The sequence below is a fragment of the Myxine glutinosa genome, chromosome 2, assembly GCF_964187855.1.
Source record: "Myxine glutinosa chromosome 2, kmMyxGlut1.1, whole genome shotgun sequence".
Classification (NCBI taxonomy): domain Eukaryota; kingdom Metazoa; phylum Chordata; class Myxini; order Myxiniformes; family Myxinidae; genus Myxine; species Myxine glutinosa.
The window spans coordinates 54,853,721-54,997,899 of NC_136262.1; the positions used below are offsets into that span (position 1 = coordinate 54,853,721).

Below are 144,179 nucleotides of genomic sequence, written 5' to 3' on the forward strand. Positions count from 1 at the left end.
TAACTAGGTAGCTCCAGCTTGCCGTTGCTTCCTTCCTGGTTCAACCTCTCCTTGAAATGTCTTTCCCACACTTTAAATTCTGCCCCTCTCTCCATCACTTGCCTCCAGCTTCCATCCTCAATCATCGCCCACTGCCCCCTCTATGTCCTTGCTATCGTCATCCCTCTCAAGAGGCAATTTATAGATCATCTTCTTCCCACCATCCTTTTCCAACTTGCTGTACACCTCCTCTTCCATATCATTCCTAGCCTTATCCACAGCTCTCCTTGCTGCTTTCTTCTTCTGCCCATACAGTTGCAGCAACTCCGCATCCAACTGCCTCCCTCCATCCTTGATCTTCTCTATCCTCTTCCAAACCTCTTCCTTTTCACCAACTGCCTTCGCTACTTCCTCCATCCACCATACCTGGTGTCTATCACTCGCCGATGCACCCTTTCCTGACATCCTTCCACACAAAGCTTCTGCAATTCCCCTAAATACCTCTCTGTACTTCTTCCACTCCTTCTCCAAACCATCCGCTTCTTCGTTAAGTTGCTCAAACCTGGCCTTCACCCTTTCCTTGTAGTCTACAGCAACGTTTCCCCTACACTTCCCCCACCTATTACCTTCCAACCTCCCTTCTTTTCTTCACCCTCACCACAAACACCACAGGCTTGTGCTCGGTGGTAACATGCTCTCCCACCACGGCCTTACAATCAACTGCTTAAAGTGAGCCCTTAGAAATTGGAATTTCAAAAACAAAGGGGAAAAAACTACGTTAGGCTTAATCAACTCAGTTTTTAATGCTCTTTCCAATGGTGCAACTCTCATCACCCAGTAACCTCCATCCAATTAGCCACCCAAAGTTTGGTTCACGGAAAAAAAAAACTTGAAGTCAAACTTCAAAGAGAGAAATATTTGACCCCTCCTCCTCCCCCATCTCTCTGTGTCCTTTTAATATATATATATATATATTTTTTTAACCCTGAGATTCGAAGAATTTAGATGCACGTCTTGTGGCCATTACAAGGGTTTTTGTCATACTCACCTCACCTGCCCATATGTGGAGCTCAAAGTTTTGATCACTGGATTTGAAAACCTTCAAGTCTGTTTATCTTTTTCTAGATTGAAAAAACAACAACCTAACAACACCGAAAATAGAAAGATCTCACACAGCGGCTCATTTTAACCTCGATAAGTATATACCATACTCAACGCAAATTCAGTCAATGAGAGGGTGCCCCAGAGGGGCTCAATACACTTTAAGTAGTTAACCCTCTACAACGGTCACTTCCGTACCACCACCAAATCCAATTATGTGCTGTCCACTCCTATAGGTAACCTTGAGGCTTTCCTGCATTTGAAAGAATGAACCAGCTATAGCCATCCCATTCTTTGCCACCGGCTCCACCAGCTCCTCTGACCCTCTCTATTCCTCGTCCCCAACCAAACTTACCAACACATTCCTCTTCACCTGGCTCCACTGCTCCCACATGCTTCTTAAAGTCCCCGCAAAGCACAGTATCACCTCCATCTCAACCATCCTCTCCAGTGCGTCCCTGAATTCCTGCTTTTCCACCACAGTCCTTCCTGTTTGTTGCCCATGAACTGACACAACAAGCACCATTTGCCTCTGTATCAGCACCCATACCATAACTATCCGTTCCTCCCATCCTTCCACTCTGAACACCTCCTTACTGATCTCTTCTGTTACTATTATTCCCACGCCATTAATCCTTCCATCCCCACCAGCATGCAACAGCTTGTAACCACCTACCAACCTCCTCACCCTGTCTCCTTTCCATCTGGTCTCCTGCACACACAACACTTCCAACCTCCTTCTCTGCATCATCTCCACCACCTCGACTGCTCTCCCATTCATTTATCCAACATTCAAACTGCATAGCCAGACCTCGCTTCTGAAGCACTGCTCGCCTGGCAGACCCAGTGCCATTTTGATAAGTTTAGGACGTTCTGGTCATCAATCAGCAGCGCTGCCCGGACTGATCTACTGGACCTACTATCCGAGCCTGTTATCATAATTGATTATGCACACACACCCACACCGCCCTTTCTCCACATGCTCTCCTTCTGCCCCTCTCCCTTCACACTCGACTCCTCTCCCCCACCAAGGTACTCATCTCTACTTTTACCCAACTCACTCCCCCCCCCCCCTTCCTCTTCTATTCCTCCCCATTCCTTATATCCCTCTCCCCACCTTCCTTAATACCTTAAAGTCGTGCTTATGCAGCTTACAAGAAGTATATGATTTTCACAGAAATCACTCAGTTCAAGACCACAGTGGCCCGTTGGAATCAGAATGAAGCACTCCCACAGCAGCATGTAGGAATCACATAGGAAAAAGAGACAAACACAAGGAGGTTTACAAGGAGCTTCCGAGACATCCTATCCTAGTCTTTGCTAACTTGGGTTACAAACACTTACTCTAAAATTCATTAGGAGATAACTAATTACTAATTGACCCAAATTACTCCCAGTCATTTTCATCACAATATCTTTACATAGATCAACCTGCCATACGCAAAACCCATTCCAGACTCTAATAGTGAAATGATCTGGAGGAAAACGTCCTGTAGTTTTCCTGGAAGACGTCACCTGGGTATCTTGTTTTATGCGAAGAAGGCGTTCCTAGTTCCTTGGTACCTGTCCGTACCACATGTCCTTTGTACTTACAGCCATGCAATCAACACTCTTTGCTATGCTATGTACAGAGCCTCAACTATGATTTTGTCAAATCACTACGCAGGACCTGTCCATCTCTCCAAGTCCAATCTTTCTGCCCACATTCATGAATTCATCCCTCTTTGTTGGCATCTCTGGAATCCATGAATATCTCCATATACTCTATTGTCCAAGCTCACACTTCCTTAAGCGTATTAAGGTGCTTACATAGCAACACCTTATAATATAAACAATATAATATGATATGAATTCCCTTACAAGGAACTTCGACGCTGGACGAGACAGACACGACAGCACGTACCATTAAAAACGGTAAACACTAAAAGGTAATAAACCATCGCAGCACTCCTTGCTTAACATTCGGCATTTAAAAAGGATAAAGACAGAGTACGGACATATGTTGACAACCATAGCGCAAGAATTTATGGGCTTAATCACTTAATGGTGGAAATGAAAACTCTTGTACACGCGATATCCGATAAACTATAAAATAAAATAAAATGCCTGACGTAATGACGTCCCTGATCGTCACAGATTTCCAACCAATACAATAGCGCCTCCATTTCGACCAATGAAGAGTAGCGGGGCGGAGTCATTGATCCGATTGGACTACGGCGAGGGCACATCATTAAAGTAGGCGCGTCCGAAGTAAGCGCGAAAAATGTCGCGCAGAATGATTGGCTGATATCCAACATGACGTATAAGGAAGTGAAAGACCGCCGTTCGGAGACCGGCGCCCAGCATTTAACTTGACGCGTTGTAGTTTCGTTGCATTTAGTAATTTTTCTGGGGAACTGATTTGCAGTTACAAGTTTTATTTCAATATCAGATTGATGAATATATTTACCTATTCGTTAAATCGCACAAACTTGGGCTTGTAGAAGCGGTCGCCCTTCGTTATGCATGTTCCCGGGCCTTCAAAGGGGGCGTTCGCAAAGGAACGCGGCAAATGCGAATTTCGCGGTTTCTCAGTTTGGCGCTAAAACGCCTCAGCGATACATACTGTACGCTTCCTGTTGGGGCCATTTTATTTTTCCCTATAACTTTTTTTTTTTTGCATGGAAACGCTCAATGGATTCTAGATCTTCACAGCACCGATTATTTGGGCAGAATGTTCCTCGTCCCGTAGGAGGTGCTCGATTTTACCAAAGTTGTGCGAAGTGCGTGCGTGGGTGGGTGTCCGCAATTTAAAAATCAAATAAATGCAAAATGGCAAAAAGGCCGATGGAGTTATATAGGAATAAAGTTCACAAAGTCATGATTTCGCTGGTTTAAACATTCATTTGCATCCCATCTTTGCACTTCTGGTATTCGGCAAATCCGCCCATAAGTTCACGGAATCTTTAGCTTTTGTCCTCGTTTTTCAGTCCTTTCACCTAATAATGCTCGTTCGTGCAGATTCCTGATCGTTACCCTCCATTTTTTTACGTTTCATCCGTCTTTTCTCTGTTTCCCTCCCTCTTACCCATTATTCTTTCGCAGTCCACACCCCCCCACCCCAATCCACCAACTTCTCAACCCCCCTCGTCGCAACGCCCCAACCCCCTAGTTCCATCGTTTTCATACACCACCCCCCCCTGCAATTCCCCTCCCACCCACACCACACCCCCCCACCCACACCACACCCCCCCCACCCACACCACACCACACCCCCCCCACACCACACCCCCCCTGCAATTCCCCCACCCTACCAAAACCAATCGCACTAACTGAGTAAGTCGTGAGCTGATCGGCAGCGTTCTCAAAACGAATGCGGTTGGTAACCAGGTCGTTGTGAAAGTTAACTTGTCAGTGTTCACGAGGCGCTGAAACAGCGCGGCGTTGCTTGCCCTATGCTCGGCTCGGAAGGTCGACGGGCGGACAAAGCGAGCTCTGGAGCCGGCTGGGATGCCGAGGAGTCACGGCCCCGGCTCGGCTCCGCTGGCGGCCTCGGGTGGAAGGCCGCAGCGGGTCGTGCAGGCCGTGCTCCTCCAATCCGCCGGCCTTAGCCACCGCTGCAGGCCTCACTCGAGCTCGGTCGGTAACGCGGAACCAGGAGCCGGAGCGCGGCTTTTCGCCACTCCACACGGAGGAGAGTCGAGCGCTACACGAGAGCAGCAAGGCCGGCCTCCGGTAAGATCACGAGGGCATCGTCAGACATGGCTGCTCTTTATTTATTGCGTACACTAGGCCTCGTCGACCCCTCTCACACTTGGGCCTCCATTCCCACCTTCCCTCCTCGACTCCCTCGCCACGACTCGAGCTCCTTTTATCTCACCATTTTCCATACATTCCAGCTTCCCCTCCCGTCCTCACTCCCCTCTTCGGCCTCATTTACAGCCCCGGTCTCCTTTCTTTCCCAAGCAGCCTCCATCTTCACTCTCCCTGCCGGTGCGTTTTATCCCAAACACACACACAAGGAATAAGACTATTGCACAAATGGATCAATGGAAGAAGAGTTGGAAGACTACTGAAAGTGTAGTCCGAACGTCCCTCCTGTTAAGTATTTATAAAGACCAGATGCTCGGACTTGAAGTCGCACACGTGGTCAGCCCCAGCAGAGCACATTTCCTTTATGACGTTAGCAAAGGTGTTGAGGAGGTTATAAAGTTTCTCATCATTCCATTTGTGATTGTAGGGTCTTTCCTATTGATGGTCCAGGATGATCATCGCTGCCCAGTGGTCACCTTGGTATGCGGTTTGCCATAATACCTGCTGAGATTTCGCTCACATCTGGGAGTACTTGACCTGGAAGATCGTGTGACCTGCGCTGGGGTTGACGGACACCTGAGTTACCCCGAACTTCGTCCCTTCCTCTGGAGGGCACCTTTTTAGGTAGCCATCTGTCATGGTGTACACGTGGTGTGACCATCACCGTTTGCCCGGTTCTTGTGAGCGCGCCTTTCTTCGTGTGATTGACATTTGACTGTGACGGCCACATGCTCACTTTGCCTCCGAAGGCCAAAGCAAAGTCTCCTGGCGTCACGTTTCCTTTTCGTTGCCGTCCGTCCATGAGCACGATGAACCGTTTATTTAATACGTCGTGAAATGTCCAAAAGGTCCACCAATCAGAGCTGAGGATCTGGTCACGTGACAGGGGGACAGCGTTGAGTAACCATTACAGTTGCCTTTTTTTTTTTTTTTGTATACTGAATCGAGGCTCGTGAAAGAGCTAACATTTATTTCACAAACAAATCAACCAGACAAACAAGATATATAAAAAGAGGGAATGGAAGACAAGATAGGGAGAGAAGGGGAAGCACACAAACATAACATTTGAGGGCAGGGAGAAGTGTGGGATGGAGAGGGCTTGGGGGGAGGAGGCGTGGGAAGGGGGGCGGGGGGTGGGAGAAGTATAAAACACAAGGACACCAAGGACTTCCAGCCTCCAGGACAGAAATTTGTATTTTAAAAAAGTGGATTTGGGGTGAAATTAGCGGGGGTAGAAAAGATCAAGGTTTTGGATGGGGGAAGATAAGAGATGGTGGTGAACAGCTGTTTTAAAGACCTGGAGGGAGGAGTGGGATTGAAGAGAGTGGGGGAGTTTGTTCCAGAGGTGGGAGAAAAGAGGAATGAAGGAGTGAAGGTGAGCAGAGAGCCGAGATTTTGGCAGTTTAACCATAAGAGGGTTGCAGGCAGATCTTGTGCGACCTGTAGGAATATTTGGGGGACAGAGCACAGACAGAGCTGGGGGGGCAAGGCCGGAGAGGAGTCGGTAGAAGACAGAAAGACCACCAACCTGCCTGCGGTGAGTGAGTGAGAGGCCCTTGGAGTTAGCTTCATCGCCGGAGATTCCAATGATTCTGAACGCTTTGGTTTCAACAGCGTGAAGACGAGCTAGGTGTGAGGCAGGAGCACCAGCCCAGAGGGGAGAGCAGTATTCCATTGAGCTACGGATGAAAGCCTTGTATGTGGTGAGGAGCTCAGGTGTGCCAAGGAAGGACTTCGCACGACGGAGGATGCCCAGTCGGCGACTAGCTTTGGAGGCCAGCTTGGAAATGTGGTTTCCCAGGAAAGATCATGGCAGATAGTGAGACCCAAAAGCTTGAGTGACAGAACTTCTTGGAGAGGATTATTCAGAAAGTGGATGGGAGGGTTGTCCAGTCGGTCTTTTCAGAGAGACATCGTAAGAGTGTGGGATTTGTCAAGATTGAAAGACATGTTCCACTTGTTTGCCCAGTCTGTGATTTTGTCCGGGTCTGCAGAGAGTGAGGAGGCTGCAGACTGCCGATCTGAGGGAAGAGGAATGGAGCGGCAGAGAGTGGAGTCGTCAGCAAAGAGATAGAGAGGAATTTCCAGAGAGTCAGAGAGATCATTGATGAAGACCAAAGGAAATATAACAACCTTTTACTAAGCCTTTTACTAAAAGGAAATATAATAACATTGGGAACGTTTTGGCGGAGGTTTCAGAAATTCCTCAATACAATTATGATTTTGAAAATGTGATTGACATGGATGTTGCTCCAGAATCCGGAAGTGAACAAGTGATGAAGGTTCGCTGGTTTGATAATATCTCGATACAATCGTGATTTAACTTTATATTTTGATATATTAATACCGCGGTATTAATTTGTGATTGCAATGATGAATGATGCTGTTTGGAATGAAAATATCTGGAACGTGTTGTCAATGTCTCAGATGTCTGACGTCACATTATGTCTGACGTTCGACTGAACAGGAATGTGGAATGTATTGGTTCATCGTTTGCCATTCACCGTTTTTTAAACCAAGACATTCACGAACCAGCTGTCCATGCCTGAAGTCAAATTTTTTAAAAATACTTACACTATTTGTTAACTTCTAACTGGTATCCCCACCCAGGTCATACTATCCTCCTCAACTAAAGTATCAAACTACGCTGTTATTAGATTTATCGGTCTTGTTTATTATTATTATTTTTTTCTATGTTTACTTTTTCTTTTCTTTTTTTCTTTTTCTTCATTTTCCTTTTCTCCTTCTCGTTTTCATTAAAGTTATATCGTTTTCATAAACACCACCACTCCTCCCCCTTTCCACTCTGCATCTTATTATTATTTTTCTACTTCTTCCTGTTCCCTCTTATTCCTCTTCTTCCTCCGCTTCCTCTTCTTCTTCTTCAATATATTAAACACCATGAGGCTCTCGGCTTGTCATTTATTTAACTCTCGTCCAATTGTGACGTCATGACCCAAATGTCTTATTAATGTGGGGCTCTTTTATGTCTGACTTTGACCTGTTTTATGAGCAAATTAATGGATAAAATGCTTAAATGAGACAATAGTGCCATTTTAACCTGTTGTCACGTATTGATAGGTTTGCATTGTACTCTTCCCTGCTACCTTATTTCAAACGAAGCTAACTTGCTCAATGAACCATGTTCACAGTTTTTGATGTACTCCTGGTACATTTTGGGTCGCGTCTCTGTGACCCTTTGAATCTAATTATTATCAAATTGCTCAGCATTTACATATTATGTGGTGGCTGGGTGGTTGATTGGGAAAGGACGGCGTAAAGGGGAGGGCATTACTAACACTTTAAATGCCCCAATTATCCTACCTTTGTGTGTGTGGGTCAATCATGGAATGTTTTTGGCCAATGCTTTCACGAATCGGCTGGTCAGTCCTAACAGTCGATCGAAAGTGATTATGGCCGGGAATTTTTTGTAATTTCTTCCTGGTGCCGGCGATAATTCAACGACTGTTCACAAAAAACACCTTGAGATCTTAAACATCCACCAATGACCAGTTCTGGCAGACGAGTCCTCCTGTTTCAGGTCCATCATATGGGCCGTGCATACATTTGTGCCTTGCCCTGCATATGCGAAACACCAGGAGGGCAGTTTACAGCTGGGTCGGGGTTTGAACCCAGGATAGACGGCTCAGATGCGAGTGTGCATACCTCTGTTTAGTATTAATTACTAAACTGTTGGACCTTTCACACTGCCCTGTGAGTGGTTGATTAGAAAACGAGAAATCCATCACTGTAACTTTCCTGAAGAGTGAGTTCGTCAGCAAAGTTTGTAACTTGGTAAATGTCTACCCTTTCACAACTAAGAGTGGTATCTTCCTGATAACATTTCCATTCCGACTCTATTCCACAACCTTTCACCCAGTCCTTCTTCATCCATCCGTCACTCGTGCTATTTGTTCCCCTTCGCACCGCGGAGCGAAAGGGGGACTATGGTTTTCCCCTCCGTCCGTGTGTCCATCCGTCCGTGCGTGCGTGCGTGCTGGTGGGCGTGCGTGCGTGCGTACGTGCGTACGTGCATGCATGCATGCGTAAGCGAAGGACCGCATTCGAATTTGGTGTGTGGGTGCAACCCACGTCAAAATCCAAGATGGCCGCCGCCATGTATGTCTGATGCCATGTATGTCTGAACCTTGTGAGCGGAATATCTTGAAAAATAAGGGAAGTACCAACTTCTAATCTGGTGTGTGGGTGTATCTAGGCACAAGGAAGAATGCTATTGAAAATTGGGTCGCCACGTCAAAATACAAGATGGCCGCCACCATATATATGTCTGAACCTTGTGAGCGAAATATCTTGAAAAATAAGCGAAGTACCAACTTCTAATCTGGTGTGTGGGTGTATCTAGGCACAAGGAAGAACCCTATTGAAAATTGGGTCGCCACGTCAAAATCCAAGATGGCCGCCGCCATGTATGTCTGAACCTTGTGAGCGAAATATCATATCGTAGCATGTTTTCTCCGTCTTCCACTTTGTCAACTCACATCACTGCCCCGACGGGGGACCTAGGCGTAACGCTTGTTCCATATCAAATCAAAGAGATGCCAAACCTAAACTTTATACAGCATGATTATAGGTATGACGATCGCATCTACATCATGCTGTATGCTGGTTCTCAGTGTTTCCCTGAGTATGTTGGCATGGCAATGAATATAATGAAGCATTTTGTGAAAAGTATCTTCAGAGCATAATAAGTAGTTTTTGAATTTTTCACAATCTGTTTTATTCCACCATTGCCTTGTTAGAGACCGGTATTGAGGTGAACAGCCGCAGAACGCACCCTTTCTCGTCCTCTCCCCTCTCCGGTCCGGCCCAACGCTGCCCCCACCTTCCCCGTGTCGGACAATCTTCTGGGCACGCTCCCCCTCCCCCGTCCTCACCCGTCCAGCGGTGAACGGCCGGGTGTGTGGCCCCCTGTCTCAGGCGAGCGTGCCCTCCCAGGCCGCCTTGTAACGGGCTTTTTAACATGCCGTGTGTGTGTTGAACCAGTATCATTCAAATTCCATTTTCGGGATCTGCGTGTTGTGGTTGTACAATGTTTTTATTGCAATTATTTTGCACACTTGGCATCGCTGAGTTTGCAGTCCGGGTCGATAGCATCTTTCACGTCCAATCGTAGTTTTCTTTGAGGTAGTTTTAGAATGCCCGAGTGTACTGTTGTATTGTTTTTGTGTTTTGTGTGCGTGTGCAAAGCAATATAGATCTCATTGTAATTTAAACTTCCGTCCAACTGTTAACGTCATTATGAATTTTTTTTGTCGACTTGAAACCCCCCAAAACTTCAGCCAGCAGTGTGACATATGGCTGGGCGGCATTTCGTGGCAGTTGTTTCACGCGGTTGACAATACAGAGCCGTTGTCTTTATCAACAGGTGCTGAGGGGCCTGATAGAGGGCCCACACAGGGGCAGGCTGAGCAGGGAACGGGGTAGTTGGAGTCACTACACATTTTTGTGAGCAAATGGCACATCCCAAAGCCAATGTCAATCCCCACACACGTGGTCATAATCTTTCGATTGCTTGGAAATATTTCCAGACTTTGTTAGCAACAGAGCTTCCCTGTTGTAGTTTACAAAATGACCCATTCCTGGTGATGTCAGATGTCTAAGAATGCTCTTCTTGCCGAAGCACTCCATAGTCCACGCGGTGAGCGACGCTTTTGAAGCCGTGGGATTTGTAGACCGAGGATGCATTTATGGTTCGTCTCTCACTATGGGCCTGCTGAAATAACCATCGCTAATCCCGCCAGACGTTTCGCCTCTTCAGCCACCCCCTTCCTATTCTTTGTGAGCAGCCCTGCGTTTTTCACCGCTACATTATTATAAGGGTTGGCTCCCATTGGTGGAAGCATTGGGTTTCAACCAGTCGCCTTTTTCTTTTTCCACCCAATTCCCACCCTTCCTCTGTAACTCCAGCATAAAAAAACTTTTTTTTCTTTTCAGGAACTGTTTTGCTTCACCAAGCCAGGCTGTTCGTTTTGCTTCCTTGAAAATTTCAGCTTGCTATTTGCTCCGAAGCAGCATGAGTGCTGCAACAGTTGTCACACAATCCTACTTCCGTGTTCGGCCTCTCTTCTGTAGCGCGAGGTCGTGGAATTTTCAGTGAACTTCAAATATTGTTATACTTCTTGACCTCATATTGCATTTTTTCCCCAACATTTTTTGCATCTTCTTCTTCCATTTAGTTGTTGACATCAAATGATAATGTCGAGATATCTTGGAAGACTGAGTTTTTTTAATGTTTCAATACAATATTTGGCTGTTCATATTTGTGTTTATGCTACGATCATTCATTCATTCATTCATTCTACTATAACCAATCACAAAGTGCTGTGAATGCTAACATCTTAATTTTTTTAATTTTGAAATCGGGTCGGCTTGTGACAACCATGTTAATTAATCCACAGCTCATCCATCTGAGATCCCAGGTTTAAATTCCATACACTGAGGTTTTTGACCAGTCTTTTTCTATACAGAAATCTAGGCTAATGAAGTAGCTAAACGATAGGGCAACAAGTTCACAGACTGACAGAAGATCAAAGGCAAACGGGGGAGACAAAGACATTGCACTTGAGTGGATAAGTGGCAGACAGGAGAGTGGCAGGAGGAGGTGGGGAATTGGGACAGCGACAGTACACAGGGACAAGGGTGGGTATATGAGAAAGCATGAGGTGACGATGAGCAGCACACTTGGAGGACTGGAGGAGGGGCTTGGAGGACAACAGAACCAGCTAGTGAGTTCCACAGATGAGAGAAGAGGGATGAAGGAATGGAGCTGAGGATTCAGCTTGTAATCGGGAAAGGTAACCAGAATGTGGGGTTCTGGAAGAACGTGTGCTACCTGCTCGGGCTGGTGGAGAATGGAGAAACGAGGCCAGAAGTGAGGCAATATAAATATGATGTTCTTATAATTAATGTACTGTAAGCATAAATGATGTCTCTCATGGTCCCAGACCAGCGTGTGATGCATGCACATTGCACAAGCTCCTCAATGATCCTGAGATCAATGTCTATCTTGGTTTTTCCTATATTTCCACAATTATTCCACCGATCTTCTTCCTAGCATATGTATACGAGAACGGCACTTGGTAGAGCGCATGCCTCCACCTCCGCAAGGCTGAACATGTACGTTTTGTAACCCACTTTTAGGTTGGATATCCGGACCTGAACCATAATCGGCTTGTTTTTGTCACCTTCCCAACTCATCCACCAAGTTGTCATAATCCGTCTGTAACATTTTGAAATATCATGCTACATATCGTTCTTGGCCCAATCACTCAATTGTAAAGAATCATGTAAAAATTGTCATATCCGGATCCAGATCCTCACCGAAATTTAATTAATTCGTCCTTGTCACCCACCCAAACTGTTCACCAAATTTCGTGTCTGAATTAGTCTGTAACATTTTGAGATATCTTGCTCACAGACAGACAGACATGTGTGAAAACATAACCTCCATGGTGTGCCGCAGGACAATGTACCCACATAACCTAAGATGGTTTATCAACAAGATTTTGAATCTCTATCTGCTTTTTTCACATCACTTTGGGTACACCTGGATTATACACCTGGTTTGCCAAGGGGAAGAGTTGATTACTCCCGCCAGGGAGTAATGCATTCGATCGTGTCCGTGCGTGTGTGTGTGTGTTCGTGTGTTTGTGAACAAGATATCTGGAAAAGTTCTGAACGGATTTAGATGAAAGTTGGTGGGATGATTGCCCTTGGGATAAGGAAGAATTGTTTAGTTTTTGGTGAAGCTCAGGATATTATTCTGGATCCAGGAATTTTTTGAAGGATTGTTTACCATTGGAAGATAGGGCTCATTTTTTTTTTAACATTATCTTCTATATATTCTATATTTAACATTGTGATATGAAAAGTTTTCATATTTGTTGTAAATGTAGTTTAAACTCGTGGTTATGCGTTAGAGCGGTGTATTTTGTTAGCAGCATCGTCTTCAAGGTTCTTTTTTTTTTTCTTCTTCTAATAAAGACATATTCTGTCATTTTAAAACCACCAAAGTATGTATTAGGTTTCCCCGTTTCATAAAATGTATCGTTTGATACGTATAATGCTTTAAAATTTTTTTTTTTTTTTTTACCTCAGAAGAGATATCAACATTTACCTCAGCGAATGTCAATCGCGGTGTCAGTATTTGATGAACTTATAAAGACTTAGGTGACTTATAAGTGTGACCAGCATGTGCACGGGATTCTTCCCAGAAGAATGAGTGGTCGCATTAGCTTGTACGACTTAAAATGAGCGAGTTTTGTTTTGACGTTTGGGCCAGTTTTACATGTTGTATCCCTAAGGAATGAAACGAACGTTTTGCCTGGCTTACAATAATTTTATTTGAAGTCACACATGCCGCAAAATACACTCACCTATATGGAATTGAACGCTGAATCCGAAAATGTAAGTGAAATTGCCTTGTTTTTTTTTTTTTAACATTATTTTCTATATATTCTAAATATATATCTGTGCAGTGTCTGTCTTGTCTTGTCTTGTCTTGTGTTGTCACTGAACTATTCCCTCAAACTTTTGTGAAATCGTACTATTCCAACTTGACTCACGGCGGGAGTATGCGCTCTACTGAGTGGCGTTCTAGTTTGTCATATTATGACACAAACCTAACTGATATTGAGCTTTTTGTGGACCATTTAAGTTTTCAGGTGGTCCAATGAAATAACAAAGTTATTTCATTATAATCATTGTTACCTCCGCCACCAAAGGTGGATGGAGGTTATGTTTTCACCCCTGTCTGTCTGTTTGTCTGTCTGTCTCTGTTTGTGAACAAAATATCTCAAAAAGTTGTGGACGGATTTGGACGAAATTTTGCAGAGATGTAGCATATGTGACAAGGACGAAATGATTAGATTTTGGTGAAGATCCAGATGTGGATCCGGATACTATAATTTTTTAAGTGATTCTTCACCATTGGAAGATCGTGCCAAAAACTATACATAGCGGGATATCTCAAAACATTATGGATGGATTTGGACGAAACTTGTTGGACAGGTTGTGTGTGTGACAAGAAAGAATCAATTCTATTTTGGTGAAGATCCGGATGCGGATCCAGCTCGTATAATTTTTTAAGTGATTCTTCACCATTGCATGATATGGCCAACCCAGGCGGAGGTATGCTCTCAACTGAGTGCTGTTCTAGTTAAGATTCAGTTGCGCAAGTGTGCCGTGTGCCGTACATGTCTGCATTTTAAAAATTCATTTTCTTGGCAACCGTTGGTCTGATTGACACGAAATTTTACCATGGAAGCACGTCCGCCTGTATGAATTTTTTCATAATTATGACGTCATAGGTCACGTGGTATGGACGGCTTCTTGGAAAAACGTTACAACTCCATCTCCCAAACCGCTCAATGGAAAAAATTGAAACATGGCTCATTGTCAAGTACTCACAATGCGGAATATGACATGTTGATGGTGATCTCATTGGTGCCTTAATTATGACGTCATAATTCGACAAGTACAATGCTTGATCTGATCAGTATGAATGAAACAAAAATTATTCTGCAACTGTTAGTCCGATGGACACAACATTTTCAGAATATGAGTGGCTCCTCCTGTAGAATTTTAAAATGACAATTATAACGTCATAGGTCACGTGGTACAGACGCCATCTTGGAAAAATCGAAAAAGGTTGCACCTCTATATCTCCGAAAAAGCTCCATGGAAAAAATTGAAACACGGCTCATTGTCAATTACTGCCCTTAGGGAATAAGATATGTTAATGATGATGTCATCGGTGCCTTCGTTATGATGTCATAATTCGACAAGTACAACACTTATCCGATTATTGTGAATTTTTTTTACTCAGCAACTGTTGGTCTGATGGGCCCAAAATTTTCACCATAGGAGCGCCTCCTACTGTAGAATATTTTAATGATAGTCATGCCGTCATAGGTCATGTGGTACAGGCGCCATCTTTGAAAAAACGAAAAATGTTGCTCCTCTACATCTCCAAAACCGCTGCATGGAAAAAATTGAAACATGGCTCATTGTAAAGAACTTCATATGGGGAATAGGTGTTGTTAACGATGACGTCATTGGTGCCATAATTATGACGTCATAATTCGACAGGGACAACGCTTGCTCTGATCAGTTTGAAATGTATTGAGCGTGATCTATGCAACAATATTAGAGGATATAAATTTATGATGTCATCGCTCACGTGGTCTGGCAGCCATATTGGATCAAAGAAAAAAAATGTAAAAAAACAGAAGAGTTGGCTCGCAACAAGTTGATTGCGCAGGGTAAGTATTCTATGAATACCATCTAGTTATTAATGCAATGATAATTTTGCATGAACTGACTTTTGAACATGGCAGCAACAGTTCTTGAAATGCAGCTGCAGAGTACACTTCCGCTTGATTTATAGGTTACAAACAAACATAAGTGCGTGTTTGTGCAGTTTTAAAGGTGAATACTTGGAGTTTCCTCCTTGTTGTTGTTGTTGACCTGCTCTGGCTACTTGTTATTAATATCTCTTTTTTAATTTCTTTACCAGTTAGCTAATCCAGAGGAGTTGCCCCAGAATTGTACATCAATTAGCAATTGTGTAAAGCCACGACAGAACACGATCCCTGTGCCCAGGCCTGTCCAATGGCTCACTGTGTCCAGGTTTGCTGTAAAACGTGCTTTCTGGTTAAGGCCCTGGGGTAGCACGTGCTCTGGGAGCTTTAGTTATAATTTATGATCATTAGAGAGCCAATTGCGCTTGTACAGTGTACTCGATGCTTTGGATTCACCACCAATTTGTATGTACAGTATCACTACGAGCTTGAATATGCCTGCAGACTTAATTGGACAGCATTTAACAACCCATATGTGCTGAAGGGTTCTGTAAAACATTATGTGCTTTTGCAGCTTTCATTGAAAGATGGTCCATAAATCCCGGGAATATTTATCACTGCACTATAAACTAGGGTGGCACTCGGTAGAGCGCATACCTCTGCCAGGCTGAACAGTTTATGTTTTGTATCTCACTGAAAGGCCAGATCTTGATTTGGACCTGAACCAAAATCGAATCGGCTTGTTCTTGCCACCTAACCAACCTGGCCACCAAGTTTCGTCATAACTCGTCCATAAGTTTTTAAAATATCATGTTATATATCGCTTTTCACCCGATCTCTCAATAGTGAAGAATCGCTCAAGAAGTAAATAATTATCGTATCCGAATCCATATTCACATCTTCGCCAAAAATCGAATCGATTCGGTCTTGTCACACATCCAACCTGTCCACCAAGTTTTGTCCAAATCCATCCATAACATTTTGAGATATCATGCTGCATGTTGGGTTTAGCCCTTTCACTCAATGGGGAAGAATCACTTAAAAAACTCTCTGCTCCGGATCCGGATTCGAATCGTCACCAAAATTGAATCTATTCTTATTGTCACATTTGCAAACTCTCCACCTAGTTTCGTCTGAATCCGTCCACAACTTTTTGAGATATCCTGCTACACAGTCACGTGAAAAAGTAAGTACACCCCATGTAAAGTTTGACTTTTTCAACATATTTCAACATACAGCTATTTGATCTTCATTTCAACAATATTCATAGATAAAGGTGATATAATATAACAAATATCATGAAATATTTACATTTTGTAGTCCATTGTATAATTTAAATAAGCATAAATGCAAATTTCGCATGCGGAAAAAGTAAGTACACCCCTACATTTATCACTACTTCAAATACCTAAAATTAGAATCAGGTGCACCAGCTCAGGTGCAAATGATTAGAACATCGTTAGAGAGAATCTTGGAGGAACCTGTCTTATTTAAACCTCAGACATTTAGTTTGGTTTGCTCTTTGTTGTTGAAGTGTGGTTGGATGTCAATGAAAGATAGTCTGTTGGGAGCCGTTGGTGAGGTATGTGGATGGACAAAAGGACCACCGAGGCACTCGGAAACATGGTGGTGGGATGATGAAGTTGGAAAGAAGATTGACGAGAAGAGGAAGAAGTTCAAGGAGTGGCAGAAGGCGGAGGGTATGGGGGCAGAAAAGCAGAGCATGAAAGTTATAAGGCAGCCAAGAAGGCTGCAAAGAAAGAGGTAGCAAAGGCACAGGCGGCATGTAGGAAAATGTTCGGAGAACGCTTGGATTCGGAAGAGGGTCAGAGAGCGGTATTCAGGATTGCAAAGCAGATAGCGAAAGAGAGGTGTGATGTGATGGGGGTGAGTTGCTTGAAGGATGAAGTGGGACAAATCGTTATGGGCCTAGATGGAATTAAAGGAAGATGGAAGAGATATATGGAAATACTGTTGAATGCAGAGAATGAAAGGGATGGCAACATAGAGAGTAACCCAGTTTTAGGACCGGCAGAGAAGATAACCGAGAAGGAAGTTGAGGAAGCGATAAAACCAATGAAGAGTAGAAAAGCTGGAGGGCCGACGGGAGTTGTGGGAGATATGTTGAAGGCAGCGGGAAATTGGGGTGTGAAGAGAATGACAGAGATCTGCAATCTGGTGGTGAAAGAAGGCCGCATTCCAGTGGATAGGGAACTGAGTACCCTCGTCCCTCTATACAAGGGGAAAGGTGACTCTCTGGACTGTGGCTCGTATCGAGTGCTAAAGTTATTGGAGCATGGAATGAAGGTATTGGAAAGGGTGTTGGAGAGGAGGACAAGGAAGAAAGTGAAGATTGACGAAATGCAGTTTGGATTTATACCAGGAAGAGGAACGACAGACGCGCTTTTTATTGTGAGGCAGTTGCAGGAGAAGTACATGGAGAAGAAGAAGAAGTTGTTTCTTGGGTTTGTTGATCTGGAGAAAGCATTCGATAGGGTTCCACGTGAAGTAATGACATGGGCATTGAGGAAGTTAGGAGTGGATGAATGGTTGATCAGAGTAGTGATGGCAATGTACAAAAGAGTGCGCACAGCTGTAAGGACGAAGGACGGGAACAGTGGTGAGTTTGAGGTGAAGGTGGGAGTGCATCAGGGGTCGGTACAAAGCCACTACTATTTGTAGCTGTGATGGAGGTGCTGGCTCAGAACGTAAAGGAGGGTTTACCGTGGGAGTTGTTGTATGCAGATGATCTGTTGTTGATTGCAGAAAGTATGGATGGACTGAAGGAGAAGATGAACAAGTGGAAGGAATGTATGGAGACAAAAGGTCTGAAGGTGAATATCGGAAAAACGAAGGTGATGGCAAGTGGTAAAGCATGTGGTGAGGTGGAAAGAACTGGGAAGTGGCCATGTGCTGTGTGCAGGAAGGGTGTCGGAGTGAATTCCATTCAATGTTCAATGTGTGCTGAGTGGGTTCATCAAAAATGTAGTGGTTTGAGAGGGACATTAACCAGTGTGGCAGCTACATTCAAGTGTAAGGTGTGCACAGAGGGAGCTGCAGATGGAGGAAATGTTGAGTTGGATCTTGGAGATGGTGTGAAGCTGCAAGGTGTGAAAACATTTTGTTACCTTGGAAACATGCTGAATGGAGAAGGTGGATCAGACTCGGCAACGGTTGCTCGAGTGAGATGTGCACGGAAGAAGTTTCGGGAACTGAGTGGCATGCTGACGAGGAGGGGAGTGTCATCGAAGCTGAAGGGAAAGGTGTATGCTCACTATGCTGCATTGCTGCATGTGTGAGAAGTGTTATGATTTATGGGAGTGAGACATGGGTAATGAACGTAGAGCAGCAACGAAGGCTGGAAAGGGTGGAAATGCGAATGGTTCGGTGGATGTGTGGCGTATCGTTGAGAGAGAGGAAGACAAATGATGAATTGCGAAAGATGATGGGAATAGAGCCTGTGATGGATGCTGTGAAGAGAAACATGTTGAGATGGTTTGGTCATGTGTTGAGGAAGGATGAAAGTGACTGGTTGAAAAGAGTGATGGAAATGAATGTAGAAGGAAGTGGAGGACGGGGAAGACCGAGAAGGACTTGGCTAAAGATGGTCGAAGAAGAAATGCGGGCAAGGGGGTTTACAAGGGGAGATGCAGAAAATAGGGCAAAATGGAGAACATTGTCAGGGGTCGAATTACTCTGTAGGGAGGGCACAGCAATGTTTGCCTTTGATGATTTCACATTTTTTGGGGCACCAAGGCATTTTCTTTTGGGTTTGGGGGGCACCAAGGCATTTTCTTTTGGGTTTGGGGGGCACCAAGGCAATCTAGAATTATTATTGTGGGCACAAAGGCAAAGTGTGTCGGTAACTTAAACAGGCAGGGAAATGTTACTGACAGAACAAGTAAATCAACTTAAACTTTTTAATAATGTATTTTTAGAATTTGAATCTCAATAACAGTTTCAGATTTGATTTCTCTCAAAACTCAATTCAACTCAGTCAGACCTGCATTGTCATCCTGTCCATGTAACAAAGTTTAACTTTTGTTTGACAGAGTTGAACGTTTTTCATCATCATCATCAGACATCATCTTTACTCAATACTGACTCAGTCTTGAGTCAGGTATACATGATTACAATTCAATCACCTTTGGGGGAGAGGGGTGTAGTATCAGGCCTACGTCCGTCATCCAAATGCACTCATAGAATGCCACATGGCAACGCTACGTGTAGGATCAAAGTCGTCGGGGTCGGGCCCTTCTGTGCTGATGCGCAGAAGGTGATCCTGCATACCCAACCCCAGTTTTAGCCTCCAATCCCCAAGAATACGCTTTGCTGCTGAGAACTGCCGCACTGAGACATGTGCGCACAGGTACAGCAGCAGATGTACACCACCGCTGACCTTGCAGGATTGTAACATACCTATAGTCGGGACGGAAGCAATCGGAAGGCCGTCCCAACCATGAGTATTACCTCCGCTAATACAGCGCGGTTGGTAGGCAACGACGTGGGTGTGCAAACATCGGCAATAATAGCCACGCTGTAATTTATGCGCTCATAGTAGCCCATAATGCTTTGCGTTTCATTGATGATGCTGGATGAGGTATGGGATGACGAATTGTCGTAGGCGGGGCCAATATAAATTATGGGATGCCCTTGAACCTCGTTTCCCGTACCCAAGGACGATAGTAGGACCGCAACATTCTGTATTCAGTAAGAATGGGAAACGAGGTAGCCTAGACAATGTATATGCTTACGACGCTAATGTTCCGACATGCACTGAGAAAACGAAAGCCGACGAAGTCAGTTTGTTGTTTTCATCATTACTTTATTCATACTTTGGTCTCTATTATTATGCTTTCTTGACAAAAAGGGCACAGCAGCAACTGAAGAAAAAGGGCACTGCAACTCGCTGCTGGAGTGATCATGAAAAGTTTGGGGGCAGCATTGCAAATAGCTTGGGCACTCCGGCTTTTGCTATCGATGCCGTCGATAATTTCGACCCCTGCATTGTCATGGGGACCGCAAGGCTAACCCCCGCTCTTGCAGGGAAAATGGCCTTAAAATGCCTGTTGTTGTTGTTGTTGTTGTTGTTGTTGTTGAAGTGTACGGCGTCTTCATGCCTAGATCAAAAGAGCTCTCTGAGGCCTTCAGAAAGAAGGTTATAGATGCCTACAAGTCTGGGAAGGGATTTAAAAAGATCTCCAAACAATTTGAAATCAATCATTCGACTGTCCGGAAGATCATCTACAAGTGGAGAAGATTCCAAACAACAGCCAACTTGTTCAGGCCAGGCCGCCGCAGCAAGTTCAGCCCGAGAGCAGACCGCAAGATGCTGAAAGAAGTCTCTAAGAACCCCAGAATGTCATCACGCGACCTACAGGTAGCTCTTGCCACTGTTGATGTCAAAGTGCACGAGTCTACCATTAGAAAGAGGCTGCACAAATTCGATCTACATGGGAGGTGTTCCAGAGGAAACCTTTGCTGTCCAGAAAGAACATCAGGGCAAGACGAACGTTTGCCAATGAACACCGAGGCAAAGACCAGCACTTCTGGAACAATGTGCTCTGGACAGATGAGTCAAAGGTAGAGCTATTTGGCCACAGTACCAGAAGACATGTTTGGTGAAACCAAAGACAGCATTTGACCACAATAACCTGATACCAACTGTAAAGCATGGTGGTGGAAATATTATGGTTTGGGGCAGCTTTGCTGCATCAGGGCCTGGGCAGCTCACCATCATAGAATCCACTATGAATTCTTCATTGTACCAGAGGGTGCTTGAGGATAATGTGAGGCCATCTGTCGGAAGGTTGAAGCTCAACCGAAGGTGGACCTTACAACATGACAATGACCCTAAACATACCAGTAAATCCACCAAGGAATGGCTGAAGATAAATAAATGGAGGGTTCTGGAATGGCCAAGTCAAAGCCCGGATCTAAATCCCATCGAGATGTTGTGGGGGGATTTGAAACGAGCTGTGCATGCAAGAAACCCCTCAAACATCGCACAGCTGAAAGAATTCTGCATAGAGGAGTGGGCAAAAAATTCTCCCAGTCGATGTCAGAGACTGGTAGACAGTTATATGAAACGCCTACTTGAGGTTGTTTCTGCCAAAGGGGGCAATACCACCTATTGGAGCCAAGGGTGTACTTACTTTTTCGACATGCGAAATTTGCATTTATGTTTATTTAAATTATACAATGGACTACAAAATGTAAATGTTTCATGATATTTGTCATATTATATCACCTTTATCTGTCAATATTGTTGAAATGAAGATCAAATAGCTGTATGTTGAAATATATTGAAAAAGTCAAAACTTTACATGGGGTGTACTTACTTTTTCACGTGACTGTATATCGTTTTTGGACCAACCTCCCAATGTTGAAGAGTCACTTATAAAATTCTAATAGCCGGATCTGGATCTTCACCAAAATCTAATCATTTCGTCCTGGTCACATATGCCACCTCTCCGCCAAATTTCGTCCAAATCCGTCCACAACTTTTTGAGATCTCCTGTTCACAGACAGACAGACAGACAGACAGACAGACAAACAAACAGACAGAGGTGAAAACATAAACTCCATTCACCTTTCGTAGTGGAGGTAATGAGCCCAAGTGGAGGGGTTCTAGAAATGAGCTGAATAGGATTGTAGGGATCTGAGGTGGGGGGAGGGGAGTGGAGCGAGCACAACCCTCACAATCAACGCCACCCACTCAGATACCAATTGCTGACTGCTCACTTTCTTTGACTCCTGCGATTTAGTGATAGCCCTTTTGCCAGAAAACCAGTAACTTTATAAATGGAACTTTGCATTGTTAAATACAGTGACTTTGTGCCAGAGATGCGATCCAATGCGATTGGAGGGTTATTGTAATGTAACAATTTTCCGGAAATGGGTAAGGTAATGAGTTTTTGTTATCTTTTTACATGTATTTTACTTCTTTTTTTTTTTTTAGTGCCAACCTTCCAAACTCAGTTGTCATCTTGTTTTTTTGGGGGGACATTCAATACAGAGTTTGATGGGACTATCTCCACTTTGTAAAGGGATCCGTGCTATTTTGGTAAATGTGGGCTCTCAGTGTGAAGCACGAAAGTTTTTCTTGGGTCGTCTGGGCACCGGTTTCGTAACAATGGCAGTATTGTTCAGGTATATTTTGACTATTTTAACTCCTTTTAGCTATGGGGTTGAATGCAGCGGTCCATCTGATGGGAAGATATACCAATAGGGCTGGGCTGTGAGTGGAGAGGTCAGAGTTTAATTGTACTTCCTGATACTCTAACCTCAAGAAGGCCTGCTCAGCTGAGCATACTCCTTTGATCCAGTAGTGTGGTTTCAGGCAAAGCAAGACGTATGGTACGGCAGAGTGTAAGGTTCCATAAACGACTCAAAAAAGTATCATTGGAAGATATTACATCACATAACAGTGCCTGGTGTTGGCTTAGCGGTTATGGTGCCGGCTTGGGATCTGAGGATCCTGGGTTTGAATTTCGGTCGATCGCTGAATCAACGGCGGGGGGTGGGGGGGGGGGGGGGGCGGGTTGACTCAGCCTGTCATCCTTCCGAGGTCGGCAAATTGAGTACCAGCTCACTGGTAATTCCCTGTGTGTCGCAAGAGGCGATTAGGAAGGCTGGCGGCAGGAAGGGCATCCGACCGTAAAACATCGCTTCAAAAAGTGGACCACAGTGCCCAAAAAAGGCCAACCCCCGCTCTGCGGGGAAAATGGCCTCCATAGGCGGTTCTATAATACATCACATAACAGCCGGGGGGGGGGGGGGGGGGGGAAAGGGTATTATTACGAATGGTTTATCAAATTGGGCTGCCACTGATAGTTGTTGGCTTTGACTGTGGTTGAGCTCTTTAATTTTTTGCTGGGTTTGCTCTTTGGTTTCATAGGGTTTGACCACCTAGTTTCATTAGGACCCATTTGAGTCTACAATTGTTACAGTGGACCCAAGATCCACAATCCGTACCGAAAGTCATGAGCACATTTATTGTACAGTAAAACAAAGGTACATGTAAAGACAAGACCGAATGTCTAACAGCGGCCTAGCCGGGCTTGTTTGATACTTTAGTTGAAGAGTATAGTATGACCTGGGTGGAGATACCAGTCAGCAAATAATGTAAGTATTCAATTATTTTGAAGTACTCTTAAGTCTCGAAGCTGTCTGTCACCATGGAAGTGAAGAGATTGCATTGAGACACTGGTTTATTCCATATGTTGGTCAGTCAGTCAACACAATCACTGGGTCAATCAAAGTGACCTCAGCACCATCCCCCCACACACTACTGTGTGAGTTACGGAATGAGGTGTTTTATGGTGTCCGGAGTGCAAATCCTGCCACCAACCTTGAGAGAAGACCCAGTGAGTTGGTACTTATTTTGCCGACCTCGGCAGGATGACAGGCTGAGTCAACCCCACCAGGTGTTAATTCAACAGCTGACCGGGCTTCAAAGTCAGGATCCTCGGATCCCAAGCCTGCCGCCCTAACCGTTAAGCCAACACCAGGCTTAGGGTGGTTGGAGTCGGTCATAAGAAATGGTTCAATGTTTGAAGAGCCCTTAATCAAATTTTTAATTATATACGATCTGGGGGGCTGGGCTGGTGATCCCAGTGTGTACCCTGGATAAGAATAGGTACGCCGTATCCCTGCGTGTCGTAAGAGGCGACTAAGAGGGTTGGCGTCAGGAAGGGCATCCGGCCATAAAAACATTGCCTCAAAAAAGAGAACCATGACAATTACAACTACATATGGGCAGGGTGCAGCCCGAAGTGGAGATCGGTTTCTGAGGTTTGGGACATGGAATGTAGGGACAATGACAGGGAGATCAGGAGAAGTGGTGGAAGTATTGGTCAGAAGAAGAGTGGACATATGTTGTGTGCAAGAGACGAGATGGAAGGGAAGTGGTGTGAGAATGGTGAAGGGTAGGCAGGGACAGAAATACAAGTTTGTGTGGCAAGGGTGCCTGGAGGGCGTGAATGGTGTTGGTGTCCTGTTTTCTGAGGAGTTTGTAGACAGTGTGGTGAGTGTGACTAGAGTGAGTGATAGGTTGATGATGGTGAAAATGATGATTGGCAAGCTCTTGGTGAACGTCATCTCGGGATATGCTCCGCAGGTTGGTCGAAGCGATGAAGAGAAGGACAAGTTCTGGTGTGCGATAGAGAAGCTGATGGAAAACGTGAAAGATGAGGAAGTTGTTGTGGTAGGAGGAGACCTAAATGGACATGTGGGAAGGAGTATGGATGGTTTTGACGGAGTTCATGGGGGTTACAGATATGGTGTGAGAAATGGAGAAGGTGAAAGGATTTTGGAGTTTGCTGATGGAGCTGATTTGTTGATTTGTAATACTCAGTTCCAGAAAGAGGATAATAAGCTTGTTACATACACGTCAGGTGGGTCGACGACAACGGTTGACTACCTGATGGTGCGTAGGCGAGATAGGGGGCACCTCCGGGACACAAAGGTGATCCCGGGGGAGGAGGCTGTTTCACAGCACCACTTGGTTGTCTGCGACGTAAGGGTGAAAGGTGCGAGGAGAGCTCGGCGGGTGAAGTACCAACCGAGAATGAAGGTGTGGAGGTTGAAAGAGGTGACAGTAAGGGAGGCATTAAAAGAGAGGCTGAGTAGGGTCGAGGATGATGTGGTTGAGCTTGAAAGTGGTTGGATGTCAATGAAAGCTAGTCTGTTGGGAGCCGTTGGTGAGGTATGTGGATGGACAAAAGGACCACCGAGGCACTCGGAAACATGGTGGTGGGATGATGAAGTTGGAAAGAGGATTGACGAGAAGAGGAAGAAGTTCAAGGAGTGGCAGAAGGGGAAGGGTACGGGAGCAGAAACAGCAGAGCATGAAAGTTATAAGGCAGCCAGGAAGGCTGCAAAGAAAGAGGTAGCAAAGGTGCAGGAGGCATGTAGGAAAATGTTCGGAGAATGCTTGGATTCGGAAGAGGGTCAGAAAGCAGTATTCAGGATTGCAAAGCAGATAGCGAAAGAGAGGTGTGATGTGATGGGGGTGAGTTGCTTGAAGGATGAAGTGGGACAAATCGTTGTCGACCCAGATGGAATTAAAGGAAGATGGAAAAGATATATGGAAATGCTGTTGAATACAGAGAATGAATGGGATGGCAACATAGAGAGTAACCCAGTTTTAGGACCGGCAGAGAAGATAACTGAGAAGGAAGTTGAGGAAGCGATAAAAGCAATGAAGGGTAGAAAAGCGGGAGGGCCGACGGGAGTTGTGGGGAGATATGTTGAAGGCAGCAGGAAGTTGGGGTGTGAAGAGAATGACAGAGATCTGCAATCTGGTGGTGAAAGAAGGCCGCATTCCAGTGGATTGGGAACTGAGTACCCTCGTCCCTCTATACAAGGGGAAAGGTGACCCTCTGGAGTGTGGCTCGTACCGAGCGATAAAGTTATTGGAGCATGGAATGAAGGTATTGGAAAGGGTGTTGGAGAGGAGGATAAGGAAGAAAGTGAAGATCGACGAAATGCAGTTTGGATTCATGCCAGGAAGAGGAACGACAGACGCGCTTTTCATTGTGAGGCAGTTGCAGGAGAAGTACATGGAGAAGAGGAAGAAGTTGTTTCTTGGGTTTGTTGATCTGGAGAAAGCATTCAATCGGGTTCCACGCAAAGTATTGACATGGGCATTGAGGAAGTTAGGAGTGGAGGAATGGTTGATCAGAGTAGTGATGGCAATGTACAAAAGAGCGCGCACACCTGTAAGGACGAAGGACGGGAACAGTGGTGAGTTTGAGGTGAAGGTGGGAGTGCATCAGGGGTCGGTACTAAGTCCACTACTATTTGTAGCTGTGATGGAGGTGCTGGCTCAGAACGTAAAGGAGGGTTTACCATGGGAGTTGTTGTATGCAGATGATCTGGTGTTGATTGCGGAAAGTATGGATGGACTGAAGGAAAAGATGAACACGTGGAAGGAATGTATGGAGACAAAAGGTCTGAAGGTGAATATCGGAAAGACGAAGGTGATGGCAAGTGGTAAAGCATGTGGTGAGGTGGAAAGAACTGGGAAGTGGCCCTGTGCTGTGTGTAGGAAGGGTGTCGGAGTGAACTCCATTCAGTGTACAATGTGCGCTGAGTGGGTTCATCAAAAATGTAGTGGTCTGAGAGGGTCATTAACCAGTGTGGCAACTACATTCAAATGTAAGGTGTGCACAGAGGGAGCTGCAGATGGAGGAAATGTTGAGTTGGATCTTGGAGACGGCGTGAAGCTGGAAGGTGTGAAAACATTTTGCTACCTCGGAGACATGCTGAATGGAGAAGGTGGATCAGACTCGGCAACGGTTGCTCGAGTGAGATGTGCATGGAAGAAGTTTTGGGAATTGAGTGGCGTGCTGATGATGAGGGGAGTGTCGTTGAAGCTGAAGGGAAAGGTGTATGCTGCATGTGTGAGAAGTGTTATGATTTATTTGAGCGAGACATGGGTAATGAACGTAGAGCAGCAACGAAGGTTGGAAAGGGTGGAAATGCGAATGGTTCGACGGATGTGCAGAGTATCGTTGAGAGAGAGGAAGACAAATGATGAATTGCGAAAGATGATGGGAATAGAGCCTGTGATTAATGCTGTGAAGAGGAACAGGTTGAGATGGTTTGGTCATGTGTTGAGGAAGGATGAAAGTGACTGGTTGAGAAGAGTGATGGAAATGAATGTAGAAGGAAGTAGAAGACGGGGAAGACCGAGAAAGACTTTGCTAAAGATGGTGGAAGAAGAAATGCGGGCAAGAGGGTTAACAAGGAGAGATGCAGAAAATAGGGCAAAATGGAGAAGATTGTCATGGGGACCGCAAGGCTAACCCCCGCTCTAGCAGGGAAAATGGCCTTTAAAATGCATGTTGTTGTTGTATACGATCTGGGGGGCATGCATCCTCCCACCCCCATCCCCACCCAAACATCGACGCTGTAATAAATCGTTTGTTTAATCATGAGTTTGCCAGTTCTAAAAGCCTCTGCGAGTTTGAAGAAGAGGAGGAAGTGCTAATGTTTGGTTTGAACGGAAACATTTATTATTCTACGACAGTAGAAACTCTTTAGAAGGACACGGAACGAGCATATACAATTATATATACAGTAGTGATATTTGCGAAGCAATAGAAAAATATATAAAACTACACTGAAAGAGCCCACAAACAACACAACCGCAGCCATGATAACAATCGAGTGTTATAAAATATCCTTATTTTCACGTGTTTTACTTCATGTGTTTCACGTGTTTGTTTGTGTTTCACACTGAATGAAAAACGTAAAGGTAGAGCATGCAGATTGTGATACATGACAGGTTCAACAATATGTCCGGTCTGAACAACATAGGAATTAAAATGGCGGTGTGTGGAGTCAGCCGTCGTACCGCCGTAATGACATCACATCACCCCTGTCATGTGATCAGATCCTCAGCTCTGATTGTGTACGTTTGAGGGGACATACATGCATACATACATACATACATACATACATACATACATACATACATACGGACAGACAAACACTGTTCTAGACGGCTTTGCCCTATGCGCTGCACCGTAAAATCCTCTGTTGTCAATAGTAACTGGACATACCACATTACTTTTCTTTAAAAAAAAAAAAACTCCAGATCGATTCGCACATTGCTGCCAGTGCTGCAGAGCTTAAAAATCTCGCTGTGGTAGAAGTTCTTTCCATCACTTCGCAATCAGCTACGTACAGTTATCTGGACTAGTGCACTGCGTCGTCGCTTTCATAGTGCTGGCCGCTCATGTGATCTTTCAAAGGCCCGAACAAATATTGGTCTGAGGGGCCAAGTTTGGACTGTATGGGAGGTGAGGGAGCACTTCCCAGGCATTCTTTGAGACTTCCTCCAAGGTCAGACACGCAGTGTGTGGTCTAGCATTGTCATGTTGAAAGATGAATGCCTTTTTCATATTGAGCTTTTCCTGAAGTGTACATTTCAGTTTCTTGAGCGTCTGAATATAGCGAGCCACGTTTCTGGTTTCACGTTTGGCCAGGAAACAACCAGTATATGCATCCCTCATCATCCCAGCTGGATGGTTCCGAATAATTTTTCCAGCAGAGGATACTCTTTTGTCCTTTTTATTTTTACCTGCAAGATGTGGCAGGTCTACAAGAGGTTCATTGTTGTTGTTGGGGGTTGATTTTTGAAATGTGTGTCCATTGGTTGGACAGCCGCCAGACCACAACTACATTTGTCGCTTGACTCCACCCCTACAATACCGAGATTAAATTATACTAGTGAGGTACCCGTGCTACGCACGGGTGGGAGGCCAAAAGCAAACAGAATGCAGAAACGGCGAATGCTAAAGCATGAAACCAATAAATTCCACATTCCTGTAGCACCCTCAGTCACACATCAGACATGGACAGCAAGTTCGTGAAGGACTTCCATGAAAAACGTACCCGTTCGCAAACAAACGGGTACGTTTGTTTCATACCCAGTCAATGGCGAATCTGCATATGGCGATCCGCGAATTTCACGTTTAGAAAGTAGAAACCATCATGGCATTTCGTCATTCACTTGAACTCGATATCTCTTTTTTCATTCCAAACAGCATAACCCCAATCACAAATTAAATAACATTAATATAAAAAAATAAAACTTTTACCAACATTCGTGACATAAACAAATATTTAAATCCTGATTTGAAGTTCCGTACGGTTGGGTGAACACAATTACGAATTCAAAATCGTAATTGCATTCACTCAATTCCAATCATCAATTGATACTTTAACAAAATACCGTTTTAAATGACGGTTGTATTGGGATATTATCAAACCAGCTCATTGCCGTAATCTGTCAACTTCCGCATTCACGGCAGGTTTATAATTCTCATCAAAATCTAAACAGTATTTGTAGAATTTCAATAAAAGCCACATCACTGTTTATATCGGTAAATATTATTCCATCGTGTTTGGGAAAACTGGAAAATTGGAAAAACAATATAGCCTATTTTACTCCAGGGGGTCCCAGGATTACCCACCCAAAATGTTGTTGCGATTGGTTCCGCCGTTTTTGCGGTACCTGGGAACGGACAGACGGACATTTGGTGAATTATAGTAAGATGGTTGCCATATTAATTTCTAGTGGGCCTAACACATTAAGCCTGCCGGCCTCTGCTGATTTATGCACTGCCCGGGGTTGTTGCGTCAGATTTCCATTGGCTTTGTTTTGGTCGAGTGTTATTCATGATGAGGGACCCTGAACAATCTAATCGTACATGTAGAATAATAGTAAGGTTTAATGAAGCCCTTCAGGACACAGGGTACATTAGAATGCATTGTAATCAAGCATTATGTTATGTAATCAAGTGTTATGTTCTGCAAATTATTAAAAATATAAAACGCATTAAATATGTGTTTCCCAATCACGCTGTTAATATTTTAAGAGTGCTTTAAATGCACGCTTCCCAATCAGCCCATTACTGGATTTTGTCGCAGATTGTGACTCGGTGCGGTCATTCGGGTTTGGAGATGTGAAGTGATGCCATTCCATTCTTTGCTGCTTGGTTTCTGGGTCGAAATGGTGGAACAAGCTTTCATCACCAGTCACGATACAGAACAGGAGGTCATCACCCTAGGTAGCATGTCATCGAGGCAAATGTGATGAAACATCCATGCATGTGTTTTTTGGTTCCACCGTAAACAAACGGGGAACCCAACGGGAAGAAACATTTTCCGATATCCCAATGTCGCTATCATCTCCTGTTGATAGCATGGTGTCCTATGCTGCGCCGCGCTGTGATCTCCATAACCATCACCCATTCGGTCCTCACTGATGAGTGCATCAACTTTCTGCTCGTTGCATTCAGTCATGGCCTTTCTTGGCCGACCAAAGCATGACTGATCAGTGATGTCCTTAGTTCCATCTTTGAAGTGTTTCACCAACTTCTGACACTGCTAGCACCAATGCAGGCATCTCCATACACATAACTAAATCGGCCATATAGGCTATGAGCCAGACCCCCCAAATTGACCGGTCGGTACCATACAGATGGAGTAAGGCTCATTGTGATTTTTAGCAAGATATATGTCCCTAGATATGAAAAAAAAGTGATAGCAGTGTATAACTCTCGGCCATCTCTGTGTTATCACCCGAAATATTATTATACGCCCGCTTCGCTTCGCCAAAAAATGTGATATTTGCTAAAATTGGAATAAATATGTTTTTAAGGACCACAGAGTGCCAATAATTTGCACACTGGATGCCAACTAATATAGTAATAGAAATATAGAACATTTGTGGGGGTTATTTATCAAATCTTTGATATAATGACAAAAAATATGTTAAATTTAGTGAAAAAGTGGTCGAAATCGCTTCGAGTTCAGAATTCACATTGTACATTTTTGTCAATATTTCAAAAATGAAAACTCCCAGAGTAACATTTGACCCCTCAAAATCTTCGCAAGGAACCTTCAGTCAAGATGGTTGAACGGTTGGTTGAACGGTTAGGGGGTATGGTTGAACATATTTTGAACTTTGCCAAAATATGTGCCCCAAACAACCACCATATTACAAAGTAATGATATATTCCAATGCAGTGGTTCCTTGCGAAGATTTTGAGGGGTCAAATGTTACTCTGGGAGTTTTCATTTTTGAAATATTGACAAAAATGTACAATGTGAATTCTGAACTCGAAGCGATTTCGACCACTTTTTCACGGAATTTAACATATTTTTTGTCATTATATCAAAAATTTGATAAATAACCCCCACAAATGTTCTATATTTCTATTACTATATTAGTTGGCATCCAGTATGCAAATTATTGGCACTCTGTGGTCCTTAAAAACATATTTATTCCAATTTTAGCAAATATCACATTTTTTGGCGAAGCGAAGCAGGCGTATAATAATATTTCGGGTGATAACACAGAGATGGCCGAGAGTTATACACTGCTATCACTTTTTTTTCATATCTAGGGACATATAGCTTGCTAAAAATCACAATGAGCCTTACTCCATCTGTATGGTACCGACCAACCCCCTTGGCTCATAGCCTAATAGATATCTGCAGCTGAGTTCTCCTTCACGAGGATTTCAAACACTGCACAAAAAGGTGTTTTTTATAAATTACATGTCGCAGCTCAGCGGGTGTCCTAAGGTGTGTGGGAGATTTCATGAATCATAAATGCGATTATGATTTTGAGTTTCCACCCATACGAGGCTGTTCTCTCTCTTTGCATGTAAACTCATTCACGGGTTTGGCATTCGCAGTTTCACCATTTACTGCTTGTGGAAACATTGGCTGGTTCAGTAATATCTTGATACAATTGTGATTTTGAGTTTCCAGCCATATAATGCCAATCTTCTCCATATGTAAACACATTTGTGGCTTTGGCAATTGCTCGATAAAAAAGAGATTCTCTGTTTCCACCCTTGAGATTGTTCTACTCATAGTTGTTAAAATTTTTTTTTGGGAAACAGTCGATTTGAGTGGGCGACCCCTAACTGTTGGGATTAAGGCACAGTGAAGAAGAAGAGGTGAATTGAAAAGGAACCTCGCTATGTTAAACACAAAATTATTTATTATTGTTTCTCAAAATGTTTTTTCCAACATTTCTGTTGCTGTGAAAAAGCAAAATGCTTGAATTTGCTCACATGACTTGTGCTGCACTCCCCCAGTTTGTTCTTTTTAAATTTTTTTTTTATTTTAAATGGTCTAAAATTAATGGAAGAGCAGCTAGACAAATTACACACACATATTAGACAATACCACACTTGACTTCAGACAGACCTAGCTGGTCTGTGGCCCATGACCTCTTGGGAGAAGTGATGTAACTTCCTGGAGTACTCTGGGTGCTGGCGACACGTTCCAGCGATGTCACTTTTTCCTCCGCTGTCTCCAGGGCAATAAAAACCCAACAATAAAAACAAAAAACAAAAAATAAAACACACACACACACACACACACACACACACTGTTCAATATGACTTGGCTGGGGTCGGAACCAAACCGCCGAACTCCCAGATTCAGGACTCTAAAAACCATACCACAGATTATCGTAATAAACTGATTACAAACTACTGCCCTGGTGCTGTGTGAGCAAAATGTCATGGATGGTGAGGAGCATTGTTGGTGTGGATGTTATGCCATGTCTGAATTCACTTGTGGAAATAGCCCTCTGATTTCCAATGGCTGATTTCTGGTCAGAATTGGTTTTCTTTCGATTAGCGGAGCCAAGTGCAAGTACAGTGGCTTGCAGAGGATTCAGGACCTGGAGATCAATGGTAAATGATTGTACCACGGGGTTGTTTGTATTCTTTATACTGTAATTACTGTATACTTGAATCAAATTGTTGGTGGTTGGCGAAGGATACATTTCCGAAAATTAAGACAAAGTGAAACGTCCACTACATTAGGATAAAAAATCCTCGAGTATTTCGATAAAGAGTAAAACTCCCTTAAAAAAAAAGACTCCAGTAAACCGTCGTGAATCACCATAAAAATGTTTTCGTGAAACTGAAATGGCGTTGTGACATAGGCGTGATCGGCTGTGCTAATTCTCCTCCTTTCCCTATGGAAGCTGCAGATGTTAGGTCCTGCCGGTTTGACTGTACACGTGAGCTGGCCAACCACCGGAAAGTGATGATATCGGTTCAACCAGTTTTTGTTCTCTAGGTTCTTGTGGAAATGCACATTTTGCATAATCCTGCAGTGCTGCGGTTGCGACCCTTACCTTTCCTCCCTCAATGCTGCTTTTCAGGCCACATACAACCTTAGGCCTTGCTTCGCTTTGCCTGGAATTGTTTGCAACAGCACGTGTGGCCAACTAATTACCCTGGGGGTGTCGCCGTCAATGAATTGTCTTTCTCTTATCGTTTGTTAAGTCGATATTCGTTTTTCTGGTGAAACAGCATAAAGCACAGTTTGCTTTGCTGGGGATTTATGAAAATGAATAACTGATGATTGGCTTGCTTATCAAGCATAACAATATCTTACCCGCATATTACTGAGAGAGGTGAACAGAGAGCACTTTTTGCTAAGTTGCTCAATCCATTTTGAGTTCTTCAAAAATTGCTTTTGTATCAGGGAATTTGGACCTCTTGAAATTGTGAACTTAATGTGAAATTAAACTTACTGGAGGAATAGTTGAGAACTCCGTGCTGCATTTTGGGGGACCTTCTCGATAACTGTTTCGGTTGAACAACGAACGTGGTTACTGATAAGGGTTGTGGGGAAAATCGCACAAAGTAGGAAGGAGATTTTGAAACTGATATATGGGTTGGCACATTTCTAGGTAGACGTGAGAAACTGCTAAATGAATGAATCGGTTTGGAAATTATCAACGTGCTTTTTATTTATCATTTGAAAGACTGCAATCACAGGCATGGCAGTGTTAAATTGTGTGTGGTTGAGGTGTGTTCTTCAAAGGCAGGAGAGAGATAGAGAGAGAAAGATTGGACAGAAAGAGAGGTAGGACAGGGTGAGGGGTTGTACAGGGAGAGGGGTTGTACAGGGAGAGGGGTTGTACAGGGAGAGGGGTTGTACAGGGAGAGGGGTTGTACAGGGAGAGGGGTTGTACAGGGAGAGGGGTTGTACAAGGAGGTAGGTTGTACAGGGATGGAGGTTGTACAGGGAGAGAGGTTGTACAGGGACAGAGGTTGTACAGGGACAGAGGTTGTATAAGGGGGTAGGTTGTACAGGGACAGAGGTTGTACAGGGGTGGAAGTTGTGCATGGAAGGAGGTTGTGCAGGGAGGGAGGTTTTGTGGGGAGGGAGGTTGTGCAGAGAGGTAGGTGGTGCAGGGAGGTAGGTTGTGCAGGAGTGGAGGTTGTGCTTGGAGGGAGGTTGTGCAGGGAGATTGGAGGGAGTTGGTGTGGGGAGGGAGGTTGTGCAGGGAGGGAGGTGGTGCAGGGAGGGAGGTGGTGCAGGGAGGGAGGTGGTGCAGGGAGGGAGGTGGTGCAGGGAGGGAGGTGGTGCAGGGAGGGAGGTGGTGTAGGGAGGGAGGTGGTGCAGGGAGGGAGGTTGTGGTTGTATAGGGAGGGAGATTGTACAGGGAGGGAGGAAAAGTGGGGGGGGGGGGGGGGGGGGGGGGAGGGGGTGAGGGGATGGGAGAGAGAGAGAGTGTGAAAAAGAAGTTAGGTAGAATGAGCCAGGATTGTTCAATTAACTCAGAATTTAGTGAAGTGATCCATGTTGTTGGCACAGTAGTGAAAAGCATTAATGATGGTGAAACAAAATGAGAGGTCGGAGCAAGATTTGAAAATGAAGAAGGGCTGTATCTCACAGGCTTCGAGAGAGATGCCGATCATGCCAAAGCTGCCATAACAATAAGGATTTTGTCCTGATTTTTTTTCCTTGATCTCACCCCTTCAAGAGGTGCCAAACGCCACTCGATTGCTCTGGCTCAGTAGCGAGATGTAGCAAGGCCTTGCACATTGGGAGCAGCCAAGCTATGTCGAATGATTTGCAAAAAAGTGAACAATCAGTTTTCCATTGGAATTGCCTGTGACACGAGTTGTGCTGAGTTGTAGGCAAAAACAAATAGAAGGGGAAGAAAATTGAGTGAGGTATAAAACAGAGGGTTGATCCTATCACGACTCTGTTGATCAATGCCGACCAGGGTGATGGTGAGATAAAGTATGCCACAAGGGTTGTCGTTATTGTCGAAGAGGTTAGCCAACAATGCTAAGTTTTACCTTGGGTTTGCCACGTATACCTGTTTCACAAGAAGTTTTCACCATCCATTGGTGTAACTGCTGCTACCGGCGTACTCGACAGAAAGTTATGCGCTGCCGTTGAACCTGCCACCCGGAAATCTTGCACTCTGCTGGGATTAGTGGGGTGTTCAATGTTCATTCACCCCATTCATCGAGAACTAGCACTCATTGTACAAGGAATGCGGCATGAAAGCCGGAGCAGCCATGCTTTGCCTCTCTGTTATGAATGGACAAATGCTCTCCTTTTAAAAACAATTTATTTCAAACGATGTGCTGATTAATATAGAGCCGATCCTCATGATAGCATTTAATCATTCCTCATAAAAGTACAATACAATTAATACATTCTGATAAAAGACCAAATATTGCATTGGAGTGATCAAAAGGAAACCGAATAAGCAAAGAGCAAAGATGGAGTCATCAGGAGGAACCTGGATAGGATTCAGGTTTCAGCTGCTGCTCCGCTACCCTCAAACCCATCCAGGCGCAGCAAGTGAACCTTAAAAAAATTGGTTCTCAGAATTTGCTTCTCCTTCGACAGATAGATAAAGAAAGAGAGGAGAGATAAAAGGGAGGGAATTGAACAAAAAGAAAAAGAAAGAATTACAATGAATACAGAGAAATGTGAAAAAGTAGAAGGAATAGTGAAAGGAGCAACTAGAACGGCACTCGGTAGAGCGCAAACTTCCGCCAGGATGAACAGTTTGTTTTGTATCCCAATGATAGGCCGGATCTGGATTCGGACCTGAACCAAAATCGAATCGGCTTGTTCTTGTCACCGACCAACGGGTCCACCAAGTTTAGTCATAACTCGTCCATAACTTTTTAAAATATTCACTAAAAAAGTTCTAGTAGCCGGATCCGAATCCAGATCTTCACCAAAATCTAAGCATTTAGTCCTTGTTACACACACAACCTCTCTGCCAAATTTCGTGTTGCCTGGTGTTGGCTTAGCGGTTAGGGTGCCGGCTTGGGATCCTGGGTTTGAATCCCGGTCGATCGCTGAATTAACACCAGGGGGTTGACTCAGCCTGTCATCCTTCCGATGTCGGCAAATTGAGTACCAGCTTGCTGGGATGAATGATCCCGGTGTGTACCCCGGTTTAGAATAGGTACACCGTATCCCTGCGCATCGTAAGAGGCGACTAAGGGTTGGCGTCAGGAAGGGCATCCGGCCATAAAAACATTGCCTCAAACAGGGAACCATGATTGTCATGGGGCCTGCAAGGCTAACCCCCGCTCTAGTGGGGAAAATGGCCTTAAAACGATCATTCATATCGCTTTTCCCCCGATCTCTTAATGGTGAAGAATCACTAAAGAATGATATAAATCTCGTATCCGAATCCATATTCAGATCTTCACCAAAATCGAATCGATTAGTCCTTGTCACACACCCAACCTGTCCACAACATTTCGTCCAAATCCGTCCACAACCTTTTGAGATATCCTGCTATGTATCGTTTTTGTCCCGATCTCCCAATGGTGAAGAATCACTTAAAAAGTTCTGGTAGCCGGATCCGAATCCAGATCTTCACCAAAATCTAATCATTTAGTCCTTGTTACACACACAACCTCTCTGCCAAATTTCGTCCGAATCCGTCCACAACTTTTTGAGATATCTTGTTCACAGACAGACATACAGGGGTGAAAACATAACCTCCATCAACCTTTGGTGGCGGAGATGGTTTTTTTTTTTTTTTTTTTTTTTTTTTTTTTTTTTTTGTTGTATACTGAATCGAGGCTCGTGAAAGAGCTAACATTTATTTCACAAACAAATCAACCAGACAAACAAAATATATAAAAAGAGGGAGCGGAAGACAAGATGGGGAGAGAAGGGGAAGCACACAAACACAACATTTGAGAGCAGGGAGATGTGTGGAAGGGAGAGGGCTTGGGGGGCGGAGGTGTGGGGAGGGGGGGGGGGGGGGTGGGAGAAGTATAAAACACAAGGACACCAAGGACTTCCAGGACAGAAGTTGGTATTTCAAAAAAAAGTGGAGGATTTTGGGTGAAATTAGCTGGGGTAGAAAAGATCAAGGTTTTGGATGGGGGAAGATAAGAGATGGTGGTTAACAGCTGTTTTAAAGACCTGGAGGGTGGAGTGGGATTGAAGAGAGTGAGGGAGTTTGTTCCAGAGGCGGGAGAAAAGAGGAATGAAGGAGTGAAGGTGAGCAGAGAGTCTTGCTTTTGGCAGTTTAACCATAAGAGGGTGCAGAGGGTCAGAACCCGGAAATATCGATTTCAGCAGTTACTCCCCAGGCTCAAACACAGCTACAGGTACAAGCTACCAGAGGTCCATCAGCGGGGTAGTCCACAAAGTGTGGAAGGGTAGTCCACAAAGCATCAGGATATGGTCCAATCATAATTATCAAATGGAAAAAGCAAATACTGCATTGGAATCATCAGAAGGAACCAGAATAAGTAAGGAGCAAAGATGGAGTCATCAGGAGGAACCTGGATAGGATTCGTATTTCAGCTGCTGCTCCTCTACCCGCTGTACTGGACTTCGTTCTCTTAACGTGTCTTTCCATTCACCATGCTGTTCATGTATGCAGCCTTTGAATCGTATGTTGAGCTTTTGTTCTTTTCCTTCTTCTTCTTCTTCTTCTTCTTCTTATCTTCTTCTTTTTCTTCTTCTTCTTCTGGGCTTTTTGCTCTGTTAGGTTTGCATAGTGTTCTTGATCTGCATCAAAATTGTTTAACATTGCGTTGCCATTTTTCACAGTCGAAAAACCTAAGAGTGACTGTGAAGTGGATCAGAAAATAATATAGATGGGTGATCTTCGTGGCTAAAAGGGATTGTCACTGATTGGCAAATGCAGATGCAATGAATCCTTAAACGAGCTTCAGTCGCATGAATCACTAAAATCTTCGACGGCGGATAAGATCATGTTTGGAGCATTGCGCAGAATATTGCACACAGTAGTATTCACGAGTTGGATACCATTTCACAAGCCTCAGTTTTGGAACAAAAACTCGAGATCCGAGGCCGATGGAAGAATGGTCCAACAAATCCCATATTGGTGTCACCCTCGCCTTATAAAGGTTCATGTGTGGTGGAATCTCATGAATCGATGCGCCTTGAAACATTTTGTGCTGTAGGAGTCCCATGTGTGGAGCTACATATACGTGTGGTGCTGTAATCATTTTGCAGTTGGCAGTTGGATTTGCCGTAAAAACCGTAAAACATTGCTTCAAAAAAGGGGACCGAAAAACAACAACAACCACGGTCCCCGAAAAAGGCCAACCCCCGCTTTGCGGGGAAAAATGGCCTCTAAAGGTGTTTTTTTTTTTTAGTTGGATATAACTTGTAAGACGTAAATCGTCATCATCGGAACATCTTTGGATCATTTATGACAAATCAAGAACATCCTGGCAAAAATTGCTTGTAAGTGAACACGTCACTTGAGCATCTGCAAAGAAGTTTCATATTTGCGAAATCAAAGATTTTTCAAGTATATTGGTCATTCGACTTTGTTATTCTGTCTGTCACTCGCCTGCAGGTCACAATTCCAAACCGATCGTCATTAAACTTTACCAAGCTGGAAAGATGGTCACAACTGAGGAGCCTATTGATTTTGAGGTCAAATGGCATCTTGAGGTCAAATTTCTAAAATCATCATTTTTCATGCAATTGACTTGAAAATTGAACAGGATTTGCATATCGCGTCACTGAATTGGGAAACCAACTCTGTTTGAGGTCAAAAGTTAAAACTTCAACTCAAGGTCAAATCTATAAAATCGTCTATTTTCTGCAGAAACAATGGCAGTTTTCTTCCAATTAACCTGATAATTAAAGAGCAATTACATAGTGCCTCACTAAATTAGGAATGCCTCTGTTTTTCAGGTCAAAAGGTCAAAGGTCAATTCAAGGTCAAACTTATAAAATCGTCAATTTTCATCCTATTAGCTTGAGAATTTAACAATTGCATAGTGCATCACTGAATTGGGAAAGCAACTATTTTGAGGACAAAAGGTCAAAGATCAACTAAAGGTTAAACTTCTAAAATCATCAATATTCATCTGAAAAATAATCAATTTTCATCCGATTGACCTGAGCATTGATTAAGATCGTTAATTTTAATCTTAATGAAATGGACAAGTTGATGTATCCATGGCAACTCTTTTTGGGGGTGGTGTGCATTTTGCATGTATCATGCTCTGCATGATGCCTTTCTTGATTATTTATTTTAATTAGTCTTAGTGTTCGAGTGAACATTGGTCAACAACATTTCATGGTCCATGACATGGCTAATGAGAGATTTAATGAGAATATACAAGAATGAAGGATAGGGTGGTGCTCAAAATAATTTTAAAAAAATATTTACTGGGACATGGCTTTATGTTGTTCCTTTTGTTCCAAAATGAAAAGACACCAAATATGAAAGCAATCTGATTTTATTTAGGGGTGCCACATCAGCCTTCAAACTAAAGGTGTCTACAACACTTTTCTATATATGGATCGAAAGCAAAACCAGAAGTTTGTTTTATGAAAATCCACCCTCCACTCACTTTCTTTGTATTCTAGCAAACACAAGTTACAATAGCTGCACAAATAGCACTATATTGCTATGAAAACTCAAATTCAATGATAACAATCCAAATGTTCAGTTCATAAAATGAAGAGACACCATATCACATAATATTAAAAAACCCAAATATAATGAGAAATGTAACTCCAATTTCTGGGCCTGTTTCACCACTGTTGCCTTCTTGGCATCGGGGTACATCTTCCTGTGAGCAGCAACAACTTGGAGCAGAGCTTGCTTTTGCTCTTCATCCTTTGTAAGGAGCTTATTGTAGTCTTGTATCAATGCGACACCCCTTTCTGCCCTGTCGTTCACCACGACTAAGCCACTGGCGGCTTTCTTTGCTTCCTGAAAGCTGGTTTCTTGCTCCCATGAACCAGGATCCTTATCCATCCAATCAGTTGGGGTCCCTAGGATGCTGAAGAAATGCTTGGTGTGTTTTGTTATGAGGCCAGCGATTGACAGGGCGGTTCCTCGTTTGATAGCTGGACTCTTTGGAGAGGGGTTTTCACCGTCATTTTTCAATGCTTCAATCATATTGATCTTGCTTTCTTTGTCAATTCTGGTGTCAAAGAATGCAAATGCCACTAGTACTGGGCTCATGTACCACGTGTGGCGGCCAAGTGCCTTCAAGGCTGCCTGAGCCATATTCTGATTGATTTGTTCAAACTTTTCCAACTTCTTGAAGAGGTTAATGTCATTCAGGGGAGCCTCAATAGCTTGTGGAGCCCGAAACCAAGCCTGTACATACACAAGGCAGACAAAAATGTTGAAGGCTCGGAGTTCTCTCGCCTCTCGAAGTGTCAAGTGGAACTCTGACCGAAACATGAACACCTGTAGTGAATATAGTGCTTTTGCCATCCATCTGGCTCTGTGCATTGCTCCTGGAGCCATGATCTGGATTCCACGAGGTGGGATTCCTCCCATGTAGATGACAGTCAGTTCTAGGAGTTCACGATAATCATCTCGTGGCTGCTGATCTTTCAAACACACAAGAACGTTTTTGCTTCCAACACAGTGTCTACAGATCCCATTGAAGCCTTCCTCTCTGAGAATTGATCGTGAAGAAACATCCTGTCCTCGGGGTTGGTGATTATGGCCTCCGAATCTGCATGCCTAAGATCAAACGTCTTCTCCAAGGAGGCCTTGAAGGATGCTTCCTTTTTCTCTTGGGTCGCACCACCCCGCTTTGCACCTTTTTGGAGGCTCCTCCATTCTTCATATAGCCTCTCCAAACGATGGATGCAGTGCTGCTTCGTCGTTGTAGGTAGGTGAGCTTTTTCCCAGAACTTCACAACCTCTTCAATGGTGAGGGTTGCACTCTCCCGGGCAGTGCGATTCTCCTTCTTCAGGTGATGGAAAAACAGGACAAGAGATTGATACAGTCGGGAGCTTGGCACCTTTGATGGCATCTCCAGAAGTGGACCCAATGAGATACACATTATCCTGAGCCCGAGTTTTCAATGAAACACTGGTACTAGCACATGCCATATCTGCAAAATAAGCAAGAATGTGGGTAAAATCCTGTTAATTCTTACTCCACAGGGTCACTCTCTACAAAAGAGCCACAGTCAATAAGTTAGGCCTACATATTACACACTAAAAAAGCGTACCCCTGACCCCGGGAACCTGTACAAAACATGCATGAAAATTGCCCAGATAGTGATCATAGGAAGTCTCAAAACTGTATGTATAATATATTGTGTATATATATAATGTATAATGTGTATTTATGTATATTTATTATTTAATGTATATTTACTATATATTTATTTTTAATATTATATTTAATGTATATATATAATTATGTATTTATTTTGTGTATATACAGCCCAAAAAATGGGAATTCCTATTTTTGCATGGGGGAAAATTCATCACTGATGTGGCACCCCTAAATATTATTGGATTCCATTCAAATTTGGTGTGGTTTCCTTTGACACCAAAAGGAACAAAAATAGACCATGTCCCGGAGAAAATCTGCATTTTGCTTTTTTGAAGCCCACCCTAATTGAAGGACTGTACATGTACATGAAGGACTGTACATGAAGGACTGTACATGTATATGTACATGCATATTTTCATCACGTGAAGGATTACATGCACATGCATGTTTTCAGCACATGCGAAGGATTACATGTACATGTATGTTTTTAGCACATGTAAAGGATTACATGCACAATTGAAGGATTGCATGCACATGTATATTTTCAATACACATGAAGGATTACATGTACATGCATGGTTTCACCACATGTGAAGGATTACTTGCACATGTGAAGGATTGCATGCACATATATATTTTCAACACATGTGAAGGATTACATGCACATGTAAGCTTTCAGCACATGTGAAGGATTGCATGCACATGTATATTTTCAACACATGTGAACAATTACATGTTTTCAACACGTGGAATATTACATGTACATGTATGTTCTCAGCACATGTGAAGGATTACATGCACAATTGAAGGCTTGCATGTATATGCATGTTTTCAGCACATATGAAGGATTACATGTGTATGCATGGTTTCACCACATGTGAAGGATTGCATGCACACGTATATTTTCAACACATGAAGGATTTCATATTATATGCATGTTTTCAACACATGTGAAATATTACATGTACATGCATGTTTTCAGCACATCTGAAGAATTACATGCACATCTATGTTTTCAGCACATGTGAAGGATTGCATGCACCTGTATATTTTCAACACGTGTGGACAATTACATGTACATGCATGTTTTCAGCACATGTGAAGGATTACATGCACATCCATGTTTTCAGCACATGTGAAGGATTACATGCACATGTATGTTTTCAACACGTGAAGGATTACATGCACATGTATGTTTTCAACACGTGAAGGATTACATGTACATACATGTTTTCAACACATGTGAAAGATGATAACATGTGCATGCATGTTTTCAGCACATGTGAAGGATTACATATTCATGCATGTTTTCAGCACATGTGAAGGATTACATATTCATGCATGTTTTTTAGCACATGTGAAGGATTATATTCACATGCGTGTTTTGAGCACATATGAAGGATTACATGCATATGTATGTTTTAGTGGTACAGTACTTATGTTGAAAAAAATGAAGAGTTGGGGAAATTAACCCCTTCACTTATGACTCGTCTCCATTTTAATGTAGTTCTGTTTTATTTATTCTTTATCCTTTCAAAATTTCTTATTTCCTCTGCCGTTTGATTGCAAAGATCAATTTTCACAATTCATGTCTTAATAGGCTGGGAGGATGATCGAGACCCTAGACCAAGTGGTACACTCACTCATGTCCTTGCTGTTTTGCTTGGGTTCGAATCCTGACCGAGCTACAAACTGTCATCCCAGTGTTTCACATGCAGGGTGATTCATCATTGTGCGCAGTCCCTCATATGTACGTTAAGCCGGGTCTACCATCTGCTATCATTTGATGGTGGATGTTAAAGATCCCACGTGTCATTCACCAAGAGAGCCGAGTTATCACCGGCATCCTAGGCAAATTATAAATTCTTGCCTTGACTAACTACTTGGAAGGCAATGGCAAATCACCCTGTATCACCATGGCCAAGCAGCCAAGGATTTGCCTTCAGGCAGAGCACACAATCGATCAATCTTCTCAAACTCTTTCTCTTTTCATTCACAGTTGTTATCTTTTCTAACTATCTACTCTCTTGAAGGTGTGTGCATCTGGCATGAATGGTGTGCGCATCTGGTATGAATGGTGTGGTGTGTGCATCTGACATGAATGGTGTGCCCTCCATTTTTGTCTTTCACTTTCCTTCTTCCACTTCTTTCAAATTTCTGCATTCTGTCACTACCTGTGTGTGTTTCTTCCACTCACTCGCTCTGTACACCTTGAATTAGGCACTCATCAGTGTGAATCTTTACAAGTGCATTTCGCTTCATTTTGTCACGGTTTCTGCGATATGTGTTAAGGTTAAATCAGTCCTGTCTGATTCTATGCTCATTCGGACTCGTTTGAACAATTAAAATAAATCATTAAGTAATATAATCTTTCTTTTGGGTGCAGAGAAAGACGGTTTGATTAGAAAGCGGACCCATAACGCTTCATCATGCACAATGGGAACAGGTTCGGTGTGCCACACTCGATGGAAACAAAATGGCTTCAAATTGCAAGCTTTCACTACTAGTGTGTATAGGGACTCTCGTTGTCCCTATGATCTACCCCTGGATACACCGAACACATTTGTAAAATTTGGTGGAGTGGCCCTGCCTTTTTTTAATATTTATTTATTTATTTATAATTTTCACACGTACACACATATATATAATTTTAAAAAAACCACCTTTAGAGGCCATTTTTCCCCGCAAGCGGGGGTTGGCCTTTTTCGGGGACCGTGGTTGTTGTTGTTTTTTTGGTCCCCTTTTTGAAGCAATGTTTTACGGCCGGATGCCCTTCCTGCCGCCAACCCTTTTTGTCGCCTTTTTACAACAAACAGGGAATTACCAGTGAACTGGTACTCAATTTGCCGACCTCGGAAGGATGACAGGCTGAGTCAACCCCCCTGGCGTTAATTCAGCGATCGACCGGGATTCGAACCCAGGATCCTAGGATCCTAAGCCGGCACCCTAGCCGCTAGCCCAACTAGCCCAACACACATATACATAGAGAGAATTTCCTTGTGGGGGAGGGAGGAGTCTGTGTTTCTTACAAGGAACCTCGATGGAGGAGGAGGTCCAGTGGCCTGTGCCATAGTTGCCAACATATGGTTGTTTGTCCATGAGCCTTTTAAAATGCTGATTAAGCAAGGAAGCAGCTGGCACCATTTTTTAAAGTACCATGTGCCATTTTAAAAGTCCATGGTAAGACGTGGCCTGGGTCGGGTTCGAACCCCCGATCTCCCAAACTCAGCAAACTCAGACCGAACACTCTTAACCATTAAGCCGCCGTTGCCAGGTTAAGGACAAAATCGTTGATATTGTTTTAACCATGAGGTTTTTTGTTTTTTTTCAAACTACACTGCCTATCAATTACCGTCGGATAAAAGGTGATGTTCAGAAGGCCACGGATGTTATTAATTTTTGGTTTTGACAGTGACTCTTGCAAAGCTGTTGTTCACCACCACTATCACCCCAGGGTTTGTACTTCAGGTCCAACCAGTTTGACTGAAGTCTCACTTCCAACTTTCCCTCCCTCTTGCTTCTCCAGCTGTGTGCACTCTTCAAGTTATTTTCCTTTTATTTTCAGTCCTTTTCTATTGCTGTTTTTTTTCTTCTCATTTCACCATCCACCCCTCCCCCTCCTCTACCTTCATTCTCGTAGGTTTTCAAATGAAAATGTCGAGACGACATTTTTACCTTTCTCATCTGCAATCATGGCGAGTTGTGCTGGGATCCCAAGTTCAAATTCCCATTAATTGTGTTGATTTATCCCTGCTGTAATTTGTGTTATAGTTACACCTTGTCTCTTCGTGTCCCTGTCCTACCTGTGATATTTTTGCAATCTCGACCATGAACCTTGGATCCTTTAAAACTGAGAGAAGGAAAACTTTTCAATTTCCTTTTACGTCATCCCTTTGTCGCTCTGCTTTTACCATAAAGGTGTCCCTCCTGTCCCTTCCCTCTCTTCCCCCTCGCTTTGGCCATATATTCTTTCCTTCCTTCTTCCCATTGTTGGCTATCAAAATTTCCTGCACTCTTATTCTGGCAATGTAACCCCCCCCCCCCCCCCCCTTGGCCTTCTTGTGTTTTTATTTATTTTCACTAACTTTGATGTCTCTCTTGGCCCTTTCTTTCCCGTTTTTATTATGAATGTCACCCTTCCTTTCCTCTTCTCACTTTCCTGCATCTACCGACCTCCCCATGTTGCCAGGATTGTTTTCTTCCACTCCCCCTCCCCCAAATGCTTTTACATTAACTTTGATCAGCAATTACTGATGTCTTTCTCATCAAAGTTATCATCACCAGCTCTGGTGTATCCTCCACTGCAACCTTTTTGTCTCACATGAGGTGCATCTGCCATCAGGCCAAGAGGAGACTCGACCTGGAGGGGACAGAGCATGGCTATGCTGAGATGCGACCAGCTTTCAAGACCCCCAGAGGCAAAGGTGGTTCACTGTGGAACAACTCAAGTCCACGCTGTGAGTTATCTGAACTTCACCCATCACCTAGGGCTTCTGGTGTTTTTATTGTTATGTTAAACTTGTGGGCGTGTTCTGCTTGGAAGGGGGCGGGACGGTGGTGGTGGTGAATTTGCCATTTGGAGTTCAAGGTAGAGGCTAGTAAAAGGGTGGAGTAAGGCATTCAGTGGAAAGGTGGCTGTGGCAGAAAACCAGCACCAGACCACCCTCCCACCTCTTCTCCAACTAATGACCTTCATCCCACTTCATTAATGTCCATCTCATTTCTTTCTCAAGCATCTCGGTCACCTTATGAGCGCTCACGATATGACACCTCTTTGGGCCTTCTCACCAAGCGGTTTGTGGGCCTCCTCCGCCAATCCACGGATGGCGTTGTTGACCTCAATCAAGCATCTGAGATACTTTCGGTTCAGAAGCGTCGCATCTATGACATCACCAACGTGTTGGAAGGCATCAGGCTGATTCGCAAGAAATCCAAAAACCATATCCAGTGGACGTAAGTCTTTTTTTCTTTTTAAAAATAGTCTGAGGCTCGTAGTGGAGCTGACACACACACACACACACACACACACACACACACACACACACACACACACACACACACACACACACACACACACACACACACACTCCAAACATACGGCCACAACACAGGACTGTTAGACGAGACAAACAAAGCCACTGAGTTTGGGGGAAATGCCATCACTTCCTTGGTTACTCTGGGTACCAGCGATGTTGCAACATTAACGCTGCTTTTCCTATTGCACTCGTAAAGCATTTCTAAAAGGATAACTTTCTCTTCCCCATGGATGTCTACCGATTGCGATTGCCCGTGTTTTTTACCGTATAAATGCTGAACATAACGCAAGGAAGGAGTGCATACTATTTTTTAAAGTATTTGACATAACTTGGCCTGGGTTTGAACCGCCAACCTCCCAGACTCGGAGCTGATGCTCAAACCATTACTCCACCGAGTCTGGTAAGTCTTGGGAGATTATTTTTGACTCCTTTTATTTTTCTTCTTCGTCTTCTGGCTTTCTCATACTCTCACTCTGGCTCTGTCACTCTGGCTCTCGTGCTCTCTCGCCTTGTTTTGCTCGCTCGCCAGCCCTGTCTGTCACTTGCTCACTCACTCCAAGTATTGTGCGCCCCGTGTGTTCCCCGCTCGCTCGCCCTGTGTGCCGCCCACTTGCTCGCCCCTTGAGTTGCCCGCTCGCTCGCCCTGTGAGTTGCCGCTCGCTCGCTCCGTCTGTCGCTCGCTCTCCCCGTGTCGCTCGCTCACCCCGTGTCACCCATTGGCTCACCCCCTGTGTCAAACTTTTGCTCTTCCTGTGTGTCACTCGCTCACCCCATGTGTGTCGCCCGCTCGCTCTCCATGTGTGTCGCCCACTCGCCTGCCACGTGAGTCACCCGCTCACTCGCCCCGTGAGCTCCTGCTCGCTCGCCCCGTCTGTCACCCGGTCGCCCACTCTGTGAGGTGCTCACTCGCTCGCCCCATTTGTTGATTGCTCGCCCCGTGAGTCGCCCGCTCACTCGTCACATGAGTCAACCGCTCACTCGTCACCTGGGTCACCCGCTCACTCATCACATGATTCACCCGCTCGCTCACCATGTGAGTCGCCCGCTGGCTCACCTGCCCTAGCTGTCACTCGCCCACCCAGTCTTTTTTTTTTTTTTTTTTTTTTTAAATAAGAATACTGAATCGAGGCTCGTGAAAGAGCTAACATTTATTTCACAAACAAATCAACCAGACACAAAATATATAAAAAGAGGGAGCGGAAGTCAAGATGGGGAGAGAAGGGGAAGCACACAAACACAACATTTGAGAGCAGAGAGATGTGTGGGAGGGAGAGGGCTTGGGGGGAGGAGGTGTGGGAAGGGGGGGGGGGGTGGGAGAAGTATAAAACACAAGGACACCAAGGACTTCCAGGACAGAGGTTGGTATTTCAAAAAAGTGGATTTGGGGTGAAATTAGCAGGGGTAGAAAAGATCAAGGTTTTGGATGGCGGAAGATAAGAGATGGTGGTGAACAGCTGTTTTAAAGACCTGGAGGGTGGAGTGGGATTGAAGAGAGTGAGGGAGTTTGTTCCAGAGGTGGTAGAAAAGAGGAATGAAGGAGTGAAGGTGAGCAGAGAGTCTTGATTTTGGCAGTTTAACCATAAGAGGGTTGTAGGCAGATCTTGTGCGACCTGTAGGAATATTTGGGGGACAGAGCCCAGAGAGAGCTGGGGGGGCAAGGCCAGAGAGGAGTCGGTAGAAGACGGAAAGACCACCAACCTGCCTGTGGTGAGTGAGTGAAAGGCCTTTGGAGTTAGCTTCATCGCAGGAGATTCCAATGATTCTGAACGCTTTGGTTTCAACAGCGTGAAGACGGGCTAGGTATGAGGCAGGAGCACTGGCCCAGAGGGGGGAACAGTATTCCATTGAGCTGCGGATGAAAGCCTTGTATGTGGTGAGGAGCTCAGGTGTGCCAAGGAAGGACTTCGCACGACGGAGGATGCCCAGTCGGCGACTGGCTTTGGAGGCCAGATTTGAAATGTGGTTTTCCCAGGAAAGATCATGGCAGATAGTGAGACCCAAAAGCTTGAGTGACAGAACTTCTTGGAGAGGATTATTCAGAAAGTGGATGGGAGGGTTGTCCAGTCGATCTTTTCGGAGAGACATCGTAAGAGTGTGAGATTTGTCAGGATTGAAAGACATGTTCCACTTGTTTGCCCAGTCTGTGATTTTGTCCAGGTCTGCAGAGAGTGAGGAGACTGCAGACTGCTGATCTGAGGGATGAGGAATGGAGCGACAGAGAGTAGAGTCATCAGCAAAGAGATAGAGAGGATTTTCAAGAGAGTCAGAGAGATCATTGATGAAGACCAGAAAAACCACAGCGCCCAGAACACTGCCTTGGGGAACTCCAGCCTGAACAGGAAGAGGAGATGAGAGAAACCCATTCAGGGCCACACGTTGACTACGACTAGAGAGGAAGTCCGCCAGCCATGCGTGGAGATTTCCATGGATACCAAAGGAGGAGAGTTTGGTGAGCAGAGCGGGGTGCCAGACCGTATCGAAGGCACGTGATATGTCAAGGGAGACAGCTCTAATTTCCTGTTTGGCATTGAGGACCTCCATCCATTGTTGAGAAAGCAGAAGCAGCATGTCCAGAGTAGAGTGTCCAGGTCTGAAACCAAATTGATGATCAGAGATCAAGCCATTGGAGAAGAGGAAAGATTTCATATCTGAAGCAATGATGGATTCCATGACTTTGCTGATAATTGGGAGAAGGCTGATTGGTCTGTAGTTGCTAGGATCTGTTTTTGCACCTTTTTGTGCAAAGCGGTGATGTTGGCTGATTTCCAAGCAGATGGCAGATGACCTTGAGCAAAAGAGAGGGTGAAGAGAACAGAGAGAGGGAGTGAAAGAGCGGAAGAACAGGATTTTAGGACCCGTGGGCTGATGCCGTCAGGTCCAGTTGCAGAATCAGAGTCGAGGGTTGACAGAAACTTTTCCACCTTGTCAGGAGGAAAGGACACAGAGTCCAGGAGCAGCTGGGTACGACTGGGCACGGTGGGTACAGAGAGGGATGGGTTTGGGACACAAGATTTAGAGGCAAACACAGAGTTGAGGCATTCAGCTTTTTCACGTGCGGAGTCAGCCGTGTAGCCATTTGAGGTGAGGGAGGGGATGGAGGGGGAACAAACACCAGAAACAGATTTGACCAGACGCCACCAGGATTTGGAAGAGGGAGACAGATAAGAGAGTTCGGTCTGTCACTCGGCCAGCCCGTCTGTCCCTTGCCCACTGACTGACTCACTCTCTCACTCTGTCTGTCGTTGTCCCATTTGCTCTGTCTGTCTCACTCGTCTGCTCTGTCTGTCTCACTCGTTCGCTCTGTCTGTCTCACTCGTTCGCTCAGTCTGTCTCACTCGTTCGCTCTTTGTCTCACTCGTTCGCTCTTTGTCTCACTCGTTCGCTCTGTCTGTCTCACTCGTTCGCTCTGTGTGTCTCACTCGTTCGCTCTGTCTGTCTCACTCGTTCGCTCAGTCTGTCTCACTCTTTCTCTCTGTCTGTCTCACCCATTCGCTCTGTCTGTCTCACTCGTTCGCTCTGTCTGTCTCACTCATTCGCTCTGTCTGTCTCACTCGTTCGCTCTGTCTGTCTCACTCGTTCGCTTTGTCTGTCTCACTCGTTCGCTCTGTCTGTCTCACTCGTTCGCTCTGTCTGTCTCACTCGTTCACTCTGTCTGTCTCACTAGTTCGCTCTGTCTGTCTCACTCGTTCGCTCTGTCTGTCTCACTCGTTCGCTCTGTCTGTCTCACTTGTTCGCTCTGTCTGTCTCACTCGTTCGCTCTGTCTGTCTCACTCGTTCGCTCTGTCTGTCTCACTCGTTCGCTCTGTCTGTCTCACTCGTTCGCTCTGTCTGTCTCACTCGTTCGCTCTGTCTGTCTCACTCGTTCGCTCTGTCTGTCTCACTTGTTCGCTCTGTCTGTCTCACTCATTCGCTCTGTCTGTCTCACTCGTTCGCTCTGTCTGTCTCACTCGTTCGCTCTGTCTGTCTTGTTCTCTAACTCCCACTCACTCACTCACACATACATTCTTTTATGGTCTAGGCGTTTATCAAAGAGCTTGTACTTGTCTCCATTTACTCTTGATAAAGTACAGTGGAGAAAAAGGCTTATGTATTACAGTGCATTCATTAATTCAAATTGTGGGTCCCTAAATATTTCTGTTAAGAGGCTGATGCAGGAGCACTTTTTCATCGGCATCGGCTTTTCATTTTGAACTGTGTCTCTAGTTTCACTCTTGCCCTGCAGCCTGTGTTTAAGAGAAGCAAATCACCAGCAATACATTTTTTCTGGTACTTTGATTAATTAACAGCTTTGGCATTTACTTATTTTGTTCAGGAAACATTGTGGTTCGGGCACACAGTCACTTTTCACAATTTTATTTGGAACATGGACAAGTTCTGCCATTCGTTGATGACTGTTTTTTTTTTTCCTTCCCTGATCACCTTATTCCTTTCTGATTTCATTCTAAGTTTAGTTTCTCTGGACCAATTCTAATGAGACTTTGAGCATCACCAGATTTAAATCAATAATCAAATACATATTTCTCTGACATTCCAAGTTTCATGGTAACTTTCCTGGCCTTCACCTGTCGGTGTCACATGACAATTGACGCTGTCTTGTTCATTGCATAAACATTTACACATGTCAGACAAGCCGGAACTTGTTACATTCAGTGAACCCACATTTTATTTCCGATGGCCATTTTCCCCTTGGTCCCATCTGAAAGATGGCATACTTTTGTGCCTCACTCTACCCACAAAGTACCAGCAGTGTCTTGGCTGGCTGATTCTATTTTATCTCGCTCTATCTTGCGAGTCCATTGAAATCTTGCTTGTCCCTTAAAAATGACCTTTAATGCAAGAGCGGGACATTAGGCCCATCAATTCACACTATGGTTGCCAACCTGTGGTTATTTTTTTTTCTGTGCTCTATCTTTATACAGGGTCCGGCTGGGAGGTGTGACGATTTTCAGAAAACTCGTACACAGTTATTTTTAGTCGAATTTCAATTTTTATTTTTTTTAAAGACTACATATATAATGCCATTTAATACACTGTAACAAAGACATTAAAAAAATGTAATTCATGTTTGAATTGGGTATAACAATGCAAGTGGGGGGTCTAGCACATGCGTGATGGCTGTTGGTTACTCGTTGTTAGGCGCCATTTCAGTAGCCATGGAGCTGTGGATGATTAAACATCGCGTCTTTGTTGTTGAGACGTTTATTCAAACGGGTAGTTCGGTGGTGCTTACACAGCGCAGATTTCGTACTCACTTCAATGTTGGTCGACGTGGCGCCGTTCCGTCTCGAAACACAATATTGAAGTGGGTAAAAAACTTCAGGGCAACTGTATCTGTGAGGCCGGGAGCAGCTCGGGGAGGTGATCGAACCGTTAGGACCCCGGAAAACATCGAAAGGGTTCGACAAGCTGTGGAGGCCAGCCCTCGTCGGTCAGCGGTACGGCACGCTCGCGCTCTACGGATGTCAGACGGATCAGTTCGTCGAATTTTGCACTTGGACCTTCATTATCACGCGTACAAAATCATGGTGGTTCAAGAACTGCAGCAGAATGATTTTGTACGGCGGTTTACGTTCGCAGAAAGAATGCTGGACCTGCTGAGGGATGCTGCTGTGCTGAGAAATGCTGGAACTTTTCCGCGCGTCTGCAAGAATGCTTAGACAAGAACGGCCGCCATTTAGATGATGTCATTTTTCAAACATGAATTACATTTTTTAAATGTCTTTGTTGCAGTGTATTACATGGCATTATATATGTAGTCTTTAAAAAAAAAAAATTGAAATTTGACTAAAAATAACTGTGTACGAGTTTTCTGAAAATCGTCACACCTCCCTGACGGACCCTGTATATGCTGAGCATCTTGAGCAAGAAAGCAGCACATACTATGTTTATGTCTTTTGAATGACTGCCGGAATTCGAACCACCGACCTCCTAGACTCAGAATTGATGCTCCAGCCATTACGTCACCGAGTGTTGTTAAGTGGATATACTTTAAATATATTATCATCTTGCTCATATTTTCCATCAGTTTTTTTTTTCCTTTGAAATGCAAATGAAACTTGTCGACTTTCTTTTCAACAGCTCTTGCTTTTATTTATCATTTAGTTTCTCACATGTTAATTTGTTGGTTAATTTGTTCCACACTATTGGTTAATTTGTTCTTACAACAGTATTCCATCTTCTGCTCTTTTTGGAACACTTGAGGTGAAAAGGGGTTTGGGTTGAAGGCTGAGATCTTACAGGGCCACGACAATCGATCACTGCCGAAAAAGGGGCAGTGTGCAATGATCACATGGATTTGATAAGATTCTAATCAGTACACGAAGCAAATAAGCAAATAAGCCCCTTCTTCTTCCTTCTTATTTCATATGCAGCACATGAATCCAGGTAGCATCATTTTCTGGGAGCATGACTGTGCTGCTGATGCTGTGCCTTCTGTAGGTTAGAGCAGGAATTTGAAATTTGGCCATGGTGCCAGTGACAGCTCATCTACTCTTCATGAAAGACACCATGGGATCTTTAATGTCCACTGACTACAGCTCGCAGACAGAATGCCCAGTTTAATGTCCATCCGGGGAATAGCACACATTCTGATGCCTCGTCCAGTCTGCGAAATATCAGCGTGACAGGTTACAGCTTGGCTGAGATCAGAACTCATGCTAGAGAGCTTAGATGCGAGTGTGCATACCTCTAGGCAACTTCACAGGCGATTCCTTTTTCCCTTCTTCAACAATTGCTTTTCCCTTCCCTTTCCTGTGACAAAATCCCTGACAAAATTGACACAAAAGTGGCATAAAGGCTATCCTTTTTACAGCAGTTTTCAAAGCATGCTGGACACATGACGACAAAGGAGTGCAAATCGCTGTATTTACGACGTAGCCCGTAGGGCAAAGCCATCTCGAATAGTGTTTGTCTGTCCTTAGGTATGTATGTATGTATGCATGTATATAGGTATGTATGTATGTGCCTCACAAACGTACACCAATCTAAGCTGAGGATCTGGTCACATGACAGGGATGATGTGTTGTGATTACGTCTGTGATGTCATTACGGCATACGATGGCTGACTCCACAAACCGCCATTTTAATTTATATGCCGTTCAGGCCGAACATATCGTCGAACCTGTCATATATCACAATCGCCATGCTCTACTTCTACATATTTTATTCAGTGTGAAACACAAACAAACAGATTGTTAAAATGACCATAAAATATCGAAAGCATAGGCGTTGCAGGTCTTACAATGACACAGTACTATAGGCCTTAGGCTTCATGCCTTCTTGCCTCACCTTCAGGCCGCTTCGGAAAAATTAGCTCAGGTTTCTCAATACAGTGGTATCGTTTTCGTAATAATACTGTCAGGCGATCCCTTCGGTTAACACCAGGGCTCGCGGATGACCAAACGGCTTTAATGGAGGCGACGATCAAATTGGATTCGGCTATAAAAGCACGGGAGGAAGAATGAAGAGGAAGAAGCGGAAGCGCGTACCTTTAGCCGCGACGGCAACTCCGACCCTGGAGGAAAGCAACTCAAACGAAACCAGAATTCAATGTACAAAAATAAAGATTTATTACGGTACCCGATACAAAGAAACGCGATGATAAAATCTAATTCTAAATTGGGACATCCCCGCACCTCACTTCAGAAACGAGACAAAGGAATGAATGAATTAATAAAATAACACGTTCGTCATGGATTTGTGTAAGATGTGGAGCGTGCTTATCTGTTCGTAGTGGTGTGTCCGTCGTCCAACGCGGCTCCCTCAGTCCGCCTCGCTCGTGCGCTCAGCCAGGCCCCGAGCGACCCGCCCCGCTCCAAGCTCCTCGTCGATCGCACACGAGGTCCCGCCCACTCACAGCACCGAGCCTCGCTCCCATCACCAAAAGCACCGAGAAGGGCCGAGCACCGCTCCGAGCACCGAGCACCGCTCCAAGCACCAAGAAGATGACGAACCAACTACCACCAGTCAAGAACGCAGGGAAGAGCGAGAATCAACCCCAGGCAAGAGTCCAGCGCAGAGCAGAGAGCGAGCTTCAAGCACGAGGGGGAGAGAGAGAGAGAAAATGTCACCGAGCCAGTCCTTTTGTCACCTGGCGTGTGACGTCAATCCTTTTCCTGCCCCAACCAGAGCCTCGTCTCTCGACCTCTTGAATGTTCTGACTGCGCTTGTGCCCTCCCATTGGCCAAGTGCTTCCCGCCCTGTGGTGTTGCTCACCCCTTCCCCTGGCCAATCAACAGTCCTCCTGGGCTTGGCTCCCAGCCTTGCTCGATGCTTGGTCGCCCATGGTAGGGTACTGCGCAGCTGCTGCCTGCTTGTCTTCCAAAGTCTTATTGTAAGGGAGGGGAATTATTTAATGTGTGCTCTGAGGGATCTATCTTGTGTCTTTGTGAGTGTGTATTGCCATAAGGGACACAGGTTTGGCGACAGGGGGAACGACAAACAAAGGAATATTACCCATAATCCCTGTACTAATTAGCATGCCCCGCCCCCCTCGCGGCGGGGCCACAAATACAGCTTATACCGACAAACCGGGCTAAATATAGAACTTATTACAGGTAGATTCCCTATCATGACAGTCGAGTACCTACCTGTACAGATCTATCTGACTCTATATATCACTCTACCCAAATTCATAACAATACTAATAATGTTAATAAGAATAAGAATAATAATAGCGTAAATATAATCGTAAAACTGTAATCCCTTTGTCGTGACTGCAAAGTTGCAGATTGAAGCGGTGTATGGTTCATTCATTGTTGACTCAAAACATAGAATAAACCAGTGTCTCACTGCAATCTCTTCACTTCCATGGTGACAGACAGCTGAGAGGCTTACAGTACTTCAAAAAAATTGGTGAAAACATTGGTGAAAACATAACATCCATCCACATTCGGTGGTGGAGGTAACCAGTTCAGAACTTGCAGAACTTGCTCGTGTGCATTTCTTTTGTTAATTTTTTTTCCTGCTATCGGTTCATCGACCTTACAGACATCTGTCATATTTAGCTCTTCTATAATCCTTGACTTCTGTGGGAAGATTAAGAAAAACCTACTCATATTGAGGTATTGCAGATTCTCACAATCCTGTACGACTTTAAACAAGGAGATGAAGACGCCATTTGGCTCATCATTAACATGTTGTACTCCTGAGTTTATTTTTGCTACAGCTGTAAACAACAATGTTCTTGATGTGTTCCTAAAGCCTAAGGAACATAGAATAAACAGTCTTTCACTGAGGAGAGGCTTCCGTCTTGCCATTCTGCCATAAAGCCCAGATCGGTGGAGTGTTGCAGTGATGGTTGTCCTTCTGGAAGTTTCTCCCATCTCCACACAGGATCTCTGGAGCTCAGCCAGAGTGACCATCGGGTTCTTGGTCACCTCTATTACCAAGGCCCTTCTCCCCCGATTGCTCAGTTTGGCCGGGCGGCCAGCTCTAGGAAGAGTCCTGGTTGTTCCAAACCTCTTCCATTTAAGAATTATGGAGGCCACTGTGCTCTTGGGAACCTTCAATACAGCCGAATCTTTTTTTGTAGGCTTCCCCAGATCTGTGCCTCGACACAATCCTGTCTCTGAGCTCTGCAGGCAGTTCCTTCGACCTCATGGCTTGGTTTTTGCTCTGATATGCATTGTCAGCTGTGAGACCTTATATAGACAGGTGTGTGCCTTTCCAACTCATGTCCAATCAATTGAATTTACCACAGGTGGACTCCAATCAAGGTGTAGAAACATGTCAAAGATGATCAAGAGAAATGGGAGGCACCTGAGCTAAATTTCAAGTGTCATAGCAAAGGGTCTGAATACTTATGTCAATGTGATATTTCAGTTTTTTCTTTTGAATAAATTTGCAAAACTTTCTAAAATCCTGTTTTCTCTTTGTCATTATGGGGTATTGAGTGTAGATTGATGAGGGAAAAAATGAATTTAAACGATTTCAGCATAAGGCTGCAACATAACAAAATGTGAAAAAAGTGAAGGGGTCTGAATACTTTCTGAATGCACTGTATAATGGTCCTGGATTTGACTTGCATTTTTATTTTGACTGCAAACGGCTCGTTCACATTGATGTGAAAGTGTTACGTTGTCTGGTTTGATTGCTGAATTGTTGTCGTTTTTCTTTTGTACTGCAAGGTTGGGCATCCCGCTGGATGGGGAAGCAGGGTGGACGCAGAGCCCCTTCCTCCAGGCTGATCTGACTGAATTGGCCTGCAAAGAGAAACATCTGGATGAGCTGATATCTGCCGCTTCAGCAGAGCTGCAAAACCTTACTGAGCACTACACTGAACTTGGATATCCTTCACCTGCTCACATCGTAAAATTGCTCCTGAGCAGGGTCCTTAACACAGCTCAACTTCACTTGTGTATTTGTCAGCAACATTGGATGTTTGTTTGCTGTTGCAGTTATTCTGTGTTTGTGTGTGGTTTAGGTGGAAATGCGAATGGTTCGATGGATGTGCGGAGTATCGTTGAGAGAGAGGAAGACAAATGATGAATTGCGAAAGATGATGGGAATAGAGCCTGTGATGGATGGTGTGAAGAGAAACAGGTTGAGATGGTTTGGTCATGTGTTGAGGAAGGATGAAAGTGACTGGTTGAGAAGAGTGATGGAAATGAATGTAGAAGGAAGTAGAGGACGGGAAGACTGAGAAAGACTTGGCTAAAGATGGTGGAAGAAGAAATGCGGGCAAGGGGGTTAACAATGAGAGATGCAGAAAATAGGGCAAGATGGAGAAGATTGTCATGGGGACCGCACGGCTAACCCCCGCTCTAGCAGGGAAAATGGCCTTGAAATGCATGTTGTGTTGTTGTTGTTGTGTGTGGTTTGGAGAGGGGCTGCACAGGGAATGAATGCTTTGAGCAGGTGTTGAGAGAAAGTACCGGTTTTATCTCCTTCCGTGGTGTCATTTCCTTAATGATGGACCACGCTAGCCTATGTGACATACCATGACATCCGCAGCCTGAACAGCTTTCGGAAGCAGACCGTGTTGGTAGTAAAGGCACCCCCTGAAACCCGACTCGAGGTTCCCTGCAACTCCAACCAGGTATGGGAGGAGGTTCATATTGCTTTGCTTATCTCTTTGCAGTAAGTGGTGGCATGGGTTCTACATGTAAAAATTTGACTGAGTTAGTCTACAGAAGTTTACGACTGAAGATAAAGGTCATCCAAGTCCTTTCACCATTATTACGGTCACACCGCATCCTGTCCTCCCTCGCTGCCCTTTACAAATAAGGACACATCACAAACTTGGCATGGCTGCTTATCAATGATATGTTCACATATTAAATAAATATTTGTATGGCAGAGATGGAATGATGAATTAGACTGAGTATTCCAGGCATGTGCAATGATCCCATATTCCAAGAGATTGTGAGTGGAACGAAGAAGTCAATATCGCATTGTGCACTTCACTCTTATGGCATATTTTAAATGGGAAGTGCTGAGGAAGGCTAACCTAACTTGGCTAACCTCCGCTCTAGCAGGGAAAATGGCCTTAAAATGCATGTTGTTGTTGTGTTGCTGAGGAAGTGTGCATAGGCATGTCAGGTACTTTTAAGGAGAGAGTTCATCAGTTGAGAATGGCAACAGGTCTGGTGTGGAATGATTCCACTTACAATTGCATCACACCTTCTATGTTTCCGCTTAGGCTGAGTTTCCTCTTTCGTTCTGCAATCGCCTTCAAAAATGAAGGCTTGTGCTTTATTCAAGGGTAGCATTGTGACCCTGTGTACCACTTTTCAAATGAAACTGACTTTTCAAAGCCCCTCAACTGCAAAATCCAATTTACATGTTTATATATGGAATTGTACCATTTGGTAGAAAATCCACAACCTCTGGATGTTCCTGGTTTTCGTGCATTTATTTTGTGCATGCTGCCATCGTTTGGTCCATGGTTGGCTGGATAGCATTTTGCCATCTCTGTATGATTGATGTAGAGGTGTGCGTGCATGTGTGTGCTTTTCAATATCACCCAAGAGCCTTTTTTTTTTCTTCTCCACAATCAGAATTACATAAATCCTCCCTCCTCCTTCGTAGGATGCCAACCGTCCATGCTTTATCCTCTAAATCCTGAGCACCAAGCGAGGAAGCAGCTTGTACCATTTTTGAAGTCTTTGCTTTGACTTGGCCTGGGCCAAAATTGAACTGCCGGCCTTACAAACCCTCACCAGTGCGCTGCCTGCTTGAAACCCTAGAGTGAAGATTGGGAAGGAGCGGCCTCTCAAAGGCAGTTGCATAGACGGGAGAAGTGATGGCAAAGAGTTGAGATGTGCAGTCACTGGAAGAACGTGTACATCTTGGACTATATAGGGATGGTTGGATGATCGAGTGAGTGGAGAGGGTGATATTGGAGAATAGACAGTAGAAAACAGATAGACCACCCACCTGTCTGAAATGTGAAAGCTAGAAATCTTATGCTTTCGCCTCCTCAAGGGAGATTCAAATAATGTTGAGAGCTGTAGATTCCACAGAATTCAGGAGAGACAGATGTGATCATGGGTGCCTCTGTTTTTACATATAGAACAAGAAAAAGAGCAACCAGAGAATGCAAACCCTCGCCAGGATGTATTTTCTGTGGTTTTTAATTAAGGCTTTTGTGTTTAAACAAATATGGTGACCGATGACGGCATCATTCTTTTTTTCGAAACTATTTTATTCATAGATTATGCTCAAGAAATTTCATCTTTATCGGATGAAGTTTTGTACTTGTCGAATTATGACGTCATAATGGAGGCACATATGACATCATCATTAACATATTTTATTCCCCATGGAGAGTTCTTTGCAATGAGCCATGTCTCAATTTTTCTATTCAGCACTTTCGGAGATATGGAGGTGCAAAGTTTTTCGATTTTCCAAGATGGCGGCCGAACCACGTGACCTATGACGTCATAATTATCATTAAAAAATTATACAGGTGGAGTTGCACCTATGGTGAAAATTTCCTGTCAATCAGACCAACGGTTGCAGAGAAAATCATATTTATTCTGTGCGGACAAACAAACAAAGAGACAAACGGACTCAAATGCAATACCCTCTCCTCTGGCAAGGGTAATAATGTATTACTGGAGTTCAGGGTCTTGTTTACACAGCAACTTGGATGGCTACCTCCCATCTTCATATGTATGAGATGAGATTGCTACTTTCCAGCACCTTCAATGAACACAAAGTATTGAGAGAATGTGGATGGGTTACATATTGTTATGTGGAAGAGGGTGGGGGGCTCATAGCTAGACTGTGTTAAGTGTAACATGGTCCGTGTGTTTTGAATAGGTTAGATTGCCATGTAACGGGGACCTGTCAGAATAAGTAATTTGTTACGCGTGACACTAGGGATGCAGCGTATGGAATGTACAGACAGGATAGTCACAGTAATATTGTCGGTGTAACCACCTCTTGTTTGTGGGTGTGGCCAGGTGAGGAATTCCTGTCACAAAAAGCATATCACACGTTTGCGAAAGACCATTACGATCTGTCTCTGGCCAGTGTGCACCAGCCATCGTGGCACAGTGTGCTGTCGAGCTGGAAGTCTCAATAGAAGCTGTTAGCGGGACGGCCCAGAGGAGAACTCTGCCAAAGAGAAAGAAGAGTACCAGAGAAGGTGGATCACAGAAGAATTTGTGAGGCAGACCATTCTTCTGAAGAAGTTTGGGCTTTTGGAAGTTGTGACTGAATGTCAAATTTGGATTATATTGTCTTCATGATTGTTATCTTGCATACATTTTAATATTAGAGCACTCTTAATTGATCAAACATTGGACTGACAGGATAGCTTAGTGGTATATGTGCACACCTCTGAACTGTTTCACCTATAGTACAGCGGATAACAACAATTGTGCATTTTATGAGAAAAGCATGAAATTTCTAACATCGTTAGTGCATACCATAAGGTTTATTTTAAGATGTGGAGGGAAGTCAGATTTGACCTCTGAGGACCGTGAGAGGTCAAATCCAAAATGGCCACCAGTCCACCGGGTCTAATGTTCAAACGTGCTTAATTTTGGAACCAAATAGTGTAGAAAAACATTATAGGAGTCATTTCCAACTAAATTGGGGATGCCCATTCATTTGGGATCACACATCGAGATGGCCACGTTGAAGTTGCTGGGAGACTGGCTGGAAGACAGTGGCTGGACGAACGCCCTAGTACAGGCTGACATTGCAAGTTCCGGAACAGCAAATTCCTTCATACATGCCAGCCATGTCACCAAGACCCGCCATGCACAGCAGGTCACAGCTGCAAGCCTTTATACACTCCTCCAACAAGCTTACAGTGAAGACTGCACATCCAATGATACATCCAATGCAACCAGATACTCCGCCTTTTGAGGAGTGGTGCATACAGCAAGCAAAGGCCAGTGTCCACTTTGACTACTGGCTTAAAGCCCTGTCATTGGAGCTTCTCTTGCTGCGGTACATCAGGTCACTTCGTGAAGGTAACTTCAAGCTGTACGTGTAATCCCTGACGCAGATCAAGCCCTGGATGTTTGCCCTAGATCACACGCACTACTCCAGATGGTTTCCCGTACACATCCGTGACATGACGACTCTTGCTGAAAAACACCCAGATGTCCTAGCAGAATTCAAGTCTGGAAATTTTGTGGTGCACAAAACCAGCAACAAGTTCTCTGCCATGGCACTTGACCAGTCCCATGAGCAGAACAATGCAATGGTGAAAGGTTCTGGTGGGACTATTGGACTGACTGGCAATCCAGGAGCACTCAGACACTGGATGGTAGCAGGGCCAGAAATTGCCAGGAGCACTGCAGAGTTTGAGGAACAGGCCATAAAGCAACAGGATGGTGCTGGTGACACAGGACACCATCACCATGACCAGCAACCTGGAGTGCAATCAGTATTCCTGAAGGACGTTAAGGCACTTGTGACAGTGCTGGAAGAGATGGGGAATCCATTTATAGAACACAGCCAAGACCTACTAGTCATTGACACAAGGGACATCATGGACACCCAAGTGGATGAAACTGTGAGAAGGATTGAGACCCTTGGTGAGGAGCAGTACACCAAGTTTGTGACAGAACTGTTTGGTTCCAAAATTAATCACGATTGAACATTAGACCCAGTGGACTGGCGGCCATTTTGGATTTGACCTCTCACAGTCCTCAGAGGTCAAATCTGACTCCCCTCCACATCTGAAAATAAACCTTATGGTATGCACTAACTATGTTAGAAATTTCATGCTTTTCTCATAAAATACACAATTGTTATAATATGAGAGCTTATCCGCCGTACTACTAGGTTTGAATCCCAGCCAAGCTATAAACTGCCATCCTGGTTTTTGCAGGCAGAGTAAATACATCAATTGGTGCGCCCTCCATCGAAGGCACGTACATTCCGGAGGACCCATCTGCTAGCATTGGTCTTTGGTGGACGTTAAATATCCTACAGGATCGTTAAAGATTAAAGATCCCACAGCAGCAATAATGCTGCTAGCCGAGCACCATCAACACAGATTGAGATGGTTTGCCCAACGAGGAAGCTGGAAAACCACGACATGAGCCGAGGCTGAATCCCACACATGGAGAGCTTTTTTTAGGAGCGTTTTGTGCCAGACTGTCAAAGGCATTGCTGATGTCCAGTGCAACAACACCACTTTTCCGATGTGCTCGAGAGCTGAAGAAATTTTTTTGCCAACGTAAGCGAGGAGGTCACCAGTGGAGGTGGCTATTGAAAGAGCAGGTTTTGAGATGAGTTAAAAGTTGTTTATTGATGAGACTTTGGAGATATTGGCATTCATGGCAATTGGACAGTAATTTGAGGGATCGGATATGTCGTCCTTCTTTGGGACAGGGCAGACTTTTAGGAGGTTGGGTAAATATAGATTCAGTAGGAGAGGTTGAAAATCTTTTAAGAAAATAGGAGCAAATTTGGGAGCACATCATTTGAGGACAAAAGAGCTGGAGACGCAGCTGAAGCCATTGTGGAGACGAGGAAAACAAGAAACGTTGTTTTGTCAGTTAGTAATAGCAACCCATATGGTCAGATAGGAAGAAACCTAAGCCTAATTGAGGACCTTGTACATGAAAGGACAAAAGACATTATTTGAAGAAATCAATGTACTTTTACTTGAATTAGACAGACATTTGTAGACAATGGAGAAACTCTTATGGTGGAAGGGATTTTAATTTGGATTCCAGATATTCAGATTGGAACACTTACAGGAATGAAACCAAATCTGGTGATTTTACCTGCGTATGGTTGGGGTACCATCTTGCACTTTCCCACGGAATGTGCCTCGTGATGTTGCTTTCACATTGCAACCTGGTTGTTTGTCTTTCTTTCCTGCTTTATTTTTTCATCATCTTCTGTTGATTGTCATTTGTTTGCTGAGCTTGATGGGTCCGTGTATGGGTTTGTAATTGTTTTATTGATTATCCTCACTGTTGATTTTAAATCGATCTCCATCTCTTTTTAATGTGTGAGCCGTGCCTTGCAAGTGAAGACTAATTCAAATTTTCCCCATCTACTCTAGAGCCTGCAGATGAATCTCCTAAGCTCGAGGGGTGCCATAGATGTTTACCTCTGTCCTGAAGAGGAAAACGGCAGCCCTGGGTCTCACAACGAGATTTCTGATGTGCGCCCCAGCCAAGACTCCAAACATAGCCTGGCTTTGACCCAAAGCTTTCTGTCTCACCAGGACAAGGATGCGCCAAAAGACTATCCGCATGGCCGAGGTTACATTATGTCATTGACATGAAACATCCTTTGATCTCCAAAGATAATTTTTATTTTGATTTGTTTTTTAAAGAATAATATATCAGAATATTGTTTTTCTCTTGATAGCTTCAGTTATTCCATTCATATAATATCTACCAATGATATTAGCCCAGTTCAAACAATAACTGGCCTGTTTCAAGTAATAACATTGCTAGCCTATTTCAAGTAATAACATTGCTAGCCTATTTCAAGTAATAACATTGCTAGCCTATTTCAAGAAATAACATTCCCAGCCTATTTCAAGTAATAACATTGCTAGCCTATTTGAAGTAATAACATTGCCAGCCTATTTCAAGTAATAACATTGCTCGCCTATTTCAAGTAATAGCATTGCTCGCCTATTTCAAGTAATAACATTCCCAGCCTATTTCAAGTAATAACATTGCTAGCCTATTTGAAGTAATAACATTGCCAGCCTATTTGAAGTAATAACATTGCTAGCATATTTCAAGTAATAACATTGCTGGCCTATTTGAAGTAATAACATTGCCAGCCTATTTCAAGTAATAACATTGCTCGCCTATTTCAAGTAATAGCAGTGCTAGCCTATTTCAAGTAATAACATTCCCAGCCTATTTCAAGTAATAACATTGCCAGCCCATTTCAAGTTATAACATTGCCAGCCTATTTGAAGTAATAACATTGCTAGCATATTTAAAGTTAATAACATTGCTAGCCTATTGGAAGTAATAACATTGCCAGCCTATTTCAAGTAATAACATTGCTAGCCTATTTGAAGTAATAACATTGCCAGCATATTTCAAGTAATACCATTGCTAGCCTGTTTCAAGCAATAATGCTACCAGCCGACTTGTAGCAATAACATTGCTAGCCGAGTTCAAGCAATTACACTGCTACTCGAGTTTAAGCAATAACATTGCTAGCTGAGTTCAAGCAATAATGTTGCTAGCCGAGTTCAAGCAATACCGCTGCTAACTTATTTCAAACAATAATGTTCCTTGCCTATTTCAAGTAATAATATTGCTAGCCGAGTTTAAGCAATAACGCTGCTGGCCTATTATTTCAAGCAGTAATGTTGCTGGCCTATTTCAATCAACAATGCTGCTAACGTATTTCAAATAATTTTTCTGGCCGAGTTTAAGCAATAATGTGCTCGTCTAGTTTAACTAATAATGTTGCTAGCCTAGTTCAAGCATTAACGCTGCTAACTTATTTCAAACAATAATGTTTCTAGCCTATTTCAAGTAATAATATTGCTCATTTATTTCAAGCAATAATATTGCTCACCTATTTCAAGTAATAATATTGCTCATCTATTTCAAGCAATAATGTCTCTAGCCTATTTCAAGTAATAATATTGCCAGCTGTGTTTAAGCAATAACGTTGCTGGCCTATTTCAAGCAATAATGCTGCTAACGTATTTCAAGTAATAATATTGCTAGCCTATTTCAAGCAATAATGTTTCTGGCCTATTTCAATCAACAATGCTGCTAACGTATTTCAAATCATATTGCTAGCCGGTTTAGGAAATAACGTTGCTGGCCTATTTCAAGCAATAATGTTTCTGGCCTATTTCAATCAACAATGCTGCTAACGTATTTCAAATAATATTGCGAGCCGAGTTTAAGCAATAACGTTGCTGGCCTATTTCAAGCAATAATGTTTCTGGCCTATTTCAATCAACAATGCTGCTAACGTATTTCAAATAATATTGCTAGCCGTGTTTAAGCAATAAGGTTGCTGGCCTATTTCAAGCAATAATGTTTCTGGCCTATTTCAATCAACCAATGCTGCTAATGTATTTCAAATAATATTGCTAGCCGAGTTTAAGCAATAACGTTGCTAGCCTATTTCAAGCAATAATGTTTCTGGCCTATTTCAATCAACAATGCTGCTAACGTATTTCAAATAATATTGCTAGCCGAGTTTAAGCAATAGCATTGCTAGCCTATTTCAAGTAATAATATTGCTAGCTTATTTAAAGCAATAATGCTGCTGGCCTCTTTCATGTAATAACATTGCGAACCTATTTCATGCAGTAACGTTATATCAAGGAATGAGAAGAAATTAGACGCCAGAGGAGGCCATGCCTGTGCCACCAACACCAGATTAAATAAATCCTTTTATCCATCAAAACAACTTAATTTCATTGGGGGAACGGGGGAGGAGTGGGGATGTGAAAAGTGTGGCAGGATCAGGGATATGACATGGGTGTTAAAAATAAAAATGTAAAAAGAATTTTTTTATTTTGTGTTTTTTTTTTTTTTTGAGGGAGTTGGGGGTTGGCGAAAGTGGTTTTAGGTCCCTTGATCCCTTGATGAGACCCTCTCATTGACATCACAACACATGTACACAATCACCCATCAATATTCAAGTTGCCCACAAGTCCTGCCAATATCCCTGCACCCCTCTATCTCCAATGCTTCCAGGTACCTACCTAATTCCAATTTAAACTTATCTACTGTTTTTGCTGCCATCACCTTTTCATGGAGGCCATTCCATGCATTAACTACTCTCTGAGTGAAAGTTCCTTGCTTTACCTAACTCTCCAAAGGGCTATAGCCCCTGGTCCTAATACTGTCTGTCCACTGTGCTGAAAACTCCACTGCACATATCTTGTCCTTACACTTCATGATCTTAAACATCTCTTAAATATCTTTGAAAATTTGACATCCGCTTTGGGTTCTTCATGCGTGCATGGTGAAATTTGAGCTGCTCGGTTACACCTCACCAAAGCTGAGTTTTCCGAACTGGATTTGTCGTGTTTTGTGTTGTGTCATGGTGGACAGAGGTTACGTTTTCACCCTTGTCTGTCTGTTTGTCTGCATCTCTGTCTGTGAACAGGTCATCTTAAAATGTTGTGGAAGGATTCGGACGAAATTTGGTGGAGTGCTTGTGTGTGTGACAAGGATGAAATTATTCGATTTTGGTGCAGATCTGGATCCAGATACTGTAATTCTTTGCTTGGCTCTTCACCATTAAGAGATAGGGCCAAAAGCGACTTGTCACACGATATCTCAAAAAGTTTAAAAGTGATTATTCACCATTGAGAGATGGGGCAAAAAAATGATATATAGCATGATATTTCAAAAAGTTGTGGACGAGTTATGACAAAACTAGGTGGAAGAGTTGGTTCGTTGATGAGAGCAAGTTGATAGGTTTTGGTGCAGGTCCAGATCCAGATCCGGCTTATCAGTGGGTTACAAAACATAAACTGTTCAGTGTGGTGGATGTATGCGCTCTACCGAGTGCCGTTCTAGTTCGTTAATTTGTTGCTGTTAAGTCTCGTGCAATATTTCATGTTAATTAACTCGTTGTTTTGTGCTATTTGTTTTGTACACATGTTTTGTGCACATTTTCTTCTTCTCCACCACGATATATGTCTCTTATTCTTCCTCTTCCATAAAATTATTTTTATGAGGTGTTTGTCTGCTCCGTGCCTCATCCACAAACCTTCCCCCCTCCCTACTTCCTTCACTCCCACTCATACAGCATAGCATTTCTCCATGTGTTCAACAAGCTTTCTAATTCCCCATCCCATGATCTTTATCTCCGTTTGGCAAAGTTGGGAATATAGAATCAGGAAAAGTACCCATCCTCACCCGACCCACTCAAAGCTTCATGTCCCCCTTCCCCCTTCTGCATCACTCACTCTCAGCCCATCCACTAAACGCTTCCTGCTCACCTCTCCCTCTAAAACCTTCCCCCACACACTCAAAGCTTCATCTACACCCCACAAACTCAAACATTCACCCGCACCCTACACACTCAAACGAGAATGTCAAGAAGGTTCCTTCAACCCTCAACTCTGACTCTGCTACTGGACCGGACGGCATCAGCTCACATGTCTCAAAAGCCTGCTCTACTGCTCTTTCGCATCCTCTCTCTGCTCTTTATACCTAGTCATTTGAACTGGCTCATCTTCCATCTGCTTGGAAATCTGCCACCATCCCTGCATTATATTAAAAAGGTGCAAAAACTGATCCCCTCAACTACAGACTTAACAGCTTACTTTCAATAATCAGCAAGGTGATGGAATCCATCATTGCAGTTGATATGAAATTCTTCCTTTTCTCTAACAACCGCATCTCAGATCACTAATTTGGTTTCAGAACAGGTTACTCAACCTTGGACGTGCTGCTTCTACTCTCCTTCTACTCCCCCTCAACAATGGATGGAGGCGTTCAATGTCAGACATGAAATGAGGGCCATCTCTCTGGACATATGTCATGCTTTCTGGCATCCTGCCTTGCTCTCGAAAATGTCCTGCCTTTAGCATCCAAGGTCAACTCCACACATGACTTACTGACTTCCTTTAATCTCGTAGCCAACATGTGGCTCTCAACAGAATCTTTTCATCTCCTCTCCCTGTCAATGCTGGAATGCCCCAAGGAAATGTTCTGGGCCAATCCTATTCCTGATCTTCATCAATGATCTCCTTGACTCTGGAAAATCCTATTGATCTATTTGCTGATGTATCCAGCATCTGCCATGACATCCCTCATCCTTCAGATCGGCAGGCTGCAGCCTCCTCCCTCTCTTCAGACCTCAAAAAATATCACAAGCTGTTCAAACACTTGGAATATGTCTTTCAATTTTTTTTTTTTTTTTGTATACTGAATCGAGGCTCGTGAAAGAGCTGACAACCGCGAGGGAAAGACAGCACAGGGGGACCGCGAGGGAAAGACAGCACAGGGGGACCGTGAGGGAAAGACAGTACAGGGGGACCACGAGGGAAAGACAGCACAGGGGGACCGCGAGGGAAAGACAGTACACGGGGACCGTGAGGGAAAGACAGCACAGGGGTACCGTGAGGGAAAGTCAGCACAGGGGGACCGTGAGGGAAAGACAGCACAGGGGGACCGTGAGGGAAAGACAGCACAGGGGTACCGTGAGGGAAAGTCAGCACAGGGGGACCGTGAGGGAAAGACAGCACAGGGGGACCGTGAGGGAAAGACAGCACAGGGGGACCGCGAGGGAAAGACAGCACAGGGGGACCGCGAGGGAAAGACAGCACAGGGGGACCGCGAGGGAAAGACAGCACAGGGGGACCGCGAGGGAAAGACAGTACACGGGGACCGTGAGGGAAAGGCAGCACAGGGGGACCGTGAGGGAAAGACAGCACAGGGGTACCGTGAGGGAAAGTCAGCACAGGGGGACCGTGAGGGAAAGACAGCACAGGGGGACCGTGAGGGAAAGACAGCACAGGGGTACCGTGAGGGAAAGTCAGCACAGGGGGACCGTGAGGGAAAGACAGCACAGGGGGACCGTGAGGGAAAGACAGCACAGGGGGACCGCGAGGGAAAGACAGCACAGGGGGACCGCGAGGGAAAGACAGCACAGGGGGACCGCGAGGGAAAGACAGCACAGGGGGACCGCGAGGGAAAGACAGCACAGGGGGACCGCAAGGGAAAGACAGCACAGGGGGACCGTGAGGGAAAGACAGCACAGGGGGACCGCGAGGGAAAGACAGCACAGGGGCTGCACAGCACAGGGGGACCGTGAGGGTCCAATTCTTTGAGGGAAAGACAGCACAGGGGGACCGCGACGGAAAGACAAAGGTGCGGTGTACAACAAACAAGTACAGATACATTCAAAGTACACCGCCCCCATGCCAAGTGCAGACATGACCTCCTCGGGATTCCTTGTGCATAGCGAGCGGGTGATGTGAGGGTCTACGAGCGCTTGAGCAGGCGGTGCGGACATGACCTCCTCGGGATTCCTTGTGCATAGCGAGCGGGTGATGTGAGGGTCTACAAGTGCTTGAGCAGGCGGTGCAGACATGACCTCCTCGGGATTCCTTGTGCATAGCGAGCGGGTGATGTGAGGGTCTACAAGCGCTTGAGTAGGCGGTGCAGACATGACCTCCTTGGGATTCCTTGTGCATAGCGAGCGGGTGATGTGAGGGTCTACAATCCAGACAAATCTCACACTCACTATCCCTCTCTGAAAGAACCGTCTGGCAAACACTCCTATCTACTTTGGTGATACTGCCTAAATCCAGAATCGCTGCTCACCTCCACTCATTTCATCCTATTTTTCCCACCTGTGGAATCAACCACCCCATCCTCTTCAATCTCATTCCTTCCTCCAGGTCTTCAAGCCACCTGTTCACTACCATATCTGATCATCCCCAGTCCAAAACTATGATCCTTTCTACCCTCGTTAATCCCTCTTAAAGTCCCTCCTCCTTCCAATTTTGCAGTTTTCCCTCCTTAGAGTTTCCTTCTGTATCCATCTAGTCCATGTTGTCTGCCCCATGCGTCCTGTGTCCATGTTGTCCACCCCATGCATGCGTGTTTTGCGTCTTGTTTATGTCTGTTACTTCCTGATCCATTCGGTGTACTAGCTCTTCCTCAAGCCTCAACTATATACTGTATACAAAAACACTATCAGATCTGGTAATTGCCTCCTTTTTAATGTATAAAGCACTGTCTTCTTCAGCCGCTCCTCATAGCTGAATCTAGCTAGGCCCTGAATCAATCTAGTAACTCAATGCTGAACCCTCTCTGTGGCAGCTATAGACCAGACGGATTTCTGAGAAATGTGAATGTTCGGTGCATTTTTGGGTAAAAGTTGGGAACCTCACTTTTTAATATAATTAGGGTATGCTGAATTTGATTAACCCAGTTCCCAAGCCAGATTTTGAGTTTTTGACCTGCTAATTAGCATAAACAAAATGGCCACCAAATTGCCATTTTTGGACAATTTCTTTGAACAAGCATTTATATATCATGTATATACAGGCAGCTCTTTTACTTTAACTTTACAACTTTTACCCCAAAATGCACCAAGAAGCTTATACATTGCCTTTTTCATAAATCAGTCTAGTCTATATTATGGTTGGCGACGTATTGAAAGAGACATTCAAACTGATATTGAAATTGGACACTATAAAATGGGAAATGGTTTTAATAAGACAATGTTTCATACAACCATTTATTCTAAAATTAAGTATACATGGCCATGAAGCACAAACATTCAGGAATGTCACACATGTTGTTTTGCCAAACTACATCAAATTCATACAAGAGGTCTGATCATCACTCTATTGCTGACAGGTACACATTGATGTGCACCTCAACTCTGAATAGCGACATTTGCAGCGTTGAGTCTTGCATTGCTTCTGGCATGCACAACAAATCATCTCGAGGAAACTTTCTGAGATTGGACTCAGTGTCATCAGAATAGGCTCTAGTCCTGAATAACCACGTTTCCATCCCATTTCCACAGGTGCAGGAAGGTCAGGTATGGCACAATGAGCATTTCTCCATACCATGGCTTGATAGTGTACTCGCATCAAATGGAAATGAAGAGCTTCACTTGTCGGTGACATTGCTTCTGGTTTACCAGTCTTGGAGAACAACATATGTCGTGCTGAATCAACAGAGGTTGTTCTGTGCACATTATATATTCTGCAGACGAACGCTTCTGCAGATTTGATTGTCTCCTCTGTGAGTTCACCAATGCCCAAGTTCATCAGTTTATTCAAAAGTCAAAAAAACCCTCAAAATTCGGCTTGAGAACCGGGTTAATCGAATTCAGCATACTCTAATTATGTTAAAAAGTGAGGTTCCCAACTTTTACCAAAAAATGCACCTATAAGCTTATACATGGCCTTTTTTCATAAATCCATCTAGTCGACGATGTCCTTCCTCAGATATGGTAACCAAAACTGCACACAATGTTCAAGATGAGGCCTCACTTAATTCCTGTTAAGTGTTAAAACTACCTCTGATTTATACTTTATCGCCCACGAATATAACCTAAACCCATGCTTAACCTATAGCTGCCTGGCATTGTCTTGTCTGCTTACCTCCCATATCTACGACCGCCCCAGATCCTTTTTCCTGTGTGAAACGCTCCAAAATTGCATCATGTAATCTATTTCATTATTCTTACCCATGACATGCTGCATGCACATCACATTTCTTTATGTTAAATTGCATCTGTCAATCTTTTGCCCAATCTATGAAGGTATCAATACTTTCCTGAATCTGATCACCCTCCTTCCCCACCTCTATCCCCCTCCCCCCTGCTAGCTACCTTACCTCCAAGCTTAGTGTCATCTGCAAATTTGAAAGCTTACTCTTCACCCCACTATCCAAATCGTTGATGAATAATAATGGTACCGAGTCCTGATCCCTGCCCTGAGGTACCCCACCACTTACATCCTCCCAGCAAGACATCCTCCCACTCACAGCCACCTTTTGTTTCCTATCACTAATCCAGTTTCCAATCCAATTAGTTACCTGACCAGCCACTCCGCAAGCCCTCATCTTGGCTAACAACCTCCGATGTGGTACCCTATTAAATGTCTTCTCAAAGTCTAGATATATTATGTCCACTGCCATTGCCTTATCCATCCAATCAGAAAAATATTCTTTGCCCTGTCCTTCTCATTCTCTCTTTTGGCTTTCTTGCCTTCTCGCTCTATATGATGGTCACTTAATCCTAAATGCTCTCATACGCCCATGTCCTCCACCATATTGGGATTGTTACTTAAAATAAGGTCTAACACGAAACTCCCCCGAGTGGACCCATCTACAAATTGGGTTAAAAAGGCAATCCTGGACTAGATTGAGGAAATCCTCATTTGCTCTGCCTTCTGTTTCTGGACCTAATATATCCATGGAAAGTTGAAATCCCCCAAAATCCATCCTCTTCCCTTACCATATGCCTTCTGAATTCTTCATGTACTCTTCCTTCCTCCTCTTCCTTCACACCAGGATCCCTATAAAAGCATCCGACCAGTATCTTACTACTTTTTTTTTACAATCTCTGATCTCTACCCATACAGAATCCTCCAAATTAATTCCCTCCTTAAGGTTTGCAATCCCTTTCTCTCGATGCAATCCTCTCCTTTACCCAGATTGTGACACCTCATCTTATTCTCTCCTTTCTATCACATCAATACACCTTGTAGCCTTCCAATCCTGACCTTCATTTACTCTCCTCCTTAAACCATGTCTTGCTTACTGCAACTATACCGTACTCTACTTTGGCCTCAATCTCCTCCATCTTATTATTTAAACTCCTGGCATTGGTATAGAATATGTTTAACTTTTCCCTTCCTGAAATTGATTTTCTGGGCTGGGCTTACTAATCACAATTACATCATTGGTTCCTTCCTGTGTAGTCTCTCCACCCTCCTCTAACCTAAAAGTATGAATTCCCTCCTCAATTCCCACTGCAAATCTTGCTGCTCCCTTTATAATTAGTATATGGACAACCTTCTGGAAACACTTCCTTTGCCCCAAAATGATTCACACTTCTTCAATGCAAAACCTTCTTCCTCACACCATTCTTCCAGCCATTGGTTTACATCTATCACTCTGCTTAATAAAGTCGATTTGATATCCCAATCTTGGGGAAAACACCAGAAAACATGACTTCACAACTCTTTGCTTTCAGTCACTTAGCCAATATTCTGTACACATTATTCAAATCCTCCAAGTAAACATTCCCTACATTTGCTACTTGGAGTACCACAACCAACACCATCCAACATCACCCGATTCGATGTCATTTAACCTTTCTTCAATGTCCCTAACTCGTGCTCCTTCAAAACTGCACATAGCTCTTGTCTCTGATCCTTTTTGTGGAATGAAGATTCTACATATTTAATAATTTAAGCACTAATAAAAACTGTATCCCTGCTTCATTCCTACCTATCTCTATTGCTGCACCCTAACCACTGCCTGAACGCACTATCCCCTCACTACTGCCTGCCCTTGGTACACCCTCACCACTGCATACATTCCCTACACCCACACTACTTTCTTCACTCACGACATCCATACCACTGCCTGCACTCGCTATGCCCTCAGCACTGCCTGCACTCACTATACCCTCACCACTGCCTACATTCGCTACAACCTCACCACTGCCTACATTTTCTACACCCTCACCACTGCCTGCACTTGCTACAACCTCACCACTGCCTACATTCACTACAGCCTCACCACTGCCTACATTCACGACACCCTCACCACTGCCTGCATTCCCTACACCCACACCACTTCCTGAATTCACTACATCCATACCACTGCCTGCACTCGCTATGCCCTCAGCACTGCCTGCACTCACTTTACCATCACCACTGCCTGCCCTTGGTATACCCTCACCACTGCCTGCATTCCTTAACCCACGCTACACTGCCTGCACGCCCAATGGCCTCAGCACTGCCTGCACTCACTATACCCTCACCACTGCCTGCACTTGCTGGACACTCACCACTGCCTACATTCCCTATACCCTCACCACTACCTGCATTAGCTACACCCTCACCACTGACTGCATTAGCTACACCCTTACCACTGCCTGCACTTGTTACACTCTCACCACTGCCTACATTTGCTACACCCTCACCACTGCCGACAATTGCTACAACCTCACCAGTGCCTGCACTTGCTACACCCTCACCATTGCCTGCACTTGCTACAACCTCACCACTGCCTACATTCACGACTGCCTACATTCGCTACACCCTAACCACTGCCTGCATTCACTATAGCCTCACCACTGCCTGAACTTGCCACACCCTCACCCCTGCCTACATTTGTTACACCCTCGCCACTGCCTGCACTCGCTACAACCTCACCACTGCCTGCACTCGCTACAACCTCACCACTGCCTGCACTCGCTACACCCTCACTGTAAACAAAAATATCCGTAAATTAAAGTAGGTCAGTGCAGACTTGATCTGCTGAGTGTAAGTCACGTGACCCAAGATAATGGAGCTTACACTTAAATTGGTTACTAGGCAATGCCAACACAAGCCTCCTCCGCATCTTATTTTATAATTTTTGCCGTATTTACATTAAAACTACTATAGCTGTAAACTTTTCAATAAAGAGCTCATTCTAATCACCAATTCTTGATTTACTTAAATTATTTAGCTGCTTACAGAATGCAAGCACAATATACTTCATCAAATATATGAAGCTCTCATACAATCCACATTATCAAATATATACAGCTTGTATTTCCGAAATCTGCATGTAGGATGCACCCGAGTAGTTGCTTGCAGTGTGCAAGCATGCCCCACTCGTCTTATATGTGTGACCCATTCACCCCGCCCCAAGAGGTAGGGCCAAAAATGACACTGCTCTTGCACCTTCTTGCCATGTGGTGATCATAACTATCAAGGATTTAGGAGGAGATAGTGTGACGGATGGACAGACAGACGGTACAAGAACCCCCCGTTTTTCTTTTAAGGGTGTAGTACTGTTGAAAAATTGAGAAAACTACATAGGTACCTTTGAGAGGCCTTTACACAAAAACAAAGTCAAGTTAATATCTAATTTTCAGTTTTTCTTGAAAGATATAATCTTGGCTTTAACTCAGACCAGTTTCAACGCTTCTTTGTCATATTACATGCATATAATTTGCATAAATTAGACCGTCAATAAAAAACAAGGAAAAACAAAGAACACATTTCTACTTCTATCTTCTATGTCACCTATCATTCTTTTCACACAAAACTTGGTACATGTATTATACATGTGTTTACTACCTGATGAGAGGATTTTGTGAAATTATGTCAAATGTTCACTAATTAGCTAATTATGCCAATTACCAGATAAAACTTGGTTGTCCTTCAATAAATCCACAATGGCTACTCCTATAAACAAAAGCCTTCATCATTTTAAAGGAAGTGATATTCTGAATATCCTGTCCAAATTTCAGCCCAAAAGAATTATGCATTTCCCAAGTTATAACAAATTTCATGCAAAATATTATATTGAATTGAATTGAAATTTGAATTTTTCAATAATTAGGGGTACTTCTATGACCTCTAATAGCATGATTCTTGTTTATAAGACTATAAGGAAACTGTTCAGCTAAACAAACAAAAAAAAAATCACCTGTTCACCAGTACTACACCCTTAAGCACAGGAATAATCACTTTAGTTAGCTATAAACTTTAAAATATAGAGCTCTTTCTAATTACCAATTTTTGATTTGCTTGAGATATTTACAGTCGTGGGCAAAAATATTGGCACTCTTGCACTTTTTTCAAATAATGCACCATTTCTTCCAGAAAATTGTTGAAATTAAAAAATATTTTGGTATCTACATATGTATTTCTTTGGTTTGCAGTGGAACAAAACAAAAAAAAAGCTGAAATAATCCTAAATCTTAGCTTAGTCCGCACAGAAATCCTAAAATGGCCCGGACAATATTATTAGCACCTTTTAGAAGTTGTTATAAATAATTAGATTTCAAGCAGGTGATTCTCCTTTACTTTGGAAATGAACTCACCTGTGGTGAGTTGCAGGTGCCTGCAATATAAAAATCACTCATTCAACCAGTTTGAATAGTGAAAAGGAGTGATTCTGCTGTTTTGTGGCACTGTGTGTAAGCATGGAGAAAAGAAAGAAAACCAGAGAATTGTCTGAGGAGGTCAGACACAAGATTATAGCTAAGCATGGACAATCTCAAGGTTACAAGTCCATCTCCAGAGACCTTGATGTTACTGTGTCCACCATACGCAATGTTATCAGGAAATGTAAGGCTCATGGCACTGTAGCCGATCTCCCTGGATGTGGCCGCAAGAGAAAACTTGATCGAAGATTGCAGCGAAGGATTGTTTGAATGGTGGAGAAAGCACTTCGATCAACTGCCAAACAGATTCAAGCTAATCTTCAGACACAAGGTACGACAGTTTCAACTGGCACCATCCCTTGCCAACTCAATGAAAGTCGGTTCTATGGTAGGAGACCCAGGAGGACCTCACTGCTAAGAAAGCCCGACTGGAGTTTGCCAAAACACACCTGAACAAGCCGAAATCCCTCTGGGAGAATGTCCTGTGGACAGATGAGACCAAATTGGAGCTTTTTGGTAAAACACATCATCTCTATGTTTACAGAAAACAAAATGAAGCCTTCAAAGAAAAGAACACCTTCCCTACAGTCAAACATGGAGGAGGTTCAGTGAAATTTTGGGGTTGCTGAAATTTTGGGGTTGCTGTGCTGCCTTTGGCACTGGGTGCCTTGAATGTGTGCATGGCATCATGAAATCAGGAGATTACCAAGGCATTTTGGAGCGCAATGTTGAACCCAGTATCAGAAAGCTGGGTCTCCGTCGAAGGTCATGGGTCTTGCAGCAGGACAATGACCCCAAACACACTTCAAAAAGCACCCAGGAATGGTTCAAGACAAAGCGCTGGACTGTTCTGAAGTGGCCAGCAATGAGTCCAGATCTAAATCCCATTGAACACCTGTGTGGAGATCTGAAAACAGCAGTTGGGAGAATGCACCCTTCAAATCTGGGAGAACTGGAGCAGTTTGCACAAAAAGAGTGGAACAAACTTCCAGTAGAGAGGTGTAGGAAGCTCATTCATGGCTATAGGAAGCGCTTGACTGCAGTTATTTATTCCAAAGGCTCTGCTACCAAATATTAAGTCTAGGGTGTCAATAATTTTGTCAATGCCATTTCTTTTTATTTTCTGATTTAAAAGGATATATTAAGTTCTGAATCAAAAACAAAGGTTCTGCAATATTAACAGTGAAATAAAGAATTGTGGAGACCAAACACTTTTGTCAATTTCAACTTATTTTTAGAGAAAAGTGTGAGTTATTTTTAAAAAGTGCAAGGGTGCCAATATTTTCAGCCACAACTGTAGTTGTTGGCGGAATGCAGCCACAATAGGCCTTCAAAACAGTCGAAGGAGACTGGACTTTACACATTAGAAAGGAAACAATTACAAATTATTTCTACTCGTGGGGTCACCCATGGCAATCCCACAGGCATGGAGGTGTATTGTTGCGATCGGTGCAGCCGTTTTTGCGGCACCCGGGACAATAAAGTTAGGCAGGAGTCCAAACCTGAAAATGCTGGAGACCAAAGCTCAAATTGGAAAAACAATATAGTCTATTTTACTCCAGGGGGTCCCAGGATTACCCACCCAAAATTTCGTTGCGATCGGTTCAGCCATTTTTGCCGTGCCTGGGGACGGACGGACAGACAGACAGACGGAGGGACATTTGGTGAATTATAGTAAGATGTCGATATCTCTGATCTATGATGTGTTTGTTTAAGTATTGATAGTTTGAAATATTGCTAATTACTAAGATATCTTAATAACTAGCAATTTGTTAATTACTAAATAATCGTAATGATAGCACACTTGAGATATTGCATGTACTTGAGATATTGCATGTTTGATTATAATGCATTTTGGGTCACATGACTTGCCATTCTTTTGGTCATTGCTTCATTAAGTACATTTTTAATATGCAACATTTTTAGTTGAGCTAGCATATCATTGTAACCTTGTGCCCTTGCATACAAGGCTCTTTCACAATCCACATCATCAAATATATAAAGCTTATATTCAATACAATTATATAAATGAACAGGATTATAAATAATTAATTGACATTTGTGAGAAAAGTACATGCCCCGACCAGGAATCAAACCCAAGTCCTCTAGTTAACCACACCAGCGCTCTGTCATCTGAGCGGCCCTAACCAAGCATGTACACACACGTCAGTTAATTATTTATAATTCTGTTCATTTATATAATTGTGTTACTACACCACCAGTGGTGTTTATAATAGCGGACATGGATTTGTCTCCACCCCCCCCCCCCCCACCCCCCACTGGAGGAAGACCCTCTCGTGAACACGCTGTTGGAGCACCAACAGCGTGGAACACTGCACTTGTTGGCAGTAAGTGCCCCAGAAGTAGTGACAGAAGAAGATGGGCAATTCTATCTATGTGTGGGAAAATTACATGCTTGGTTGGTCTCCTAGATAGCTCAGATGGCAGAGCACTGGTATGGGTCACCAGAGGATCTGGGTTCGATTCCTGATCTGGGCATGTAATTTTCCCACATGTGTTAATTCATCATATTTAATATGTATGCAGAGGATGCACTTGAGTAGTTGCTTGCAATATGCATATATACAGTCACGTGAAAAAGTACGTACACACCATGTAAAGTTTTGACTTTTTCAACATACAGCTATTTGATCTTCATTTCAACAATATTGAAAGATAAAGGTGATATAATATAACAAATATCATGAAACATTTACATTTTGAAGACCATTGTATCATTTAAATAAACATAAATGCAAATTTCGCATGTGGAAAAAGTAAGCACACCCATACAGGCCTACATTTATCACTACTTCAAATACCTAAAATTAGAATCAGGTGCACCAGCTCAGGTGCAAATGATTAGAACATCGTTGGAGAGGATCTTGGAGGAACCTGTCTTATTTAAACCTCAGACATTTAGTTTGGTTTGCACTTTGTTGTTGAAGTGTGCGGCGTCACCATGCCTAGATCAAAAGAGCTCTCTGAGGCCTTCAGAAAGAAGGATATAGATGCCTACGAGTCTGGGAAGGGATTTAAAAAGATCTCCAAACAATTTGAAATCAATCATTCGACTGTCCGGAAGATCATCTACAAGTGGAGAAGATTCCAAACAGGCCGCCCCAGCAAGTTCAGCCCGAGAGCAGACCGCAAGATGCTGAAAGAAGTCTCTAAGAAACCCAGAATGTCATCACGGGACATACAGGTAGCTCTTGCCACTGTTGATGTCAAAGTGTACGAGTCTACCATTAGAAAGAGGCTGCACAAATTTGATCTACATGGGAGGTGTGGGGTGTGTGATTAATGTGTGTGGGGTGTGGGGTGTGTGGTTACATGGGGTGTGTGATTAATGTTAGCTCTTTCACGAGCCTCGATCTTGTATACAAAAAAAAAAGAAAAAAAAAAAAAGGTGTGCTAGGAGGAAACCTTTGCTGTCCAGAAAGAACATCAGGGCAGGACTAAAGTTTGCCAATGAACACCTAGGCAAAGACCAGCACTTCTGGAACAATGTGCTCTCGACAGATGAGTCAAAGGTAGAGCTATTTGGCCACAGTACCAGAAGACATGTTTGGCGAAAACCAAAGACAGCATTTGACCACAAGAACCTGATACCAACTGTAAAGCATGGTGGTGGAAATATTATGGTTTGGGGCAGCTTTGCTGCATCAGGGCCTGGGCAGCTCACCATCATAGAATCCACTATGAATTCTTCATTGTACCAGAGGGTGCTTGAGGATAATGTGAGGCCATCTGTCGGAAAGTTGAAGCTCAACCAAAGGTGGGCCTTGCAACATGACAATGACCTTAAACATACCAGTAAATCCACCAAGGAATGGCTGAGAAGAAAGAAATGGAGGGTCCTGGAATGGCCAAGTCAAAGCCCGGATCTAAATCCCATCGAGATGTTGTGGAGGGATTTGAAACGAGCTGTGCATGCAAGAAACCCCTCAAACATCGCACAGCTGTAAGAATTTTGCGTGGAGGAGTGGGCAAAAATTTCTCCCAGTCGATGTCAGAGACTGTTAGACAGTTATAAGAAATGCCTACTTGAGTTTGTTTCTGCCAAAGGGGGCAATACCACCTATTAGAGCCAAGGGTGTACTTAATTTTTCCACAATGCGAAATTTGCATTCATGTTTATTTAATTAAACAATGGAGTACAAAATGTAAATATTTCATGATATTTGTTATATTATATCGCCTGATATTTGTTATATTTCATGATATTTGTTATATGTTATCATGTTCATGACATTTGATATCCCCAAGGAAGTGTGCTGGGCCCTGTGCTTTTTCTGGTCTTTATCAATGATCTCTCTGACTCTCTGGAAAATCCTCTCTATCTCTTTGCTGATGACTCCACTCTCTGCCGCTCCATTCCTCTTCCCTCAGATCGGCAGTCTGCAGCCTCCTCACTCTCTGAAGACCTGGACAAAATCACAGACTGGTCAAACAAGTGGAACATGTCTTTCAATCCTGCCAAATCTCACTCTCTTACTATGTCTCTCCGAAAAGATCGACTGGACAACCCTCCCATCTACTTTCTCAACAATCCTCTCCAAGAAGTTCTGTCACTCAAGCTTTTGGGTCTCACTATCTGCCATGATCTTTCTTGGGAAAACCACATTTCCAAGCTGGCCTCCAAAGCCAGTCGCCGACTGGGCATCCTCCGTCGTGCGAAGTCCTTCCTCGGCACACTTGAGCTCCTCACCACTTACAAGGCTTTCATCCGCAGCTCAATGGAATACTGTTCTCCCCTATGGGCTGGTGCTCCTGCCTCACACCTGGCTCGGCTTCACGCTGTTGAATCCAAAGCTTTCAAAATCATTGGAATCTCCCGCGATGAAGCTATCTCTGAGGGCCTTTCACTCACTCACCGCAGGCAGGTAGGTGGTCTTTCTGTCTTCTACCGACTCCTCTCCGGCCTTGCTCCCCCAGCTCTCTCTGTGCTCTGTCCCCCAAATATTCCTACAGGTCGCACAAGATCTGCCAGCAACCCTCTGATGGTTAAACTGCCGAAATCTCGGCTCTCTGCTCACCTTCACTCTTTCATTCCTCTTTTCTCCCGCCTGTGGAACAAACTCCCACACTCCCTTCAATCCCTCTCCTCCCTCCAGGTCTTTAAAACAGCTGTTCACCACCATCTCTTATCTTCCCCCATCCATAACCTTGATCTTTTCTACCCCCACTAATTCACCCCAGATCCACATTGTTTGAAATTCCAACTTATTTCCTGGAAATCCTGGCAGTGTCCATATGTTTATACCTCCCACCCCCCCTTCACATGCCTCCCCCCCTTCACATGCATCCCCCCCTCCACATGCCCCCCCCCCAAAGCCCTCTCCCTCCCACAGATCTCTCGATGTCTCCATGTCTCTCGGTCCCTGCTCTCAAATGTTGTGTTTGTGTCCTTCCCCCTCTCTCCCCATCTTGTCTACCGCTCCCGATGTTATTTGTTTTATGTGTCTGTTTGTCTTTCTGTGTGATTAATGTTCGCTCTTTCACGAGCCTCGATCTTGTATACAAAAAAATAAAAAAAAAATAAAAAAATAAAATATTATATCGCCTTTATCTATCAATATTGTTGAAATGAAGATCAAATTGAAATATGTTGAAAAAGTCAAAACTTTACATGGGGTGTACAGTATTTACTTTTTCAGGTGACTGTATATATATATCGGTTTGTGTTTGGGTTTGGAGTGGGTTTGTGAGGAGGTGGTTGGGAGTGCCACGCTGTTTGACGAACATTGCCTTTTATGGTCAGGGTGGAAAACTCAAGTTTCCCTTGACATCATTAACCGAGGAGTTTAAGGTGGTGAGGGTGCGGGAGTTCATGATGTTGCGGGATTCAAGTGATGCAGTGGTAAAAAATGCTCTCCCAGAGAAGAAGGGAAGTCGGAAGTGGAATGCAAGAGCAGAGGTGGACGAGATGGAGGAGCGGTTGCAACAGGAGGAGGTCATGGTGATGGTACAGCATGGGAAGCATGGCTTGGGGTGGATGGAGCATGAGCGATAGGGAAAGGCATGTGTGAAAGAGAGGAGGAAGATGGTTGAGAGGGAGTTAAGAAGAAAGAAGAGGAGGGGAGATATGTGAAAGCAGTCGGTCAGGCACAGCAAGGTGCTTGGACTAAGTGGGAAGGTGTGCGGGTGAGGATATTGAAGTGGCAAGAGATTTGGAGGATGGAGCCAATATTGTTGAATTTCCTGTTGCGGGCAACGTATGATGTGCTTCCGTCACCAGTAAACTTGAGATTGTGGGGGTTGTTGCAGGAGGAGAGATGTTATTTGTGTGGAGGTGTGGGAACAGTGCAGCATGCACTAAGTGCATGCTCAGTAGCATTGGCAGCAGGAAGATACAGGTGGCGACATGATCAGGTGCTGGCGGTGGTGGTGCAGATGGTGCAACAAGAGGTGCTGAGATCGAGAGAGAGAAGAGTGGAGAAGGAGACTGATGGGGGAGAGGTGTGGTTTGTCAAAGAGGTGGAAAGAGGAGGAGGAGGTGGAAAGCAAGAGGGCTGTCAGATGCTTGTGATTGGCAGGTGGTGGCAGACCTAAAGCCACAATTGGTGTTCCCAGATGAGATCTGTGTGACAAGGTTGCGGCCTGACATTGTCATTTGGTCAAGTGCAACAAGACAGGTCATCTTAGGGGAGTTGTCGGTACCTTGGGAAGAGAACATGGAGGAGGTGCACGAGAGGAAGAGAGGAAAGTACAGTGAGCTGGAGGCAGAGTGCCGGGAGAAGGGTTGGCGTGTTTCATGTCAGCCATTTGAGGTGGGGTGTAGAGGGTATATTGGCAATTCCTTTTCTGCATTTCTTGCTAGGCTGGGAGTGTGTGGGACAGAAAGAAGGAGGATGTGTGACAAGGTGGCCCAGGTTGCCTTGAAAGGCTCATTTTGGATATGGAGGAAGTTTATGGAGGCACGTCGAATGGTGTAGGTTGGTTGTGTGTGTGTGTGTGTGTGTGTGTGTTTTTTTTTTTTGTTGTTACCATTATTACTTCTTATTTTGTGTATATGAGTGAGTGGGTGAGGGTGTGTGTTTTTGCATGAATTAATTTTTGCATGAGTGTGTGTTTTTGTGTGTTGAGTGATGTATGATGTAAGTGTAGGTGGTTGTTTGGTTGGTGTTCTGTATGTATGTGTGTATGGGTGTGTATGTGTGTGTATGAATGATCTGGTGTGTTTTGTTGGTGAATGGTGAAGGGTATAAAGGTGGGTGTTTGAGTGTTCCACCATGTTTGTTTGGTGCTGTGGATTCTGGATGTGGAGGTGTTGTTGTTGTTGTTGTTGTTCGCACTGGCTGGGGGTGGGGGCATGTACGCATCCAGATGCAGTTGCTGCATGTGGATGTGTACGTGCCCCTGCTGGCCCACCTTAGCTGACCGTATCGAGGTTGAAGGGCCGAAACCGGATGATGCTGAGGACCTCGACTGAGGACCCGGTCAGTGCGGCACACTTGTGACCAGGTGTGTTTTGAACATATATATATATATATATATATATATATATATATATATATATATATATATATATATATATATATATATATACATATATATACACAAAGAATTAAGTTAAGCACCCCCCCCGTTTTTTTACAACCTCGCACATTACAAGTTTGTTGTCGTCAAAACAGTGTAATATACCCATGATATTGCTATATTTTCTGGAGAAGTGATATTATGGTCACATAAAAACATAACAATCATGCCGTTTTCAATATTTTATTCTGAATAATTTAAGGTGAAATTTTTTGGGAATTTTAGGCATATTTGCACCTCAATTTAAGTATGGAGCTATAGGTCCATCACAGACAGTGTGGATGACGTTTATGTTTTCTAACGTACAGTCATTGTTCTGAGAAGACCTCTAGCGATCTTTGCGTCAATAACGTGTGTAGGACCCACGTGATCGGATCACTGACTCAACCCTACGTCTCATAGACCCTGTGTATCTGCATTTCATCAATGGATAATTGCTAATGTCATACCAATCATTATTTGATCTCACATACCTTAGAATATATGCCAATGTATACATATACACAAAGAATATATATTAGGGGGTGCTTACCTTAATTCGTTGTGTAGGGGTGGTTAACTTAATTCTTTGTGTATATATATATATATATATATATATATATATATATATATACATACATACATATATATATATATATATATATATATATATATATATATATATATATATATATATATATATATATATATATATATATATATACATATATATATATATACCTCTACACCTCACAATATATATATATATATATATAATATATATATATATATTATATATATATATATATATATACATCTGTAGATCTGCAATGCATATATATTTTGTAGTCCATTGTATAATTTAAATAAACATAAATGCAAATTTCACATGTGGAAAAAGTAAGTACACCCCAACATTTATCACTACTTCAAATACCTAAAATTAGAATCAGGTGCACCAGCTCAGGTGCAAATGATTAGAACATCGTTAGAGAGGATCTTGGAGGAACCTGTCTTATTTAAACCTCAGACATTTAGTTTGGTTTGCACTTTGTTGTTGAAGTGTGCGGCGTCACCATGCCTAGATCAAAAGAGCTCTCTGAGGCCTTCAGAAAGAAGGATATAGATGCCTACGAGTCTGGGAAGGCATTTAAAAAGATCTCCAAACAATTTGAAATCAATCATTCGACTGTCCGGAAGATCATCTACAAGTGGAGAAGATTCCAAACAACTGCCAACTTGTTCAGGCCAGGCCGCCCCAGCAAGTTCAGCCCGAGAGTAGACCGCAAAATGCTGAAAGAAGTCTCTAAGAACCCCAGAATGTCATCACGGGACCTACAGGTAGCTCTTGCCACTGTTGATGTCAAAGTGTACGAGTCTACCATTAGAAAGAGGCTGCACAAATTTGATCTGCATGGGAGGTGTGCCAGGAGGAAACCTTTGATGTCCAGAAAGAACATCAGGGCAAGACTAAAGTTTGCCAATGAACACCTTGGCAAAGACCAGCACTTCTGGAACAATGTGCTCCGGACAGATGAGTCAAAGGTAGAGCTATTTGGCCACAGTACCAGAAGACATGTTTGGCGAAAACCAAAGACAGCATTTGACCACAAGAACCTGATACCAACTGTAAAGCATGGTGGTGGAAATATTATGGTTTGGGGCAGCTTTGCTGCATTAGGGCCTGGGCAGCTCACCATCATAGAATCCACTACGAATTCTTCATTGTACCAGAGGGTGCATGAGGATAATGTGAGGCCATCTGTCGAAAAGTTGAAGCTCAACCGAAGGTGGACCTTACAACATGACAATGACCCTAAACATACCAGTAAATCCACCCAAGGAATGGCTGAAAAGAAAGAAATGGAGGGTTCTGGAATGGCCAAGTCAAAGCCCGGATCTAAATCCCATCGAGATGTTGTGGGGGGATTTGAAACGAGCTGTGCATGCAAGAAACCCCTCAAACATCGCACAGCTGAAATAATTCTGCATGGAGGAGTGGGCAAAAATTTCTCGCAGTCGATGTCAGAGACTGGTAGACAGTTACAAGAAACGCCTACTTGAGTTTCTTTCTGCCAAAGGGGGCAATACCACCTATTAGAGCCAAGGGTGTACTTACTTTTCCCACATGCGAAATTTGCATTTATGTTTATTTAAATTATACAATGGACTCCAAAATGTAAATGTTTCATGATATTTGTTATATTATATCACCTTTATCTATCAATATTGTTGAAATGAAGATCAAATAGCTGTATGTTGAAATATGTTGAAAAAGTCAAAACTTTACATGGGGTGTACTTACTTTTTCACGTGACTGTATGTAATGCGTAGATCTGTAATGTAATAATCCGCTACATATGTAAAGCGTAGATCTGTAATGTAATAATGCGCTACATATTTAATGCGTCGCTCTGTAATGTAATAATGTGCTACATATGTAATGTGTAGATCTGTAATGTAATAATGCGCTACATATGTAATGCGTAGATCTGAAATGTAATAATGCGCTACATATGTAATGTGTAGATCTGTAATGTAATAATGCACTACATATTTAATGTGTAGCTCTGTAATGTAATAATGTGCTACATATGTAATGTGTAGATCTGTAATGTAATAATGCGCAACATATGTAATGCGTAGATCTGTAATGTAATAATGCGCTACATATGTAATGCGTAGATCTGTAATGTAATAATGCGCTACATATGTAATGTGTAGATATGTAATTTAAGCTCTGCAATGTAATAATGCTCTACATATGTAATGTGTAGCTCTGTAATGTAATAATGCACTGCATATGTAATGCGTAGATCTGTAGTTTAATAATGCGCTACATATGTAATGCGTAGATCTGTAATGTAATAACGTGCTACATATATAATGCGTAGATCTGTAATGTAATAATGCGCTACATATGTAATGCGTAGATCTGTAATTTAATAATGCGCTACATATGTAATGCGTAGATCTGTAATGTAATTATGCGCTACATATGTAATGCGTAGATCTGTAATGTAATAATGCGCTACATATGTAATGCGTAGATCTGTAATGTAATAAATCGCTACATATGTAATGCGTAGATCTGTAATGTAATAATGCGCTACATATGTAATTTCGTAGATCTACAATGTAATAATGCGCTACACGTGTAATGCGTAGATCTGTAATGTAATAATGCACTACATATGTAATGCGTAGATCTGTAATGTAATAATGCGCTACATATGTAATGCGTAGATCTGTAATGTAATAATGCGCTACATATGTAGTGCGTAGATCTGTAATGTAATAATGTGTTACATATGTAATGCGTAGATCTGTAATGTAATAATGCGCTACATATGTAATGCGTAGATCTGTAATGTAATAATGCGCTACATATGTAATGCGTAGATCTGTAATTTAAGCTCTGCAATGTAATAATGCGCTACATATGTAATGTGTAGCTCTGCAATGTAATAATGCGCTACATATGTAATGCGTAGATCTGTAATGTAATAATGCGCGACATATGTAATGCGCAGATCTGTAATTTAATAATGCGCTACATATGTAATGCGTAGATCTGCAATGTAATAATGCGCTACATATGTAATTACGTAGATCTGTTATGTAATAATGCGCTACATGTGTAATTTGGTAGATCTGTTATGTAATAATGCGCTACACGTGTAATGCGTAGATCTGTAATGTAATAATGCGCTACATATGTAATGCGTAGATCTGTAATGTGATAATGCGCTACGCTACATATGTAATGCGTAGATCTGTAATGTAATAATGCGATACATATGTAATGCGTAGATCTGTTATGTAATAATGCGCTACACGTGTAATGCGTAGATCTGTAATGTAATAATGCACTACATATGGAATGCGTAGATCTGCAATGTAATAATGCGCTACATATGTAATGCGTAGATCTGTAATGTGATAATGCGCTACGCTACATATGTAATGCGTAGATCTGTAATGTAATAATGCGATACATATGTAATGCATAGATCTGTAATGTAATAATGTGCTACATATGTAATGCATAGATCTGTAATGTAATAATGTGCTACATATGTAATGCATAGATTTGTAATGTAATAATGCGCCACATATGTAAAGCGTAGATCTGTAATGTAATAATGCGCTACATATGTAATGTGTCAATCTGTAATGTAATAATGCGCTACATATTTAATGCGCAGCTCTTTAATGTAATAATGCGCTTCATATGTAATGCGTAGATCTGCAATGTAATAATGCGCTACATATGTAATGCGTAGATCTGTAATGTCATAATGCGCTACATATGTAATGTGTAGCTCTGTAATGTAATAATGTGCTGCATAAGTAATGAGTAGCTCTGTAATGTCATAATGCGCCACATATGTAATGCGTAGATCTGTAATGTAATAATGTGCTGCACATGTAATGTGTAGATCTGTAATGTAATAATGCGCTACATACAGTCATGTGAAAAAGTAAGTACACCCCATGTAAAGTTTTGACTTTTTCAACATATTACAACATACAGCTATTTGATCTTCATTTCAACAATATTGATAGATAAAGGTGATATAATATAACAAATATTATGAAACATTTACATTTTGTAGTCCATTGTATAATTTAAATAAACATAAATGCAAATTTCACATGTGGAAAAAGTAAGTACACCCCAACATTTATCACTACTTCAAATACCTAAAATTAGAATCAGGTGCACCAGCTCAGGTGCAAATGATTAGAACATCGTTAGAGAGGATCTCGGAGGAACCTGTCTTATTTAAACCTCAGACATTTAGTTTGGTTTGCACTTTGTTGTTGAAGTGTGCGGCGTCACCATGCCGAGATCAAAAGAGCTCTCTGAGGCCTTCAGAAAGAAGGATATAGATGCCTACGAGTCTGGGAAGAGATTTAAAAAGATCTCCAAACAATTTGAAATCAATCATTCGACTGTCCGGAAGATCATCTACAAGTGGAGAAGATTCCAAACAACTGCCAACTTGTTCAGGCCAGGCCGCCCCAGCAAGTTCAGCCCGAGAGCAGACCGCAAGATGCTGAAAGAAGTCTCTCAGAACCCGAGAATGTCATCACGGGACCTTCAGGTAGCTCTTGCCACTGTTGATGTCAAAGTGCACCAGTCTACCATTAGAAAGAGGCTGCACAAATTTGATCTGCATGGGAGGTGTGCCAGGAGGAAACCTTTGATGTCCAGAAAGAACATCAGGGCAAGACTAAAGTTTACCAATGAACACCTAGGCAAAGACCAGCACTTCTGGAACAATGTGCTCCGGACAGATGGGTCAAAGGTAGAGCTATTTGGCCACAGTACCAGAAGACATGTTTGGCGAAAACCAAAGACAGCATTTGACCACAAGAACCTGATACCAACTGTGAAGCATGGTGGTGGAAATATTATGGTTTGGGGCAGCTTTGCTGCATCAGGGCCTGGGCAGCTCACCATCATAGAATCCACTACGAATTCTTCATTGTACCAGAGGGTGCATGAGGATAATGTGAGGCCATCTGTCAAAAAGTTGAAGCTCAACCGAAGGTGGACCTTACAACATGACAATGACCCTAAACATACCAGTAAATCCACCAAGGAATGGCTGAAAAGAAAAAAAAGGAGGGTTCTGGAGTGGCCAAGTCAAAGCCCGGATCTAAATCCCATCGAGATGTTGTGGGGGGATTTGAAACGAGCTGTGCATGCAAGAAACCCCTCAAACATTGCACAGCTGAAAGAATTCTGCATGGAGGAGTGGGCAAAAATTTCTCCTTGTCGATGTCAGAGACTGGTAGACAGTTATAAGAAACGCCTACTTGAGGTTGTTTCTGCCAAAGGGGGCAATACCACCTATTAGAGCCAAGGGTGAACTTGCTTTTTCCACATGCTAAATTTGCATTTATGTTTATTTAAATTATACAATGGACGACAAAATGTAAATGTTTCATGATATTTGTTATATTATGTCACCTTTATCTATCAATATTGTTGAAATGAAGATCAAATAGCTGCATGTTAAAATATGTTGAAAAAGTCTGAACTTTACATGGGGTGTACTTACTTTTTCACGTGACTGTATGTAATGCGTAGATCTGTAATTTATGCTCTGCAATGCAATAATGCGCTACATATGTAATGTGTAGATCTGTAATGTAATAAAGCGCTACATTACATATGTAATGCGTAGATTTGGAATGTAATAATGCGCTACATATGTAAAGCATAGATCTGTTTTGTAATTATGCGCTTCATATGTAGCCTGGTGTTGGCTTAGCGGCTAGGGTGCCAGCTTAGGATCCTGGGATCCTGGGTTTGAATCCCGGTCGATCGCTGAATTAACGCCAGGGGGGTTGACTCAGCCTGTCATCCTTCCGAGGTCGGCTAATTGAGTACCAGCTCACTGGTAATGCCCTGTTTGTCGTAAAAGGCGACAAACAGGGTTGGCGGCAGGAAGGGCATCCGGCCATAAAACATTGCTTCAAAAAGGGGACCAACAAAAACAATAACAACCACGGTGCCTGAAAAAGGCCAACCCCCGCTTTGCGGGGAAAAATGGCCTCTAAAGGTGTTTTTTTTTTTGTTTTTTTTAAAATATGTAATGCGTAGATCTGTAATGTAATAATGCGCTACATATGTAATGCGTAGATCTGTAATGTAATTATGCACTACATATGTAATGCATAGATCTGTAATGTAATAAAGCGCTACATATGTAATGCGTAGACCTGTAATGTAATAATGCGCTACATATGTAATGTGAAGATCTGTAATGTAATAATGCGATACATATGTAACGCGTAGATCTGTAATGTAATAATGCTCTGCATATGTAATGTGAAGGTCTGTAATGTAATAATGCGCGACATATGTAATGCGTAGATCTGCAATTTAAGTTCTGCAATGCAATAATGCGCTACATATGTAATGTGTAGCTCTGTAATATAATAATGCGCTACATATGTAATGTGAAGATCTGTAATGTAATAATGCGCTACATATGTAATGCGTAGATCTATAATGTAATAATGCGCTTCATATGTAATGCGTAGATCTGTAATGTAATAATGCGCTACATGTGTAATGCTTAGATCTGTAATGTAATAATGCGCTCCATATGTAATGCGTAGATCTGTAATGTAATAATGCGCTACGCTACATATGTAATGCGTAGATCTGTAATGTAATAATGCGATACATATGTAATGCGTAGATCTGTAATCTAATAATGCTCTGCATATGTAATGTGTAGATCTGTAATGTAATAATGCGCTACATAAGTAATGCGTAGCTCTGTAATGTAATAATGCGCCACATATGTAATGCGTAGATCTGTAATGTAATAATGTTCTGCATATGTAATGTGTAGATCTGTAATGTAGTAATGCGCTGCATATGTAATGCATAGATCTGTAGTTTAAGCTCTGCAATGCAATAATGCGCTACATATGTAATGTGTAGCTCTGTAATGTAATAATGCGCTACATATGTCATGCGTAGATCTGTAATGTAATAATGCGCTACATATGTAATGCGTAGATCTGTAATTTAATAATGCGCTACATATGTAATGTGTAGATCTGTAATGTAATAAAGCACTTCATATGTAATGCGTAGATCTGGAATGTAATAATGCGCTACATATGTAATGCATAGATCTGTAATGTAATTATGCGCTACATATGTAATGCGTAGATCTGTAATGTAATAATGCACTCCATATGTAATGCATATTGCCTCAAAAAGGGAACCATGACAATTACAAGTACATATGGGCAGGGTACAGCCCGAAGTGGAGATCGGTTTCTGAGGTTTGGGACATGGAATGTAGGGACAATGACAGGGAGATCAGGAGAAGTGGTGGAAGTATTGGTCAGAAGAAGAGTGCACATATGTTGTGTGCAAGAGACGAGATGGAAGGGAAGTGGTGTGAGAATGGTGAAGGGTAGGCAGGGACAGAAATACAAGTTTGTGTGGCAAGGGTGCCTGGAAGGCGTGAATGGTGTTGGTGTCCTGTTTTCTGAGGAGTTTGTAGACAGTGTGGTGAGTGTGATGAGAGTGAGTGATAGGTTGATGATGGTGAAAATGATGATTGGAAAGCTCTTGGTGAACGTCATCTCGGGATATGCTCCGCAGGTTGGTCGAAGCGATGAAGAGAAGGACAAGTTCTGGTGTGCGATAGAGAAGCTGATGGAAAACGTGAAAGATGAGGAAGCTGTTGTGGTAGGAGGAGACCTAAATGGACATGTGGGAAGGAGTATGGATGGTTTTGACGGAGTTCATGGGGGTTACGGATATGGTGTGAGAAATGGAGAAGGTGAAAGGATTTTGGAGTTTGCTGATGGAGCTGATTTGTTGATTTGTAATACTCAGTTCCAGAAAGAGGATACTAAGCTTGTTACATACACGTCAGGTGGGTCGACGACAACCGTTGACTACCTGATGGTGCGTAGGCGAGATAGGGAGCACCTCCGGGACACAAAGGTGATCCCGGGGGAGGAGGCTGTTTCACAGCACCACTTGGTTGTCTGCGACGTAAGGGTGAAAGGTGCAAGGAGAGCTCGGCGGGTGAAGTACCAACCGAGAATGAAGATGTGGAGGTTGAAAGAGGTGACAGTAAGGGAGGCATTAAAAGAGAGGCTGAGTAGGGTCGAGGATGATGTGGTTGAGCTTGAAAGTGGTTGGATGTCGATGAAAGCTAATCTGTTGGGAGCCGTTGGTGAGGTATGTGGATGGACAAAAGGACCACCGAGGCACTCGGAAACATGGTGGTGGGATGATGAAGTTGGAAAGAGGATTGACGAGAAGAGGAAGAAGTTCAAGGAGTGGCAGAAGGCGAAGGTTACGGGAGCAGAAACAGCAGAGCATGAAAGTTATAAGGCAGCCAGGAAGGCTGCAAAGAAAGAGGTAGCAAAGGCGCAGGAGGCATGTAGGAAAATGTTCGGAGAACGCTTGGATTCGGAAGAGGGTCAGAAAGCAGTATTCAGGATTGCAAAGCAGATAGCTAAAGAGAGGTGTGATGTGATTGGGGTGAGTTGCTTGAAGGATGAAGTGGGACAAATCGTTGTCGACCCAGATGGAATTAAAGGAAGATGGAAAAGATATATGGAAATGTTGTTGAATACAGAGAATGAATGGGATGGCAACATAGAGAGTAAACCAGTTTTAGGACCGGCAGAGAAGATAACTGAGAAGGAAGTTGAGGAAGCGATAAAAGCAATGAAGGGTAGAAAAGCGGGAGGACCGACGGGAGTTGTGGGAGATATGTTGAAGGCAGCAGGAAGTTGGGGTGTGAAGAGAATGACAGAGATCTGTAATCTGGTGGTGAAAGAACGCCGCATTCCAGTGGATTGGGAACTGAGTACCCTCGTCCCTCTATACAAGGGGAAAGGTGACCCTCTGGAGTGTGGCTCGTACCGAGCGATAAAGTTATTGGAGCATGGAATGAAGGTATTGGAAAGGGTGTTGGAGAGGAGGATAAGGAAGAAAGTGAAGATCGACGAAATGCAGTTTGGATTCATGCCAGGAAGAGGAACGACAGACGCGCTTTTCATTGTGAGGCAGTTGCAGGAGAAGTACATGGAGAAGAGGAAGAAGTTGTTTCTTGGGTTTGTTGATCTGGAGAAAGCATTCGATAGGGTACCACGCAAAGTATTGACATGGGCATTGAGGAAGTTAGGAGTGGAGGAATGGTTGATCAGAGTAGTGATGGCAATGTACAAAAGAGTGCGCACAGCTGTAGGGACGAAGGACGGGAACAGTGGTGAGTTTGAGGTGAAGGTGGGAGTGTATCAGGGGTCGGTACTAAGTCCACTACTATTTGTAGCTGTGATGGAGGTGCTGGCTCAGAACGTAAAGGAGGGTTTACCGTGGGAGTTGTTGTATGCAGATGATCTGGTGTTGATTGCGGAAAGTATGGATGGACTGAAGGAAAAGATGAACACGTGGAAGGAATGTATGGAGACAAAGGTCTGAAGGTGAATATCGGAAAGACGAAGGTGATGGCAAGTGGTAAAGCATGTGGTGAGGTGGAAAGAACTGGGTTCGTGGCCCTGTGCTGTGTGTAGGAAGGGTGTCGGAGTGAACTCCATTCAATATACAATGTGCGCTGAGTGGGTTCATCAAAAATGTAGTGGTTTGAGAGGGTCATTAACCAGTGTGGCAGCTACATTCAAATGTAAGGTGTGCACAGAGGGAGCTGCAGATGGAGGAAATGTTGAGTTGGATCTGGGAGACGGCGTGAAGCTGGAAGGTGTGAAAACATTTTGCTACCTCGGAGACATGCTGAATGGAGCAGGTGGATCAGAGTCGGCAACGGTTGCTCGAGTGAGATGTTCATGGAAGAAGTTTCGGGAACTGAGTGGCGTGCTGATGATGAGGGGAGTGTCGTTGAAGCTGAAGGGAAAGGTGTATGCTGCATGTGTGAGAAGTGTTATGATTTATGGGAGCGAGACATGGGTAATGAACGTAGAGCAGCAATGAAGGTTGGAAAGGGTGGAAATGCGAATGGTTCGACGGATGTGCGGAGTATCGTTGAGAGAGAGGAAGACAAATGATGAATTGCGAAAGATGATTGGAATAGAGCCTGTGATTGATGCTGTGAAGAGGAACAGGTTGAGATGGTTTGGTCATGTGTTGAGGAAGGATGAAAGTGACTGGTTGAGAAGAGTGGTGGAAATGAATGTAGAAGGAAGCAGAGGACGGGGAAGACCGAGAAAGACTTGGCTAAAGATCGTGGAAGAAGAAATGCGGGCAAGGGGGTTAACAAGGAGAGATGCAGAAAATAGGGCTAAATGGAGAAGATTGTCATGGGGACCGCAAGGCTAACCCCCGCTCTAGCAGGGAAAATGGCCTTTAAAATGCATGTTGTTTTGTTGTTGTATATGTCATGCATAGATCTGTAATGTAATAAAGCGCTACATATGTAATGCGTAGATCTGTAATGTAATAATGCGCTACATATGTAATGCGTAGACCTGGTGTTGGGCTAGCGGCTAGGGTGCCGGCTTAGGATCCTAGGATCCTGGGTTTGAATCCCGGTCGATCGCTGAATTAACGCCAGGGGGGTTGACTCAGCCTGTCATCCTTCCGAGGTCGGCTAATTGAGTACCAGTTCACTGGTAATTCCCTGTTTGTCGTTAAAGGCGGCAAAAAGGGTTGGCGTCAGGAAGGGCATCCGGCCGTAAAACATTGCTTCAAAAAGGGGACCTAAAAAAGAACAACAACCACGGTTCCCGAAAAAGGCCAACCCCCGCTTTGCGGGGAAAAATGGCCTCTAAAGGTGGTTATTTTTTTCATTATATATATGTAATGCGTAGATCTGTTATGTAAAAATGCGCTACATATGTAATGCGTAGATCTGTAATGTAATAATGCGCTACATGTGTAATGCTTAGATCTGTAATGTAATTATGCGCTACATATGTAATGCGTAGATCTGTAATGTAATAATGCGCTTCATATGTAATGCATAGATCTGTAATGTAATAAAGCGCTACATATGTAATGCGTAGATCTGTAATGTAATAATGCACTACATATGTAATGCATAGATCTGTAATGTAATAATGCGCTACATATGTAATGCGTAGATCTGTAATGTAATAATGCGCTATGCTGCATATGTAATGCGTAGATCTGTAATGTAATAATGCGATACATATGTAATGCGTAGATCTGTAATGTAATAATGCGCTACATATGTAATGCGTAGATCTGTAAAGTAATAATGCGCTACATATGTAATGTGTAGATCTGTAATGTAATAATGTGCTGCATATGTAATGTGTAGATCTGTAATGTAATAATGCACTACATATGTAATGTGTGCCTGCATGCAGATGGTGTACGGCGGGATCTGCGTGCAGCGTTCATTGGGTGTGAGCCTGGAGAAATCTCACCTTTGAGTTCACCCATGGGGTCTTCACCTCTGCCCTCATCACCTCTGCCCTCCTCACCACTACACTCTCCACCACAGCACATTTCACCCTCAAGATCTCCCCTACCAACATCGTCCCTGCAATGTTCACCAGGCGGCCTCTTTTCTTTCTCTCCACCACTGGTGCAAGATTACCTTTGGGGCCTTGATGCTGGAGAGGGTATAAGTGACCTTTTTAATGATCTAGAAAACGTCATCGGCTTATAAAGATTTTTAAAGGCTATTTTCAATGTCGTGTGCGTTAATACTCATTGAAGCAAATAATTTTGAGCTCTTATGAACCAAAACCAAATGATCACACACCGTCCACATCCACCTACGCATTGGACTAATGGTTCGGTAAGCTTGCTTGCTACAATCTGAACGAGCTTAAGCTAATTTGGTGGTAGCATCACATTATCCGTGGTGGCAGGTATAACTTTGGGAATGATAGGTGTTTAATAACCCTTCCCATGGTGATCTGATTTATTTCCCAGCTTACCACATGTAAACGAGACCATTTTTTTAACCATTGTAGGCCGGCACATCGGTTTATCCCAGCAGATTTTTCGCAGGAGTGCTGAGGATATGTGAACGTGGGAGAGTTTGTTCTAAAGAAAGTGAGTTGTTTGACCGAGTTTTGAATTTGACCGTTTGTTGACTGCCATGCCATGTTCGGTAGTTATGCACTGTGCACTGGCCAGTACGCCTAGCTTTCTGGAGGCCCGCGAGCCCAGGTGTCGCCACTCAAATGCAGACATGAATGTGTGCTTTGCCTGTTTACCTCGCATGCCCTTTGGCAGATGAGGACCGAGTGGGGGTGAATTCCTCTGAATAAGTGCTAACCCTGACCTTTGGCCTAACCTGTAATATCCTGAGACTGTCTGACTGCCTTCTTTTGCAAGCTTTGCAGTCTTTTGCGAGTGTTGGGCTGACCGATGATTGGTCACTGCATCTTCCATTTCCACGGGTCACCTGGATAGCGAAATATGTGGTAGTCAAAGTGACGGTCACCTCGATGACGAAAAACAATGCTGAATTAAGGGCTCGATTCCGATTTGGAATTCAGAAATGTTTGGGCTTTTTGTGTTCGCCTTGTTAACGTCACAATTTACACTTTCACTGGTAAAGGTTGGATAGGATGGATAGGTTTTCTAGCACGAATTTCACATTTTTCTAGCACGAATTTCACGTTTTTCTTGCAATAGATTGAAAGTTGTTAAATGTCGCAATTTCCCATCGGAAAGAATGAATAAGTCTTGAGATTGTACATAATTGAATTGCGTGGAAAGTTTCAAAGTTTTGTATTTATGAATGTCATTCTGAAACTTCAAAATAGTTGATGGAGCACCCTAGTTTTTTGGTGTGGATTCCAAAGTTTAATTGCAAAGCTTTTTTTTTTGGTTGTTGTGTTTATTTGTTTGTTTGTTTTTATTTGCTTGTGAACTTTGAGGGATTTGTACATTGTACCTTGTATGTGTTAATAAACTGAGTTTCCCTTCTGCTCAACACCTGTGTAATGAGTTGTCGGTATGTCAGTGCTCAAAATTGTATCAACTGTGCGTAAATCTTTGAATGGGCTGCCAGGTAACCTTGAGGTGTGCAAACTCTGGCAGCACTGGTCGATGATAGACAGGCGATGTCCTTTGTGAAGAATCGGTGAGTTATTGGCGCCACCCAAAACAAATTACAAATTCCTGCACCTCCAGTCGAGTAGACTGCGACGGACTGGTGACCACATTGGTTTGAGATGAGAAACATTTCTTAACAGGTTAAACCCACTGCACATCTTTGGAGTGTGAGCCTCTAACCCCAAATAAATATGTATTTTTATTGTTGGTAAAATTTTGAGCAAACTTTTAAAATCTACCCTGATGCACTGGAGTCAATAATTATGGGCGATTCTGGATTGAGCTTTGTAGATTTATACCATCTCGTCTGCAGTTATCATACTCATCCTCTCACCGCTGGGACACGGTATCCTGTATGAGGCAGTTACCTTCAAAGAGTTTGCCTTATCGAAATCCGACCGAAGGCAACCTCAGATCATTCCACAAAGCCCTGAACAAGTGTGTCCACTCCCAGGAAACCCAGAAAACAACATCTGTACAACTTCAAGGCTGAGTTCTCAAGCCTGTCCTCTTCATCCAAGACTTAGTGGTGTCTTGTCAAGTCGGTATCTGGTGTATGCTTCCCCCTCCACCCCTTCCCTCACTTCAAATGGCATCACAGCTGACTGCTCGTGAGAAGGCCGAATGCCCAATTCTGTATTTGCTTGCAAACTTTGTGTACCCAAACCCCTCACTCTCTATGTACTGACCCTACCATCTTGTATCCAGCTGCTTCTAGATACTCTTTCTCATCTGAGAAGGTGGAGAGGTTTCTGGCAAACCTAAACTCGGATTCTCTGACAGGCCCAGATGGCATCAGTGCATGTGTCCTACAACCCTGCTCTGCTGCGCTTACCCATCCTCTTTCTGCTCTGTTCTCTCTGGGTCAGTTTCTGTCTGCTTGGAATGAAACGGAAAACCAAATACTGCATTGGAGTCATCAGAAGGAACCAGAAGAAGTAAAGAGTAAAGATGGAGTCGTCAGGAGGAACCTGGATTCAGGATTCAGGTTTCAGCTGCTACTCCTTGACCCTCAAACCCATCCAGGTGCAGCCAAGTTAGCCTTCCAGAAAAATTTCTGCAAGAATCCACTTCTCCATAGACAGATAGATAAAGAAAGAGAGAAATAAAAAGAAGGAGGAATTAGAAGGAATAGAGAGAAATATGAAAAAGTAGAAAGAAATGTGAAAGGAACATAGATGTTGGGAAGAACCCGAATAGATAGATTTCAGCATTTCTTCCTCAGGCAAAAACGCAGCAACAGTTACAAGCGACCAAAGGTCCATCAGCAGGGAAGCAGAATCCATACAGCATCAGGATATGGTACAATCCGAATGAAACGGAAAACAAAATACTGCATTGAAGTCATCAGAAGGAACCAGAAGAAGTAAAGAGCAAAGAAGTTAGCCAACATCACTAATACACAAACATGGTGCAAAAACGTATCCTCTTAACTACAGGTGGCGGATGAGTTAGTTTGGCGCATGTGTTTGTTTGGCGCTTGTGTTTGTTTGGTGCATGTGCTTGTTTGGTGCATGTTTGTTTGGCAGATGTGTTTGTTTGGCGGATGTGTTTGTTTGGCGGATGTGTTAGTTTGGCGCATGTGTTAGTTTGGCGGATGTGTTAGTTTGGCGGATGTGTTTGTTTGGCGGATGTGTTTGTTTGACGCATGTGTTTGTTTGGCGGATGTGTTTGTTTGGCACATGTGTTAGTTTGGCGCATGTGTTTGATTGGCGGATGTGTTAGTTTGGCGGATGTGTTAGTTTGGCGGATGTGCTTGTTTGGCGGATGTGCTTGTTTGGCGGATGTGCTTGTTTGGCGGATGTGTTTGTTTGGCGGATGTGTTTGTTTGGCGGATGTGTTAGTTTGGCGCATGTGTTTGTTTGGCGGATGTGTTAGTTTGGCGGATATGTTTTTTTGGCGGATGTGTTTTTTTTGGCGGATGTTTTTTTTGGCGGATGTATTTGTTTGGCGGATGTGTTTGTTTGGCGCGTGGGTTTGTTTGGCGGATGTGTTTGTTTGGCGGATGTGTTCGTTTGGCGGATGTGTTCGTTTGGCGCATGTGTTCGTTTGGCGGATGTGTTCGTTTGGCGGATGTGTTCGTTTGGCGCATGTGCTAGTTTGGCGCATGTGCTAGTTTGGCGCATGTGTTTGTTTGGCGCATGTGTTTGTTTGGCGGATGTGTTTGTTTGGCGGATGTGTTTGTTTGGCGGATGTGTTAGTTTGGCGCATGTGTTTGTTCGGCGGATGTGTTCGTTTGGCGGATGTGTTCGTTTGGCGGATGTGTTCGTTTGGCGCATGTGCTAGTTTGGCGCATGTGCTAGTTTGGCGCATGTGTTTGTTTGGCGCATGTGTTTGTTTGGCGGATGTGTTTGTTTGGCGGATGTGTTAGTTTGGCGCATGTGTTTGTTCGGCGGATGTGTTAGTTCGGCGGATGTGTGTTAGTTCGGCGGATGTGTTTGTTCGGCGGATGTGTTAGTTCGGCGGATGTGTTTGGTGCATGTGTTTGTTTGGCGGATGTGTTAGTTTGGCGGATGTTTGTTTGGCGGATGTGTTTGTTTGGCGGATGTGTGAGTTTGGCGGATGTGTTAGTTTGGCGGATGTGTTAGTTTGGCGGATGTGTTAGTTTGGAGGATGTGTTAGTTTGGCGGATGTGTTAGTTTGGCTTGTGGGTTTGTTTGGAGGATGTGTTTGTTTGGCGGATGTGTTTGTTTGGCGCATGTGTTAGTTTGGCGGATGTGTTTGTTTGGCGGTGTGTTTGTTTGGTGGATGTGTTAGTTTGGCAGATGTGTTTGTTTGGCGCATGTGTTAGTTTGGCGGATGTGTTTGTTTGGCGGTGTGTTTGTTTGGTGGATGTGTTAGTTTGGCGCATGTGTTTGTTTGGCGGATGTGTTTGTTTGGCGGATGTGTTAGTTTGGCGGATGTGTTAGTTTGGCGGATGTGTTAGTTTGGCGGATGTGTTTGTTTGGCGGATGTGTTAGTTTGGCGGATGTGTTTGTTTCGCGGATGTGTTAGTTTGGCGGATGTGTTAGTTTGGCGGATGTGTTAGTTTGGCGGATGTGTTAGTTTGGCGCGTGGGTTTGTTTGGAGGATGTGTTTGTTTGGCGGATGCGTTTGTTTGGCGCATGTGTTAGTTTGGCGGATGTGTTTGTTTGGCGCATGTGTTTGTTTGGCGCATGTGTTTTTTTGGCGGATGTGTTTGTTTGGCGGAGGTGCTTGTTTGGCGCATGTGTTTGTTTGGCGCATGTGTTAGTTTGGCGCATGTGTTAGTTGGCGCAGATGTGTTTGATGTGTTTGATGTTTTGATGTGTTTGTTTGGCGGATGTGTTTGTTTGGCGCATGTGTTTGTTTGGCGCATGTGTTTGTTTGGCACATGTGTTAGTTTGGCGGATGTGTTAGTTTGGCGGATGTGTTTGTTTGGCGGATGTGTTTGTTTGGCGGATGTGTTTGTTTGGCGGATGTGTTAGTTTGGCGGATGTGTTTGTTTGGCGGATGTGTTTGTTTGGCGGATGTGTTTGTTTGGCGCATGTGTTTGTTTGGCGGCTGTGTTTGTTTGGCGGATGTGTTAGTTTGGCGGATGTGTTTGTTTGGCGGATGTGTTAGTTTGGCGGATGTGTTAGTTTGGCGCGTGGGTTTGTTTGGAGGATGTGTTTGTTTGGCGGATGCGTTTGTTTGGCGCATGTGTTAGTTTGGCGGATGTGTTTGTTTGGCGGTGTGTTTGTTTGGTGGATGTGTTAGTTTGGCAGATGTGTTTCTTTGGCGCATGTGTTTGTTTGGTGGATGTGTTAGTTTGGCAGATGTGTTTGTTTGGCGCATGTGTTTTTTTGGCGGATGTGTTTGTTTGGCGGAGGTGCTTGTTTGGCGCATGTGTTTGTTTGGCGGATGTGTTTGTTTGGCGCATGTGTTAGTTTGGCGGATGTGCTTGTTTGGCGGATGTGTTTGTTTGGCGGATGTGTTTGTTTGGCGGATGTGTTTGTTTGGCGGATGTGTTTGTTTGGCGGATGTGTTAGTTTGGCGGATGTGTTTGTTTGGCGCATGTGTTTGTTTGGCGGATGTGTTTGTTTGGCGGATGTGTTAGTTTGGCGGATGTGTTAGTTTGGCGGATGTGTTAGTTTGGCGGATGTGTTTGTTTGGCGGATGTGTTAGTTTGGCGGATGTGTTTGTTTGGCGGATGTGTTTGTTTGGCGGATGTGTTTGTTTGGCGTATGTGTTAGTTTGGCGGATGTGTTTGTTTGGCGGATGTGTTTGTTTGGCGCATGTGTTTGTTTGGCGCATGTGTTTGTTTGGCGCATGTGTTAGTTTGGCGGATGTGTTAGTTTGGCGGATGTGTTTGTTTGGCGGATGTGTTAGTTTGGCGGATGTGTTTGTTTGGCGGATGTGTTTGTTTGGCGGATGTGTTTGTTTGGCGTATGTGTTAGTTTGGCGGATGTGTTTGTTTGGTGCATGTGTTTGTTTGGCGGATGTGTTTGTTTGGCGCATGTGTTTGTTTGGCGCATGTGTTTGTTTGGCGCATGTGTTAGTTTGGCGGATGTGTTTGTTTGGCGGATGTGTTTGTTTGGCGGATGTGTTTGTTTGGCGGATGTGTTTGTTTGGCGGATGTGTTAGTTTGGCAGATGTGTTTGTTTGGCGCATGTGTTTTTTTGGCGGATGTGTTTGTTTGGCGGAGGTGCTTGTTTGGCGCATGTGTTTGTTTGGCGGATGTGTTTGTTTGGCGCATGTGTTAGTTTGGCGGATGTGCTTGTTTGGCGGATGTGTTTGTTTGGCGGATGTGTTTGTTTGGCGGATGTGTTTGTTTGGCGGATGTGTTTGTTTGGCGGATGTGTTTGTTTGGCGGATGTGTTTGTTTGGCGCATGTGTTTGTTTGGCGGATGTGTTTGTTTGGCGGATGTGTTAGTTTGGCGGATGTGTTAGTTTGGCGGATGTGTTTGTTTGGCGGATGTGTTAGTTTGGCGGATGTGTTTGTTTGGCGGATGTGTTTGTTTGGCGGATGTGTTTGTTTGGCGTATGTGTTAGTTTGGCGGATGTGTTTGTTTGGTGCATGTGTTTGTTTGGCGGATGTGTTTGTTTGGCGCATGTGTTTGTTTGGCGCATGTGTTTGTTTGGCGCATGTGTTAGTTTGGCGGATGTGTTTGTTTGGCGGATGTGTTTGTTTGGCGGATGTGTTTGTTTGGCGGATGTGTTTGTTTGGCGGATGTGTTTGTTTGGCGCATGTGTTAGTTTGGCGGATGTGTTAGTTTGGCGGATGTGTTTGTTTGGCGGATGTGTTTGTTTGGCGGATGTGTTTGTTTGGCGGATGTGTTTGTTTGGCGGATGTGTTAGTTTGGCGGATGTGTTTGTTTGGCGGATGTGTTTGTTTGGCGGATGTGTTTGTTTGGCGCATGTGTTTGTTTGGCGGCTGTGTTTGTTTGGCGGATGTGTTAGTTTGGCGGATGTGTTTGTTTGGCGGATGTGTTAGTTTGGCGGATGTGTTAGTTTGGCGCGTGGGTTTGTTTGGAGGATGTGTTTGTTTGGCGGATGCGTTTGTTTGGCGCATGCGTTAGTTTGGCGGATGTGTTTGTTTGGCGGTGTGTTTGTTTGGTGGATGTGTTAGTTTGGCAGATGTGTTTCTTTGGCGCATGTGTTTGTTTGGTGGATGTGTTAGTTTGGCAGATGTGTTTGTTTGGCGCATGTGTTTTTTTGGCGGATGTGTTTGTTTGGCGGAGGTGCTTGTTTGGCGCATGTGTTTGTTTGGCGGATGTGTTTGTTTGGCGCATGTGTTAGTTTGGCGGATGTGTTAGTTTGGCGGATGTGCTTGTTTGGCGGATGTGCTTGTTTGGCGGATGTGTTTGTTTGGCGGATGTGTTTGTTTGGCGGATGTGTTTGTTTGGCGGATGTGTTAGTTTGGCGGATGTGTTTGTTTGGCGCATGTGTTTGTTTGGCGGATGTGTTAGTTTGGCGGATGTGTTAGTTTGGCGGATGTGTTTGTTTGGCGGATGTGTTAGTTTGGCGTATGTGTTAGTTTGGTGGATGTGTTTGTTTGGTGCATGTGTTTGTTTGGCGGATGTGTTTGTTTGGCGCATGTGTTTGTTTGGTGGATGTGTTAGTTTGGCAGATGTGTTTGTTTGGCGCATGTGTTTTTTTGGCGGATGTGTTTGTTTGGCGGAGGTGCTTGTTTGGCGCATGTGTTTGTTTGGCGGATGTGTTTGTTTGGTGCATGTGTTAGTTTGGCGGATGTGCTTGTTTGGCGGATGTGTTTGTTTGGCGGATGTGTTTGTTTGGCGGATGTGTTTGTTTGGCGGATGTGTTAGTTTGGCGGATGTGTTTGTTTGGCGCATGTGTTTGTTTGGCGGATGTGTTAGTTTGGCGGATGTGTTAGTTTGGCGGATGTGTTTGTTTGGCGGATGTGTTTGTTTGGCGGATGTGTTAGTTTGGCGTATGTGTTAGTTTGGCGGATGTGTTTGTTTGGCGCATGTGTTTGTTTGGCGGATGTGTTTGTTTGGCGCATGTGTTAGTTTGGCGGATGTGCTTGTTTGGCGGATGTGTTTGTTTGGCGGATGTGTTTGTTTGGCGGATGTGTTTGTTTGGCGGATGTGTTTGTTTGGCGGATGTGTTAGTTTGGCGGATGTGTTTGTTTGGCGCATGTGTTTGTTTGGCGGATGTGTTAGTTTGGCGGATGTGTTAGTTTGGCGGATGTGTTAGTTTGGCGGATGTGTTAGTTTGGCGGATGTGTTAGTTTGGCGGATGTGTTTGTTTGGTGCATGTGTTTGTTTGGCGGATGTGTTAGTTTGGCGGATGTGCTTGTTTGGCGGATGTGTTTGTTTGGCGGATGTGTTTGTTTGGCGGATGTGTTTGTTTGGCGGATGTGTTTGTTTGGCGGATGTGTTAGTTTGGCGGATGTGTTTGTTTGGCGCATGTGTTTGTTTGGCGGATGTGTTAGTTTGGCGGATGTGTTAGTTTGGCGGATGTGTTAGTTTGGCGGATGTGTTAGTTTGGCGTATGTGTTAGTTTGGCGGATGTGTTTGTTTGGTGCATGTGTTTGTTTGGCGGATGTGTTAGTTTGGCGGATGTGTTTGTTTGGCGGATGTGTTAGTTTGGCGGATGTGTTACTTTGGCGGATGTGTTACTTTGGCGGATGTGTTACTTTGGCGGATGTGTTACTTTGGCGGATGTGTTAGTTTGGCGGATGTGTTAGTTTGGCGGATGTGTTTGTTTGGCGCATGTGTTTGTTTGGCGGATGTGTTTGTTTGGCGGATGTGTTAGTTTGGCGGATGTGTTAGTTTGGCGGATGTGTTTGTTTGGCGCATGTGTTAGTTTGGCGGATGTGTTACTTTCGCGGATGTGTTCGTTTGGCAGATTTGTTAGTTTGGCGGATGTGTTACTTTGGCGGATGTGTTACTTTGGCGGATGTGTTACTTTGGCGGATGTGTTACTTTGGCGGATGTGTTAGTTTGGCGGATGTGTTAGTTTGGCGGATGTGTTTGTTTGGCGCATGTGTTTGTTTGGCGCATGTGTTTGTTTGGCGGATGTGTTAGTTTGGCGGATGTGTTAGTTTGGCGGATGTGTTTGTTTGGCGCATGTGTTAGTTTGGCGGATGTGTTACTTTCGCGGATGTGTTCGTTTGGCAGATTTGTTAGTTTTGCGGATGTTTGTTTGGCGCATGTGTTTGTTTGGCGGATGTGTTTGTTTGGCGCATGTGTTAGTTTAGCGGATGTGTTTGTTTGGCGGATGTGTTAGTTTGGCGTATGTGTTAGTTTGGTGGATGTGTTTGTTTGGCGGATTTGTTAGTTTGGCTAAAGTGTTTGCAATGCTGGCTAAAGTGTTTGCAATGCTGGCTAAAGTGTTTGCAATGCTCGCCAAAGTGTTTGCAATGCTGGCTAAATTGTTTGCAATGCTGGCTAAAGTGTTTGCAATGCTGGCTAAAGTGTTTGCAATGCTGGCTAAAGTGTTTGCAATGCTGGCTAAAGTGTTTGCAATGCTGGCTAAAGTGTTTGCAATGCTGGCTAAGGTGTTTGCAATGCTGGCTAAAGTGTTTGCAATGCTGGCTAAAGTGTTTGCAATGCTGGCTAAAGTGTTTGCAATGCTGGCTAAAGTGTTTGCAATGCTGGCTAAAGTGTTTGCAATGCTGGCTAAAGTGTTTGCAATGCTGGCTAAAGTGTTTGCAATGCTGGCTAAAGTGTTTGCAATGCTGGCTAAAGTGTTTGCAATGCTGGCTAATGTGTTTGCAATGCTGGCTAAAGTGTTTGCAATGCTGGTTAAAGTGTTTGCAATGCTGGCTAATGTGTTTCCGATGCTGGCTAAAGTGTTTGAAATGCTGGCTAAAGTGTTTGCGATGCTGGCTAATGTGTTTGCAATGCTGGCTGAAGTGTTTGCAATGCTGGCTAAAGTGTTTGCAATGCTGGCTAAAGTGTTTGCAATGCTGGCAAAAGTATTTGCAATGCTGGCTAAAGTGTTTGCAATGCTGGCAAAACTGTTTGCAACGCTGGCTAAAGTGTTTGCAATGCTGGCCCAAAGTGTTTTTGTAATGCTGGCTAATGTGTTTCCAATGCTGGCTAAAGTGTTTGCAATGCTGGCCAAAGTGTTTGCAGTGCTGGCTAAAGTGTTTGCAATGCTGGATAAAGTGTTTGCAATGCTGGATAAAGTGTTTGCAATGCTGGCCAAAGTGTTTCCAATGCTGGCTAAAGTGTTTGCAATGCTGTCCAAAGTGTTTGCAATGCTGGCTAAAGTGTTTGCAATGCTGTCCAAAGTGTTTGCAATGCTGGCTAAAGTGTTTGCAATGCTTGCCAAAGTGTTTGCGATGCTGGCTAAAGTGTTTGCGATGCTGGCTAAAGTGTTTGCAATGCTGGCTAAAGTGTGTGCGATGCTCGATAAAATGTGTGTTATGCTGGCTAAATTGTTTGCAATGCTGGAGAAAGTGTTTGTAATGCTGGCTAAAGTGTTTGTAATGCTGGAGAAAGTGTTTGCAATGTTGACTGAAGTGTTTGCAATGCTGGCTAAAGTGTTTGCAATGCTGGCTAAAGTGTTTGCAATGCTGGCCAAAGTGTTTGCAATGCTGGCCAAAGTGTTTGCAATGCTGGCTGAAGTGTTTGCAATGCTGGCTGAAGTGTTTGCAATGCTGGCGAAAGTGTTTGCAATGCTGGCTAAAGTGTTTGCAATGCTGGCTAAGGTGTTTGCAATGCTGGCTAAGGTGTTTGCAATGCTGGCTAAAGTGTTTGCAATGCTGGCTAAAGTGTTTGAATGCTGGCTAAAGTGTTTGCGATGCTGTCTAAAGTGTTTGCAATGCTGGCTAAAGTGTTTGCAATGCTGGCTAAAGTGTTTGCAATGCTGGTTGAAGTGTTTGCAATGCTGGATAAAGTGTTTGCAATGCTGGCTAAAGTGTTTGCAATGCTGGCTAACGTGTTTGCAATGCTGGCTAAAGTGTTTGCAATGCTGGCTAAAGTGTTTGCGATGCTGGCTAAAGTGTTTGCAATGCTGGCTAAAGTGTTTGCAATGCTGGCTAATGTGTTTGCGATGCTGGCTAAAGTGTTTGCGATGCTGGCTAAAGTGTTTGCGATGCTGGCTAAAGTGTTTGCAATGCTGACTAAAGTGTTTGCAATGCCTGCTAAAGTGTTTGCAATGCTGGCCAACGTGTTTGCAATGCTGGCTAAAGTATTTGCAATGCTGGCTAAAGTGTTTGCAATGCTAGCTAAAGTGTTTGCAATGCTGGCTAAAGTGTTTGCAGTGCTGGCTAAAATGTTTGCAATGCTGGCTAAAGTGTTTGCAATGCTGGCTAAAGTGTTTGCAATGCCTGCTAAAGTGTTTGCAATGCTGGCTAAAGTGTTTGCGATGCTGGCTAAAGTGTTTGCAATGCTGGCTAAAGTGTGTGCGATGCTGGATAAAATGTTTGTTATGCTGGCTAAAGTGTTTGCAATGCTGGTTAAAGTGTTTGTAATGCTGGCTAAAGTGTTTGCAATGCTGGAGAAAGTGTTTGCAATGCTGGCTAAAGTGTTTGCAATGCTGGCTAAAGTGTTTGCAATGCTGGCAAAAGTGTTTGCAATGCTGGCTAAAGTGTTTGCGATGCTGGCTAAAGTGTTTGCAATGCTGGCTAAAGTGTTTGCAATGCTGGCTAAAGTGTTTGCAATGCTGGCTAAAGTGTTTGCAATGCTGGCTAAAGTGTTTGCGATGCTGGCTAAAGTGTTTGCAATGCCTGCTAAAGTGTTTGCGATGCTCGCCAAAGTGTTTGGAATGCTGGCTAAAGTGTTTGCAATGCCTGCCAAAGTGTTTGCAATGCTGGCTAAAGTGTTTGCAATGCTGGCAAAAGTGTTTGCAATGCTGGCAAAAGTGTTTGCAATGCTGGCTAAAGTGTTTGCAATGCTGGCTAAAGTGTTTGCAATGCTGGCTAAAGTGTTTGCAATGCTGGCTAAAGTGTTTGCAATGCTGGATAAAGTGATTGCAATGCTGGCTAAAGTGTTTGAGGTGCTGGCTAAAGTGTTTGCAATGCTGGCTAAAGTGTTTGCAATGCTGGCCCAGAGTGTTTTTGCAATGCTGGCCAAAGTGTTTCCAATGCTGGCTAAAGTGTTTTGCAATGCTGTCTAAAGTGCAAACAAACAAGTGTGGAAAGTAGTTCTGCAACACTTGCTCAAGTGTGGAAAGTGGTTTTCAACACTAGCACAAGTGCGAAAAGTGGTTTTGAAACACTAACACAAATGCGAAAAGTGGTTTTGCAACACCAACACAAGTGCGAAAGTGGTTTTTCAACACTAACAAGAGTGCGGAAAGTGGTTTTCAACACCAACACTTTTGCATCAAGTGGTTTTCAATGCCACCACGAGTGTGAAAAGTGGTTTTGCAACACGAGCACGAGTGCGGAACGTGGTTTTCAATACCAGCACAAGTGTGGAAATTGGTTTTGCAACACTCAGAGAAATCCGAATTGTGGTTCTTCAACACTAACACAAGTGCGTTAAGTGGTTTTCAACGCCAGTACGAGTGTGAAGAAACAACTCTTGGCTCTTAAAAGAAGTTCCACCAACAGCCTGAGAATGACGGTCTTTATTAAATACCAACTTATACAGATCCGGAGGAAAGCGAACATCTACAGCACGACTTGCCCTCATGCCACGTTCAGCCCTTCCTGAAAAATGCAAAGATTCACAGTTCACTTATATAGGAACACGATTATCAGAAAATCTCCGAGAGAACAAAGGAACTGGCGAGAGTTCCTCCCACCGTTATCCCTAGCCCCCACCGTTATCCGCTCTGTCATTCGGGGGAGTGCAGCACGCACCTTATCATTCGGACCAGATGTAGTTTCAAAGCTCCGAGGTGACAGAAAATGTAACTCACAGAGAGAAGAGTGCATGCTTGGCCCAGATAAGACCATTATTCAAAGGTTTGTGTATACAATCCGAGCATTTTACATGAAACTACACATTCCACGCGCCTAATCCGTTTGTCCATCCGCGGCTCGAGGCGCCGTCTGCGAATCAAAGAGGGTTTTTACGACCGGACTTATCTAGGTGAAAGGGCACACGTATATTAAAAAAACCATTTTTCCAGCACGACCGAAGCGAGCATTTCTCATTTATACTAAAGTGGAGCGGAAAAACCCTTTATTCACTTATGAAAATAGCATATAAGCAACATTAAAATCATAACATATTATTCGACCGACGTCTTATACAGAACTTTAAGCAATAACGAATCTACGACTTGACATTCCTTCCTCTTGTCTCGTCGAGACAAAGTATCTCAAGAGACAACGTGCCACATCGGGCTTTATTGAAAAATAATTGTGTAATGCGGGTATCACCCAAGGGCATACCGTGCGCCCATAGCGCCTCGCCCGTGCATTTGGCGAACGTGTCGTGTGGTGCGTGCTTGGAGCCTGAGGGCTCAGAACATGAAAGTCCATTAACGTTTCGGATCCACAACGAAGGCGTCTGGTCCAGATGAGGTTCTGCTCCGCCAGGGGGCCAACAACCTCCCCTGCGGAACTTGCTCCCCCCACCCTTTGCAGACTCGGTCCTTGCAGATCTTCGAAGTTAATCAACGATCATGCCCATGAGGTCCCTCACGTGCTGCTGTTCTGGGGAATACATAATATTGTCAGTATCTTGTGTCTCAATTTCCTGGTCAGGGTACAGAGCGTAAAAATCCGATTCACTTGAAGCATTTGAACTTAATACATATGAAGCAAAGAGAGGAACTTCCTTTATGTCAAAGTCTCCCATGGGCGCCTGGTCGGCTTGCGGGTCTAGGATATCCACGTCGGGTCCCTCGACCGCCAGACCCAGCGTCGCAATCAGATCCATAGTTGGGTCGGAAGGGGGCGTGCAGCTGTCAGCTTGTAATACATAAGCAGCGTTAGCCAGTACACGCAAGGGGTTTATAGCACAAGTATCACAGTCATCACATACACCGTTACAGGCAGCAGCCAGTTCCCACATGGGATCCACACAAGTATCACAGTCGTCACAAAATTCAATACAATTTTCTGGAGCGTTGGTCGCAACTGCCTTGTTGAAGGGCACGTTCAGGTCGACGGCCTCTGTGGTCAGAACCATAGTCGTTGTCGGCGGCTTCTTCACTTTCCATCCTGTAAAATACTTTCTCATACAGAGGAGGACTAGAGATTTCATTAGTGCCCCCCAAATTACTACCCCGATTATCACAGCCAGTGCGGTCAATAACCACTTCACTATGGTGCCCGTCCATCCCCGGAACCAGTCAGTGAGCCAGCTAAATGTATAAGAATTTTCGCGCGCGATCCGATCGATCGTCAGGGCGTGGCTAGTTTCCCTTAGTCTCACTATTGCGGCTGACACTCCTTCAGATGGATCGGGTATGTAAGTGCAACATTTTCCCTCTATAATTCCGCATACCCCTCCTTTCTCTGCCAAGAGCATGTCCAAAGCCACCCGATTCTGCATCACCATTGTACGCATGTGAATCACCGTATCCAATAGTATGTCATGAGCCGTAGCGGTGTCGTTTGCCACCTTTTCTAGGGCCAAAGCCAATTTATCTATCCGGAAACTATCCATGACGGTGCCCGCTCCTGGGAAGAAGAAACCAAACACCTTTTCCCATAGGCTCCCGTGTAGTTTAGTGGTTCCATCTTCGTTCATGACTGACCTCTTATAACGCCTGTCCAAGGACTTTGGGTCTAGCTCATCCAGTATCTCAACGTCAGGAAGGACTGAACCCAGATAACATGTGCCCCCCCAATTATTTGGTAAATAGGGGTAAGCCTTGTCGCCGCATATAAACATTGTCCCATGGGGTGGGACCAGGTGGGTGGATAAGCACCGGAGTCCCTTTACCACCCCATTAATCCTACTAACCCCCCTAGAGAATGTTATAGCCGTTATGTTGTGGTTGTGTTTATCTTGCAGTACTATTCGTAATGTAATCCCTGAGCTCCCTTGTCCCAGCTTCCCGGGGAGAGTGTAGGCGCATTCTGATTCTCCCATACGCAAGTGGCCGGAACCCTGGAGGCAGACCCTCCCTTTCTGTGGTTTGACCCAGACGGGGGCAGGCCTCTCGGCCACATGGGCAATCATTGACGGGCGATAATTAAATTGTCGATTGCAACTCTTGCCGTTGTCAACCCCTTCTCTTTCCAGCGTGGTGACTAAACATGGGGAATCGATAGGTTGTGAGCAGAGGTCATTGAGGGACAGAGGTAGCACTATCATGTGTATTCCTGTGGTGCCTGCTTGGGGAAAGTGCATGCACGACCAGCAGTGCGTCCTATTTTGAATTGTTGCCACCTCCCTGGCCACTTTCCAATATGTGTTTTCCCCCCTCTTTGGGGCCTTATCCTGGGGGTGTGGCGTGAGTATGTATTCGATGCATGGTGTGTGTTTAGTTTCGCCACTGGCCGCTCCTGGGGTCCAGACGCTGCACCGGACCTGCATAGTCATGCCTTTCTCTAGGCGCGTGCGTGTTTGTAGCTTAAAATCAGGGGTTCCCCATTTGTATCCTGGTTGGGCCAAGGTCTCAATGCTAGCTTGCCCGTTTTCCCGGAACTCTCGTTGCTTTTGTAGTACAATGCCAGCGCGTCCAGGCCCTGCCGACAGTGCTAGCCATTTTACGCTTACCCAATTTGTGTGCAGGGCTTTCTGTTCGAAACATGGTAGTGATACTCTTTGTCCCCATGTTACGGTGAGGTGTCGGGTTTCGTTTTCGCATCTATTGGAATCGGAGTTTCCCCTAGCTGCTGTCGCTATCAATAGTATTGTACCTATGATTAGGCCCATCCTTACTGTGGTTGCTGTGGTGTAGTGTCTGGTGCTTGTATGGCCAACTTACAGTGCGTGGCGTGGATCCACGAGGTCTTGCCCTCGCAAAAGACTGCCGTTGGTGTAGTCAGCAACACCTGGACTGGTCCCTTCCACCTTGGTTCCAAGGCGTTCTTGCAGGTGAAGTGCTCCACGAACACCTGGTCTTTTTCCTCTGGTGGAACACCTGGTCCACAAGCCTCCTGGGAACACCTGGTCTACAGGTCTCCAATTCATAGATTCAATTCATTCAATTCATAGTTTCATCCAGTCCAATTCAAATTAAATTCAATCCTTCTCTCAGCATCCCATTACCTGTTTCCAACATCAATAAAAATAAAATTATAAAAATAATAAAAATCAATCATCTCAAATCTCAAATCAAATCAAAAAATCAATCAAAATCATAAAAATCAATAAAAAAATAAAAATAAACGAAAATTACTTCAGCTAGAGTTTCAACTAGAATTAACACAAACAAACCACCATTAACCTCCATTAACACAAACAAACCACCATTAACCTCCATTAACACAAACAAACCACCATTAACCTCCATGAACCTCCCCCTATTATTTATTTATTTTCACGAATAAACAAATAATAGAAATAACCTGGTCTAATTCCAATTCCAATTATGGTCCGTTCTGGTGTCTGGTCATGCACAATGTTTTTCTCACCCACTGTGATTCGCTCAAAATAGATTCTCACTGTTATGTCTGAAATTCGTCTCATGAAAACCCATTCAAGAGTCCGGTGTAACAGACAGCCAAACACATAGACACGCCGAAGACCCCAGGGTACCCATCAAACTAGCTTGTCCCCAGATCCACAATACAGCGAAACATGTAACTTTACTAAAACTAGAACGGGCACTCGGTAGAGCGCATACCTTCGCCGCAGCTACTTTTGTTGCCAAAATAAAAGACTACAAGATCTGTGTAGCAAAGCCACACCTACGTTGTCATGCGGGAAGATTTGTTTCAAATTAAACCATTCTATCCCGCCAAAAGTTTGATATTGTAATCACATCCATGACCTTTTCATGACCTTGACCTTGACCTTTGACCCGATCGATTCCAAAATCTAATCAAATGGTTCCCGGATAATAACCTATCATCCCACCAAATTTCATGCGAATCGGTTGAATACTTTTTGAGTTATGCGAATAACATACACACACACACACACACACAGACATACAAATAAATACACAGCGATCAAAACATAACCTTCCGCTTTTGCGAAGGTAATAATCACTTACTCATAACTAATACTCATAATAACTCATAATTACTTATGTAATTACTCATACCAATACTTACTCAAAATAATGTAATATCCCAATCTTCACCCCCTATGCAAATCGAAGCACCCCGGACAATCCACAACCAATATCAACCACTGTAGCCGCCTTCCCGACTCCAGGCAGCCACACGCAGCCACATACATCTCCACCCACGTCACACAAGACAACAGCCAACGAGTGTGTCCACCACACAGAAACCTTTGGCAATGCAACAACCGAACTCCCAGACAACCAACAACCAAAACATCCAATCCATCTCCATGGCTCACCAAGCAGTTCCAACTTAATCCAGCTTCACATACCGATTTCCCCAAAAACTCGTGAAACTTCACCCCCATTCTGGAAAAACCCTGGACTAAACCCTGACACCCTAAATAACTTCAGACCCATCTCCAACCTACCCTTTCTGTCAAAAGTTTTGGAACGTGCTGTGGCCACTCAACTCAAACATCACCACTCTGCCAATAACCTGTATGAAACATCCCAATCCGGATTCTGCTCCAGCCACAGTACTGAAACTGCTCTCCTCAAATCACCAACGACCTTCTCTCTCTCTGACGCCGGCAACCTCAACATTTTCATCCTCCTCACCTCAACGCCGCCTTTGACATCATCAATCACACCATCCTCCTCACCCTGCTTAGACCAGCTTGTGCCTATTAAACCCAAATCAGTTCACTCCCAAGCCCACAAGGACCACCTACAGCACTGCAAAGATGCCCTCTACTCCGCCTACTACTCTCAAATTATCCACTCTGGCTCCGGAATCCCAAAAGCACTCTTCTCTACAATAAACAAACTAAATAAACAAATAAATAAACAAACTTTACAACGTGAACAAACTCCTCAGCGCCCTGGATACCACCACCTGTCATTCAGAGTAGACAACAGCATCTCCTTTCTGGCTTTCAGCATCTCCTTTCTCCTTTCTGGCATCCAAATAAAATTCTGGCTTCAAATCAACTTCCTCGAACTTAACTATGATAAATCTAAATTAATCTTCGTTTGCCCAAAACCACTCACCAAATCCACCCATAACTTTGCCCCCAACATCGATGGTTTCTCAGTATCCACCTTCCCTCACATCCGGAATCTTGGCATCATCATTGACCAAAACCCTCTCCTTTGAAAAATACACTAAACAGATCATAAAGACAGCCTTCTTTCACCTTAAAACATCGCCCGTCTCTGTCCATCCCTTTCCTTTCTGGTTCAAGATTACTCATTTTATTCAATTAATTGGAGCACGATGCATTTTTTTTATGAATTGTGATAAACTGATCATTTGAACACAAATTGAACAAAATTAATCGAACAAAACACTTCCATTAACTCGACATTCTTTTCACAGCACAAAGTTCACTTGAACATCCTTTTCCTGGATACTCCCTCTTTATTTTTATTTTTAGTTTTATCATCACATTTACAATTTTCATATTTCCACTCTCACCAGTGAATACAAATGGCACTGGTATGTAGATGTCACACGTTATCAAACTGTATGGTGTTGGGATATATATCATCCACTGGATCGTAATTTCAACCATGCTTCTCCACTTGCAACCCAAATATTTTCCATAAAATAAATAAAATGAATTTTATGAATCTTCTCATTATTCGAAAGTTTACAAAATGTCCCAAATCTGTATATTATTTTCTACTGTGGTTATATTAAACCATTATTTTACAAAATCCAACTTTCAATAAACTGAAAATTGCTTTGCCATGGAATAGTCCACCACTCATATAAATAATCATAAGAGTTCTGCGAAACATCTCCATCTTTAAAACTTAGCCAACCATTTTTAAACCACATGTTTTCCCCCCAAAAAACAAGTCACATTCTTTGTATATTGCCAACATTGTTCATCGTTTAAGTATCATCCAGAACTAAATTTTTATAAACCATCAACTTGTAGATGCATTTATTTATATCCCATTAACCCAAGAACTCTCAATTGCTTGGTTATATTTTAGTAATGTCATATATCCATATTTCTTTTCCAAAATGTTCCTGATATACACATTAATCCCATCTGTCTTTGTTTCCAGATCAACTCAACTCAAGAAATCAACACAAATCCTTATTACCTCCAATCAACTCAAAATTAAATCAAACAATTCAAAACCAGATCGGATCAGTGATCAGAAATCACTTTCCAATCAACACATTCCAAACAACAATTCATTCAAAGCCACAATTATTTCAACACCAATGTACCAGATAAATCATACCAGATAAATCAACTCAGGGAAAATGCAATTTACCATGCACACTTAGCAGTTCACTGACACCAAGTCCAGCTCGATATCAGCAACCAAGCTTAAAAACACAACTCTCACCTTACTGTGACAAATAAGCAACCAACCTACTTCACACTAAAACAAATAACTTTTCATCACCCCTTTCTTCTCCACCGCCTCTTACACTTAAACAGATCACAATTACTCACTCATACACTGTTGCACATCATGAAATCCCAGTAGGTTGTTCTTCAATCCCAACCATCATGTGATTGTCGACGTCTCCATTTATTTCGTTCCTCATGGGGTTGGTGTTTTATGGCCTTTACCTCCTACCCAATCACACTGCACATCATTCCCCGTCCTTGATGGATAATTTTACATCCAGATGGGCACAGCATCCCATTTTTGGCGACCCAGCCCTGAAACAAGCCCCTGGACTCCTTGCAGGCTGGACCAAAACCCCTGGACGAGGTTGCATCCCAGTACTGACTCTGCTGCCTTCTTGCAAACCACTTCAACTCCATGAATTTTACATGTTTCGTGAACAGAACAAAGCACTCTGTAATCATCAGATTGAAACTGCCCCAAACCCGTCCATATAAACTCCATTGTTGTCCTGTCCATCTCTCTGTGTTACATCTACCTTTCCCTGATTCATTGACCTTATATCCCATCCCAGGTCCAAATTTGTGACCATTTGAAAAGCCCAGAGTTCGATTTTCAGTTCTGGCAACCTCAGCGACTGAATTTCCTTGTGGGTTTAATTCATTCCCACGAGTACCTGGGCCCAGTACTTGCCTTCATGGAACAATGACGCCTGAGCACTCAATTAGCCCTCCCAGTATCAAAGACTTACAATCAGACCGACAGACAGACAAATAACAGAGGCATGTCGCCAGCCTCCGCACAGGACATCACCTTTCCAGGCAGGCACAATATAATCCACAGTATCGAAATGCCAACTTCTATCCGGAGCCTCGCAAAGCCAAAATCGGGCATGTTCACTGCATTTCAACCTCCAACCACACGGGGTGTTCCACCCTGCGCCTGCTCCACCATGCAACCCGATCTGTACTTGGTGCGCCCGGCGCCCCCTATAATCAGCGAGTTATAATGACCACAATATACCTACTTGATGTACCAATATACCAATATACAGCACCCACCTCTTGATACCACAACTTAATCCATGTTACTTGTATCTCTTCATCCTCCCAAATATCCTCCATTTACCATGACTATCCCCATTGCTCATTGCTCGATCACACACGTCACTGTGCTCGGCCCGGTTAAATTAAACTCAAGCGTACTGTACCTGACGCTTCCGGTCGGCACCGGAAGTCTGTTTATTTATTGAGTCCCCTGAATCGGGACATCAACGACGATTACAACAACAAAATAAAAGAACTCGATATTCTCTGTTCACTAATTACGTACATGATTTCGGTTTAACCCACAATATAATGTCCCAATATTCTCTGTTCACTAATTACGTACATGATTTCAGTTTATATCCTGCCGTTAAAGCAACCTCCAGTAGACTGACAGCCTGTCGTTCTTCCAAGGTTAGTGAATTATCTCCGACCTCTTTCCCTTACAAATCTCGAACAAAGGTCAAATGAACTTTAAAAGGTCAAACTTCAAACGGAGAAAGGTGGTACCAGTTTTCATTCCACAACTAATACAAGTCCGGCGACATTCCCGTTCCTTGCAAGAACTCCACATCCGGACAGGCAAACGACCACTATCGTGGCTCCACATCGCAAAATGCTAGCTTCTACGAATCCAACAACCGTATAACTCCACAGACAGACAAACACAACCACATCCTCCTCGCGCCCACACCTTGGCACAAGCCACACCACATACCGACAGTTGAAACCTCGACCGTCCTCCTTCCTCGGATAAGCGTTCTGTTGAAAACGTGACATTTCTGCCTACCTCAATCAGAGATCTCTCTGAATCTCATTTATTCGCACTGTACCTCACTTACTGTATGAACAAGACTTCCTGTTGGCACCGGAAATTAATTACTGTGTCTTGAAATCCTTCATTCGACTATGATAATCACCTCAGTTTATATATACTTCGCGTACTATCCTGCTTGTTTAGTATTCCCCTTATATAAATCCATCTTGAATAACGTATTCCTCCTGTGACATTGCATGGCATGTATGTCGCAGGCGCCCACTATTCTGACATGGCTCATGACTCATGTCTGATTCTGACATGAAGATGAAGGACAAGAAGATGAAGGATGAAGGACATGACATGAAGAAGAAGATTCTGACAAGATACTGACATGAACGTCTGACATCCAGCAAAGTCGAAATGACCCACAATGCATTTGGGCACACATCCTCCGAGCAACCTCATACAGCACACCCGTGACTCGCGGCTCGCTCGGCTCCTGCCCGAACGCACAATAACTCTACCCAAACTTCCACGGAGCCGCACGGCGGAAACACAGGTTTGTACCACACTTTAATTAAACGAACATCGCCAGGATTCTCGGATAGACGTTAATTTCACAACACACACGACGAAAATCCGATTTAAATTCAGAGATCGCCGATCGACCTGGCACAACCAATTTCAACGCGACGACGCCACGCCGCCCTCCGTCCTGGCGCGCACCCTCGTGCCTCCACACGAATCCCAACACTCCCGCCTCGCGGTTTCCTGCGAGGCCCGTAGCCGTGGCAACCAAAACTGCGCGCCGCTCTCGAATGAGGGCCGTCATAACATTGAGCCGTCATAACAGTGAGCTGTCAGAACATTGAGCTGTCAGAACTCATCCCTAGCTCGTAAACATCGCAAAAAAACAGGATCTCTGACGCTTTACCTCTCTGACCCAAAATGCACTCACTACATGACATCAATTCGCTCCCAAACAACTCCCAAACAGATGAAAATCCGGACTCAGTTCAGGACCTCACCTGTTCCCTCGGATAGACGCTAAAATGGACATTCCCGGCCTGAATTTCCCGCATGTCGAGCAGACCACTTACAATGCTTCACACCGAAACCCTCTGCTTTGCATATGTCATACAGACAAATACATTGGCCAGATACACACGTCAATTAATATCCCAATATACATTCATTCCTCATTCATATACCAGTGAGTCTCCCAGACTTCGCGCGAAACTCAGATCGACTCAAATCATGCCTTTCTCCAGCCACTCCCATGTACAATCTTTGCTCATTCATGTTACGTCTCTCATTCAAGGAAAAGGATTTTTGGGACGGGTTGGACGGGGTGGGTTGAGGTGAAAAAGGGAAGGCAGGGCGGGGTGTTGGGGTGTTGCCTAGAGCCCCGGGACTGAGCTCAGGTCTTGGGGGGGTGGGGGGTCCTTTTGCACGGCCCAATTCTGCGGCTGTGGAGGGGGCCCTTGTATGTTCCAGTTTTGGGGAGGGGGCCCTTGTGGGTTCCAAATTTTGGGGAGGGGGCCCTTATGGATTCCTGGACAAGCATTTGCAACATGTCGTCCTTTACATCGGCCTTCTTATCGTCGCCCATGTCCCACTGCTCGGCCGCTTCATCTAATTGGTCGGTTAGCCTTAGTGCGGTGTGTACCCCGGCCAACAACAGGTCGACCAGGGCCCCCCAATCGTCGAGGGTCTGGGCCGGGGTTGGTGCTACATTCGGCCAGCGTGCGTGTACTTTGGCCTGGTCCCACACCCGCGCGGGCAATACAGCCTTTCCCATGTGGCAGACGTCCCGCCAATCTGTGCCTGTATTTTGTATCCACAAACGCATAAGTTCCGGTATGTGACCGGGCTGTTCAGCCAGCAAGGTTCTCACCCGCTCCTGCATAGACGCCAAATCTGGTTCTTTCAAATGGTTTTTTAAAGGGACACATCTCGATTGTAGGCTGTGGGTTCTCCGATTCCGTGAGCCCTTCCACTGAGGGGTACAATACAATACTCCTAGCCCTTCTGGGGCCGCGAACCCGCTGTCCGCCCCACTAATTTCTTGTCCTCTAAAAGGGTTGCCCGGGCTAAGGTGAACCTGAGGGGCGGCTGGTCTAGTTTTCTGGGGGTCTAACCCCTGGGGGAACAGGGGCGGGGGTGGGAGAGGTGGCGCCTGTGGCCCGGGGACAGGGCTCAGGGCTTGGGGGGGGTGGGGGGTCTTGGTCTGGCATCTGGTCCAGCGGCATCAATCGCTGATTTACTTGCTTAACTGCTTACTTACTTGTCCTCTGTCTGGTGTAGCTTCAATAACCATAGCTGCAATGCTTAAAATTTCAATATTTCAAAAACCATTCCTGTCCTTGAGTACCTGTGGTCACCTGGCCTCTTTTCCTGTGAGCCTATTTATTTTCTCTTGTTCACCAGATCCTGGCCTGTTCTATCTGGACCTCTGTTGCTTGCTTCCTTCTGTCCGGCCTACCTGGTACCTGCGCGTTATCCTTTTACTGGCCATGTTCTTATGGCCCTCTAAGTTAGCCACAGCCCTTCGTTCCCTGGCATGCAATGGCATACCCCATCTTGTCTCTGGGCTGTTCCTTCCTGGAAAGATCTTGGCTTCAACCTATATGGCTGTCCGACCTCACTTTCCCCTCCTGGTGCTAACTGTAACTTTAAGCTTACTGTTAAATCCTTACTGGTATCCTGCGCAAAATCTTATCCTTAGCTTTACCCTTAATGTTTATCCTGGCTTTAACAAAGACACGTCATTCTGTTTACCTTTTCTGTCCGGAGCGCAGGCAATACAGGTGACAGGGGAGACGAACTGTGCCTGTTCGAGGAGGGGGGTATGAATTTGGATTGCCCTCTGATAAAAAAAACAATGCTCACCTTAAACGAATCAGCGTACCGGCGTCCCGGCCTCAGGCAGCCCCCCTCGGATCGTTCAGGATTCGCCTCGACTGTCACTGTCTTGCTGCACCCCACTTCTGGTACCATTTGTGAAGAAACAACTCTTGGCTCTTAAAAGAAGTTCCACCAACAGCCTGAGAATGACGGTCTTTATTAAATACCAACTTATACAGATCCGGAGGAAAGCGAACATCTACAGCACGACTTGCCCTCATGCCACGTTCAGCCCTTCCTGAAAAATGCAAAGATTCACAGTTCACTTATATAGGAACACGATTATCAGAAAATCTCCGAGAGAACAAAGGAACTGGCGAGAGTTCCTCCCACCGTTATCCCTAGCCCCCACCGTTATCCGCTCTGTCATTCGGGGGAGTGCAGCACGCACCTTATCATTCGGACCAGATGTAGTTTCAAAGCTCCGAGGTGACAGAAAATGTAACTCACAGAGAGAAGAGTGCATGCTTGGCCCAGATAAGACCATTATTCAAAGGTTTGTGTATACAATCCGAGCATTTTACATGAAACTACACATTCCACGCGCCTAATCCGTTTGTCCATCCGCGGCTCGAGGCGCCGTCTGCGAATCAAAGAGGGTTTTTACGACCGGACTTATCTAGGTGAAAGGGCACACGTATATTTAAAAAACCATTTTTCCAGCACGACCGAAGCGAGCATTTCTCATTTATACTAAAGTGGAGCGGAAAAACCCTTTATTCACTTATGAAAATAGCATATAAGCAACATTAAAATCATAACATATTATTCGACCGACGTCTTATACAGAACTTTAAGCAATAACGAATCTACGACTTGACACGGGTGCAGAAAGTGGTTTCTGCAACAATAACACAAGTGTGAAATGTGGTTTTGCAACACTAACACAAGTGCGATAGGTGGTTTTCAACACGAGCACGAGTGCAGAAAGTGGTTTTTGCAACAACAACACAAGTGCAAAAAGTGGATTTGGAGCACGAGTGCGGAAAGTGGTTTTCAACACCAACACTTGTGCTAAAAGTGGTTTTCAATGCCAGCACGAGTGCAAAAAGTGGTTTTGCAATACTAAACCAAATGCGAATAATGGTTTACAACACTAGAACGACTGCAGAAAGTGGTTTGCAACACGAACACAAGTGTGGAAAGTGGTTTTGCCACACCAACACAAGTGTGAAAGTGGTTTTGCAACACTAACACAAGTGCAATAAGTGGTTTTCAACACCAGTACGAGTGCGGAAAGTGGTTTTTGCAACAATAACACAAGTGCAAAATGTGGTTTTGCAACACTAAAACAAGTGCGATAAGTGGTTTCTAACATGAGCATGAGTGCGGAAAGTGGTTTTGCAACAACAACACAAGTGCGAAAAGTGGTTTTCAACACCTGCACGAGCGCGGAAAGTGGTTTTTCCAACAATAACACAAGTGACAAAAGTGGTTTTGCAACACGAGCACGACTGCAGAAAGTGGTTTTCAACACCAACACTTGTGCGTAAAGTGGTTTTCAATGCTCGCACAAGTGTGGAAAGTGGTTTTGCAACACTAACACAAGTGTGAAAGTGGTTTTGCAACAATAACACAAGTGCGATAAGTGGTTTTCAACACTAGCACGACTGCGGAAAGTGGTTTGCAACACGAACACAAGTGTGGAAAGTGGTTTTCAACACGAGCACAATTGCGATAAGTAGTTTTCAACACCAACACAAGTGCAAAAAGTGTTTTTCAACACCAGCGCAGTTGCGGAAAGTGGTTTTGCAACACCAACCCAATTGCGAAAAGTGGTTTTCAACACGAACCCAAGTGCAAAAACTGGTTTTCAATGCCATCACAAGTGTTGAAAGTGGTTTTGCAACACTATCCCAAGTGCAAAAACTGGTTTTCAATGCCATCACAAGTGTTGAAAGTGGTTTTGCAACACTATCCCAAGTGCAAAAACTGGTTTTCAATGCCATCATAAGTGTGGAAAGTGGTTTTGCAATACCCACGGAAGTGCAAAAAGTGGTTTTCAATGCCAAAACAAGTGCGGATAGTGGTCTGCAACACTAGCTCAAGTGTGGAAAGTGGTTTTCAACGCCAGCACAAGTGCAGAAAATGATTTTGCAATGATATCCCAATTGCGATAAGTGGTTTTCAACACCAGCACGAGTGTGGAAAGTGGTTTTCAATGCCAGCACAAGTGTGGAAATTGGTTTTGCAACACTAAGACAAATGCGAATTGTGGTTTCAACACTATCACAAGAGTAGATGATAAATGTTGTTCCTGGGACAAACCCATTTAACATGGGAAATCCCTATCTAATGTCATTTACCCCCCTGTCTTTTCCCACTTTTGGAAAACACCCCTATTAATCCAAAAGACTCTATGAGCCTTTTGGCCTTTTGAACCTTGAGCTTATTGGCCTTATGAGCCAATTAATCTACTTGGGCTAATACATAATGAAGATATTTTAATTGAGCTAGGGCTGAATGGTAAACCCATCTTGATGTACCAAGCTGAACACTAACAGCTTGGAACCAATCCTTCATTGAACCTCCAAATCTCCATTCACTTACATGTAAATTTTCCTCTCACCATCACTTTTCTTCATTTCCCATAAACACCTCTATTCCTGCCCCCCTTGGTCTTATGGGCCTTTTACTCTTACTATCAATGATCATTGTTGTTTAGTAGACCACTCAAACAATGATCCTACGAATATTTGCTCCCTCTCACCCCCCTTGAGGACCTATGATCCTTCTAACCTTATGGACCTATGATCCTTCTTCTACTATTGACACTGAGCCTTTTCATATCATCTGGCAGATCATCTAGTAGACCACTCAAACAATGATCCTACAAATATTTGTTTATGCGTAGGAAATAATTTAATTCTCCTACAACTCTCTTCATCATCTAATATATTAACAAAAAGTTGGTTTTATTTTGGGGACTCTACCTGTGGGGTCCATCTTGGAGACTCTTTGCATTCTAAAGCAATGAACAATGTTCTTTGTTTAATGACGCTTGATTTAAGCAATATCAAGAAAGTTCGAGGAAGAAAATGCTGGAAAATTCTTTCTTCCCATTTCTACTTCTTGAAACTTGAAAGCCTTGAAAGACAGAATTGGAGGAAGAGGAAGAAAAAAAAAAGAAATACGTATTTAAAAAAGAAGAAAAAAAAAGATTATGTTAGGGTTAGGGTGGGATTTTGAATGTGAGGGTTAGGGTTGGGGTTGGGTTAGGGATGGGGTTGGGTTAGGGTTGGGATTTTGAATGTGAGGGTTAGGGATGGGTTGGGTTAGGGATGGGGTTGGGTTAGGTATGGGATGGGGTTGGGGTTGGGTTGGGGATGGGGTTGGGTTGGGGATGGGGTTGGGTTGGGGATGGGGTTGGGTTGGGGATGGGGTTGGGTTAGGGATGGGGTTGGGTTAGGGATGGGGTTGGGTTAGGGATGGGGTTGGGCTAGGGTTGGAGTTGGGTTAGGGATGGGGTTGGGTTAGGGATGGGGTTGGGTTAGGGATGGGGTTGGGTTAGGGATGGGGTTGGGTTACGGATGGGGTTGGGTTACGGATGGGGTTGGGTTAGGGTTTGTATATTATTATGACTCACTCACACATACACACACACACAAAAGTTAAGCCCCAACTGAAAAGTTGAGGGATTCTGTGTTTGGGGTTCACAGATCTCAAGAACGTATCCCCATTGTACACACAAAAGTTAAGCCCCAACTGAAAAGTTGAGGGATTCTGTGTTTGGGGTTCACAGATCTCAAGAACGTATCCCCATTGTACACACAAAAGTTAAGCCCCAACTGAAAAGTTGAGGGATTCTGTGTTTGGGGTTCATAGATCTCAAGAACGTATCCCCATTATACACACTCAAAAGTTAAGCCCCAACTGAAAAGTTGTGGGATTCTGTGTTTGGGGTTCACAGATTTAAAAACGTATCCCCATTATACACACACAAAAGTTAAGCCCCAACTAAAAAGTTGTGGGATTCTGTGTTTGGGGTTCACAGATTTAAAAACGTATCCCCATTATACACACACAAAAGTTAAGCCCCAACTGGAAAGTTGAGGGATTCTGTGTTTGGGGTTCACAGATTTAAAAACGTATCCCCATTACATTTTATTTATTTATTTATTATTTTCAAGGGTATTAGCTGCTTACTTGTGTTTTTTGTAATTCTTGCGAGTAAAATGAACCCAAGATTTCTTCTCCATTTAAATCATATAATTTGAAGGTCAAAGGGACTGACTGTATCCATTACATCAATGATTTTAAATAATTCACGAGTCCATTTTTGTGTATAACCTTTCTCAAAATGACTTTTCCATTTGTATATTCTTACAATATCACTAACTTTAAACTTGGGCTTTCTCAAATTAATCTCCTTTTCATATTCTAATTTTGTAAATGTTTTCGATGGTTTTGATTTTGTTGATGAATGAACTGTATTATTGTAATTATCTACAATATCCTGAATTAAATACACCCATTTTTGAGAACCGAGTTGTGTGAATTTTTTATATAGTCTCTCTTTCAAAGTACGATTAAAACGCTCAATAACAACTGCTTTTCCTTCATTAAAGGTGCTGTATAATTTAATACCCTCCCCCTTTAGAAATTTCATAAATATTTTGTTATAGAACTCTGTTCCCTCGTCAGTCCATAACTTTTTTTTTTTTTTTTGTTTTTTTTTTTGTATACAAGATCGAGGCTCGTGAAAGAGCGAACATTAATCACACAGAAAGACAAACCGACACATAAAACATATAACATCGGGAGCGGTAGACAAGATGGGGAGAGAGGGGGAAGGACACAAACACAACATTTGAGAGCAGGGACCGAGAGACATGGAGACATCGAGAGATCTGAGAGAGGGCGAGGGCTTTGGGGGGGGGGGGCATGGGAAGGGGGCGGTGGGAGAGGTATAAAACATATGGACACTGCCAGGACTTCCAGGAAAGAAGTTGGAATTTCAAACAAGGTGGATCTGGGGTGAATTAGCGGGGGTAGAAAAGATCAAGGTTTTGGATGGGGGAAGATAAGAGATGGTGGTGAACAGCTGTTTTAAAGACCTGGAGGGAGGAGTGGGATTGAAGGGAGTGAGGGAGTTTGTTCCAGAGGCGGGAGAAAAGAGGAATGAAAGAGTGAAGGTGACCAGAGAGCCGAGATTTCGGCAGTTTAACCATCAGAGGGTTGCTGGCAGATCTTGTGCGACCTGTAAGAATATTTGGGGGACAGAGCACAGAGAGAGCTGGGGGTGCAAGGCCGGAGAGGAGTCGGTAGAAGACAGAAAGACCAGCTACCTGCCTGCGGTGAGTGAGTGGAAGGCCCTCAGAGATAGCTTCATCGCGGGAGATTCCAATAATTCTGAAAGCTTTGGTTTCAACAGCGTGAAGCCGAGCTAGGTGTGAGGCAGGAGCACCGGCCCATAGGGGAGAACAGTATTCCATTGAGCTGCGGATGAAAGCCTTGTATGTGGTGAGGAGCTCAGGTGTGCCGAGGAAGGACTTCGCACGACGGAGGATGCCAGTCGGCGACTGGCTTTGGAGGCCAGCTTGGAAATGTGGTTTTCCCAAGAAAGATCATGGCAGATAGTGAGACCCAAAATCTTGAGCGACAGAACTTCTTGGAGAGGATTGTTGAGAAAGTAGATGGGAGGGTTGTCCAGTCGAACTTTTCGGAGAGACATAGTAAGAGTGTGAGATTTGTCAGGATTGAAAGACATGTTCCACTTGTTTGACCAGTCTGTGATTTTGTCCAGGTCTTCAGAGAGTGAGGAGGCAGCAGACTGCCGATCTGAGGGAAGAGGAATGGAGCGGCAGAGAGTGGAGTCATCAGCAAAGAGATAGAGAGGATTTTCGAGAGAGTCAGAGAGATCATTGATGAAGACCAGAAAAAGCACGGGGCCCAGAACACTGCCTTGGGGAACTCCAGCCTGAACAGGAAGAGGAGATGAGAGAAACCCATTCAGGGCCACACGTTGACGACGACTAGAGAGGAAGTCCGCCAGCCATGCGTGGAGATTTCCATGGATACCAAAGGAGGAGAGTTTGGTGAGCAGAGCGGGGTGCCAGACCGTGTCGAAGGCACATGATATGTCGAGGGAGACAGCTCTAATTTCCTGTTTGGCATTGAGGACCTCCATCCATTGTTGAGACAGCAGAAGCAGCATGTCCAGAGTAGAGTGACCTGGTCTGAAACCAAATTGATGATCAGAGATCAAGCCATTGGAGAAGAGGAAAGATTTCATATCCGAAGCAATGATGGATTCCATGACTTTGCTGATAATTGGGAGAAGGCTGATTGGTCTGTAGTTGCTAGGATCTGTTTTTGCACCTTTTTTGTGCAAAGCGGTGATGTTGGCTGATTTCCAAGCAGATGGCAGTTGACCTTGAGCAAAAGAGAGGGTGAAGAGAACAGAGAGACGGTGAGATAGAGCAGCAGAGCAGGATTTTAGGACCCGTGGGCTGATGCCGTCGGGTCCAGTTGCAGAATCAGAGTCGAGGGTTGACAGAAACTTTTCCACCTTGTCAGGAGGAAAGGACACGGAGTCCAGGAGCAGCAGGGTATGACTGGGTATGGTGGGTACAGAGAGGGATGGGTTTGGGACACAAGATTTAGAGGCAAACACAGAGTTGAGGCATTCAGCTTTTTCACGTGCGGAGTCAGCTGTGTAGCCGTTTGAGGTAAGGGAGGGGATGGAGGGGGAACAAACACCAGAAACGGATTTGACCAGACGCCACCAGGATTTGGAAGAGGGAGACAGATAAGAGAGTTCGGTCTTGAGAACGGAGAGATATTGTTTCCTGGCTCTCCTGAGGGTGGACACACACTTGTTTCGGGCTTTGTGAAAGGAAATGAGATTTCCTTCCGTTGGATTTGCTTTCCAGGAGACGAAGGCAAGTTGTTTCTGGGCAACAGCCTCACCACAAGATTCCGTGTACCATGGACGGGAGGAAGGGTATGACAACTGAAGACGAGATGGGATAAATCTGTGCATGAGAGAGAGCAATTTACTTTGGAAGAATTCCCAGGATGAGTTGATGTCAGAGGTGGTAGAGATGGGAGACCAGTCCAGATGATTGATGGCTGCTTGAAGACCGTGCCAGTTGGCCTGAGTGAAATGCCAGACTCGTCGACGCTGAGCAGGCTCCCTGAGGATGGTCAGAGAGATGTCCACTTTAACAAGGACATGATCAGATGATCCGATCGGAGCAGAAGAAAAGCAGCAGACATTTTCAGGGAAGTTAGTCATAACCAAGTCCAGAAGAGAAGATGTTCCGTTGACTGAGATCCGGGTCGGGAAATTGACAGATTGTGTCAGTCCCAGTGAGTCGCAGAAGTCCTTTGCTGAAGGACTTCTTTGGTTTCCAACTTCTTCTTGAACCAACTTCTTTGGTTTCCTTTTATCCCTATCAAATATTAGCTTAAAGGCTAACATTAAAGTATCACCTCTCTTGTTTTTCAAAGGAACAACCCAGGCAAATCTACTCCTCAAATCAATAAAGGTTAAAGCATACCTGTATCCCTTATCATTATTTAGTTCGATTAAATCAGCGGACCATATGTGGTCAGTGTATTTAGAATAAACTTTCCTTCTTTTAAACTTTGTGATTATAGGTTTATGTAATTCATTAGCCAAAAGCTCCTCAGTCTTGATAACATCATTGGAGTTTAATAGTTTTATGGGGAATAACCAAGACCAAGTTTCAATTTAACACTTATCATTTTTTTCACAATAAACCTATCAACTTTCTCTCTCAATGTAGGATTTTGTATCAAGGACAAATTATACAACATTTCTCTGTCTGCTTCATGTTTTTCATCCAATGTAGTGGTATTCCCATAAGCAATATCATGCTTCATACACACTTCATCAACCCTATTTATAGGTTTAGACCAAGGTTTAGGATTGTCAGCCTCATCTAATCTTTTATCCAGGTTTGTTCCAGGACCACAGAAAGAATACCCTGGAAGGTGTAATTCCCCCGGAATTCCAGTTGTTGTAAATTTACTTCCTGACAGAAACTTTTGTATGTCTCCTCCTCTTTTAGGAGAGATGAATTGGCACTTTTTAGAGCCACACACTTGACATATTCCTTTTTGATAAACTCTATAATTTTTAGCTTTAACATAAGATATTTTTAGATTTAGTTTTCCTTTTACATTTGAGAAAATAACTCATATTTATTGATCAGAAAAAGTCCGACAGAGTATCAAAACCTTTTTGGTTTTCAACATATACATTTCTATCTTAATTTTTAAAACAAAGAATCCTTAGGAATGCCTTCACTCTCTCCTCCATTTATTTACAAATAAAAACCAACTAAAGTCAATAACACCAACATCATCAACTATATGACCTTTGTCTTCTTCATGTAAATCTCCTCGCTGAACTCATCTCAACCATTTTAAAAATCATTATCTTAGTAAGAGTCGTTAATTCTTTATTTTCCTCTTCGGTGCGTTGAGATTGATTTATTTGCTGCAATGCACTCAATCTTTTACGAATCTCACTGATTTCCATCTTTTTATATTTTTCCTCCCTCTCTCTTTGCTCCCTTTCCTCCCTCTCCTCCTTCTCCCTTTTCTCCCTCTCCTCCTCCTTTTTCTCCCTCTCCTCCTTCTCCTTTTTCTCCCTCTCTTCCTTCTCTCTTTTCTCCCTCTCCTCCCTCTCCTTTTTCTCCCTTTCCTCCTTCTCCTTTTTCTCACTTTCCTCCTTCTCCTTTTTCTCCCTTTCCTCCTTCTCCTTTTTCTCTCTTTCCTCCTTCTCTTCTTCAACTCTTTCCTCATCCCTTGCTACCCTTGAGTTTGAGCCCCAAAGAATATTATACATAATATACTCGTCTGGATTTTGAGATATTCTTGTATCTATAATTCTTTTTCTCATAATAGGATACCAATAAGATTTGTTGATGATTTCTAAAAGAGTTTTATATTTCATAACTTTGAGAAGTTCATTTTTATTTAATATTTTAAACAAGTCTCTATTTGTGGGTTTAGCAATATCAGTATAAGGCCAGTTTTTTATGACAAAATTTCCATGTATATGCTCCAAATCATAAGGTATGTAATACCGAGCACCCTTTTCTTGTAGGTATCCTTGAATACAAAAATTATAATTCTCTTGTAGTCTTCTTCCTGCCATTTATGTATCAGAAATATATGTGAGATTAATATAATGACAGGTAATACCACCCCATCTTCCTACTACCAAATCGGTTTGTATTCCTCGGCTTTCTATCCTTATATCATTACCTTCCTTCTTTGTCATGCTAACCATCGCTATACTATCATATATTTTTCTTTTCTTAAAATCACGTATTTGTTGTTTACTAATTGTACTTCCACATAAATCCTTATCCTCGCCAAGCGGATAATATTTTTCTTTACGAGACTGATTCAAATCATGTAGGTCTTCTAAGTTTATTGAAAAAATACCAATTATACCCTAAATCAGGCATATCATACCCCCATTTATTAATTTGCATATTAACTATATGTCCTTCTTTATAAAATTCAATTGTAAGCAGGTAGTTAAATTTAATGAGGAAAGGTGTATGGTCAGTATAATCAGGTGTTGTGGTTGTAAATTTTACTTGTTTAACAAAACGTGCTGTTTTCTTTAAAATATATATATATTGTGATAAATCACTGAATCTAATTAAGTCATTCGCATCTGTAGGGTTTGGATAATTGATTAATTTATAAGTATTCTTCATATTAATATTTTTACTTATACTATATTTTTGTCGTTCAGCCTGTGCCTTTGTATAATAATTTGATAAATCAATATCCTGAGAGGTTTCTCCAAAGATAGAACCATCTTTTCCAACATGTCATTTATATTAGATTAAAAATGATATCATAAAAATTTTCATTGTTGTTGAGTTGAAATAATACATATAAACATAATTGACCACAACATTTAGAATTAATTTCTTGAACTTGAAATGTTTGATAAACACCATTCTGTAAGAATTGTATTACTTCAACAGGTGGTGGCATACCATAACTATCAAAATAATATTTATCCTGACTATTATGAATACAAACCCAATGAGAACCATTCTGTGTGTCTAAATTCATAATAATATTCTTTGTATTCTTATTTATATGTATTAATTCATCTCTCATACAAATATCCACATTATCAATTTTTAGTGTTTTACAATACTTAGCTAGTTCTGTATTTGACGTTGTATTCTTTCCAAATTGTTTAAACCATTTATCCATTTATTTATGAGAAAGATACAATCCATTACCCCGTTTAGTTAGTTTAACACCCGCTTGAGCGATAGAGGAAAGCATATCCCCAACCAACAATCTAGCTTTATCAGGTAGACTTTCAAGTTTTTGAGCAAAATCTACAATTACACCACTTCCACTAATTTGTTTCTCCAACTCCTTGTTATGTCTTTCCAATTCTTGTTGAGGTTTTAGTTGTGCCTTCCTTTCGTTAGCAGTTTTTACCGCTGCTGAAATACCACCAGTCAATGCTCCCGCCGCACTTAAACCAGCAAATAAAGGAATTAGAAATGGGAGAAATCCTCCTCTTGACTCGTCTATTGAATATTTCTTTGACATAGTTTTTGTCATTTTAATTTTAAGTGAACCAGTATCATTTAGTGTTTTTACTTGTGTGTGTGTGAGTAAAACATCAATTTTTACAGCTCCTTTTCTTTGAATTGTATTAACATTAATAATACAAGGCTTTTGATTTTGAATACAAGATGTTAATTTATTAAGATTGATTTGATTCCCCTTCTCCTTTTTGATGATTTATGACAAGCTCCTTTTTTGACGAATCGTCGATAAATCGATTTATGATTTATGATTTTTGACAAGAATTAGATTTGACGAATATACCCCTACCATTTATTTATGAGAAAAAACCTATTTGATATTAATCATAACACCATTATCTGTATTAATCTGTAATTCTGTTTCTTCCAAAAGCAAACAATATGTATTAACCTCTTCACTCTCCCCTCTTTCAATGTATAGAGAAGTGTCCACTCTATTAGACTTTATAGTTTCTTTTTGAGAACTCAGGTCAATTGTGTAGATTGTATGAAGTTTTTGAAATGCAACCATATCCAAAATAGTGTTATTATTACCATTACTTTCACACACCTTTTGGTAAGACTTGTAGGCTTCCGCATAATCATTTTTTCCCCAATCAATTTCCAATCTATCTCGCGGATAAAATGTTCCATCAAGAGAAACCCGAAGTTGTTTCACCTTAGCATTATCACACAGTGCATTATTCTTATTAGTACCGTCCTCTCCATCTGGTTTTTAAAAAATGAGCCAGAGGTATCGTGGCTTTCCTTGAAGAACACCTAAATTCCAAGTGTAGGTAGTGTGTTCCAGTTTAACGTGTTGACATCTTCTTTTAAGGTATGATACATTTAGCGGGGTCTTTGAGTTAAGTCTTTTATTTAACATCTCTTCCGTTTTAAGATTAGGAGTATATTCACTGATATACCAACACAAATCATTAATAACAAATTTATTATTGTCGCCAAAAGCATTTTCAGCCCCAAAAAGCAACCTATTTACATTATCATTCCTTTGTAGTTGAAATCTAATTTTAAGACCATACAAAACTTTATCATAATCACAAAATCCAAATATACCTTTCAGAGGTACCGCTATGGTAAAACTATTCTCTACTTTTGTTTCATCATTATACATTGACTTCCTTTGACTATAACCAGGGTCAGCATTTGTTCCCGTTGACATATCAGGAATAAAACCTTCAACAGCTCCCTTACCCATTCTATCACTAAACGAATATAGTGTAAATTTCATCAGTAGTGTATATATGTTGCTTCTGGGACACTCTCATTTTCCCATTGACTTACATGTTAATTTTCCTCTTAACCTCATTTCCCATTAACACCTCTATTTCTCCCACCCTAATCTTTATGAACCTTTTGTCTATAGTACCTATCCTTAATGTTGTTCATTAGACCACTCAAACACTACAAATATTTGTTTTCCCTTATAGACCTATAATCCTTCTTCTACATATCATCTGGCAGATTATCTTTGACCCACTCAAACATCGACTCATTCACTTACATGTTAATTTTCCTCTCACCTCTTTACGAACCTTTTAGCCTTTTGACACCTATCCTTAATGTTGTGCATTAGACCACTCAAACAATGATTCCCCCTTGGTCTTATGGTACTCTTACTATCAATGATCCCGAGTAGACCACTCAAACATCGATCCTACAAATATTTGTTTATGCGTGGGAAATAATTTAATTATCTTGCCACTCCCTTCACCATCTAATATATTAACAAAAAAGATGTTTGAGTTTGATTCTTTATTAAGATATTTTAACTCAGCTAAGATAAAATGGTAAACCTCCCTCAATGTTCTTGTTTGAGCGCCTCCAGTGCCACATACCATTTTAAAATTAAAGTATATATTTTCCTGACAACCATCAAAGTTTTCCGTCCACTCAAAAATATTTCCATCTTTTTTATCCAATTCACCGGTATTTCAATTAATTCTCTTATTTGTTTTGTAAATTTTTTTACCAGTTGTCTTTTCAATTATACCTATTTGATATTTTTCACATTCGTTATGTTTACCATTTATATACCAAGGTTGATTACACCTCCACTCTTTAGTCTGGTTGGTACTTGGTTCTATCATTTATATAATAGTAAAAAGGCAGCGGTAGCCCATTAAAATCCCTAACCCCCCCCCCTTTTTTTAACTTATCACTTATATACTTATATAACCATAAGGGAGACTATCAAATCCATTTTCTAAAATAAACCTCTTATCATCAAAAGCCCCCAATGCTTTCTTATTCACCTCTTCTGAATATAATTTATGTTTATAACTTCTTATTCCATTAATCTTTCTAAACTCTTCTTTCTTTGTTGTTAAACAGTTATAATAATCCTTAAAGTTTATTGTTTCTTTAATAACATTTTTCCCTACACCTTTTAACTTCTTAACAGTCTTTTCAACGTTATTCACAATGTATTTATAAGCATAAGCCTTAGACCTCAATCCCACAAATTCACTCATAACATTTCCTCCTAATTCATCCTTAAACTTTCCAATCACCTTTTTATTTTTAGAAGAGAACAACTCACTCTCTGGACTGTAATTACTAGTGTCATAGATATTAATGTCCTCTTTCATGTCTGAATAAACATCATCAGTATTAATTTGCAAAATAAAACTATGTATCCATATAAAGTAGATTAACATCATTTTGATATTTCTTCCTCAAGTTATTATAAAAGTAATCATACACTAATGACTTTAGTGTAGCAGCATAGCAAACCTGTTGTGCATTTTGTGATACAAGCACCAAATTTGGCACAAATGTACATTAATATGTTGCGAACATTTTCAGATATTGGGCCACTTGAAATTCTCTCTTTATGTCCGCCATATTGGATTTCAAAATGGCCGCCACTTGAAATCTACATTTGCTATTATCTCTGGATGTAATGCAGCTATTGACTTGATTCTGGTATCTAAATGTATGTTTTTGGGGGCAAGGAATCCAATGGTACCAATTTCAACTTAATATGATCTATCACAGTCTGTTATATAATTTTATTTGGAAATTATCTAGGCAAATATTGGATTCAACACAATACTTTGAAAAGAATGTCTTAGTTCTGTAAATGTCTTAGGTATAATACTGACATGGTGCTACATGGTCTAGTATTTGAGGCTAGGTGTACTGGTATCTGAGGCTAGGTATATACCGGTACTGAAGATACGTGTACATAAACAGTGTCATGTTAACAAGTTCAGCATTGCCACAAGTACATGTATGTTGTTGACTCATCGTCATGTGCAGTCCCCTTCACACACACAGAGGGCTGTGCACTGAAGGGCAGCCTTTTTGCACTTGCAGCGCCTCACACACCCTTTCTTGCACTTGCAAGAAACCAGCTCAATACAGCTGTGAGCTGCCTCAGTTAGCCTGGTCCAGTAAGGTGTGTACTGTCCTTCTCCAGTCCTTGACCAACCCCAGTTGGTTGGTGGAGGGAGCTCTGGTGCTGGCAGCAGTATCTGACCCCACACATGTCCACCTTGATACACTGCCCTCTTGACATGTTCCTACAGAGCTGCCTTCGTTGGAGGGATGAGCTGCACATTGTTCTTCCTTGCGAAGAGTTTCCTCCTGGCCTTGTCAATGTCTGTGCATTTGCTGGTTCGATCATACAACAGGATCACTAACCTCTCGATGATGCGCATTGCATCGTCTGGTATGTCACGAGGTGCAGAGGACAGCAGCAGCAGCGCCTCAGTGAGTTCTGGCAGTACCGTCCAGACTGCCCACGCAGTGTTCTTGCCATGTCTATGAAAACTAGACACAGTGTCGCATCCAGTTAGAGCGTGGAACATTGGCAGTGCACGAGCCTTCTCTCGTCCCAATCCAGCTGCTATTTCGTGTGCTGCTAGGTATCGGAAACTCTGGCCTGTTCCGAATGCCAGCCACAGTTTGTCTTCTGGTTGCAACTCCTGTGCCAGGGACACTGCCAGCACCACAACATCGGTGTCTACAGTCCGGATGAGTATTGCATGGTGTCCATGCTGGACTGCGTGAGATGCATGCAGCAACATCCGACTGTCAGCCTCTTCATGGTTACATGGGGCGAGTGAGGTCAGATCTGGCAGTAGTGGCTTGCTGAGCACTGCCTCTCCATCAGTAATGACGAGTTGCTTGTCCTCCTGGTCAAACCATTCCATGAGAGCTGCTGAGAGGAACCTGAACAGCTCGGTCTTGTTGCTGTCCACTCGTAGGAAGTTCTGCCAGTTTCCTGGTATGGCTGCGGCAGCCACCACACGTCTCCACACACCTTGTCCCCGCTTTGCACGTGTACTACCTTTCAGTGAATCAGCAAGGTAAGTATCCCAGACCAGATCCAGGCGTGACACTGTTTGCAGCTTCGTGGACATATATGGGATGAAGATCTGTTGTGCATACTCTTCAAAGGTCTTTGATGCAGCCGGCTTCAGCATCTGGACGATGGCTGCTCCATCAAGCACAATACAGGTCGTGACAGGAGTCTCTGTCTTTGCGTCGGAGACTTCTTCCAAGCATGTGAGGAGATCACTCTTGGTACCAGTGCAGAGGCTTCCACCATCAGACAATGCAGGAGGACATGCCTGATTCTCGTGACAAAAGAACTCCTCAAGGTTTCCATCCCTCGTCTGGCAGCCAATGTACAGGCGTGCGAAGAGTTCACGGTCATTCTTGATGGAGGCGAGCTGTTGCTGACCTTTGCTCTGGCTTCTTGGAGTGGAAGTGCTGAACACCTTCAGCTTGTTACGAGGAATGGGTGCGTCCACTGCCTTTGTTCTGTCCAACAGACACTCTCTGGTGAAAGCCTCGAACTGCTCTTGGCCAATCCTCTTGGCATTCATCACGGTCTCCACAGCAGCAGGATCTGCGATCTCCTTTGTGTCCAGTTTGACTACATCCTGACTCTCCTCCTCGAATGGGTTGCCCATCTCCTCTATGACACCGACGAGAGAGCGAACATCATTCACAAATGAGGCCTGTACACTTGGCGTCTGATCATGATGACGTGTGTCTGCTGTTTGCCGTCTCCAGTGTTGGTTCCCATCCTGGAATTCTTCGATCACCCTGGCAACTTCTGGTCCCGCAACCATCCAGCGACGTAGGGCACTAGGGTTGTCAGTGAGCCCAACTGCTCCACCGTCTCCTTTGATGCAGGCATTATTCTGCTCATGTGCCTGGTCAATCGTTGTATGAGGTTGTATGAGGGAGATAGCGGTACCATGGAAGGAGTCCTTTGATGTTGTTGCACTGGGGTTGTGATCTATGTTGTCTACAGCGGCAGTTGTAAACACTTTGCCACGCATCTTCGGAGGGCAGACCACTCGTTCTCTGTGAAACTGTTGGCAGACACTGTTGCCCATCTGTGCTGAGAGCTGGAGCACTCTATCATAGGAGATGCTCAGGCCAAGGTGTGACAGTCTGTCGACCAATTCCTTCTTGCGTGTATGAGCATGCAGCATCATCCCTATGTATATTGGAAGTGGGGTCTCCTGTGCAACACTGTGCCTGACACTGGTGGATGATGTGGTGCCACGTGTTCGCTTGTGTTTGATGCTGTTGAACTTCAGTATCTGAGCTGTGGCAATTGCTGCAGGGTTAGTGTCTGCCATCTGTTCCTTGATGCTGGGTCCCTCTAGGATCATACTGACTAGGGCAAGCAGCAACGGTGGCACAGATTCTTCTTGACATACTTCAGGGAATCCTGTGAAGGGCTTGGCTTCTCCAAACATGTGACGGCGAACAATCTGTGCAGCATGGGCAAGATGGACTGCATCACTATCACTGTCCAGCTCGCAGGCTTTGGCAAGAGCAGCACCGACATCTTCTTCAAATGCCATCAGGATGTCTCTCCCCTTGGTGTGTGCCCGCATGTCAGGAAACTGAGCCAACAGTCTCTGTTTCAGTCGTGTGGAGTGGACTCTCGTGTCGAGCTGGACTCCTAGCTGTTCCATTCTGGACTGATAGAGCTGGACAAGGTCAGCCAATCTGAATACTGGTGCCGTCTCCTCATCTTGTCTGGTTTCTTCAATGTAGAGGACGAGTTCAGCGAAGACAACTGCCGACATTGCTCGCTCTTGTTTTGTGTCCTGTGATCCTGTTGACTGGGCCTTTCTTGTGCGATTGTAAAGTCCTATCAAGCACCGTGGGTGATACTGGGCATCCAACGCTATCATGTCCCCACCACTGAGACGGCCCAGCAGTTCTGTATCACCAAGAAGGGTTGCACAGGCACGCACCCGTTTGTCCATTTGGAATGTTGCAGCTTTCCGAAGACTGTCAGCCCCAGCAGGTTGTTCACAGAAGAAACAATTTTCTGGGACCTTCTTCTCTGTACTCGATGAGCGTGAATGTAACCTGGTGCGTTTGCATGCAGCTTGTTCCTCATCGCTCTCACATTCTTTCTTGAGTGCTCTCTTTTGTGCTCTCTGCAGTTTGGTGTTGTTGTACTGGAGCCTGCATGTCTGATTATATTTTGCACCGTGTGCAACCATCGCAGCTTCAATGCCATGACCATCATCGAGTCTTTCCAGGTGAAATGATCCTGGAAGCTCTCCAAGTTCACTGAATTTGACCAAGTTATCTGCGAGTGAACTGTACCCACTCCCAATGTCTTTTCTCTTTGATTGGTCAGGTTTGGTCAGTGTCTCCGTCTTGTCCTCTTGACATATAAGGCATAACTTCCAGTCAGTTGTGGTGAGGTGCTGTGATGTTGATGGTGAAGTTCGTCTGAAGCTCTTGGACATGGTGGAACTGTCTTCTGAATCTGCAACGATACAATGATATAATGTTAACATTTTGTTATATATACTGCATGTAGTGGAGTCATGTTTGTAAACATTGTTAAAGACATGCTACAGTGCATTGTTAAGGAAACAAGACAGATGGAAGCCTATACAAGAAATTTCTGTACTCTAGAAACACAAAAGATGGCTTAAAGGGTCTAGGAAAAGGGGAATATGCATGTTTGGTGTTTATTGACAAAATGAATGTAATGTTACATAAAATATGCATATGAAAAACACAAATGAATGGGTCACTTTGTTTCCTAATGGGATATGAATTTATATTTTAGACTGCCAGTATATATGAGCTTGTCTGAGTTGTTACTAGTGATTTAGTATAGTTTTTTTATTTATTTATATTTACAGAACTAAGACATTCTTTTCAAAGTATTGTGTTGAATCCAATATTTGCTTAGATAATTTCCAAATAAAATTATATAACAGACTGTGATAGATAATATTAAGTTGAAATTGGTACCATTGGATTCCTTGCCCCCAAAAACATACATTTAGATACCAGAATCAAGTCAATAGCTGCATTACGTCCAGAGATAATAGCAAATGTAGATTTCAATTGGCGGCCATTTTGAAATCCAATATGGCGGACATAAAGAGAGAATTTCAAGTGGCCCAATATCTGAAAATGTTCGCAACATATTAATGTACATTTGTGCCAAATTTGGTGCTTGTATCACAAAATGCACAATTCTTTTGAATATTTGGGCTAAGCCGCCCCACTACTTTGATAAATCAAGAATTGATGTTCCAATATAAATAGGTTTGTCCATTTCAATACTCTCTTTAATCAAATGGATCGCACAAAAGTTCTCAGTAAAGACCTCAGCTCTAGTAAAACTCGGTCTATTAATTAATTTTGATGCTTGTTTCCAAGATGTTGATAGTCTGATATTTTGTCTTTTCCTCACATTTTCCATGGTCTTACCAAAGACCGCATTATTCATCAATTTATAAAAGTCTTTCTCAAAATCTGTTTTTGACTCTGTTCTTCTTTGTGTATTAAAATCAATGTACCCCTTTAACCAATGACTTTGATTGAACTTTAGAACCCTATGGACCTTCTCTATTCTTAGACCTTTTGATAAATATTGTCGCAAATTTCTTTGGTGTAGAACATAATTTTTCTTGTTATATAATGTAGTAAGTAATTTTTCTGTTGATTCACCTATATTAAATGATTGTTGATAATCACTTAACCACTCCTTCTTTGGACTTTCCTTTTCACAAGCAAATGGGAGATCTTTGTGTAGGTTATGAAGTTCCTCTGGATATTTCAAATGGACTTCAAAATAATAACCAACTTTTTCTTTATCCAATTCTCTTTGTGTAGAGATACATACATCTTGTAAAACCTTTTTGTAGTCTTTTTCCTTTACCCATCTAAGTTTTCCATAAGGAAGAGCCTGAGACATTGCCCAGCCATACAGGTTGTTCGCGTCATAGTACATCAAGTAAGAACTCTCTTTCATTGAATCATAATTTGGAAGATATTTGTAATTTGCTTTTGCATATCTACTCGAGCAGACTTGTGAAATTCCACCTCTTTTTGCCTTTTCAATAATCAAAAGCATATCAACATCGGTTATCAAATCCAAAGCTTGTTTTGTCATTTTCAACATCGCACTCCAGGCCAATCCAGGTGCTGTGTCAAAGGGGTGAGCAGGATCCAATCCATATCCAGAATGACAGATTGTTCTGAAAGCCTCAAACACATCAGCGAACAAAAGCACATCAGTTTTGAGGCACAAATCGTGATACTCACCAAGATTCTTAATGTTATATTTTTTCCAAACATTTTGTGCGTGTCCATAATCTTTATCAGATATATGACTATTATTTAATTTGTTATAGAAATTTTCTTTTAAAGGAAGTTGTGTTTCATTGAATCTCTCAAATGAGTCCATATAGTCATAGGGGTAAATTCCCTTTTGTGTTAGTAAATCTTTATCTGAAAAATACTCTGAAAGACATGGAAACTCTTTTAGATTTTGAACCAAGTTAGCCAATGGACTTGCCATGAATTTAAATGTATCAAGAAATCTGATATGAGTAATAGGAGATGTGTGAATTGTTTTTGTGAATGAAATGTATTTCTGATCCGTGTTTGGAATTGCTGAGATACTTCCAGAAGTCTTTGAGAGTTCCTTGATAAATAGATGTGTATCATAATGAGCGTTGTTATGAAGAAAAACAGGATTGAAAGAGGGGAGTTGATAATTAATATTACAACTTTGATGAGCCGGACCTCTATATTTACCAGTGAGATGACAATGGTCTCTAACCTTTAGACCTTTACCAATTTTCTTCTCACAAATATGACAGGCAGCCTTTGGCTGTCTAAATTCTCTTTTTTCTTTACTTGTTAAGGACATTGGTTTATTGGTTTCTCTCATTATCTTGGTTAATCGAACACAGTCTTTTTCTAGTCGTTTCACAAACTCCTCTGGGGTATTTGAGCCTCTATACATCTCTAACTTGTTATATTCATCACAAACGGATGATTTGATATAATAACAAAAACCACAAGGAGTATGTTTTTGATATTTATGATTCTTTTGGATCTGGAGAAGCAGTATCAATTTTTTCTAAAATACTTTCAAAATCAGCATATATAACAAATGGATGTTTTATTGTTTTCTTTTCATCTTTGAATGTGATCTTTGAGCCTTTTTTAGGCATGTTGATTACCGTTGATTTATGTTCACCACAATAATTTGAATGTTTATCTAATCTTTCTTGTGTATGGAAGAAGTTAAGACAACGCAAACAAATATATATTTTATTTGTTCTTTTACATACTTGTGGATTTATTAATTTTGTAATATCTTTGATGTATGTATAATGTGAATTTTCGTCTGAATTAAAATATAGAAGATTAATATGAGTTTGTTTACAATTGTCAGAAAGCTTTAAAACCTGAATGTTGTTTGTTTCTGTTTAACCACAAACATTAACTGATAAATTATTCATCTTTTCAAATTTAGGAATATCATTTAAAGCCATAGGAAACTTTAGATCTTTCGTATTTAATGTATTCTCATATTTTTTATAATGAGATACTCTTTCATCATGAAAATGTGGAGGATGTAAGTGTGCTAGAATAGACCAGAGAAAACATTTATTGTCTTTATTTTTGATATTGATAACTGCTTTTCTATTTTTGATAACACTGGGTAAATCAATGTCAGAAGAAGCTTTTAGAGGATCTGATTTAAGAATATGAATGTCTATGCAAATAATTTTTCCTATATTGAAGCCACTTCCTACGATTGAATTATCCACATCTTGCTCTTGTTTAATAAGTTCATCATAGACTCCTGATGTTTTAAAATCTTGATATGAAGATATAAAGTGTGGCTCAGTTCTCATGTATGGTGTATCTATAACTCCTTCGTCCTTTGTCATTTCTAATTTTACTCCCATATAAAATTTAAGTGGTTTCATTTCTTTTAGTGTTTTTTCAATCAACGTTTGAACAGCAGGTTTAACTATTTCTACAGCATCAACTATAGACTCTGGTTCAGGAGGTTTGAAGTTAAAGACTCTTATTTTAATATGTCCTTTGAATGTGCCATCAGAGTTTTTAGTTGTAATAAAATTTGATAAATGTAGATTTGTTTTAAGATGTATTTCAAAGCCTTTCTTGAGGATATTTTTTATCACAGGCAGAACAGTGTTTTGTTTCCTTCTGAATAGGAGATAGTAGGTGAAGTAGATTAAATGTGTGTTTGTTAGTTTTAAGGTGTCTTTTGTATTGTTTATATTCTTGTTCACAAACGTCGCAATACGTTGCTTTGATCATATTTATAGAGCAAAATTATACTTAAAGTAAAACACCTTTTTAGAGGCTTTGTTAAAGATGAAACTGTGCTTCAAGTAAAACACTTATCGAAGAAAGTGCCTTTTTACAGGCTTTTTATAAATGAAACTATACTTAAACTAAAACACTTTTTCACTCAGAATCATCTGAGTCATAACTATCACATGCATACTCAGAATCATACTCAGAGTCATCAATAAAGCTACTCTCATAACTATCATTTGAGCACAAACTATTAGCATCATAACTATCATCTGAGTTCAATGAAATACTATCATCACCATCGTCCGAGTTCAATGAAATACTATCATCACTATCGTCCGAGTTCAATAAAATAGTAAAATCTTCACTGCTGTAATGACTCATATTTAATTAGCAGGAAAAATATTCCCATCAATATCTATATACTTTCTTTCATTAACAGATTCAATCTCTACATTTTTAATATCAAAAGTTATCTTTAAATAATCTCTAACTATCATAGAACGAAATGACATTTCACCAGAAATATTAACATCATTCATTTTACTTAGATATACACCCTTTGGATTATTAAAGAAAATACAAATGTCTCCTCTAGAATTATTAATGGTCTTATCATTCATTTTCAAAGTATCACGATCGATCACTTTTTCAAGCTTTGAATAAATTGCCAGGAGTAGAGGAGAAACTTTTGTTAGATTTACTTTAATGGATGTCTTTCCAGGTATAGTTAGAGCTCTTCCTTTAAATGAAATAGAGGGGCTCATGTTATTTTCCATAACTGGTTTTACCCAAAAATTTCCATATTTATGGAACAAAAATTTTGTTCAATTTAACATCTTTGACATATTTTTCTATATCTTTCACTGAAGTAGAGATTGATTGAAATTTGTCTTTTGTGCTTTGAAACATTGTATTTATTAACGAATAAACTTGCGTTTAGTTTAAGTAAAAATTTACTCTATAAATATGATAGAAGGATATTTAGAATTTCCAGACTCTCCATATGATAAATTAGAGAATTGTCCAGCTTGTGATAGAATAGAGCTTAATAATGAGGGTTCATATAAACAATGTATTTTCTGTGATTTAATTTTAATTAATGATAATAAAAAATATATAAATATATATAACTTTTAAATTAGAACCAAAAATGAATTACTTTACAAGATTAATAAGAGAGATGAATGTTAAGTATTGTGATGATAATACACCATTTCTTTCAAGGGAAGAGACTATTTGTATTGAGGAAATGTAAAAGGGTTTAATGATATTTATTATTCAAAATAATTTTAATGGAAATGTTAATACAAGATACTATATAAATAAAAAAATGAATTATTTTGAAATTAAACCCGAACTCAGGATAAAATATAGAGTTTCTAAAATAGCTCAAAAAAAGTTCGATGACTTGTTTTCCAAATATATAAATGAATGATTTTTTTACCCATTTGGGAAAATAAGATAAAATTTAATAACCATAAAAACATTCCATATTCATTGAGATGTCTAATAGTTGGTTCAAGCAGATGTGGAAAAAGCTGTTTACTTTTAAAGATGCTCCTTGGTCCTAATTTTTTAGATTATGATAATTTAATAATTTTTACAAAGTCAAGTTTTCAACCCGAGTATCAACTACTCTCACAGGGTTTTAATGCAGGTCTTAAAAAGGAAGACATTATCGGTTTATTTAAACTTCAAAACAAACTAAATGATTATAATATTGAAGATATAATACAATTATTTTGTGATACACAGAAATCAAAATCGAAACCAAAACCCATAACTTGTATTCTCAGTGATAATACGGATGATATACCTTCACCTCAAGATTTAGATAAATCAAAAAAGAACCTCGTCATCTTTGATGATTGTGTTAATGAGAGAAACCAAACAGTAATGGACAGCTACTATACAAGAGGGAGACATTCTTCTTGTAATTGTATTTATCTTAGTCAGTCATATTTTCAACTCCCTCTGCGCTCAATAAGAAACAATGCCAATACTTTTATTTTAATTAAGTTAAATTCAATAGATGTAAATAATTTTGGAGAGATAATTGCTCTACGTTATGTAGTAAAAAAGAATTTGAAAATTATATGAAACACACTATTGGAAAATATAAATATATTGTTGTGAAACAAGATGAGATACTAACTGATATTTTACACACATAAATGACAACTATTATTATTAATCTTGTGGGTAAATCTGCTTCAGGAAAGAACTTTCATAAATCTAAACTCTTGAATAGTAAAAATGAAAAGATTGTAAGTTTTTTAAAAAAAACACCCGATGATTCGTTTTGTAAGTACTACAACCAGAGCAATGCGACCAGGAGAAGTAGAAGGGAAAGATAATTACTACATTTCAATGGAGAAACATATGCGATTGAGGAACGAAGGTCAAATATTTGAGGAGGTCTCTCTTGGTTCTACAAAATATTCACATTGTAAGAGTGAGTTAAATAAAGTAAAATCTAACGGTGTTGGGATTTTAGAAACGAATCCTGAAGGAATGAGACAAATTATTAAACATTTGTGTGGTGATGGAGTTAAGATTTTATCATTCGGTTTTGATATCAATGAGGAGACTCAACGCAAACATATGAAAAGCAGAGATACAAGTATTAGTGAAGAAGAAATAACAACTCGTATTAATACCAATAAAGAATTTGATGAAATATTTAAAGAAAAGTATTTATTTCAACACATTTACTATAATGACAAAGAAAAGGAAAATTTTCCCATTGACCGTTACAATTCATTAAATGATATTTTCCAATAAATAAATACAGAAGATGAATACCGAAGAAAGAGCAAGAAAGTTTAAAGAACATCAAGAGTTGGTTTCAAAAGTTGTAAAACAACAGGAAGAGATAAAGAAGAAACGGAGACAGAAACTAACTGGTGAAGAAGTCTTTGAAAGAAAACAAGAGAAATTATTTAAACCACTTTTGAAAACTCAACACTCACCTACAGTTCCCACAGTAGAATTTACTCCAAAAAAACTTCAAATGCTCAAAGATTTTAGTCAAATGACGGCACAAGAACTTGGAGAATTAGAATATGATGATGAGGGATTATTTCGGACAGTTGAGGAGGTAAATCAACCACCTAATTATGTTGTGGAAGCTCTTCAAAACAATGAATATTCGGTGGGTTCAAAAACCAGAGCAGGTCTCATTCCAACAGAAGAACCAGCACAGTTCCATCTTGTGAAAGAAAAGTTATTGATATTTAATGATAAATTGGTGTTCTTAAGTTCTGCTCAACCAAATGTTGAATTAACTCCAAGATTAATGTTTCTTCTAACAAACTCCGGATTCAGCGGTTCAAAATATTTTGATGAACCACTTGATATGGAAAATGCGGAAGATAGGGTATATATTGATTTACTAAACTCACTTGATTATGGAGTTTCTGTTGCCGGTAAAAGTAAGAAGAATGAGAAGGAGAAACATATTATTGATGCTTTAAGTAAGCTTGGTTCGGGTGTTAGCTTTCTTCCAAATGACCCATCACAATTAGTTAATAGGTTATTATTGTTGTTAGGTAGTAAGAAGGCTGGAAACAACAATTGTTTTAATGAAGCATCCGCCATTTTCGATCAGTTGATGAATATGAAAATAATTAATAAATGTCAATACAAAGATATTTTATTAGATATTAAATAAGATGAGAAGCACAATTCTTAGTTTTAATTTCACAACGAGTGATTACACAGCTTCATTCCCTTACCCACTACAACTTGACCCCCTTACCTCATATGAGGCTTCTTTGTTGTCAATGGAGACTTACAATACACTTTTTAATATCACAGAGAAAAACAACAAGTTTAGTTATAATCCAGGAAGTGGGTACAAAACTATAACAGTTTCACCCGGAGCTTACGAGATTTCTCAAATATCTTCTGAAGTCTCTCGCCTTAAGAAAGAAATGGTGATGAACCAAAAAATATTGTAATAGATATTCAAAAACACACTTCAAAATCAACTGTTAAACTTAAAAATAATTATAAAGTTGATTTCATTGAAAAATCGTTTAGAGAGCTATTGGGTTTCTCTTCAAAAAAGATTGAAACTAACGGAACGTTTTACAGTGATAATGTCATTCAAATATCCTCCGGTATAAATTCAGTATTAATTCATTGTGATTTGATTGATGGTGCTTATAACGATGGAATAAGAACAAATATAATATTTTCATTCAGCACATACTCAACACCGA

At 42.8% G+C, this 144,179-nt stretch overlaps 1 protein-coding gene across 2 annotated transcripts; it reads left to right on the forward strand.

The window, feature by feature from the left end:
- The first annotated feature begins 4,371 nt into the window (after window positions 1-4,371).
- On the forward strand, window positions 4,372-96,065 carry LOC137421787 (transcription factor E2F2). Of its 2 annotated transcripts, none has more exons than XR_013622670.1 (7): window positions 4,372-4,794; window positions 45,396-45,510; window positions 45,787-46,006; window positions 56,217-56,375; window positions 57,010-57,127; window positions 62,573-63,060; window positions 63,270-64,994. XR_013622670.1 is itself a non-coding variant. In XM_068108186.2 (7 exons), the coding sequence occupies exons 1-7, from the start codon at window positions 4,570-4,572 to the stop codon at window positions 94,782-94,784; spliced, it is 1,344 nt and encodes a 447-aa protein (XP_067964287.1). In that variant the 5' UTR covers window positions 4,372-4,569; the 3' UTR covers window positions 94,785-96,065. The 2 variants fall into 2 exon arrangements, 1 of the variants encoding a protein (XP_067964287.1); XM_068108186.2 differs by lacking the exon at window positions 63,270-64,994 and adding an exon at window positions 94,480-96,065 and having other exon boundaries at window positions 62,573-62,774.
- The last annotated feature ends 48,114 nt before the right edge of the window (window positions 96,066-144,179 follow it).

Bases quoted from the DNA above. Each gene is read 5' to 3' on its own strand.
- LOC137421787 (XM_068108186.2), top strand. From the start codon at position 4,570: ATGCCGAGGAGTCACGGCCCCGGCTCGGCTCCGCTGGCGGCCTCGGGT. The intron at 56,376-57,009 runs ATATCCTTCACC...ATGATGGACCAC, and splicing joins GAGCACTACACTGAACTTGG to GCTAGCCTATGTGACATACC. The intron at 57,128-62,572 runs GTATGGGAGGAG...CATCTACTCTAG, and splicing joins TTCCCTGCAACTCCAACCAG to AGCCTGCAGATGAATCTCCT.